The 125,297-nt window shown below is 35.2% G+C and overlaps 3 protein-coding genes and 1 long non-coding RNA gene across 7 annotated transcripts; all 4 read right to left on the bottom strand.

Annotated features, from left to right (window-relative positions):
• Positions 1-4,253: 4,253 nt before the first annotated feature.
• Positions 4,254-13,555, bottom strand: LOC106060714 (uncharacterized). The gene is made up of 8 exons (XM_056043205.1): positions 13,410-13,555; positions 13,081-13,299; positions 11,873-12,084; positions 9,442-9,667; positions 7,736-7,878; positions 6,654-6,763; positions 6,213-6,313; positions 4,254-6,107 (listed from the first exon to the last, which is right to left on the bottom strand). Exons 1-8 carry the CDS (start codon positions 13,494-13,496, stop codon positions 5,922-5,924), a joined length of 1,284 nt encoding a protein of 427 aa, XP_055899180.1. The 5' UTR covers positions 13,497-13,555; the 3' UTR covers positions 4,254-5,921.
• A 2,527-nt stretch (positions 13,556-16,082) lies between these two features.
• LOC106074968 (uncharacterized) lies at positions 16,083-85,951 on the bottom strand. Of its 2 annotated transcripts, XR_008780026.1 has the most exons (15): positions 85,741-85,951; positions 70,767-71,010; positions 64,578-64,731; positions 63,622-63,755; positions 61,756-61,903; positions 61,372-61,505; positions 28,624-28,780; positions 28,061-28,191; positions 27,056-27,176; positions 26,733-26,878; positions 23,879-24,008; positions 23,489-23,625; positions 23,060-23,114; positions 22,969-23,029; positions 20,146-20,285 (listed from the first exon to the last, which is right to left on the bottom strand). XR_008780026.1 is itself a non-coding variant. In XM_056043191.1 (14 exons), the coding sequence occupies exons 2-14, from the start codon at positions 70,805-70,807 to the stop codon at positions 16,092-16,094; spliced, it is 1,695 nt and encodes a 564-aa protein (XP_055899166.1). In that variant the 5' UTR covers positions 70,808-71,010; positions 85,741-85,951; the 3' UTR covers positions 16,083-16,091. The 2 variants fall into 2 exon arrangements, 1 of the variants encoding a protein (XP_055899166.1); XM_056043191.1 differs by lacking the exons at positions 22,969-23,029; positions 23,060-23,114 and adding an exon at positions 16,083-16,199 and having other exon boundaries at positions 20,132-20,285.
• A 3,639-nt stretch (positions 85,952-89,590) lies between these two features.
• On the bottom strand, positions 89,591-93,019 carry LOC129928546 (uncharacterized). Its single transcript, XR_008780025.1, has 2 exons — positions 92,131-93,019; positions 89,591-92,088 (listed from the first exon to the last, which is right to left on the bottom strand). It is a non-coding gene; the product is annotated as an uncharacterized LOC129928546 (long non-coding RNA).
• Positions 93,020-99,055: 6,036 nt separating this feature from the next.
• Positions 99,056-124,468, bottom strand: LOC106060740 (uncharacterized). 3 transcript variants are annotated; one of them, XM_056043165.1, is made up of 25 exons: positions 124,225-124,468; positions 121,962-122,212; positions 118,023-118,176; positions 113,925-114,061; positions 113,669-113,816; positions 113,255-113,388; positions 112,715-112,871; positions 112,475-112,608; positions 111,531-111,651; positions 110,874-111,028; positions 110,529-110,658; positions 110,281-110,417; positions 109,424-109,577; positions 108,717-108,924; positions 107,076-107,224; positions 106,760-106,975; positions 106,322-106,539; positions 105,986-106,217; positions 104,676-104,839; positions 104,135-104,244; positions 103,335-103,594; positions 102,612-102,849; positions 102,403-102,512; positions 101,927-102,280; positions 99,056-101,039 (listed from the first exon to the last, which is right to left on the bottom strand). In XM_056043165.1, the coding sequence occupies exons 2-25, from the start codon at positions 122,204-122,206 to the stop codon at positions 100,335-100,337; spliced, it is 4,770 nt and encodes a 1,589-aa protein (XP_055899140.1). In that variant the 5' UTR covers positions 122,207-122,212; positions 124,225-124,468; the 3' UTR covers positions 99,056-100,334. The 3 variants fall into 3 exon arrangements, with proteins under 3 accessions (XP_055899140.1, XP_055899133.1, XP_055899148.1); XM_056043158.1 differs by having other exon boundaries at positions 124,230-124,468; XM_056043173.1 differs by having other exon boundaries at positions 124,371-124,468.
• Between the last annotated feature and the right edge of the window lie 829 nt (positions 124,469-125,297).

The raw sequence follows: 125,297 nt of genomic DNA, 5'->3' as shown, positions 1-125,297 counted from the left end.
AGAAAAGAAACAAGTGAAGCATGAGACCGTATCACAGCTAACACACACACACACACCCCAATTCATCTCCCCCCCCCAATGTCTGTTTGAATTAGATTGAAACAATTACAGCACAAGGAGACCTTAGAAAAGAAACAAGTGAAGCATGAGACCGTATCACAGCTAACACACACACACCCCAATTCATCTCCCCCCCAATGTCTGTTTGAATTAGATTGAAACAATTACAGCACAAGGAGACCTTAGAAAAGAAACAAGTGAAGCATGAGACCGTATCACAGCTAACACACACACCCCAATTCATCTCTCCCCCCCCCCCCCAATGTCTGTTTGAATTAGATTGACGCAATTACAGCACAAGGAGACCTTAGAAAAGAAACAAGTGAAGCATGAGACCGTATCACAGCTAACACACACACACCCCAATTCATCTCTCCCACCCCCCCCCAATGTCTGTTTGAATTAGATTGACGCAATTACAGCACAAGGAGACCTTAGAAAAGAAACAAGTGAAGCATGAGACCGTATCACAGCTAACACACACACCCCAATTCATCTCTCCCCCCCCCCCCCCAATGTCTGTTTGAATTAGATTGACGCAATTACAGCACAAGGAGACCTTAGAAAAGAAACAAGTGAAGCATGAGACCGTATCACAGCTAACACACACACACACACCCCAATTCATCTCCCCCCCCCCAATGTCTGTTTGAATTAGATTGAAACAATTACAGCACAAGGAGACCTTAGAAAAGAAACAAGTGAAGCATGAGACGTATCACAGCTAACACACACACACACCCCAATTCATCTCCCCCCCAATGTCTGTTTGAATTAGATTGAAACAATTACAGCACAAGGAGACCTTAGAAAAGAAACAAGTGAAGCATGAGACCGTATCACAGCTAACACACACACACACCCAATTCATCTCCCCCCCCCCATGTCTGTTTGAATTAGATTGAAACAATTACAGCACAAGGAGACCTTAGAAAAGAAACAAGTGAAGCATGAGACCGTATCACAGCTAACACACACACACACACCCAATTCATCTCCCCCCCAATGTCTGTTTGAATTAGATTGAAACAATTACAGCACAAGGAGACCTTAGAAAAGAAACAAGTGAAGCATGAGACCGTATCACAGCTAACACACACACACACCCAATTCATCTCCCCCCCAATGTCTGTTTGAATTAGATTGAAACAATTACAGCACAAGGAGACCTTAGAAAAGAAACAAGTGAAGCATGAGACCGTATCACAGCTAACACACACACACACACACCCCCAATGTCTGTTTGAATTAGATTGAAACAATTACAGCACAAGGAGACCTTAGAAAAGAAACAAGTGAAGCATGAGACCGTATCACAGCTAACACACACACACACACACACACACCCCCCCCAATGTCTGTTTGAATTAGATTGAAACAATTACAGCACAAGGAGACCTTAGAAAAGAAACAAGTGAAGCATGAGACCGTATCACAGCTAACACACACACACCCCAATTCATCTCCCCCCCCCCCCCCCAATGTCTGTTTGAATTAGATTGACGCAATTACAGCACAAGGAGACCTTAGAAAAGAAACAAGTGAAGCATGAGACCGTATCACAGCTAACACACACACACCCCAATTCATCTCTCCCCCCCCCCCCCCCCAATGTCTGTTTGAATTAGATTGAAACAATTACAGCACAAGGAGACCTTAGAAAAGAAACAAGCAATATATATATATATATAAAGCTTATCTAAGGAGAAGAGCTCCGCACTTACAACCATATCTATCAATAATGTAAAAGTTATTTCCCTTTTCCGATATCAATTAATTATCAATAATTAATTGACTAATTGGTTAATTTTTTTTATTGATTCATGTTTTGTTAGGTACAATGAATAGAAGTTTCAACTTGATCCGAGAACGTGAAAGAAAGAACGTGTTTAATTCTTGACGTGGATACATTTGCAGACCTATTGAACCACATCTGTGAATACTGAAGGATTAGTTTGACTTGTTGGTATAAACAAAAAATAATTAATAACCAGCAGTTAATTGGTTAGTATTCTTATTGATTCGTGTATTCTCCATGTCAATGAATATGTGTGCAAAGTTTCAACTTGATCTGATAATGGGTGTGGGAGAAATTACCTTTTCAATCTATTCTACCAGACAGAGTTGATTTAACAGTTCCGAAAACTTTCTTCGTGTTTCATGAAGTGCGAACCATAAATTGCAATGTATATTATCGTTTTTACAAAGCTCTCATGAACTCACCTCATCTGTCTGTCTGTCTGTTTGTCTGTCTGGTAAAAATCTTGAACACATTATTTCTCACACTTCCCATTCTCGGATCAACTTTAAGTTTTGCACATTTATTCGTCGTGGATTACAAAACAAAATAATCAAAAAATTAACCAATTAGTTTTTTCAATCGCTGCTTATTTATTAATTATGTTTTATAGAGTAAAAGGGAGTTAAACGTTGCATTATTCAGAGATATGGCAGTTATGTTACGGTTATTTCCCTTACATTAGTTTTTTTTTAAAATATCTTTTATATTTTGCTACTTTCTGTATAGAATGATTTTCTCGCTGTGAGCTTAAGGATTTTCTTTAAAGAGAAAAAAAGAAAAACTATAGTCTTCATCATTTCAGACCTTTACGGTCCCTCACTGTACTCAAACCGAAGTCCCTCTCTTATTATGTAAAGTTAGGCTTAGTCCATGTGACTTTTAAACAAACTACTTCCTGGTAAACCCTTACTAAAAACCTCGTACTATGTCGTAGTTAAGATTCATATATTTCCTGAAACAATTTAAAATCGTGTTTATTTGATACCCAGCAAAACTTAAACCTTGACATTCTTAGCAATACCTACATATGGCATCAAAGGTTTGGAGTTTGGGTCATAGCCTCGCTTTACTGACATCTCAGAACAAGTGTCATTAGCTGCATTTTAATTACGTCTGGAACTCTTCAGACAGAAAGGAAGATTCAACTTCTCATTTTCTGTCAGTCAAATTATTTTAACCGCCGGATTTCATTCGAACCATCTTGAAGTCATTTGGTCGAAACAAAACAATGAGACAAAGACCGTCTTTCCAAAGCCGTCTTAAGCTATTGTTACACGTGAAAGTGCGGACGCCCTTATGTTTGGTAACCTTGGCAACAGAAAACGGTACTTTTTCCGGACTGCCACATCGTTGGGTCAATGAATTAAATCGAATGTACACGTTTCTCAATGATGCCACAGAATGTTACAATTTGTTTTCCATCACACAAAATTAATCACAAAAATAATCAATGAAAATAAAAAAAGAATAAAATATGAAAATCTACACTTTGAAATGGGGGCGCGGTGGCTTAGCGGTTAAGGGCTTGGCTTCTGAACCTGTGGTCCTGGGTTCGAATATCGCTGAGGATTGGGATTTTGTATTTCGGGATTTTTAGGGCGCTCCGAGTCCACCCAACTCTAATGGATACCTGATCTTAGTTGGGGACAGTAAAGGCGGTTGGTCACATGGTACCCCTGCATCGTTACTTTACACTTGGAGATGAACCCACAATGAAAGTTGAGCAGAATGATCAAAGAGTATCATGATAGTAGCCGAAGGCTTGATGGCATCACACATTGCATACATTTATAAAGCTTTCGATCTACTTATAGAGATTCTTGTTACCAGTGAGACTCTGGCCACTCTTAGAAATAGATAAATATAATTATTCGATATTTTGGGGCTGGATTGGCTGGTTGAATATCAACCATTCTAGGAATGTGATGACTGTTATTGTGCTTTAGTTTTTTTACAGGATGTTGATTAAATTCTCGTACATTTATTTACAGTGACTTTTAATTGCTGGGGGGGGGGGGGGGATGGAAGTGATCTTCCATGGCTACTATCATAGAAGTTAGTATTCGTAATTATCCTTTACTTTTTTTAAAGGAACCTCAAACCCTTCCCCTGGAATTTGGTGACTGTAATTTTGCTTTACTTTTTCTAAGGCTATTGCTTCACTTCTAGTAAATTAACTTTATTAAGGAGCCCATCAACTGGTATGATGACAGGTCAATGTGTGAGGTATTTTATTTCGCCCCACCCATCCGGCGACGTCCATACATTACACACAAGTTATTAAACGATCTGTATGGTCAAATATAAATTACTTTACACTCAACTCATTTGTAGTAGCTGCAGTTGTAGATAATTTTGAAAAATTAAATTTTGAGACTGTTTAGAGCAAACTTTAAAATCTTTATTTTAGAATTGTTTTTTGCATACACTATGCATACAAAACTAAAAACAAAAGACTCAATTATACTCTTATGGACACTGTCGGTATAAGGACATATTAAACATGTTTAAGATAATGTGTGCATGAATGCTACCAGCATATGGCGAGCAACATACACCAGTATACAACATAATCATTTTTATCTGTAAGAAGCAGAATACAAGTATTAATATAAAAGATACACATATATTAGATCTTAAGATCTATATTTCTTAACAACAAAGTATATGAATCTAGAGAACTATACTGCACCTATTTTAAGCAAGGGGAATCTGGATCGAACTTAAAATATAGTAATTAATTTTTGAACAAATTTCGCTGCCTTAAAGAGGACCTGTACGTTTATGCAACAATTTTAACAACAAAGAAAGAATGGCTGACAGAAAACCAAAAGTAGTCGTTAGATCTAGACCACGTACCGTGAATACGATACTGATACTAAACTCGTATTTTCTATGTTAACTCCAAACAGCAAAGGTCAGAGAGATAAGGAAATAAAAAAGCCACTTTTCCCTATTGGGTCATTTATCAATGATTACTACCTTATATACAAAGGCTAAATAAATACAAATAAAGCGTTCAGAACACATTTCACTGTTCATGTAGGCTTACAGATGTTGACGCCCGATGTACACAGAGCAGACTGTGCACCCACCCATGTCTACACCCGCAAAAACGTTTTCACAAACTAAAACAAATTATACAAACGTTAAACATATGTATACTAAACATAAAACAAGAGTGCAAAGAGAATTGCGTTATTATACAAACTCAGAGGCGGCCCCTACCAGATGCTTATATTTATTATTTATTTATATATTGTGAAAAATGAGAACTAAATCCAGAGTTGTGTTCGTTCTATTGAATAGAGCACAGACATTTTTTTTTATATATCGTGATTAACATAAACTGTTACTTCGAAATAAATATAAAACTTTTCTTTCTTCTAAATTATGTTTGTGCTTACAGTTATACTTAGTAACATTAGTTAATTCTTTTTAACAGGATAGGATAGGAGACACCATACCATTTCATCACAGTGACTTCACTTTCTTAACCCCGGTACTGACATAATATCGTTTTAAAGAATGAAAGGAGTATACAGAAAGCTCTCAACTGATAGAACTGGTGTCTTCGTTGCTTTAATGTGACATCAGTTAAAGATGGCTGCCTCGTCGTGCGGTTTGCACGCTGGAATGTCGTTCGGATTTACCGATGGTCCTGGGTTCAAACCCTGCCCGTTGTCCTGCGGGAGGTTTGGCTTTGAAGTAGTTTGTCTTCAACTCTGAAGGAACATCCGAAACATGTAAAACATTTTACGAAAAAACATTTTAGAATTTAAATCAACATGTAAATGGCTTAGTTGTACGACTGGAAGGGAATATTTCAATGTAATTGTTTATTTTTCCTGTGGGGATCTTTGGTTCTGGATTTTTTTTAAGGCACATGGATGAACATAAAATGGACGTTGTTTTTTGTTTTTGTTTTTAAGTTGCTAGAACTGGTTCGAGGTTTTGAGGAAGCTTGAAATGGTTGATTGGATTGTCCGTTGCTATAAATAGTTTCGAGGCTTTATTTATTTTTTCTTTTCTTGTTTCTGTCTAGGTGAACGTGATGTTCCTATTCATTGTGTGCTGTACTAGTTGCTGCTTTTCTATCTGGCTTTGTTACATCTGATGAACTTTGTCTTGAATGGGACTCTGGCGTTACAATGTCACATGTTGACATCTTGTTTTGAATATGTTGCATTTGATTTAACAAGTCATCGAATTCTTGAACGTAAGAAGTCTTTGGAACTGATTCATCCTTCGAAAAGAGAAAAAAAATATCTTTAATATGTACTTTATAAAGTACTTTGTCTTCCAAAATATAATAATGTCTTTAGACAAATATTCTAAAAAAAATGTTTACCTTTTTAAATAGGTCAGTCTGAAACCCATGCGATAGTGTTTCTCTTTTGTTTAATGTAAATTCTTCACAAGATGGAGACAACCACTTAGAATACGCTGTAGCTACAAAAAATAAAAGATATTAAATATAGATTGTCAATGTCTTAACAGTTATTAAATACCCTTAATAAACATTTACAGACATTTACATATACATATTGACACAAAAAGACACAGAATTAGGTCTACAACATACGCAAAAAAAAAAGGCCAACTCATTTATTTCGTTCAACATGCAATAGAGTTTTGTGTGTCTAGCCTAACATTTTGTTATGGAGGGCGTTTTGACTCCATATAATCTAAAACGATACAACTTTGCATATTTGTTTGAGGTTATACAGAAAGCACTTTAAGGCAGTAGAGAAATCTTGCAGAGTTAACTCACTAATTGTGATGACCTTACCTGCATTTCTCATGGCATAGTCCATCATAGCATTTACATCAGGCATGTCCATTTCAAGGTGTAGTGTTGAAGCATTCAGAGCTGCTTCACTTGTTTGACGAGTAGTGTCCCTTAAACAGAAATTAGTCTTAATGAGGTGATGAATACCATGGTCAGGCTTAGTTTCCATCAAGGAAACTGCCAACAACTGGTTTCCAAATGTCATCGCTCAAAATTCGTGCCACCGTGTGTTTGGGTGGCATAGACCTCTTGACAGTCTATCAAGGGGACTGGAGTTCAAATCCCAACTCTCGACCTAAGACAGCACGGAAACCTTCTCCCAGATACCCTCCTACCCCTGTCCATGACCATACCCTTCTACCCCTGTCTACGACCATACCCTCCTACCCCTGTCCACGACCCCTGTCCACGACCATACCCTCCTACCCCTGTTCAAGACATACGACCATACCGCACTAAGCTCGCTATAGTAGGAAAAATGCGCTATACAAAAAAAAAAAGAATTCAACAATCCACTAAATACATTATAATTAAAACGATATTTCTTATCTTATCTTAGATGTACTCATAAAATAATGAATCAATGTCAAGAATAATTTTTAGTAAACTTCTTTTTTTGATAATTTATTATTAAAACTTCTGTATTTTAATACACGAATCACTTGTAAACACATCAAATGTTCGGCTCAACTCTAAACATTGAATGTTTGGCTCAACTCAAGCACATGTCAATTTTAAAAGTCGTATCTATTGTATATTTATTTGAGTATAGAAAATGTGCTGGCGACCAAAACAAAGGGGAAAATATATTTATTTCTAATAATTCCCTCGTTAAAAGAATATAATTGTCTTAAGCGGGATTAGCTAATTTTGATTTAAGGATTTTTTTTTTGCTTGTTTTAATAATCAGGTGTGTACAGTGTATGCATTTCAAGCGCTACCACCAAGCTATACGTAATGTCTTTTTTGTATATATATAGAACATGATGGTATTATTAGTTTATTTTCTTAAATTCTGAAACATTAAAGAATACAATAATTTTAGAACAATATTCAAGTTGATTTCAATCAAAGTAACTTACCATCTATCTAATGAAGCCATACCAGCGTGTGCCAGACCTCTAAAAGCTTCATTGTTGTAACCTAATTGGCTACTTTGCAACTTTTGATTTGTATTCAAGAGCTGAGTTAAATCTCTAGTACTGAATGGACTTTGAACAAGTGTCTGTAATATAAGAGATGAGGGTTTACCAAACTTTTCCTTAACGGAACACTTCGCACATTCTGAGTATTTAGAGGAACACTTCGCACATTCTGAATATTTAGCGGAACACTTCGCACAATCTGAGTATTTAGCGGAACACTTCGCACATTCTGAGTATTTAGCGGAACACTTCGCACATTCTGAGTATTTAGCGGAACACTTCGCACATTCTGAGTATTTATGTTTTAGAAAGATTTATTCATGTGGTGCCCTACTAGTAAATTATTCCAGTAGCTCGTGGAACACCTAGTCGGGCCTCGCGGAACACCTAGTCGGGCCTCGTGGAACACCTAGTCGGGCCTCGCGGAACAATATGGTTCCGAAAACACAGTTTGGGAAACACTGTAAAAGATATTGAGATTCACAGAAACCAACATTTGATGAATTTGTATTACCTAAAAGAAACTGGGCCTAATGATCTCTATTGGCCTACCTTTGATTCTGGAATCTTTTATACCAGTGGGTAAGGTAATAAAATTGCATTCACAAAGATATAGTAGATCATACAAAATAGCAATACATCTTTCTTAACAACATACCGCTGTTAAGCGTTAAAATGTCATCATGATGTGAGCGATAAAAGATCACATCACTAGAATGCCATGATCTGTTTTTAATAGATGTATTGAACAAGGTGTATTCGTTCTACATTCTCACTGGGGTCCGAGCCCGGAAGTACTCTTGAATCATTTCTTTCCTCCACGCTAATACTAATAAAACTTAAGTCAAGATGCAATTAGTTATTTTAAAAACTCCTTTATTCTGCTGTCAATCAAATCATTAAATCATTCAATCCAACTATCTGCTATCAACCGCCACATTACTCATATGTATTAATTTTAATGAACCATATCTTCTTAACAATCATTAAACAGGTCGCACTGAACTATATTATCATAACAATCATTAACCAGGTAGCACTGAACTATATCATCATAACAATCATGAACCAGGCTAGCACTGAACTATATCATCATAACATTCAGCTCATTGAAGAACCACGTCAGCCGCAAAACAATGACATCGCCAACACTTTTGCCCGACATATGTCTTTTTTGTAGGTTGGTGGGAAGCATTAGGATTGTGGCTATTACCAAGCTTATATCAACTCTGTCTGTCTGTCTGGTAAAAAATTTGAACACGTTATATCTCCCACAACCATTCTCGGATCAAGTTGAAACTTACATAATTACTTATTGTACCTAACAAAACATGAATCAACATAAAAAATTAACCAAATAGTCAATTAATTATTGGTAATTAAATATGTTGTTTGATATAGAAAAAAAAGATTTAAATTCTACATTATTGAGAAATAAATATAAATGCGAAATTCTTTTTCTCGGATAACTATTTTTAAAAAGTATTTTTATATTTGCTTGTTTATAGTTCATAGATTCTGGTATTCGTGTTAAAAATATAGTTATTCCTTGCTGATCAAACAGATAACTTAGGACACTTATGACCCCAAACATGGACACACAAACTCTTTTTGTATTTTCAAGTTTTAAATACATTACATACCATTGGGTCAAATCCTTCCACTTTAATGTTAGGCTCATCTAATTTAACAGTGGATAATTTCTTCCCTTGTTCCTTGACGTCATGTTTCACTTGACCGAGTTGTTCCGATTGTTGAGTGACTTCCTCTTTGACCTCATTGACAAACTCTTCAGTTTCATCTACTCTTCCAACCAGTTCGTCTAAGTCTTCTTCGTGCTTTTTCAGTTTTTCGGCCAGATCATTAGGTCTATTAAGAAGTAAATATTGAACAAAAAAATATATGAACATGCTGTATAATTTATTTTGGATACGAAAGTTCTAGAATTAGAGGTGGGAAACGAGCCGAACCCGAACCGAACGAAACCCACTCAAACCTCACAACAGAACCGAACCCGAATTTTAAAACTGGTTGATACCGACCAAATCTAACAAACTGTCCTTATCTTAACCGAACTGAATCAAGAGTTTGCAGTATTCTTGTAAGGAAAAAAAACGTGAACAAGGAGATGATTTGACATTTATTTTTAATTCTTGGAAAATTTGATTTCTGTGTCCTTGACATCTTGTATGTGCATCTTTCAGGCATCCTTTTGGGTTGTCTTCTTTGGTATCAACGCTTAGTGTGTTGTGCCGTACCATTTAATATTTGTGCGTTATTTTAAAAACAACTAAAAAGAAACTAAATATAGAAACAACCAGCAAAAGTGGACAGATCTTTACTTTTTGTGCAGCATGAAAATAAGCCAATAAGTATGATTTGTATAGAGCTGTCTATGGCTGTTTCTATAGAACGAAACGTTAAACAGAATTATGAAATCAAAAATATAAACAAATAGACGGCATTCGTAGTATGAGCAGCGAAGATTTAACATCTATAAGTTAGGTCTAGAGATTAGAGAATGGACGAGAAGATTTAACATCTCTAAGTTAGGTCTAGAGATTAGAGAATGGACGAGAAGATTTAACATCTCTAAGTTAGGTCTAGAGATTAGAGAATGGACGAGAAGATTTAACATCTCTAAGTTAGGTCTAGAGATTAGAGAATGGACGAGAAGATTTAACATCTCTAAGTTAGGTCTAGAGATTAGAGAATGGACGAGAAGATTTAACATCTCTAAGTTAGGTCTAGAGATTAGAGAATGGACGAGAAGATTTAACATCTCTAAGTTAGTTCTAGAGATTAGAGAATGGACGAGAAGATTTAACATCTCTAAGTTAGGTCTAGAGATTAGAGAATGGTCGAGTATACTTGCCAAGAGAGGACACGGAAATGAGTCGGCAGTAAAGGCTTACTACAAAGTCGTTCACATGTTATGTAGTGAGATCTAGCTCAGTGTCGACGGTGACTACGTCTAAAGGTGGTAGCCTACTAACAGTGATGGAAGAAATGGGTGGTAGCCTACTAACAGTGATGGAAGAAATGGGTGGTAGCCTACTAACAGTGATGGAAGAAATGGGTGGTAGCCTACTAACAGTGATGGAAGAAATGGGTGGTAGCCTACTAACAGTGATGGAAGAAATGGGTCATGATAAGAATTAAGCCGCCGCCATTTTTTCGAATGAAATTTTACAATCTCGATTTGAAAACTAAGAGATAGAGCCGCAGAATTCAACTTTCGTTTCTACACCGGATACAGCAAGTAGCTATTTATAGATTTTCTATCAGCTATGAAACTCTTGACTAGCAGTGCATTAGTTCGGTGGGGAGAGCTGAGACTATGTGCCCGTCCTACCTTAACAAAGGTAGCTTTTACACAAATAGTCCAGCTCAAGTCGGTATACGTAGAACTAAAAGCATGGTGATTGGGCTAAACAAAAACTATTGGTAAGAATATTTCTAATTACACAGATTTATTATTGTTAGTCTAGATTTTTAATAATTTTAATTACGACTGATTCAAACTAATTGATACAATTACACGTAATATATGCATTTTTTTCTAAAGTATTTTTTTTACAAAGTTTATATCAACTCAGTCTGTCTGTCCAGTAAAAGTTTGTACACGTTATTTCTCCAATACTTATTCTCAGATCATGTTTAAACTTGCACAAGACACGAATCAATTTTTTTAACTATTAAATTATTACTGGTAATAAATTATTAATTCGTTTTTATTGGCAATATATATTTTATTTGATATTGAGCAAAAGAAATAACTTCTTTAGTATGGGAGATGTAGTTGTATGTCGAGATTTTTCACCTTAGATAAAAAAAATTTTTTTTTTTAAAAGATTTTTTTATTTTGCTTTTTTTTTTTTTTAATTTTCAATGAAAAAAATATTTATTTATTTAAAAGTTTACTACATTATTTCAACATAAAAGTAGAAGATCTATTTTTTTTTAAATATCATTTACTAGTTTCAGCTTCAGTAATAACATCTTAATGACACGTGTTATGAAAGGTGTATGTTGAGGTCATTGTTTACTTAGAGCTCATGGCTTGATACTTACGTCTTGCCATCAATTATATTCAGAAGTGTGTGCTTCTGACGTACAACATCTGGATCTGTTGGACTTATAGCCTCCACGTCTTGTCGGTTCAACAAACCAGGATACTTAAAACATATGGCGTCCAGTGCAGAAAACAATGGTAGCTGCTCCTGTTTCTCTTGAGTTGACTTCAAATACAGAAATATTGCACCGACAATGGAAGATGCAACGTCCTTAAGAAAAATAATACGTTTTGAAACTTCAATGACTAAGAATTATACTTGGTAAAAAAAAACAAAAAAAAACTTTAATCTTTTTTCTAGACCTAATAACATAAAAGCAGAAATGAAAGAAAAAAATCTAATAATTATAGATATTCCTTTATATATAATAATCATAACACTGACAAAAATTGATGTTTTCATTCAAAATAATTATTTAATTTTTTTGTTATTTCACAAAATTTTGTGTTTTGGTGTTGTTGTTTTTTGTGTTTTTGAAAGAGAGTGATAAACAACGTGACATTTTTTAAAATTTTTATTTGAGTTTATTTCCTAACAGACACATTTAGAACTTGACTCCTGGGCCGATTTCAACAAAAAAGAAAGGGAGGAAAGGATTGGGGAATATTATAGCAAAGAAACTGCACTCCTATTTTAATGAATAGTTTCATTTACCTCTTCTTATACTATGTCACTAGCCCCTCTCACAAATTTCAAATTTAGCAGGTGGATCGCAGGTTTGTAACAGGTGGAGGAGACCTGCAGCAGCTGAAGCCCATTTACAACAGTTGAAGCATGTGTACAAATAAAATCTATGAAATTACTTATAAGTGGAAAATAGAATGGAGAGTAGTACCTGGATTAACTGTTTCCTTTCCACGGGGCCCCGCTTTCCACTTTAAGCCAAAACAAAACAGTGAGAGTAAAGATGCCTAGCAGTAAGAAGGGGGCTGACAGACAGGTAATATGAATACAGACATTGCGATCTATAGAGCAGTTGATGTTAAGGTCATCTGCTGGTGTGGCCCACGGTTAACGAGGGTGCCTTGTGGCCAGCACAAGAAAAAAACCTCCTTTATTTTTCTCAAACTAATGTCAGATACCCATTAAAGCTGAGTAGACTCAGGGGCGCCATAAAGATCCCGGGATCCCTCGGTTCTGAAGCCAAGTACCTTATAACTATTTTGGCTAATTTTCGTTACATTGGTGTTTTAACAAAAATCTTACTTTTTGAAATAACGCCAAGGTCTTCATTATGTCAGTAATGAAATATACTGCAACATGACTTGGCCAAGCTGATCTGTCTAACAGAAAGCTTATATGGTCAATCATTTTCTCTGGACATCGTTTTGCTAATTCTTGCAGAATCAGAAGAACGCACACTTGCCAGTTTGTATTCCTCTGAGCCTTCTCAAACAGCATCTGAATATCTTCACTGGTAAACAGCTGCACATCAAATAAATCAGTCCACAAGTTTATATACGTATGTATTATGTATTAGTAAAATGAATACAAAAAGGGACTTGTCATAACACATATAAACATGATACACATACCTTTGCCTGTTTCTTAGACACTTCTTGCAAGAGATAAGCCAAAGAGTTGACCAAATTTACATCGCGACTTTTTATCATTTTTTCCATACAAAATCTGAAATGATCTTCAAAAGCCTTTGGATTGCTTGGATAGACGCTGGTGATTACCGCTACAAGAAAACGATTTTAAAAATGGTTTCTCAATATTAAAGTAAAACGTTTTCAAGTGTCTATAAATTATGGATTATCAATAAACACCAGTTTCCAAGTTAAGACTTTGAAATGCAAATCAATTAATTTCTTTCTGTCCCGATGTGGATGTGTTTCGATGCGTACGTTAATACAAGAAATATTTATACATTGATATTTATAGTATGAACATAATTTTGTCAATGAACAAAGCTTTCTTTGTAAGTGTTACTAGAAACTATAAAATTATTATCTACCTTGAAATGCGGTGTGCAATCTCGCTTATTTTATTTAAAAATAAATTATTATCAGCTAGAACCAGAGGCGTAGCGAGCATAACTGGCACTCAGAGCACCATACTGTAATGCCCCCCCTTTTTTTTTTCTTTTTTTTTTCCGAAAAAAATACAGTAATATAATAAAGTAGTCGACCCACGGCGTAGAATACGCCACTATTTTGCAGGGCCGGCATTAGGCCACTGCAACCTATGCGACCGCAGTGGGCCCCTCTCCTGATTTACCAAGAGCTCCTGGAAATCTCCTTCTTAAAGTTGCAAAATATACGAAAAAGTCCTGGAAATCTCCAGAAATTATTAAAATATTTTGAAAACTCATACAAATCTCCTGAAATATATAAACAAAATTGTCCTTTTGGGGTGCCATTCAATATGGAAAACTCCAATCCTACGTGCGATTAAAAAAAAAACTGCATTTTGCAATAACAGTAATTGTGGAATTTTGATGAAAGAAGCTTCTCGCGCCTCAAACTAATGAAGAATTATTTGAGGTCCACATTCTCGTAGATAGATTGAAACATTTGGTAATTCTTGCTATTGTGCGTGATCTATGTAGAAAATATAATTTTTATGATATACTGTATGACTTCGCTACACGCAAGGCTCGTAGAGTAATTATGTACGTAGTAAAGAATGAATAATGCAAAGACGAATTTATTTTCTAATACAAACTCTTAATTTTCAATTATTATCCGTATCCCTACCCAAACTTGGCCCGTGAAATCCGTTTCAAATAGGGCTCCACAATGGTTAAGTCCGGCACTGCTATTAAGTGACGAGTGAATACTACTTGTTCTTCCCCCACCCCTTTTGTTTTCGCCGCTAAAGTAAAGTTTGGTAACTCTAGTCCGACTTGCAGAAATAAAAGAGTGATCTTTCCATTACTTCCTGGTGTCTAAACTTTTGAGCCATAAAGAGAATTATATATATGTATATATATGGAATGTAGTTAACAAGAATATAATGCAAATATTCATTGAATGTACTAAAGGATACTCATTATCTAGTTTTGGTTTCTTCAAAATACTTTTCTCGTGCTAAAAAAAGGACATAATGACTTGATGTATTACTGTCCTATGCTAATATGTTGTTGTTTGTTTGTTGTTTTTTTTTGGACTAATAGGTGAACTGCTTGTGCTCCGAAGCTCCAGCTTGTTTAAATTTGAAGAGTTTTGGCTCTATCTTGATTGGAGTGTTCAGGAGGAAGTAACAACTGATTCCAACTAGCCAAATGAACGCAGACGAAAGGCCAACATTGAAATTAGTTTTGACGATCAAAACAGTTAATCCGGTACTGGAGAGAAGTCTAAACTAAATTTAGCTATCTATAAATATCGTGAAAACTGAATTTTAAAAACACTTCCAGTTTTTTGATAACTTAACATGACAGAAGGAAGGACAGACAGACAAAATAAGACAAACAGCGTATTACTCCTTTCAAAGTCCACTAAAAATAATAAAGAAGTAAAGTTCCCCTTTCAGACTTAGTGATCTAAAGGTCATCTGTTTATATGGCCCACGGTTAACTAGGGTGTCATGTGGCCAGCACAACAAACAACAGCCTTTACTTTCCACAACTAATGTCAGGTATCAGGTACCCATTGGAGCTGAAGATCCCGAAAGTAAAAATCCCAATCTTCGTCAGGATTCAAACCCGGAAATCCCGGTTCGAAAACCAGGCGCTTTACCACTCAACCTTTGCGCCTGCACTAAAAATGGTGCATAAACAAAATTCCACAAAAATAATTTCATACCAATGTAATGAGCTTCTAATTCTAAAAATCAAATAAATGTAATAACAAACGGAAATGTATTTCTAAAGGTGAAAAAAAAATGGAAAAGTGATTTGATTTGACTTGTGACATTAAAAAGTGTATTTAATATTAAAATATCAACAATTACACCGATTTCTCCTTGCTATATATAAATAATATTCAAACATATATCGGAATAGTAGTGGATAAAAAAATACTTTACCTTGTTTATGTTCAGTAAATTATTCTTCCTTAAAAATTAATCTCAAGAAATATCGTTACATACAAAATAATAGATATAGCATATAGTAACTGTATAACATTGAGTATTTAGTTCTTGTTTTTGTGTCCAACTAAAACCTATTTAGGATTTGACGGTCTTCAGTTTCAAACTAATTCGATCATTTCATTCAAAACAGAGGGGTGCAGCTTTTCGACCAGAAGGCGAATGAACCAAAAATACATTCATGGCGTTTTCATCGTTGCGGAAATCGTAGATTCCTTTTCACTTGTTTTCTTTAATATCTCTGGTACAAGGGGAGCAGCTAACTCCATTTTGTTTAAATCTCCAAGCTAGCAAGGCAGACAAGCAAACAAATGAATTAATTAGTTACGATAAAAAAAAAGAAAAAAAAGAAAGGAAGAGTAAATTAAAAATGTAAATGAATAACTTATAATAATAATAATAATAATAATAATCTTTATTATCCGTATGAAAATTTGTCTTACAATTTGTGCACTACACCAAACAAAAAAAATTATAACTATAAGAAACCAAAGTGTACATTCACACCAGACTCACTCATAATTTACATGTGACAAAGTTTATACCAGATTGTATTTATTTAATGATCTGATTGCTAGGGGAACAAAAGAGTGTTTGTGTCTGTTTGTCTTTACTATCGGTGTCTTGTATCTCTTTTGTGATGGTATAATCCAAGATCAATAATTTATCAGCTTCAAATATCAAGATCAGAATATAATGGAGAACATAAAACAATATTGCAATTATATATATATATATATATATATATATATATATATATATATATATAATATGTGTGTGTATGTGCATTTGAAGCCAATACCTGTTATGGAACGTTAAAATTTTAATTTTAAAGTGAAGTACCATAATAAAATCTCGGACATCATATAGTAGTGTGAACATGAAGTTAATCTGTTTCTTTCTCCATGGTTAAGGAGGGTGTCATGAGACCAGCACAACGACCAACCGTATATACATTTCCCCAACCAGTGTCAGGTACCCATTAGAGCTGGGTGGACCCACAATACCCCATCCTCCAAGGGAACGGTCCACCTTACAACGCTGCATTACCAAATACATTTCGTTAGAACCTTTTTTTTTTAAATTCTCCAGCATCACACCCCAAATCCATTTGCGTTGCTAGGGGAGGGGAGCCTCGGGGTTCACCCCCCCTCGTGAATTGAAATCACCCCCTCCCCCAATTTCAACACATTCAATGAGCGTAGCCAAATGGGGGGGGGGTTGTATTTATCACACACCCCTCCAGAGGGCCTTGAGTTTAAAGACACCCTAAATGGGGGTTTTGAGGTTTAAAACCACCCTTATCAATAACACACAAAAAAATAATAAAGCCAACGGCAGCCATCAAATTCAGCCTTGGCTATGCCCAACTCATATTTTGGCTTTGAATTCTAAAAATTTTTAAGGGTAAAAAGATTTTGTTTTGATTGAAACAATTATTAAAAAAAAAAAAAAAAAATTCGTCTGAGTTGAACAGTTGTAGATATTTGCACACCTGTTGAAGGAGGGTGTTAAGAATTGTGTATCTTTAGTTTGCATGTTTGTGTATGATTCAACCAAGAGTTATGAAAGATTGAATTTAATTGATGACAAATATGCAATTACAGTAAAAAACAAATGATAACTGGACATTTTAACAGTTTTGTCCATAGCTTGCCGGAATAAGGACAATACCCCAAAAAGGTGAGAATATCTTTCTTTTCCCGGACATATGTTAACCCTAGATCTAAAGACACTTTAAAATCAACAAGAAATATAAAAAGTATTTAAACAAGGTTACAAAGACAGTTTTTTGTGGAAACAAACTGAAAATCGGCCCCCGAAGTGGTCTACCTAGTCTTCACCAGGATTCGAACACGGTACTTCTGGTTCCAAGTGCTTTACCAGTCAGCCACAGCATCTCCATATATTCATTTAGCGTACACTTCTATTTGCAAAAATAATAATTATTAACCTTATCCACAGGGCCGGTCCTACAGGTTGCGGGCCCTATGCGAAACGGATAGCGCGGGGCCTAATTTGGGTTGTGATAAGGATAATAAGTGAAAATTAAGATTTTGTATTAAAATATAAAGTCATCTTTGCATTATATTTATACTTTTACTAAGTACAAAATCATTGTCAAATTAACTTTACATTTACTTTAGATAGTAGTTTTCCAACAAAAAGCCGATAAACATTCAAATCTGCCATTTAGATTTACTATCGACTAGCAAAATTTCGCTTTTTTTTTCTCAGAAGTCGAGATAGATTTAGATCTACATATATTAGTATGCCAGTGACTATAAAAGTAAATTAAGTATTTGAACTTCTTGTTTTGGTTAAAATTCGACTTATTATTACATTTTAATTAAATGAAAGTTGACAATGCCGTTTTTTTTTTTTTATCGCGAGTAGGATTAGCGTTGTTCATATTGAATGACACCCCGAAATGACAATTTTGTTATTTTTAATGAGATTCGCGTCAGTTTTAAGAAAATTTTAATAATATCAGGAGAATTCCAAGAACGCTTTAGTAATAAGTTAGAATGGTTTAATTTAAACTATGAAAGAGCAGGGCCCACTGCGACCGCATAGGTTGCAGTGGCTCAAGACCGGCCCTGCTTATCCATACATTCAAAATTAATAACATGTTACATGTAATAAAGAGACACTAAAAAATATTTATTCTTCTTTAAAATTGAAGTTCTTGACCTATTTTAGTGAGCTAGTGAGCTAGCTAGAAATGACTTGAAAGACTTGGAGTAGGTCTATTAAAGTCTACTTGGACTAGACATTCCCCTCGCAAAATAAAAATTAATATCTAAATTGTTATTTGTCATACAAACTAGAGAGCTAGATCTAGACCTAGTTTTAGATCTAAATCTAGATTCAAGATCTAAGTCTATGTCTATAACTAGATCTAAGTTTAAATCTAGAAATAGAACGAAGTCTAGTCTAGAATTTAGACTGTCAAGTGTAGGCCCCTATAACGAGGATATGTCAAAACTGCTCGATATAATGGTAGTTCGTTGTTTTTTTAAACTTATAACTAAAACGAAGTTCGTATCAAAATTCTTTTTTAAAACATTTGAATCAGCATTCTATTCAATGAGTTAGTTAATAAATGGAAAATACATTTTATAATGAACCATTGACACTTTTACCATTGAAGAAGTCCATGACCTTTTAAAAAAAAGTTACCTCCCCTGACGTGTTTCATTGAAAGTGGTGTAATTTTTTTTTTAAATCTGCTTGCATATATAATTTAAAAAATTAGATAGTTCACTTTCGGAAAAGAAAAAAGTAGCCGTTGCATCAGAACTTTGAATGATTTAAAATCTAAAATACCATGATGTCCTTTTTTCATTTTCTCTTATAGTTTCTGAGATATACACGGGACGAACGGACGGACAGACAGGTCACACAAAACTAATAGCGTCTTTTCCCCTATCGGGGGCCGTTAAAAAAACAAAGCTTTAATCGGTCATGTAATTAAATGTGTAATAGATCTAGTCGATCTAGACCAGTGGTCATCAAGTCGATCTAGACCAGTGGTCATCAAGTCGGTCTAGACCAGTGGTCATCAAGTCGATCTAGACCAGTGGTCATCAAGTCGGTCTAGACCAGTGGTCATCAAGTCGATCTAGACCAGTGGTCATCAAGTCGATCTAGACCAGTGGTCATCAAGTCGATCTAGACCAGTGGTCATCAAGTCGGTCTAGACCAGTGGTCATCAATCTTTTTTTTTTTTAGCCTACCGCCCCTTTTAGTATTTTGTCTTTATAGAAAATCCACCATCTTAGAAAAAATACTAGGAAAGAGGTTCGAGAAGGCTTATTCTAAAAAAAATGATGTCAAATAACTTATGTGATGAAACACAAAAATTAATCTCTTTGTCATAACTTTCTTTCAAATCCTTTGAATAGTACCTTTTTAAGCTATTGAATATTAGGACACACAATTTTTAGGTTAAATTGTACATTTGGTATAATTTTTAGCGGCCCTTAGTCTATTGGACCGTTGGGGCACTATGCAAGATTAGCCAACCGTCTTTCTTCATTCCTCTTTGTCTTTTGCCTTATTTAGAACCGCTTTCAATGGAAATCTATTCAAAATGATCTCAATTACAACAACGAGACCATTTTGATTAGGTTTCCCAATTTGAATTATTTACATACATTTCATGACATTGAAACAAAACATGACAAAGGCCTACATGGAAAATAAATGAACTCACCCAATCTAATAAATATCCAACAACGTTAAAAAATACTAAAAAGTGACCAGAGGGAAGCATTCTAAATTGTGAATCTAAACTATCTTCCTTAAGACATGTCTGGCAGATGGACACAAAGACTCCAAAATCCTCGTCTGAAAACACTTGACCATCTCTAAATAAAATAAAAAATAGTTATAAATGAAAATTTAAAAAAAAAAGTGTTAGGAGTCCACCTTTAATTTAAAACTATACTATTGTAAATGGGAGAAACAGAACAAGTTGACACCCAAATGGAAAAATATTTTTTTAAAGAAAAAAAAACACTTAAAAAAATTATTATAGTAGCTAGATAGATACCACAACATGTAAGTAAAGTATATAAATCTATATCTATATATATATTGTAACGACTACCCAAACGATAGTTATGTGGAAACTTAAACTTAAGAATCGGCCCCCGAAGTAGTCCACTCAGGCAGGTAAAAGGGCAGGTTTAATGTTTTCAGAAAACTATCGACAACCCTAACCCTATCAACAACCCTAACCCTATCAACAACCCTAACCCTATCTTCGCCAATTTAAAAAAGAAGAGACGTATACCTATCGAAAGTGTTGTGCTGATATCATCATGATACATGAAACCACAAGGAATATATATATTAAGTCTAACTAGCACATCAAACGAAATGCTAAAAGATCTCATTCGGTGCACCAATGTCTTTGATCCCTCGAGAAGATGACATTTTTTAGTCTAACTAGGACGTTTGACGTAATGGAATTTTTTTCCTTTGACGTCATATAGAGTTAATTCTTTAAATGAAATGCTAAAAGAACTCACTCGGTGCACCAATGTCTATGTCAATGTTTAGATAATAGTGAACAAATAGATGCTATCTTACTAGATTTTTCTAAGGCTTTTGACAAAGTTCACCACCATAGTTTGCTTAAAAAATTAAAATATTTCGGCATTAATGGTCCACTGCATCAGTGGATTAAAGATTTTCTGATAGGGAGAGAACAAACTGTAATAATAAATGGCTCTAAATCAACACCGATAACAGTAAACTCAGGTGTACCTCAAGGAACAGTCTTGGGTCCACTACTATTTTTAATTTACATAAATGATTTACCAAATTGCATTACTTCAGGAACAAAAGTCAGATTATTTGCAGACGATTGCATAATATATAGAACAATAAAAACAACACAAGACACAGATATTTTACAAAGAGAATTAGATGAATTACAGAAATGGGAATCAAATTGGAGCAGGTCTTTCCAGTTCCACCCAGAAAAATGTCAGTTGTTAAGAGTAACAAAAAAAAATAAAACAAATTAATTCCACTTATCTTATTCATGGCAAACCAGTAACACAGACTAATAACGCAAAATACCTAGGTGTTATAATAAATGTATAACTGTCATGGAATCCACATATTGATGAAACTATCAAAAAATCAAACAAAGCATTAGGATTTATTAAAAGAAATTTCTATAAATCAAATAAGAACATAAAACTAAAATGTTATTTAACCTTGGTTAGGCCAATAATAGAATATGCATCCTCCGTTTGGGACCCCTCAACTCAAGAAAATATTAAGAAACTGGAACAGACACAAAATAGAGCAGTGAGATTCATAACAAACGAATATTCACATTTGACTAGAGTAACAACTAATCACTAAATTTAGAAAGCCTTCAGGACAGAAGGCTCAAAAGTAAAGTAGCAATCATACATAAAACACTGAACCATAATCTTCAAATACAAAAACAAAATTTAATAAAATACTCTGAAAGACACAAAGATAAAGGCACATTCCTCGTCCCATATGCTAGGACAAATTTGTACAAACACTCCTTCTTCCCTAGTGCTATTAGAGCATGGAATGGGTTGCCTGAGCTAGCCAGGAAAACCAGTGACTTGGCTGAATTTAAGTCATTTGTTAATATGCATGACTAAATGCATGACGCGTAGGACGTAATCATCTTCTTTTTTGAAGTAACGTCTGTATTATATAAGATAAGAAGATAAGAACCCTCGAGAAGCTGCTCGTATAGAAGACAATTTTTAGTCTAACTAGGACGTGTGACGTAATGGAATTTTTTTTTCCTTTAACGTCATATGGAGTTAATTCTTTAAATGAAATGCTAAAAGATCTCATTCGGTGCACCAATGTCTATGAACCCTCAACAAGCTGCTTGTATAGAAGACATTTTTTAGTCTAACTAGGCCGTTTGACGTAGTGGAGATTTTTTCCTTTGACGTCATATGGAATAAATTCTTTAAATGAAATGCTAAAACAACTCGGTATAGTAATGTTTATTAAACCTCGTAATGTGACTCGCATTTTAAAAGGACATAATAGCTAGATTTAGATCTAATCTAGATTTTTACACTAGATCTAGATTTTTTTTTCTTACACTAGAGCTAGATTTTTAAAACTAGATTTAGATTTAAGTTCTAATTAAAATCATTATAGAATCTAGATCTAGAATTTCTTGGTCTAGTTTAGATAGATTATCAATAGTAGGCTATTAGTTTGCCATTAGATTAAGAGCAATGCCTGGTCGTGCGGTGAGCGCGCAGGACTGATTATCTCTGCGGTCTCGGTTTCATACCCTGCTCGATGCCACCCTTAGTCGACCAGCGAATATGCGGATCCGACAGGGATTCGTCTCCCACGGGGGCCGCCTCTTGTAATCTTGTTTTTTATATTGAAGAGTTATTTTTTTAGTTTCAAACCACTGATGGCTACGCTCATAGAATCTGGTGACTGGTGCACGCTTTAGTCTTATATTGAAGAGGGTTTTATCGTAAAAAAAATTCGGAGAGAGATTTTAAAATCAAAATCTACCTTAGTTATGCACTTGGAATTTGGGGATTGTCGTTATTATTTTTCGTTCGTTTCATAGAACCTCAAAACCCCCTGGTAGGGGGTTTTAAACTCAAAACCCCATTGGCTGTGCTGGAGCAAGTGATGGTTTAATATTAAACTCTCACCTAAAATAAACAGAATGAAAGCAAAAAATTCCGCCCCGGGGGGATTTCATTTCGGGGGGGGGGGTCAATTCCAAAAACCCCATCTGTCTACGCCCATGATATACATACATACATGTAGTATAGTTCTGGCAACTAAATAGTGCAAAATACTTTGTGCTAAAAGCAAACATGTTAAGAAATTGGATCGTGCTTCGTTTAAATGTACACAAAACTTGCACATATTCTGTATTGTATCCTATGTATGGTTGGAACGTCACTCCTGCGTAGCTTAGTTAAACTTTCAAGACTAAAGAGCTATTGATTACAAATAAGTTGAGGAAATGCATGGTAAATGTTTGTAAGATGTAAAATAATTAGCATGCTCTGGTACTTACTTAAAAGATTTAGATCCCGCTTCGATCAAAGCGATGACTGCACTATTTAATGTATCGGCAGAAGACAAAGGTAGATTATCGTCCTTTAAAACACCATCCAACATTTTCATCACTTCCATAAAAGCAGCTTTGTCTCCCTTTAAAGTGGTAAAACGAAACATTATAGAATAAAACGTGTGTACATTTAAGATATTCCATTTACAGTCAAAAAATGACGATGTAACGTCTATTGTCGTATACACATTAAATTCCCACGAATAGGTTTGGACTAGACAACACTGAGCACGCTATTAGAGAGACGCGCTTTACAAAAATCAGACACTAATATTATGAACAATATTTCAATCTGTCAAATGCGAAAATTTACATAGTAATAAAGATTCTACATACTTTTTCATCAAGTACCATCATTCTTGCGATTTTCACAGCCAGACGATGAAAAACTTCATGGTTGATTTGTATGAATTTCATAGAAAGATTCATCAGGACATTTCCGTAAGACTTTCCCAATGTACACCTTCTGTCAGTACAAACACATATGGACAAAACCAAAACAGATAGATAGATAGATAGATAGATAGATAGATAGATAGATAGATAGATAGATAGATAGATAGATAGATGGATGGATGGATGGATTAGATAGATAGATAGATAGATAGATAGATAGATAGATAGATAGATAGATAGATAGATAGATAGATAGATGGATGGATGGATTAGATAGATAGATAGATAGATAGATAGATAGATAGATAGATAAAATAGATAGATAGATAGATAGATAGATAGATAGATAGATAGATAGATAGATAGATAGATCTATAGATCTATAGATAGATAGATAGATAGATAGATAGATAGAAATCAATACTATACGAATTATTTTCATTTTCTATATCAAGCAAAATTAATTAATTACAACTATTTAATCGCTTAATTAAAACAGTTTTAGAACAAAAATACACATTTGATAGTATCTGTGCCTGATATAGGCTTGCTTAGAGATTTAAAATAACAATATTGTAATACTTATATAGGTTATGGCTGAAATAGATATGAATACTTAACTTTTATAACTGCTCATAAATGCTGTATAATACAGTACACAAAATTGCCAGTCACAAATTTTCGTTTCATAAAACTCTTTTATCGTCCAGTCTAGATCTGTATAGCCTATTTATGTCTCTTGATTATTATTATTATTATTATTATTATTATTATTATGTTAGAAATGAACGAGTAGTCATTCTCTGGCGCTGCCAGGGTCGAGTTTCGCTAAAGAGAAACAAAATTCATCGTAGTCCCTTTAACAGTTTCCACTGAGGAATTTTCTGGTGATGTGGCAGGTCTGCAGCAGTACCGCCCTCTGACAGGCAACGAGGATGTTCCTAGGAATGTTAAGGGCCTTGAAGGTGTCTGTGAGGTCAGTTGTTATTATCCCCTCGGTTGATATAACAATGGGGTATATTGTTATTTTGGACAATTTCCATAGACGCTTAATCTCCAAGCCTAGGTTCCCATATTTTCTTTGTTTTTCTATCTCAGTTTTTCTTAAATTATGAGACAGTGGTACGGCGATATCGATAATGGTAGCGGTTTTTTCTTTTTTATCGATGAACAGCAGATCCGGTTTGATCCGAGATTGGGAAGTGGGAGAAATACCGTATACAAAATTTGCACCAGAAAGATATACAGAGTGAGTTGATATAAGCTTTGTAATAAAAGAGAAAGAGGCCGAACGGAGTAAACAATGCGAAGACCACTGGAAAATGTAGTTAAGTGAGACATTATTGGTCTTACCTATGGCGCCTCTAACGGTTTACAGAAGAAATTTTATCTTTTAATGTGATTCATTTTTTTCTTTTTCTGAAGTTTGTAAATTAAAATTTTTTTAAACTTTTAATTTTCCGTTCATATATTCTCTATGAAACAATAGCATCTGTTGAATTATTGCTCTGTTAAGCTTATCTCTGAAACAAATGTATCTGTTGAATTATTGCTTTGTTGAGCTTATCTATGAAACAAATGTATCAGTTAAATTATTGCTCTGTTAAGCCTATCTATGAAACAAAATGTATCTGTTGAATTATTGCTCTGTTGAGCTTATCTCTGAAACAATTGCATCTGTTGAATTATTGCTCTGTTAAGCTTATCTCTGAAACAAATGTATCTGTTGAATTATTGCTTTGTTGAGCTTATCTATGAAACAAATGTATCTGTTAAATTATTGCTCTGTTAAGCCTATCTATGAAACAAAATGTATCTGTTGAATTATTGCTCTGTTGAGCTTATCTCTGAAACAATTGCATCTGTTGAATTATTGCTCTGTTAAGCTTATCTATGAAACAAAATGTATCTGTTGAATTATTGCTCTGTTAAGCTTATCTATGAAACAAAATGTATCTGTTGAATTATTGCTCTGTTGAGCTTATCTATGAAACAAAATGTATCTGTTAAATTATTGCTCTGTTAAGCTTATCTATGAAACAAAATGTATCTGTTGAATTATTGCTCTGTTGAGCTTATCTATGAAACAAAATGTATCTGTTAAATTATTGCTCTGTTGAGCTTATCTATGAAACAAAATGTATCTGTTGAATTGTTGCTCTGTTGAGCTTATCTCTGAAACAATTGCATCTGTTGAATTATTGCTCTGTTAAGCTTATCTATGAAACAAAATGTATCTGTTGAATTATTGCTCTGTTGAGCTTATCTATGAAACAAAATGTATCTGTTAAATTATTGCTCTGTTGAGCTTATCTATGAAACAAAATGTATCTGTTAAATTATTGCTCTGTTAAGCTTATCTATGAAACAAAATGTATCTGTTAAATTATTGCTCTGTTGAGCTTATCTATGAAACAAAATGTATCTGTTAAATTATTGCTCTGTTAAGCTTATCTATGAAACAAAATGTATCTGTTAAATTATTGCTCTGTTAAGCTTATCTATGAAACAAAATGTATCTGTTAAATTATTGCTCTGTTAAGCTTATCTATGAAACAAAATGTATCTGTTGAATTGTTGCTCTGTTAAGCTTATCTCTGAAACAATTGCATCTGTTGAATTGTTGCTCTGTTGAGCTTATCTATGAAACAATTACATCTGTTGAATTGTTGCTCTGTTGAGCTTATCTATGAAACAGATATATCTGTTAAATTATTGCTCTGTTGAGCTTAACTATGAAACAAATGTATCTGTTGAATTTTCGCTTGTTTAGTATATCTATTAAATGTTTTACCCAAAGCTATCAAAAATAGTGTCTGTTACACTATTCAGAAAATCAATGTATTTCTCAAATTCTGTTCCATCCAAGTCTTCAACAGAGTCTGGTGGCTGCAGTGACTGTAAAATATCGATTAAAGTGTCAATGATGTCAGTGTGTTCATGAAAAAAAAGCAGGTGTTTTAGTGTTTCATAAAGAGAAGTGGGAAAGATAGGAACGTGTTAAAAGTAGTGTAAACATGTCATACTGTGAACATTTAAAATGTATGCAAGTGAATGATCCTACAGTAGAGTTTTAAAGAACTATTTTGTTGAAACATTATCTCTATCAAAATATACCTCCCAATGTATCTTTCTGATTGTCTCCAATATCATTGTACAAGCTTCCATCGTACTTTTACAAGGTTTTTTAAGTAGTGGTACAATCAACTTCAGCCACGTCTCTGAGAAGAGCTTCTCTCTAGAATGAAGATGTTTTATTAACTGTTATTGAAAATTCGTTGTGGTTAAGAAAAATTGTTTATTATTCTAAATCATTGCAGTATGAAATACCAAGTGGCGTAACTACAGATTGTGGGCCCGGGAGCTTGACTTTTAAGGGTCCGCTGCATTTTGACATTTGACATCATGACACGAGATAACGTACTTAATAAATATATAAGTCTAAATTTCAATTGGTACATTACATAAGTATAATTAACAAAAATATAATCATTAAGACTCTTTTATTGAATAACACCGTTGTTTATTGGCGAGATAATACACAAGTGACAAATCTCAATTCATATCGTCTCACGTCGTGCTATCTGTGCAGAAAAGACATCTATAACATCATCGAGAATCTAGATCAATGCTGTGAAATATTTTTTTATTCTACGTGAATAGATTACATGGCAATGGCGTAATATTCTATATTGAATGTACAAAAAAAATGTAGGACATTCTTTCGCGACCCCTCCCTCAAGTTAGAGGACCAGGGAAACTTTCCACTTTGGCCCCACCCCCCACCCCCCACCCTAGCTACGCCACTGGAAATACCTATCAAAGGATTGTAAACACACAAAAAAGAGTCACAATTATCTAAAACTACGAAAGTTTTAAACTTTTTCTTAAAAAAAAATAATCAATATTTAACAGCTAAATAGGTAACGATTGCAAAGTAAAGATTGTAAAGTAAAGATTCTAAAGTAAAGATTGTAATGTTAAGATTGTAATGCAAAGATGTGGATTGTTATCTATTCCTATTCTATAGTAAGACTAAAAACAAAAAGATGAAAGTGACAACACTACTCTTTAAACAACTCGTGACAGTTTTATTTATTTCTTAAAGATGCGAAGACTTACTTTCTGTATAAGTCAAATAGAGCATTAACAACAGAGAATGTAAACCCATCAGAATTCAAAAATTGTACTTCCATTTCATCAATAACGTCGATGAATCTCTGCACAATGTTTTCAAAAGCTTCAACATTTACCTTTTAAAAAAAAAAAGCCATGTAGAAGAAGTATTTAATAATGTTTCCTATCAGAAGATGTAAACAATTTTTCAATACATAGATCTTCTCAAATCTAGCTCTTGTAGTAAAGGCTTCGAAACTGATTCGAATATTTTTTTTTCTAATTGTATGATAATTAATAGAACTTTTCAATTTTAACAACATCTAGATTTTGTAATGACACTAACTTGGCGCAAATAGAGTGTGCATTGGAAGTGCAATGTTAATTGCTATGGGACTGTGTTTACCTTTACCTTTAATCTTCTCAAATGTGTCTGTTTTTTGTTGTTGTTGTTGTTTTGCTGATTATTTATACATGATCTTATTACTATAATTCTTACCTAAACCTTCCAAAGCCTGGCTAACTATACAGTAATATCAAATGTTTTCTTTACTTTAAAAAATACCTACTGATCGTTTCTTAGTTTTAAAAGATTGAAAAAATCCGTGTGCTGCATTAAATAAATCCAGGGCATAGTTATCTCCCTCTGAAGTGTATGTGCATTTTGCAGCAGCTATTAATAATTCAAAGACTTCACTGTAGAGCAGTTCTAGTTGACCTAGTTTCCTGATTGAGTAGAGTAGGATAGTGAAAGTATTGAATAGATACAAAGGTTGATCGTTGCCTGGTCTTGTGGTCTGCGCTCTGGACTGTCATCCCAAAGGTTCAGGGTTCAAACCGTGTCCGCAACCATCCCCCACCGTCACGCAGGAGGTTCGGGCTAGGATGTAATTATCTTCATGTTGAATTTCATAGATAAGTAAACCCAAATATGTACATCATAAATAAGTAAACCCAAATATGTTCATCAGAAATAAGCTAAGGCAAAAAATGTAAATCATAGATAAGGTAACCCAAATATGTACATTATAGACAACCTAACAACCAATCTTACATCATAAATAACTGTACCCTGAAAATCGAACATCATAGATAGGTTATTCCCAATATGTACATCATAGATACGTTAGCCCCAAATAAAACATCATAGATTACATGACCACTAATTAAACATTATAGATAAGTAAACGCCAAATGAAGTACATCCTAGATAAGTAAACGTCAAATGAAGTACATCCTAGATAAGTAAACGCCAAATGAAGTACATCCTAGATAAGTAAACGCCAAATGAAGTACATCCTAGATAAGTAAACGTCAAATGAAGTACATCCTAGATAAGTAAACGCCAAATCAAGTACATCCTAGATAAGTAAACGTCAAATGAAGTACATCCTAGATAAGTAAACGTCAAATGAAGTACATCCTAGATAAGTAAACGCCAAATGAAGTACATCCTAGACAAGTAAACGCCAAATGAAGTACATCCTAGATTAGTAAACGCCAAATGAAGTACATCCTAGATAAGTAAACGCCAAATGAAGTACATCCTAGATAAGTAAAGGCAGAATGAAGTACTTCCTAGATAAGTAAAGGCAGAATGAAGAACTTCCTAGATAAGTAAACGGCAAATGAAGTACATCCTAGATAAGTAAACGCCAAATGAAGTACATCCTAGATAAGTAAACGCCAAATAAAGTACATCCTAGATAAGTAAAGGCAGAATGAAGTACATCCTAGATAAGTAAAGGCAGAATGAAGTACATCCTAGATAAGTAAAGGCAGAATGAAGTACTTCCTAAATAAGTAAACGCCAAATGAAGTACATCCTAGATAAGTAAAGGCCAAATGAAGTACATCCTAGATAAGTAAACGCCAAATGAAGTACATCCTAGATAAGTAAACGTCAAATGAAGTACATCCTTGATAAGTAAAGGAAGAAAGAAGTACATCCTAGATAAGTAAACGCCAAATGAAGTACATCCTAGATAAGTAAACGCCAAATGAAGTACATCCTAGATAAGTAAAGGCAGAATGAAGAACATCCGAGATAAGTAAACGGCAAATGAAGTACATCCTAGAAAAGTAAAGGCAGAATAAAGTACATCCTAGATAAGTAAAGGCGGAATGAGGTACATCCTAGATAAGTAAACGGCAAATGAAGAACTTCCTAGATATGTAAAGGAAGAATGAAGTACATCCTAGATAAGTAAAGGCTAAATGAAGTACATCCTAGATAAGTAAACGCCAAATGAAGTACATCCTAGATAAGTAAAGGAAGAATGAAGTACATCCTAGATAAGTAAACGCAGAATGAAGTACATCCTAGATAAGTAATGAAAGAATGAAGTACATCCTAGATAAGTAAAGGCAGAATGAAGTACATCCTAGATAAGTAAACGGCAAATGAAGTACTTCCTAGATAAGTAAACGGCAAATAAAGTACATCCTAGATAAGTAAACGCCAAATGAAATCATCCTTTATAAGTAAAGGAAGAATGAAGTACATCCTAAATAAGTAAACGCAGAATGAAGTACATCCTAGATAAGTAAACGCCAAATGAATTCATCCTAGATAAGTAAAGGAAGAATGAAGTACATCCTAGATAAGTAAACGCAGAATGAAGTACATCCTAGATAAGTAAACGCAGAATGAAGTACATCCTAGATAAGTAAAGGCCGAATGAATTCATCCTAGATAAGTAAAGGAAGAATGTAGTACATCCTAGATAAGTAAAGGCCGAATGAAGTACATCCTAGATAAGTAAAGGCTGAATGAAGTACATCCTAGATAAGTAAAGGCCGAATGAATTCATCCTAGATAAGTAAAGGCCGAATGAATTCATCCTAGATAAGTAAAGGCCGAACAAAGTACATCCTAGATAGTAAAGGCGAATGAAGTACATCCTTGATAAGTAAAGGCTGAATGAAAGACATCCTAGATAAGTAAACGTCAAATGAAGTACTTCCTAGATAAGTAAACGCCAAATAAAGTACATCCTAGATAAGTAAACGCCAAATGAAGTACATCCTAGATAAGTAAACGTCAAATGAAGTACATCCTAGATAAGTAAACGCCAAATGAAGTACATCCTAGATAAGTAAACGTCAAATGAAGTACATTCTAGATAATTAAACGTCAAATGAAGTACATCCTAGATAAGTAAACGCCAAATGAAGTACATCCTAGATAAGTAAAGGCAGAATGAAGTACATCCTAGATAAGTAAACGTCAAATGAAGTACATCCTAGATAAGTAAACGCCAAATAAAGTACATCCTAGATAAGTAAAGGCAGAATGAAGTACATCCTAGATAAGTAAAGGCAGAATGAAGTACATCCTAGATAAGTAAAGGCAGAATTAAGTACTTCCTAGATAAGTAAACGCCAAATGAAGTACATCCTAGATAAGTAAACGCCAAATAAAGTACATCCTAGATAAGTAAACGCCAAATGAAGTACATCCTAGATAAGTAAACGCCAAATGAAGTACATCCTAGATAAGTAAAGGAAGAAAGAAGTACATCCTAGATAAGTAAACGCCAAATGAAGTACATCCTAGATAAGTAAACGCCAAATGAAGTACATCCTAGATAAGTAAAGGCAGAATGAAGAACATCCGAGTTAAGTAAACGGCAAATGAAGTACATCCTAGAAAAGTAAAGGCAGAATAAAGTACATCCTAGATAAGTAAAGGCGGAATGAGGTACATCCTAGATAAGTAAACGGCAAATGAAGTACTTCCTAGATATGTAAAGGAAGAATGAAGTACATCCTAGATAAGTAAAGGCTGAATGAAGTACATCCTAGATAAGTAAACGCCAAATGAAGTACATCCTAGATAAGTAAAGGAAGAATGAAGTACATCCTAGATAAGTAAACGCAGAATGAAGTACATCCTAGATAAGTAATGAAAGAATGAAGTACATCCTAGATAAGTAAACGCAGAATGAAATACATCCTAGATAAGTAAACGGCAAATGAAATACTTCCTAGATAAGTAAACGGCAAATGAAGTACATCCTAGATAAGTAAACGCCAAATGAATTCATCCTAGATAAGTAAAGGAAGAATGAAGTACATCCTAGATAAGTAAACGCAGAATGAAGTACATCCTAGATAAGTAAACGCCAAATGAATTCATCCTAGATAAGTAAAGGAAGAATGAAGTACATCCTAGATAAGTAAACGCAGAATGAAGTACATCCTAGATAAGTAAACGCCAAATGAAGTACATCCTAGATAAGTAAAGGCCGATAGAATTCATCCTAGATAAGTAAAGGAAGAATGAAGTACATCCTAGAATAGTAAAGGCCGAATGAAGTACATCCTAGATAAGTAAAGGCTGAATGAAGTACATCCTAGATAAGTAAAGGCCGAATGAATTCATCCTAGATAAGTAAAGGCCGAATGAATTCATCCTAGATAAGTAAAGGCCGAACGAAGTACATCCTAGATAGTAAAGGCGAATGAAGTACATCCTTGATAAGTAAAGGCTGAATGAAGTACATCCTAGATAAGTAAACGTCAAATGAAGTACATCGTAGATAAGTAAACGCCAAATAAAGTACATCCTAGATAAGTAAACGCCAAATGAAGTACATCCTAGATAAGTAAACGTCAAATGAAGTACATCCTAGATAAGTAAACGCCAAATGAAGTACATCCTAGATAAGTAAACGTCAAATGAAGTACATTCTAGATAATTAAACGTCAAATGAAGTACATCCTAAATAAGTAAACGCCAAATGAAGTTCATCCTAGATAAGTAAACGCCAAATGAAGTACATCCTAGATAAGTAAACGCCAAATGAAGTACATCCTAGATAAGTAAACGCCAAATGAAGTACATCCTAGATAAGTAAAGCAGAATGAAGTACTTCCTAGATAAGTAAAGGCAGAATGAAGTACTTCCTAGATAAGTAAACGCCAAATGAAGTACATCCTAGATAAGTAAAGCAGAATGAAGTACTTCCTATATAAGTAAAGGCAGAATGAAGAACATCCGAGATAAGTAAACGGCAAATGAAGTACATCCTAGAAAAGTAAAGGCAGAATGAAGTACATCCTAGATAAGTAAAGGCAGAATGAGGTACATCCTAGATAAGTAAACGGCAAATGAAGTACTTCCTAGATATGTAAAGGAAGAATGAAGTACATCCTAGATAAGTAAAGGCTGAATGAAGTACATCCTAGATAAGTAAACGCCAAATGAAGTACATCCTAGATAAGTAAAGGAAGAATGAAGTACATCCTAGATAAGTAAACGCAGAATGAAGTACATCCTAGATAAGTAATGAAAGAATGAAGTACATCCTAGATAAGTAATAGAAGAATGAAGTACATCCTAGATAAGTAAACGGCAAATGAAATACTTCCTAGATAAGTAAACGGCAAATGAAGTACATCCTAGATAAGTAAACGCCAAATGAATTCATCCTAGATAAGTAAAGGAAGAATGAAGTACATCCTAGATAAGTAAACGCAGAATGAAGTACATCCTAGATAAGTAAACGCCAAATGAATTCATCCTAGATAAGTAAAGGAAGAATGAAGTACATCCTAGATAAGTAAACGCAGAATGAAGTACATCCTAGATAAGTAAACGCCAAATGAAGTACATCCTAGATAAGTAAAGGCCGATAGAATTCATCCTAGATAAGTAAAGGAAGAATGAAGTACATCCTAGATAAGTAAAGGCCGAATGAAGTACATCCTAGATAAGTAAAGGCTGAATGAAGTACATCCTAGATAAGTAAAGGCCGAATGAATTCATCCTAGATAAGTAAAGGCCGAATGAATTCATCCTAGATAAGTAAAGGCCGAACGAAGTACATCCTAGATAGTAAAGGCGAATGAAGTAGATCCTTGATAAGTAAAGGCTGAATGAAGTACATCCTAGATAAGTAAACGTCAAATGAAGTACATCGTAGATAAGTAAACGCCAAATAAAGTACATCCTAGATAAGTAAACGCCAAATGAAGTACATCCTAGATAAGTAAACGTCAAATGAAGTACATCCTAGATAAGTAAACGCCAAATGAAGTACATCCTAGATAAGTAAACGTCAAATGAAGTACATTCTAGATAATTAAACGTCAAATGAAGTAAATCCTAAATAAGTAAACGCCAAATGAAGTACATCCTAGATAAGTAAACGCCAAATGAAGTACATCCTAGATAAGTAAACGCCAAATGAAGTACATCCTAGATAAGTAAACGCCAAATGAAGTACATCCTAGATAAGTAAAGCAGAATGAAGTACTTCCTAGATAAGTAAAGGCAGAATGAAGTACTTCCTAGATAAGTAAACGTCAAATGAAGTACATCCTAGATAAGTAAATGCCAAATGAAGTACATCCTAGATAAGTAAACGCCAAATGAAGTACATCCTAGATAAGTAAACGTCAAATGAAGTACATCCTAGATAAGTAAACGCCAAATGAAGTACATCCTAGATAAGTAAACGTCAAATGAAGTTCATCCTAGATAAGTAAACGTCAAATGAAGTACATCCTAGATAAGTAAACGCCAAAAGAAGTACATCCTAGATAAGTAAACGCCAAATGAAGTACATCCTAGATAAGTAAACGCCAAATGAAGTACATCCTAGATAAGTAAACGCCAAATGAAGTACATCCAAAATAAGTAAAAGCAGAATGAAGTACTTCCTAGAAAAGTAAAGGCAGAATGAAGTACTTCCTAGATAAGTAAACATCCTAGATAAGTAAACGCCAAATGAAGTACATCCTAGATAAGTAAACGCCAAATAAAGTACATCCTAGATAAGTAAAGGCAGAATGAAGTACATCCTAGATAAGTAAAGGCAGAATGAAGTACTTCCTAGATAAGTAAACGGCAAATGAAGTACATCCTAGATAAGTAAACGCCAAATGAAGTACATCCTACATAAGTAAAGGCAGAATGAAGTACATCCTAGATAAGTTAAGGCAGAATGAAGTATTTCCTAGATAAGTAAACGGCAAATGAAGTACATCCTAGATAAGTAAACGCCAAATGAAGTACATTCTAGATAAGTAAACGCCAAATAAAGTACATCCTAGATAAGTAAAGGCAGAATGAAGTACATCCTAGATAAATAAAGGCAGAATGAAGTACATCCTAGATAAGTAAAGGCAGAATAAAGTACTTCCTAGATTTGTAAACGCCAAATGAAGTACATCCTAGATACGTAAAGGCCAAATGAAGTACATCCTAGATAAGTAAACGCCAAATGAAGTACATCCTAGATAAGTAAACGTCAAATGAAGTACATCCTAGATAAGTAAACGCCAAATGAAGTACATCCTAGATAAGTAAACGCCAAATGAAGTACATCCTAGATAAGTAAAGCAGAATGAAGTACTTCCTAGATAAGTAAAGGCAGAATGAAGAACATCCGAGATAAGTAAACGGCAAATGAAGTACATCCTAGAAAAGTAAAGGCAGAATGAAGTACATCCTAGATAAGTAAAGGCAGAATGAGGTACATCCTAGATAAGTAAACGGCAAATGAAGTACTTCCTAGATATGTAAAGGAAGAATGAAGTACATCCTAGATAAGTAAAGGCTGAATGAAGTACATCCTAGATAAGTAAACGCCAAATGAAGTACATCCTAGATAAGTAAAGGAAGAATGAAGTACATCCTAGATAAGTAAACGCAGAATGAAGTACATCCTAGATAAGTAATGAAAGAATGAAGTACATCCTAGATAAGTAAACGCAGAATGAAATACATCCTAGATAAGTAAACGGCAAATGAAATACTTCCTAGATAAGTAAACGGCAAATGAAGTACATCCTAGATAAGTAAACGCCAAATGAATTCATCCTAGATAAGTAAAGGAAGAATGAAGTACATCCTAGATAAGTAAACGCAGAATGAAGTACATCCTAGATAAGTAAACGCCAAATGAATTCATCCTAGATAAGTAAAGGAAGAATGAAGTACATCCTAGATAAGTAAACGCAGAATGAAGTACATCCTAGATAAGTAAACGCCAAATGAAGTACATCCTAGATAAGTAAAGGCCGATAGAATTCATCCTAGATACGTAAAGGAAGAATGAAGTACATCCTAGAATAGTAAAGGCCGAATGAAGTACATCCTAGATAAGTAAAGGCTGAATGAAGTACATCCTAGATAAGTAAAGGCCGAATGAATTCATCCTAGATAAGTAAAGGCCGAATGAATTCATCCTAGATAAGTAAAGGCCGAACGAAGTACATCCTAGATAGTAAAGGCGAATGAAGTACATCCTTGATAAGTAAAGGCTGAATGAAGTACATCCTAGATAAGTAAACGTCAAATGAAGTACATCGTAGATAAGTAAACGCCAAATAAAGTACATCCTAGATAAGTAAACGCCAAATGAAGTACATCCTAGATAAGTAAACGTCAAATGAAGTACATCCTAGATAAGTAAACGCCAAATGAAGTACATCCTAGATAAGTAAACGTCAAATGAAGTACATTCTAGATAATTAAACGTCAAATGAAGTACATCCTAAATAAGTAAACGCCAAATGAAGTTCATCCTAGATAAGTAAACGCCAAATGAAGTACATCCTAGATAAGTAAACGCCAAATGAAGTACATCCTAGATAAGTAAACGCCAAATGAAGTACATCCTAGATAAGTAAAGCAGAATGAAGTACTTCCTAGATAAGTAAAGGCAGAATGAAGTACTTACTAGATAAGTAAACGTCAAATAAAGTACATCCTAGATAAGTAAATGCCAAATGAAGTACATCCTAGATAAGTAAACGCCAAATGAAGTTTATCCTAGATAAGTAAACGTCAAATGAAGTACATCCTAGATAAGTAAACGCCAAATGAAGTACATCCTAGATAAGTAAACGTCAAATGAAGTACATCCTAGCTAAGTAAACGTCAAATGAAGTACATCCTAGATAAGTAAACGCCAAAAGAAGTACATCCTAGATAAGTAAACGCCAAATGAAGTACATCCTAGATAAGTAAACGCCAAATGAAGTACATCCTAGATAAGTAAACGCCAAATGAAGTACATCCAAAATAAGTAAAAGCAGAATGAAGTACTTCCTAGAAAAGTAAAGGCAGAATGAAGTACATCATAGATAAGTAAACATCCTAGATAAGTAAACGCCAAATGAAGTACATCCTAGATAAGTAAACGCCAAATAAAGTACATCCTAGATAAGTAAAGGCAGAATGAAGTACATCCTAGATAAGTAAAGGCAGAATGAAGTACTTCCTAGATAAGTAAACGGCAAATAAAGTACATCCTAGATAAGTAAACGCCAAATGAAGTACATCCTAGATAAGTAAAGGCAGAATGAAGTACATCCTAGATAAGTTAAGGCAGAATGAAGTATTTCCTAGATAAGTAAACGGCAAATGAAGTACATCCTAGATAAGTAAATTCCAAATGAAGTACATTCTAGATAAGTAAACGCCAAATAAAGTACATCCTAGATAAGTAAAGGCAGAATGAAGTACATCCTAGATAAGTAAAGGCAGAATGAAGTACATCCTAGATAAGTAAAGGCAGAATAAAGAACTTCCTAGATTAGTAAACGCCAAATGAAGTACATCCTAGATACGTAAAGGCCAAATGAAGTACATCCTAGATAAGTAAACGCCAAATGAAGTACATCCTAGATAAGTAAACGTCAAATGAAGTACATCCTAGATAAGTAAACGCCAAATGAAGTACATCCTAGATAAGTAAACGTCAAATGAAGTACATTCTAGATAATTAAACGTCAAATGAAGTACATCCTAAATAAGTAAACGCCAAATGAAGTACATCCTAGATAAGTAAACGCCAAATGAAGTACATCCTAGATAAGTAAACGCCAAAAGAAGTACATCCTAGATAAGTAAACGGCAAATGAAGTACTTCCTAGATAAGTAAAGGCAGAATGAAGTACTTCCTAGATAAGTAAAGGCTGAATGAAGTACATCCTAGATAAGTAAACGCCAAATTAAGTACATCCTAGATAAGTAAAGGAAGAATGAAGTACATCCTAGATAAGTAAACGCAGAATGAAGTACATCCTAGATAAGTAATGAAAGAATGAAGTACATCCTAGATAAGTAAAGGCAGAATGAAGTACATCCTAGATAAGTAAACGGCAAATGAAATACTTCCTAGATAAGTAAACGGCAAATGAAGTACATCCTAGATAAGTAAACGCCAAATGAATTCATCCTAGATAAGTAAAGGAAGAATGAAGTACATCCTAGATAAGTAAACGCAGAATGAAGTACATCTTAGATAAGTAAACGCCAAATGAATTCATCCTAGATAAGTAAAGGAAGAATGAAGTACATCCTAGATAAGTAAACGCAGAATGAAGTACATCCTAGATAAGTAAACGCCAAATGAAGTACATCCTAGATAAGTAAAGGCCGATAGAATTCATCCTAGATAAGTAAAGGAAGAATGAAGTACATCCTAGAATAGTAAAGGCCGAATGAAGTACATCCTAGATAAGTAAAGGCTGAATGAAGTACATCCTAGATAAGTAAAGGCCGAATGAATTCATCCTAGATAAGTAAAGGCCGAATGAATTCATCCTAGATAAGTAAAGGCCGAACGAAGTACATCCTAGATAGTAAAGGCGAATGAAGTACATCCTTGATAAGTAAAGGCTTAATGAAGTACATCCTAGATAAGTAAACGTCAAATGAAGTACATCGTAGATAAGTAAACGCCAAATAAAGTACATCCTAGATAAGTAAACGCCAAATAAAGTACATCCTAGATAGGTAAACGTCAAATGAAGTACATCCTAGATAAGTAAACGCCAAATGAAGTACATCCTAGATAAGTAAACGTCAAATGAAGTACATTCTAGATAATTAAACGTCAAATGAAGTACATCCTAAATAAGTAAACGCCAAATGAAGTACATCCTAGATAAGTAAACGCCAAATGAAGTACATCCTAGATAAGTAAACGCCAAATGAAGTACATCCTAGATAAGTAAACGCCAAATGAAGTACATCCTAGATAAGTAAAGCAGAATGAAGTACTTCCTAGATAAGTAAAGGCAGAATGAAGTACTTCCTAGATAAGTAAACGTCAAATGAAGTACATCCTAGATAAGTAAATGCCAAATGAAGTACATCCTAGATAAGTAAACGCCAAATGAAGTACATCCTAGATAAGTAAACGTCAAATGAAGTACATCCTAGAAAAGTAAACGCCAAATGAAGTACATCCTAGATAAGTAAACGTCAAATGAAGTACATCCTAGCTAAGTAAACGTCAAATGAAGTACATCCTAGATAAGTAAACGCCAAAAGAAGTACATTCTAGATAAGTAAACGCCAAATGAAGTACATCCTAGATAAGTAATCGCCAAATGAAGTACATCCTAGATAAGTAAACGCCAAATGAAGTACATCCAAAAAAAGTAAAAGCAGAATGAAGTACTTCCTAGAAAAGTAAAGGCAGAATGAAGTACTTCCTAGATAAGTAAACATCCTAGATAAGTAAACGCCAAATGAAGTACATCCTAGATAAGTAAAAGGCCAAATAAAGTACATCCTAGATAAGTAAAGGCAGAATGAAGTACATCCTAGATAAGTAAAGGCAGAATGAAATACTTCCTAGATAAGTAAACGGCAAATGAAGTACATCCTAGATAAGTAAACGCCAAATGAAGTACATCCTAGATAAGTAAAGGCAGAATGAAGTACATCCTAGATAAGTTAAGGCAGAATGAAGTATTTCCTAGATAAGTAAACAACAAATGAAGTACATCCTAGATAAGTAAACGCCAAATGAAGTACATTCTAGATAAGTAAACGCCAAATAAAGTACATCCTAGATAAGTAAAGGCAGAATGAAGTACATCCTAGATAAGTAAAGGCAGAATGAAGTACATCCTAGATAAGTAAAGGCAGAATAAAGTACTTCCTAGATTAGTAAACGCCAAATGAAGTACATCCTAGATACGTAGAGGCCAAATGAAGTACATCCTAGATAAGTAAACGCCAAATGAAGTACATCCTAGATAAGTAAACGTCAAATGAAGTACATCCTAGATAAGTAAAGGCAAAATGAAATACATCCTAGATAAGTAAACGCCAAATAAAGTACATCCTACATAAATAAACGCCAAATGAAGTACATCCTAGATAAGTAAAGGCAGAATGAAGTACATCCGAAATAAGTAAACGCCAAATGAAGTACATCCTAGATAAATAAAGGCAGAATGAAGTACATCCTAGATAAGTAAAGGCAGAATGAAGTACATCCTAGATAAGTAAACAGAAAATGAAGTACTTCCTAGATATGTAAATGAAGAATGAAGTACATCCTAGATAAGTAAAGGAAGAATGAAGTACATCCTAGATAAGTAAACGCAGAATGAAGTACATCCTAGATAAGTAATAGAAGAATGAAGTACATCCTAGATAAGTAAAGGCAGAATGAAGTACATCCTAGATAAGTAAAGGCAGAATGAAGTACATCCTAGATAATTAAACGGCAAATGAAGTACTTCCTAGATATGTAAAGGAAGAATGAAGTACATCCTAGATAATTAAACGCAGAATGAATTACATCCTAGATAAGTAATGGAAGAATGAAGTACATCCTAGATAAGTAAAGGCAGAATGAAGTTTATCCTAGATAAGTAAACGGCAAATGAAGTACTTCCTAGATAAGTAAACGCCAAATGAAGTACATCCTAGATAAGTAGACGGCAAATGAAGTACTTCCTAGATAAGTAAAGGAAAAATGAAGTACATCCTAGATAAGTAAAGGCTGAATGAAGTACATCCTAGATAAGTAAACGCCAAATGAATTCATCCTAGATAAGTAAAGGAAGAATGAAGTACATCCTAGATAAGTAAAGGCTGAATGAAGTACATCCTAGATAAGTAAAGGCCGAATGAATTCATCCTAGATAAGTAAACGCCAAATGAAGTACATCCTAGATAAGTAAACGTCAAATGAAGTACATCCTAGATAAGTAAACGCCAAATGAAGTACATCCTAGATAAGTAAACGTCAAATGAAGTACATTCTAGATAATTAAACGTCAAATGAAGTACATCCTAAATAAGTAAACGCCAAATGAAGTACATCCTAGATAAGTAAACGCCAAATGAAGTACATCCTAGATAAGTAAACGCCAAATGAAGTACATCCTAGATAAGTAAACGCCAAATGAAGTACATCCTAGATAAGTAAAGCAGAATGAAGTACTTCCTAGATAACTAAAGGCAGAATGAAGTACTTCCTAGATAAGTAAACGTCAAATGAAGTACATCCTAGATAAGTAAATGCCAAATGAAGTACATCCTAGATAAGTAAAAGCCAAATGAAGTACATCCTAGATAAGTAAACGTCAAATGAAGTACATCCTAGATAAGTAAACGCCAAATGAAGTACATCCTAGATAAGTAAACGTCAAATGAAGTACATCCTAGATAAGTAAACGTCAAATGAAGTACATCCTAGATAAGTAAACGCCAAATGAAGTACATCCAAAATAAGTAAAAGCAGAATGAAGTACTTCCTAGAAAAGTAAAGGCAGAATGAAGTACTTCCTAGATAAGTAAACATCCTAGATAAGTAAACGCCAAATGAAGTACATCCTAGATAAGTAAACGCCAAAAAAAGTACATCCTAGATAAGTAAAAGCAGAATGAAGTACAACCTAGATAAGTAAAGGCAGAATGAAGTACTTCCTAGATAAGTAAACGCCAAATGAAGTACATCCTAGATAAGTAAACGCCAAATGAAGTACATTCTAGATAAGTAAACGCCAAATAAAGTACATCCTAGATAAGTAAAAGCAGAATGAAGTACATCCTAGATAAGTAAAGGCAGAATGAAGTACATCCTAGATAAGTAAAGGCAGAATAAAGTACTTCCTAGATTAGTAAACGCCAAATGAAGTACATCCTAGATACGTAAAGGCCAAATGAAGTACATCCTAGATAAGTAAACGCCAAATGAAGTACATCCTAGATAAGTAAACGTCAAATGAAGTACATCCTAGATAAGTAAAGGCAAAATGAAATACATCCTAGATAAGTAAACGCCAAATGAAGTACATCCTAGATAAGTAAACGTCAAATGAAGTACATTCTAGATAATTAAACGTCAAATGAAGTACATCCTAAATAAGTAAACGCCAAATGAAGTACATCCTAGATAAGTAAACGCCAAATGAAGTACATCCTAGATAAGTAAACGCCAAATGAAGTACATCCTAGATAAGTAAACGCCAAATGAAGTACATCCTAGATAAGTAAAGCAGAATGAAGTACTTCCTAGATAAGTAAAGGCAGAATGAAGTACTTCCTAGATAAGTAAACGTCAAATGAAGTACATCCTAGATAAGTAAATGCCAAATGAAGTACATCCTAGATAAGTAAACGCCAAATGAAGTACATCCTAGATAAGTAAACGTCAAATGAAGTACATCCTAGATAAGTAAACGCCAAATGAAGTACATCCTAGATAAGTAAACGTCAAATGAAGTACATCCTAGATAAGAAAACGTCAAATGAAGTACATCCTAGATAAGTAAACGCCAAAAGAAGTACATCCTAGATAAGTAAACGCCAAATGAAGTACATCCTAGATAAGTAAACGCCAAATGAAGTACATCCTAGATAAGTTAACGCCAAATGAAGTACATCCAAAATAAGTAAAAGCAGAATGAAGTACTTCCTAGAAAAGTAAAGGCAGAATGAAGTACTTCCTAGATAAGTAAACATCCTAGATAAGTAAACGCCAAATGAAGTACATCCTAGATAAGTAAACGCCAAATAAAGTACATCCTAGATAAGTAAAGGCAGAATGAAGTACATCCTAGATAAGTAAAGCAGAATGAAGTACTTCCTAGATAAGTAAACGGCAAATGAAGTACATTCTAGATAAGTAAACGCTAAATGAAGTACATCCTAGATAAGTAAAGGCAGAATGAAGTACATCCTAGATAAGTTAAGGCAGAATGAAGTATTTCCTAGATAAGTAAACGGCAAATGAAGTACATCCTAGATAAGTAAACGCCAAATGAAGTACATTCTAGATAAGTAAACGCCAAATAAAGTACATCCTAGATAAGTAAAGGCAGAATGAAGTACATCCTAGATAAGTAAAGGCAGAATGAAGTACATCCTAGATAAGTAAAGGCAGAATGAAGTACATCCTAGATAAGTAAAGGCAGAATGAAGTACATCCTAGATAAGTAAAGGCAGAATAAAGTACTTCCTAGATTAGTTTAACGCCAAATGAAGTACATCCTAGATACGTAAAGGCCAAATTAAGTACATCCTAGATAAGTAAACGCCAAATGAAGTACATCCTAGATAAGTAAACGTCAAATGAAGTACATCCTAGATAAGTAAAGGCAAAATGAAATACATCCTAGATAAGTAAACGCCAAATAAAGTACATCCTAGATAAATAAACGCCAAATGAAGTACATCCTAGATAAGTAAAGGCAGAACGAAGTACATCCGAGATAAGTAAACGCCAAATGAAGTACATCCTAGATAAATAAAGGCAGAATGAAGTACATCCTAGATAAGTAAAGGCAGAATGAAGTACATCCTAGATAAGTAAACAGTAAATGAAGTACTTCCTAGATATGTAAATGAAGAATGAAGTACATCCTTGATAAGTAAACGCCAAATGAAGTACATCCTAGATAAGTAAAGTAAGAATGAAGTACATCCTAGATAAGTAAACGCAGAAGGAAGTACATCCTAGATAAGTAATAGAAGAATGAAGTACATCCTAGATAAGTAAAGGCAGAATGAAGTACATCCTAGATAAGTAAAGGCAGAATGAAGTACATCCTAGATAATTAAACGGCAAATGAAGTACTTCCTAGATATGTAAAGGAAGAATGAAGTACATCCTAGATAAGTAAAGGCTGAATGAAGTACATCCTAGATAAGTAAACGCCAAATGAAGTACATCCTAGATAAGTAAAGGAAGAATGAAGTACATCCTAGATAATTAAACGCAGAATGAATTACATCCTAGATAAGTAATGGAAGAATGAAGTACATCCTAGATAAGTAAAGGCAGAATGAAGTTTATCCTAGATAAGTAAACGGCAAATGAAGTACTTCCTAGATAAGTAAACGGCAAATGAAGTACATCCTAGATAAGTAAACGGCAAATGAAGTACTTCCTAGATAAGTAAAGGAAAAATGAAGTACATCCTAGATAAGTAAAGACTGAATGAAGTACATCCTAGATAAGTAAACGCCAAATGAATTCATCCTAGATAAGTAAAGGAAGAATGAAGTACATCCTAGATAAGTAAAGGCTGAATGAAGTACATCCTAGATAAGTAAAGGCCGAATGAATTCATCCTAGATAAGTAAACGCCAAATGAAGTACATCCTTGATAAGTAAACGTCAAATGAAGTACATCCTAGATAAGTAAACGCCAAATGAAGTACATCCTAGATAAGTAAACGTCAAATGAAGTACATTCTAGATAATTAAACGTCAAATGAAGTACATCCTAAATAAGTAAACGCCAAATGAAGTACATCCTAGATAAGTAAACGCCAAATGAAGTACATCCTAGATAAGTAAACGCCAAATGAAGTACATCCTAGATAAGTAAACGCCAAATGAAGTACATCCTAGATAAGTAAAGCAGAATGAAGTACTTCCTAGATAAGTAAAGGCAGAATGAAGTACTTCCTAGATAAGTAAACGTTAAATGAAGTACATCCTAGATAAGTAAATGCCAAATGAAGTACATCCTAGATAAGTAAACGTCAAATGAAGTACATCCTAGATAAGTAAACGTCAAATGAAGTACATCCTAGATAAGTAAACGCCAAATGAAGTACATCCTAGATAAGTAAACGTCAAATGAAGTACATCCTAGATAAGTAAACGTCAAATGAAGTACATCCTAGATAAGTAAACGCCAAAAGAAGTACATCCTAAATAAGTAAACGCTAAATGAAGTACATCCTAGATAAGTAAACGCCAAATGAAGTACATCCTAGATAAGTAAACGCCAAATGAAGTACATCCAAAATAAGTAAAAGCAGAATGAAGTACTTTTTAGAAAAGTAAAGGCAGAATGAAGTACTTCCTAGATAAGTAAACATCCTAGATAAGTAAACGCCAAATGAAGTACATCCTAGATAAGTAAACGCCAAATAAAGTACATCCTAGATAATAAAGGCAGAATGAAGTACATCCTAGATAAGTAAAGGCAGAATGAAGTACTTCCTAGATAAGTAAACGGCAAATGAAGTACATCCTAGATAAGTAAACGCCAAATGAAGTACATTCTAGATAAGTAAACGCCAAATAAAGTACATCCTAGATAAGTAAAGGCAGAATGAAGTACATCCTAGATAAGTAAAGGCAGAATGAAGTACATCCTAGATAAGTAAAGGCAGAATAAAGTACTTCCTAGATTAGTAAACGCCAAATGAAGTACATCCTAGATACGTAAAGGCCAAATGAAGTACATCCTAGATAAGTAAACGCCAAATGAAGTACATCCTAGATAAGTAAACGTCAAATGAAGTACATCCTAGATAAGTAAAGGCAAAATGAAATACATCCTAGATAAGTAAACGCCAAATGAAGTACATCCTAGATAAAAAAACGCCAAATGAAGTACATCCTAGATAAGTAAAGGCAGAATGAAGTACATCCGAGATAAGTAAACGCCAAATGAAGTACATCCTAGATAAATAAAGGCAGAATGAAGTACATCCTAGATAAGTAAAGGCAGAATGAAGTACATCCTAGATAAGTAAACAGTAAATGAAGTACTTCCTAGATATGTAAATGAAGAATGAAGTACATCCTTGATAAGTAAACGCCAAATGAAGTACATCCTAGATAAGTAAAGGAAGAATGAAGTACATCGTATATAAGTAAACGCAGAATGAAGTACATCCTAGATACGTAATAGAAGAATGAAGTACATCCTAGATAAGTAAAGGCAGAATGAAGTACATCCTAGATAAGTAAAGGCAGAATGAAGTACATCCTAGATAATTAAACGGCAAATAAAGTACTTCCTAGATATGTAAAGGAAGAATGAAGTACATCCTAGATAAGTAAAGGCTGAATGAAGTACATCCTAGATAAGTAAACGCCAAATGAAGTACATACTAGATAAGTAAAGGAAGAATGAAGTACATCCTAGATAATTAAACGCAGAATGAATTACATCCTAGATAAGTAATGGAAGAATGAAGTACATCCTAGATAAGTAAAGGCAGAATGAAGTACATCCTAGATAAGTAAACGGCAAATGAAGTACTTCCTAGATAAGTAAACGGCAAATGAAGTACATCCTAGATAAGTAAACGGCAAATGAAGTACTTCCTAGATAAGTAAAGGAAAAATGAAGTACATCCTAGATAAGTAAACGCCAAATGAATTCAACCTAGATAAGTAAAGGAAGAATGAAGTACATCCTAGATAAGTAAACGCAGAATGAAATACATCCTAGATAAGTAAACGCCAAATGAAGTACATCCTAGATAAGTAAAGGCAGAATGAAGTACTTCCTAGATAAGTAAACGCCAAATGAAGTACATCCTAGATAAGTAAAGGCCAAATGAAGTACATCCTAGATAATTAAACGCCAAATGAAGTACATCCTAGATAGGTAAACGTCAAATGAAGTACATCCTAGAAAAGTAAAGGCAGAATGAAGTACATCCTAGATAAGTAAAGGCGGAATGAGGTACATCCTAGATAAATAAACGGCAAATGAAGTACTTCCTAGATATGTAAAGGAAGAATGAAGTACATCCTAGATAAGTAAAGGCTGAATGAAGTACATCCTAGATAAGTAAACGCCAAATGAAGTACATCCTAGATAAGTAAACGCCAAATGAAGTACATCCTAGATAGGTAAAGGCAGAATGAAGTACTTCCTAGATAAGTAAACGCCAAATGAAGTACATTTTAGATAAGTAAACGTCAAATGAAGTACATCCTAGATAAGTAAAGGCAGAATGAAGTACATCCTAGATAAGTAAACGCCAAATAAAGTACATCCTAGATAAGTAAACGCCAAATGAAGTACATCCTAGATAAGTTAAGGCAGAATGAAGAACATCCGAGATAAGTAAACGGCAAATGAAGTACATCCTAGAAAAGTAAAGGCAGAATGAAGTACATCCTAGATAAGTAAAGGCAGAATGAGGTACATCCTAGATAAAGAAACGGCAAATGAAGTACTTCCTAGATATGTAAAGGAAGAATGAAGTACATCCTAGATAAGTAAAGGCTGAATGAAGTACATCCTAGAAAAGTAAACTGCAAATGAAGTACATCCTAGATAAGTAAACGCCAAATGAAGTACATCCTAGATAGGTAAAGGCAGAATGAAGTACTTCCTAGATAAGTAAACGCCAAATGAAGTACATCCTAGATAAGTAAACGTCAAATGAAGTACATCCTAGATAAGTAAAGGCAGAATGAAGTACATCCTAGATAAGTAAACGCCAAATAAAGTACATCCTAGTTAAGTAAACGCCAAATGAAGTACATCCTAGATAAGTTAAGGCAGAATGAAGAACATCCGAGATAAGTAAACGGCAAATGAAGTACATCCTAGAAAAGTAAAGGCAGAATAAAGTACATCCTAGATAAGTAAAGGCAGAATGAGGTACATCCTAGATAAGTAAACGGCAAATGACGTACTTCCTAGATATGTAAAGGAAGAATGAAGTACATCCTAGATAAGTAAAGGCTGAATGAAGTACATCCTAGATAAGTAAACGCCAAATGAAGTACATCCTAGATAAGTAAAGGAAGAATGAAGTACATCCTAGATAAGTAAACGCAGAATGAAGTACATCCTAGATAAGTAATGAAAGAATGAAGTACATCCTAGATAAGTAAAGGCAGAATGAAGTACATCCTAAATAAGTAAACGGCAAATGAAGTACTTCCTAGATAAGTAAACGGCAAATGAAGTACATCCTAGATAAGTAAACGCCAAATGAATTCATCCTAGATAAGTAAAGGAAAAATGAAGTACATCCTTGATAAGTAAACGCAGAATGAAGTACATCCTAGATAAGTAAAGGCAGAATGAAGAACATCCGAGATAAGTAAACGGCAAATGAAGTACATCCTAGAAAAGTAAAGGCAGAATGAAGTACATCCTAGATAAGTAAAGGCAGAATGAGGTACATCCTAGATAAGTAAACGGAAAATGAAGTACTTCCTAGATATGTAAAGGAAGAATGAATACATCCTAGATAAGTAAAGGCTGAATGAAGTACATCCTAGATAAGTAAACGCCAAATGAAGTACATCCTAGATAAGTAAAGGAAGAATGAAGTACATCCTAGATAAGTAAAGGCAGAATGAAGTACATCCTAGATAAGAAAACGCCAAATGAATTCATCCTAGATAAGTAAAGGAAGAATGAAGAACATCCTAGATAAGTAAACGCAGAATGAAGTACATCCTAGATAAGTAAACGCCAAATGAATTCATCCTAGATAAGTAAAGGAAGAATGAAGTACATCCTAGATAAGTAAACGCAGAATGAAGTACATCCTAGATAAGTAAACGCAGAATGAAGTACATCCTAGATAAGTAAAGGCCGAATGAATTCATCCTAGATAAGTAAAGGAAGAATGAAGTACATTCTAGATAAGTAAAGGCCGAATGAAGTACATCCTAGATAAGTAAAGGCTGAATGAAGTACATCCTAGATAAGTAAAGGCCGAATGAATTCATCCTAGATAAGTAAAGACCGAATGAATTCATCCTAGATAAGTAAAGGCCTAACGATGTACATCCTAGATAAGTAAAGGCCAATGAAGTACATCCTTGATAAGTAAAGGCTGAATGAAGTACATCCTAGATAAGTAAACGTCAAATGAAGTACATCCTAGATAAGTAAACGCCAAATGAAGTACATCCTAGATAAGTAAACGCCAAATGAAGTACATCCTAGATAAGTAAAGGCAGAATGAAGTACTTCCTAGATACGTAAAGGCAGAATGAAGTACATCCTAGATAAGTAAACGCCAAATGAAGTACATTCTAGATAAGTAAACGCCTAATGAAGTACATCCTAGATAAGTAAACGCCAAATAAAGTACATCGTAGAAAAGTAAAGGCAGAATGAAGTACATCCTAGATAAGGAAACGCCAAATAAAGTACATCCTAGATAAGTAAATGCAGAATGAAGTACATCCTAGATAAGTAAAGGCAGAATGAAGTACTTCCTAGATAAGTAAACGGCAAATGAAGTATATCCTAGATAAGTAAACGCCAAATGAAGTACATCCTAGATAAGTAAACGCCAAATAAAGTACATCCTAGATAAGCAAAGGCAGAATGAAGTACATCCTAGATAAGTAAAGGCAGAATGAAGTACATCCTAGATAAGTAAAGGCAGAATGAAGTACTTCCTAGATAAGTAAACGCCAAATGAAGTACATCCTAGATAAGTAAAGGCCAAATGAAGTACATCTTAGATAAGTAAACGCCAAATGAAGTACATCCTAGATAAGTAAACGTCAAATGAAGTACATACTATATAAGTAAAGGCAGAATGAAGTACATCCTAGATAAGTAAACGCCAAATGAAGTACATCCTACATAAGTAAACGCCAAATGAAGTACATCCTAGATAAGTAAACGTCAAATGAAGTACATCCTAGATAAGTAAACGCCAAATGAAGTACATCCTAGATAAGTAAACGCCAAATGAAGTACATCCTAGATAAGTAAAGGCAGAATGAAGTACTTCCTAGATAAGTAAAGGCAGAATGAAGTACATCCTAGATAAGTAAACGCCAAATGAAGTACATTCTAGATAAGTAAACGCCAAATGAAGTACATCCTAGATAAGTAAACGCCAAATAAAGTACATCCTAGATAAGTAAAGGCAGAATGAAGTACAACCTAGATAAGTAAAGGCAGAATGAAGTACTTCCTAGATAAGTAAACGGCAAATGAAGTACTTCCTAGATAAGTAAACGCCAAATGAAGTACATTCTAGATAAGTAAACGCCAAATAAAGTACATCCTAGATAAGTAAAAGCAGAATGAAGTACATCCTAGATAAGTAAAGGCAGAATGAAGTACATCCTAGATAAGTAAAGGCAGAATAAAGTACTTCCTAGATTAGTAAACGCCAAATGAAGTACATCCTAGATACGTAAAGGCCAAATGAAGTACATCCTAGATAAGTAAACGCCAAATGAAGTACATCCTAGATAAGTAAACGTCAAATGAAGTACATCCTAGATAAGTAAAGGCAAAATGAAATACATCCTAGATAAGTAAACGCCAAATGAAGTACATCCTAGATAAGTAAACGTCAAATGAAGTACATTCTAGATAATTAAACGTCAAATGAAGTACATTCTAAATAAGTAAACGCCAAATGAAGTACATCCTAGATAAGTAAACGCCAAATGAAGTACATCCTAGATAAGTAAACGCCAAATGAAGTACATCCTAGATAAGTAAACGCCAAATGAAGTACATCCTAGATAAGTAAAGCAGAATGAAGTACTTCCTAGATAAGTAAAGGCAGAATGAAGTACTTCCTAGATAAGTAAACGTCAAATGAAGTACATCCTAGATAAGTAAATGCCAAATGAAGTACATCCTAGATAAGTAAACGCCAAATGAAGTACATCCTAGATAAGTAAACGTCAAATGAAGTACATCCTAGATAAGTAAACGCCAAATGAAGTACATCCTAGATAAGTAAACGTCAAATGAAGTACATCCTAGATAAGTAAACGTCAAATGAAGTACATCCTAGATAAGTAAACGCCAAAAGAAGTACATCCTAGATAAGTAAACGCCAAATGAAGTACATCCTAGATAAGTAAACGCCAAATGAAGTACATCCTAGATAAGTTAACGCCAAATGAAGTACATCCAAAATAAGTAAAAGCAGAATGAAGTACTTCCTAGAAAAGTAAAGGCAGAATGAAGTACTTCCTAGATAAGTAAACATCCTAGATAAGTAAACGCCAAATGAAGTACATCCTAGATAAGTAAACGCCAAATAAAGTACATCCTATATAAGTAAAGGCAGAATGAAGTACATCCTAGATAAGTAAAGGCAGAATGAAGTACTTCCTAGATAAGTAAACGGCAAATGAAGTACATCCTAGATAAGTAAACGCTAAATGAAGTACATCCTAGATAAGTAAAGGCAGAATGAAGTACATCCTAGATAAGTTAAGGCAGAATAAAGTATTTCCTAGATAAGTAAACGGCAAATGAAGTACATCCTAGATAAGTAAACGCCAAATGAAGTACATTCTAGATAAGTAAACGCCAAATAAAGTACATCCTAGATAAGTAAAGGCAGAATGAAGTACATCCTAGATAAGTAAAGGCAGAATGAAGTACATCCTAGATAAGTAAAGGCAGAATGAAGTACATCCTAGATAAGTAAAGGCAGAATGAAGTACATCCTAGATAAGTAAAGGCAGAATAAAGTACTTCCTAGATTAGTTTAACGACAAATGAAGTACATCCTAGATACGTAAAGGCCAAATTAAGTACATCCTAGATAAGTAAACGCCAAATGAAGTACATCCTAGATAAGTAAACGTCAAATGAAGTACATCCTAGATAAGTAAAGGCAAAATGAAATACATCCTAAATAAGTAAACGCCAAATAAAGTACATCCTAGATAAATAAACGCCAAATGAAGTACATCCTAGATAAGTAAAGGCAGAACGAAGTACATCCGAGATAAGTAAACGCCAAATGAAGTACATCCTAGATAAATAAAGGCAGAATGAAGTACATCCTAGATAAGTAAAGGCAGAATGAAGTACATCCTAGATAAGTAAACAGTAAATGAAGTACTTCCTAGATATGTAAATGAAGAATGAAGTACATCCTTGATAAGTAAACGCCAAATGAAGTACATCCTAGATAAGTAAAGGAAGAATGAAGTACATCCTAGATAAGTAAACGCAGAAGGAAGTACATCCTAGATAAGTAATAGAAGAATGAAGTACATCCTAGATAAGTAAAGGCAGAATGAAGTACATCCTAGATAAGTAAAGGCAGAATGAAGTACATCCTAGATAATTAAACGGCAAATGAAGTACTTCCTAGATATGTAAAGGAAGAATGAAGTACATCCTAGATAAGTAAAGGCTGAATGAAGTACATCCTAGATAAGTAAACGCCAAATGAAGTACATCCTAGATAAGTAAAGGAAGAATGAAGTACATCCTAGATAATTAAACGCAGAATGAATTACATCCTAGATAAGTAATGGAAGAATGAAGTACATCCTAGATAAGTAAAGGCAGAATGAAGTTTATCCTAGATAAGTAAACGGCAAATGAAGTACTTCCTAGATAAGTAAACGGCAAATGAAGTACATCCTAGATAAGTAAACGGCAAATGAAGTACTTCCTAGATAAGTAAAGGAAAAATGAAGTACATCCTAGATAAGTAAAGGCTGAATGAAGTACATCCTAGATAAGTAAACGCCAAATGAATTCATCCTAGATAAGTAAAGGAAGAATGAAGTACATCCTAGATAAGTAAAGGCTGAATGAAGTACATCCTAGATAAGTAAAGGCCGAATGAATTCATCCTAGATAAGTAAACGCCAAATGAAGTACATCCTAGATAAGTAAACGTCAAATGAAGTACATCCTAGATAAGTAAACGCCAAATGAAGTACATCCTAGATAAGTAAACGTCAAATGAAGTACATTCTAGATAAGTAAAGGCCAAATGAAGTACATCCTAAATAAGTAAACGCCAAATGAAGTACATCCTAGATAAGTAAACGCCAAATGAAGTACATCCTAGATAAGTAAACGCCAAATGAAGTACATCCTAGATAAGTAAACGCCAAATGAAGTACATCCAAAATAAGTAAAAGCAGAATGAAGTACTTTTTAGAAAAGTAAAGGCAGAATGAAGTACTTCCTAGATAAGTAAACATCCTAGATAAGGAAACGCCAAATGAAGTACATCCTAGATAAGTAAACGCCAAATAAAGTACATCCTAGATAAGTAAAGGCAGAATGAAGTACATCCTAGATAAGTAAAGGCAGAATGAAGTACTTCCTAGATAAGTAAACGGCAAATGAAGTACATCCTAGATAAGTAAACGCCAAATGAAGTACATTCTAGATAAGTAAACGCCAAATAAAGTACATCTAAGATAAGTAAAGGCAGAATGAAGTACATCCTAGATAAGTAAAGGCAGAATGAAGTACATCCTAGATAAGTAAAGGCAGAATAAAGTACTTCCTAGATTAGTAAACGCCAAATGAAGTACATCCTAGATACGTAAAGGCCAAATGAAGTACATCCTAGATAAGTAAACGCCAAATAAAGTACATCCTAGATAAGTAAACGTCAAATGAAGTACATCCTAGATAAGTAAAGGCAAAATGAAATACATCCTAGATAAGTAAACGCCAAATGAAGTACATCCTAGATAAAAAAAACGCCAAATGAAGTACATCCTAGATAAGTAAAGGCAGAATAAAGTACATCCGAGATAAGTAAACGCCAAATGAAGTACATCCTAGATAAATAAAGGCAGAATGAAGTACATCCTAGATAAGTAAAGGCAGAATGAAGTACATCCTAGATAAGTAAACAGTAAATGAAGTACTTCCTAGATATGTAAATGAAGAATGAAGTACATCCTTGATAAGTAAACGCCAAATGAAGTACATCCTATATAAGTAAAAGAATGAAGTACATCGTAGATAAGTAAACGCAGAATGAAGTACATCCTAGATAAGTAATAGAAGAATGAAGTACATCCTAGATAAGTAAAGGCAGAATGAAGTACATCCTAGATAAGTAAAGGCAGAATGAAGTACATCCTAGATAATTAAACGGCAAATGAAGTACTTCCTAGATATGTAAAGGAAGAATGAAGTACATCCTAGATAAGTAAAGGCTGAATGAAGTACATCCTAGATAAGTAAACGCCAAATGAAGTACATACTAGATAAGTAAAGGAAGAATGAAGTACATCCTAGATAATTAAACGCAGAATGAATTACATCCTAGATAAGTAATGGAAGAATGAAGTACATCCTAGATAAGTAAAGGCAGAATGAAGTACATCCTAGATAAGTAAACGGCAAATGAAGTACTTCCTAGATAAGTAAACGGCAAATGAAGTACATCCTAGATAAGTAAACGGCAAATGAAGTACTTCCTAGATAAGTAAAGGAAAAATGAAGTACATCCTAGATAAGTAAACGCCAAATGAATTCAACCTAGATAAGTAAAGGAAGAATGAAGTACATCCTAGATAAGTAAACGCAGAATGAAATACATCCTAGATAAGTAAACGCCAAATGAAGTACATCCTAGATAAGTAAAGGCAGAATGAAGTACTTCCTAGATAAGTAAACGCCAAATGAAGTACATCCTAGATAAGTAAAGGCCAAATGAAGTACATCCTAGATAATTAAACGCCAAATGAAGTACATCCTAGATAGGTAAACGTCAAATGAAGTACATCCTAGAAAAGTAAAGGCAGAATGAAGTACATCCTAGATAAGTAAAGGCGGAATGAGGTACATCCTAGATAAATAAACGGCAAATGAAGTACTTCCTAGATATGTAAAGGAAGAATGAAGTACATCCTAGATAAGTAAAGGCTGAATGAAGTACATCCTAGATAAGTAAACGCCAAATGAAGTACATCCTAGAAAAGTAAACGCCAAATGAAGTACATCCTAGATAGGTAAAGGCAGAATGAAGTACTTCCTAGATAAGTAAACGCCAAATGAAGTACATTTTAGATAAGTAAACGTCAAATGAAGTACATCCTAGATAAGTAAAGGCAGAATGAAGTACATCCTAGATAAGTAAACTCCAAATAAAGTACATCCTAGATAAGTAAACGCCAAATGAAGTACATCCTAGATAAGTTAAGGCAGAATGAAGAACATCCGAGATAAGTAAACGGCAAATGAAGTACATCCTAGAAAAGTAAAGGCAGAATGAAGAACATCCTAGATAAGTAAAGGCAGAATGAGGTACATCCTAGATAAGTAAACGGCAAATGAAGTACTTCCTAGATATGTAAAGGAAGAATGAAGTACATCCTAGATAAGTAAAGGCTGAATGAAGTACATCCTAGATAAGTAAACTGCAAATGAAGTACATCCTAGATAAGTAAACGCCAAATGAAGTACATCCTAGATAGGTAAAGGCAGAATGAAGTACTTCCTAGATAAGTAAACGCCAAATGAAGTACATCCTAGATAAGTAAACGTCAAATGAAGTACATCCTAGATAAGTAAAGGCAGAATGAAGTACATCCTAGATAAGTAAACGCCAAATAAAGTACATCCTAGTTAAGTAAACGCCAAATGAAGTACATCCTAGATAAGTTAAGGCAGAATGAAGAACATCCGAGATAAGTAAACGGCAAATGAAGTACATCCTAGAAAAGTAAAGGCAGAATGAAGTACATCCTAGATAAGTAAAGGCAGAATGAGGTACATCCTAGATAAGTAAACGGCAAATGACGTACTTCCTAGATATGTAAAGGAAGAATGAAGTACATCCTAGATAAGTAAAGGCTGAATGAAGTACATCCTAGATAAGTAAACGCCAAATGAAGTACATCCTAGATAAGTAAAGGAAGAATGAAGTACATCCTAGATAAGTAAACGCAGAATGAAGTACATCCTAGATAAGTAATGAAAGAATGAAGTACATCCTAGATAAGTAAAGGCAGAATGAAGTACATCCTAAATAAGTAAACGGCAAATGAAGTACTTCCTAGATAAAAAAACGGCAAATGAAGTACATCCTAGATAAGTAAACGCCAAATGAATTCATCCTACATAAGTAAAGGAAAAATGAAGTACATCCTTGATAAGTAAACGCAGAATGAAGTACATCCTAGATAAGTAAAGGCAGAATGAAGAACATCCGAGATAAGTAAACGGCAAATGAAGTACATCCTAGAAAAGTAAAGGCAGAATGAAGTACATCCTAGATAAGTAAAGGCAGAATGAGGTACATCTTAGATAAGTAAACGGAAAATGAAGTACTTCCTAGATATGTAAAGGAAGAATGAATACATCCTAGATAAGTAAAGGCTGAATGAAGTACATCCTAGATAAGTAAACGCCAAATGAAGTACATCCTAGATAAGTAAAGGAAGAATGAAGTACATCCTAGATAAGTAAAGGCAGAATGAAGTACATCCTAGATAAGAAAACGCCAAATGAATTCATCCTAGATAAGTAAAGGAAGAATGAAGAACATCCTAGATAAGTAAACGCAGAATGAAGTACATCCTAGATAAGTAAACGCCAAATGAATTCATCCTAGATAAGTAAAGGAAGAATGAAGTACATCCTAGATAAGTAAACGCAGAATGAAGTACATCCTAGATAAGTAAACGCAGAATGAAGTACATCCTAGATAAGTAAAGGCCGAATGAATTCATCCTAGACAAGTAAAGGAAGAATGAAGTACATTCTAGATAAGTAAAGGCCGAATGAAGTACATCCTAGATAAGTAAAGGCTGAATGAAGTACATCCTAGATAAGTAAAGGCCGAATGAATTCATCCTAGATAAGTAAAGACCGAATGAATTCATCCTAGATAAGTAAAGGCCTAACGATGTACATCCTAGATAAGTAAAGGCAGAATGAGGTACATCCTAGATAAGTAAACGGCAAATGACGTACTTCCTAGATATGTAAAGGAAGAATGAAGTACATCCTAGATAAGTAAAGGCTGAATGAAGTACATCCTAGATAAGTAAACGCCAAATGAAGTACATCCTAGATAAGTAAAGGAAGAATGAAGTACATCCTAGATAAGTAAACGCAGAATGAAGTACATCCTAGATAAGTAATGAAAGAATGAAGTACATCCTAGATAAGTAAAGGCAGAATGAAGTACATCCTAAATAAGTAAACGGCAAATGAAGTACTTCCTAGATAAGTAAACGGCAAATGAAGTACATCCTAGATAAGTAAACGCCAAATGAATTCATCCTAGATAAGTAAAGGAAAAATGAAGTACATCCTTGATAAGTAAACGCAGAATGAGGTACATCCTAGATAAGTAAAGGCAGAATGAAGAACATCCGAGATAAGTAAACGGCAAATGAAGTACATCTTAGAAAAGTAAAGGCAGAATGAAGTACATCCTAGATAAGTAAAGGCAGAATGAGGTACATCCTAGATAAGTAAACGGAAAATGAAGTACTTCCTAGATATGTAAAGGAAGAATGAATACATCCTAGATAAGTAAAGGCTGAATGAAGTACATCCTAGATAAGTAAACGCCAAATGAAGTACATCCTAGATAAGTAAAGGAAGAATGAAGTACATCCTAGATAAGTAAAGGCAGAATGAAGTACATCCTAGATAAGAAAACGCCAAATGAATTCATCCTAGATAAGTAAAGGAAGAATGAAGAACATCCTAGATAAGTAAACGCAGAATGAAGTACATCCTAGATAAGTAAACGCCAAATGAATTCATCCTAGATAAGTAAAGGAAGAATGAAGTACATCCTAGATAAGTAAACGCAGAATGAAGTACATCCTAGATAAGTAAACGCAGAATGAAGTACATCCTAGATAAGTAAAGGCCGAATGAATTCATCCTAGATAAGTAAAGGAAGAATGAAGTACATTCTAGATAAGTAAAGGCCGAATGAAGTACATCCTAGATAAGTAAAGGCTGAATGAAGTACATCCTAGATAAGTAAAGGCCGAATGAATTCATCCTAGATAAGTAAAGACCGAATGAATTCATCCTAGATAAGTAAAGGCCTAACGATGTACATCCTAGATAAGTAAAGGCGAATGAAGTACATCCTTGATAAGTAAAGGCTGAATGAAGTACATCCTAGATAAGTAAACGTCAAATGAAGTACATCCTAGATAAGTAAACGCCAAATGAAGTACATCCTAGATAAGTAAACGCCAAATGAAGTACATCCTAGATAAGTAAAGGCAGAATGAAGTACTTCCTAGATAAGTAAAGGCAGAATGAAGTACATCCTAGATAAGTAAACGCCAAATGAAGTACATTCTAGATAAGTAAACGCCAAATGAAGTACATCCTAGATAAGTAAACGCCAAATAAAGTACATCGTAGAAAAGTAAAGGCAGAATGAAGTACATCCTAGATAAGGAAACGCCAAATAAAGTACATCCTAGATAAGTAAATGCAGAATGAAGTACATCCTAGATAAGTAAAGGCAGAATGAAGTACTTCCTAGATAAGTAAACGGCAAATGAAGTATATCCTAGATAAGTAAACGACAAATGAAGTACATCCTAGATAAGTAAACGCCAAATAAAGTACATCCTAGATAAGCAAAGGCAGAATGAAGTACATCCTAGATAAGTAAAGGCAGAATGAAGTACATCCTAGATAAGTAAAGGCAGAATGAAGTACTTCCTAGATAAGTAAACGCCAAATGAAGTACATCCTAGATAAGTAAAGGCCAAATGAAGTACATCTTAGATAAGTAAACGCCAAATGAAGTACATCCTAGATAAGTAAACGTCAAATGAAGTACATCCTATATAAGTAAAGGCAGAATGAAGTACATCCTAGATAAGTAAACGCCAAATGAAGTACATCCTACATAAGTAAACGCCAAATGAAGTACATCCTAGATAAGTAAACGTCAAATGAAGTACATCCTAGATAAGTAAACGCCAAATGAAGTACATCCTAGATAAGTAAACGCCAAATGAAGTACATCCTAGATAAGTAAAGGCAGAATGAAGTACTTCATAGATAAGTAAAGGCAGAATGAAGTACATCCTAGATAAGTAAACGCCAAATGAAGTACATTCTAGATAAGTAAACGCCAAATGAAGTACATCCTAGATAAGTAAACGCCAAATAAAGTACATCGTAGAAAAGTAAAGGCAGAATGAAGTACATCCTAGATAAGGAAACGCCAAATAAAGTACATCCTAGATAAGTAAATGCAGAATGAAGTACGTCCTAGATAAGTAAAGGCAGAATGAAGTACTTCCTAGATAAGTAAACGGCAAATGAAGTATATCCTAGATAAGTAAACGCCAAATGAAGTACATCCTAGATAAGTAAACGCCAAATAAAGTACATCCTAGATAAGCAAAGGCAGAATGAAGTACATCCTAGATAAGTAAAGGCAGAATGAAGTACATCCTAGATAAGTAAAGGCAGAATGAAGTACTTCCTAGATAAGTAAACGCCAAATGAAGTACATCCTAGATAAGTAAAGGCCAAATGAAGTACATCTTAGATAAGTAAACGCCAAATGAAGTACATCCTAGATAAGTAAACGTCAAATGAAGTACATCCTATATAAGTAAAGGCAGAATGAAGTACATCCTAGATAAGTAAACGCCAAATGAAGTACATCCTACATAAGTAAACGCCAAATGAAGTACATCCTAGATAAGTAAAGGCAGAATGATGTACATCCTAGATAAGTAAAGGCAGAATGAAGTACATCCTAGATAAGTAAACGGCAAATGAAGTACTTCCTAGATATGTAAAGGAAGAATGAAGTACATCCTAGATAAGTTAAGGCTGAATGAAGTACATCCTAGATAAGTAAACGCCAAATGAAGTACATCCTAGATAAGTAAAGGCAGAATGAAGTACATCCTAGATAGGTAAACGCAGAATGAAGTACATCCTAGATAAGTAATGGAAGAATGAAGTACATCCTAGATAAGTAGAGGCAGAATGAAGTACATCCTAGATAAGTAAACTGCAAATGAAGTACTTCTTAGATAAGTAAACCGCAAATGAAGTACATCCTAGATAAGTAAACGGCAAATGAAGTACTTCCTAGATAAGTAAAGGAAGAATGAAGTACATCCTAGATAATTAAAGACCGAATGAAGTACATCCTAGATAAGTAAAGGCTGAATGAAGTACATCCTAGATAAGTAAAGGCCGAATGAATTCATCCTAGATAAGTAAAGGCCGAATGAATTCATCCTAGATAAGTAACGAAGTACATCCTAGATAAGTAAAGGCGAATGAAGTACATCCTTGATAAGTAAAGGCTGAATGAAGTACATCCTAGATAAGTAAAGGCCCAATGAAGTACATCCTAGATAAGTAAAGGCCGAATGAAGTACATCCTAGATAAGTAAAGGCCCAATGAAGTACATCCTAGATAAGTAAAGGCCCAATGAAGTACATCCTAGATAAGTAAAGGCCGAATGAAGTACATCCTAGATAAGTAAAGGCCCAATGAAGTACATCCTAGATAAGTAAAGGCCGAATGAAGTACATCCTAGATAAGTAAAGGCAGAATCTGCTTAGTGGTACGTTCGGCGTTAAACCCCCCCCCCCCCGAAATGAAACTCCCCTCTCGTAGGGAAGATGTTGGAAATTTGCGACTATTTTTTTAAAATTATATTTGAGATTTTAAAGTCAAACCATAACTTGCCCCAACGAAGCCCGGGGGGGGGCGGCTAAGTTTAAAATCTCCCTCTAGGGGGTTTTGAGGTTGAAATGCCACTCTTTAATAAAACAAAAAAAAAGCAAACAACCGTTACCAAATTACATGAGAGTTTTTTGTGTTGTTGTTGTTTTTTTTGACGTTAAAAGCCCCCTCTTCAATATAATACTAAAGCAAACAACAGTCATCCAATTCTATGAGGTTGCCCTTCCAGAGGGCTTTGAGTGAAACCTCCATTCATGAGTTTTGGGGTTAAAACCCCCTCTTCAATACAAAACTAAAGCGAAACCCCCTCCAGATGGTTTTTAGTTTAGAGACCACCACCACCCCACACACACACACAATGATGGTTTTGACGACACAACTCCACTTTTTGATTAAAAAAAAAAAAAGCAAACTACAATCACCAAATTCTATGATCGTAGCCAACAGGGTTTTGAGGTAATTCACCCGTCCCTTTCCAACAAAGGAAAAACAAAGCTAGAATTACTCAATTTCATGAGTGTAGCTAAAAGTAGTTTGAGAATTCTATTCCCCTTCAATCAAAATGAAAGCAAAACTATAGATACAATTTTCTGCCAGACCCTGCGCAGTGAATAGCAGACTTTGTTCAGACTTCGTCTTTTTTTAAATAGAAGATTAGCAGGATAATGCACTGCGTGTACACCTTTTTAGTTTTAAATACTGGAAATAATGATTGGCAAATGCGGGGTGCGTATACACACATATCACACACGCATATACCCACACACACATATACCCACACACGCATATATTTATGGGGAGAAAAAATCCCATCAAACTTCTCAACCCATCAAAAAAAAAAAAAAAGTTATCACTACGGCCATTATTATAGGTAAGTTAACCCAAACGTCTACATCATAAATAAACTAACCCCAAGTTTAACATCATAATCCTTGTAAATTCCACTGAGCCTTGAGAAACTTGTTGATGTAAGGGGAACATTCCAAACCGGAAAAGCGTGGAGCATTTTCGGATGTAGTACTTGATCCTTTCAATGTCACAACTCTGTTGAAAAAAACAAATAAAGTATAAATACTTACAAAATATTCGAGACTGAAGTTCTGTAAGCTTTATGGTTGTTTAGATAGCCTGGAGAGCAAAATGAAACCTAACAGACATGTTGTTGTTGTTGTTTTTTTGTGTTTTTTTTGCCGTGTAGGCCCTAATTATATGCAAGACTTCACATTCACTGACTCGCTCATTTAAATGACGACACTTTCTTCCATCGTAATCTTCTGTTCTACCCATCACTTACAGCAAAAGGGTTGTCAACAAATGTTAAGATCTTTCTTCCAATGTCTTTCATCTTAACATAAACTTCTTCCTCTAGGGAAGTAGCGTCTAAAAAACAGTAGACAGCATACTCCAGAAGTGAGTTGTAATTGTCTTTCACTTGACTCTCTCTGAAATGAAGTGAATTACTTTTTATTACAGTCTGGTGACACGAAGTGATAGACTAGCTTAATATAACATGTACATTACAAAGATAAAATAATGCAAAGCTAAAGTAGAAATAAAGGATTTTATCTATGAAATTTTTCAATATTCTTAATTTTTAGTAAACTAATATTTGATAATGTTAATATTTTGTTAAGCTAATATTAAGCATGTTAATAACTAGCAATGTTAATACTTAGTAATAATAATATTTAGAAGTCTAAATTTTTAGTAAATTTTTAGTAAACTCAATATTTTGTAGTGTTCTTATTTTGTAAAGTTTATATTAAGTAGGGTTAATATTTAGTAATGTTGATATTCATTAATAATATAATTTAATATTCTTATTATTTAGCCATGTTATATTTCATAATTTTAGCACTATTATTACTATTATTACTTAGTAATGCTAATATTTATTAATGCTAATTTGTATAATATTTTCATTTAGTAATATTTAGTTATGTTAATATTTCACAACCACATAGGAGTACAGATACCACCAACCAAGAATACATTTTTAATTCTACTTGGAATCCGAGAAGTTATTAATTTAGGGGGAACATTCCGAACCGGAAAACCTAATTCCCACAGTTTACTTCGACAGCAGATGCCAAGCTTAAGCTTTTTTTTTTGTTGTTGTTGTTGTTGTTTTTTGTATTTTTTAGTGATTCTCCACATCCTGTTAATTTAGATCTAAGTATTTAAATTACACAATGTCTTCAAATGTTTAGCCATTCAAATAAATGTAACATCTCGTTTGCTTTTTATTTCCGAACTGATTTCCATTTTAACTTGTCTAGCTGCAGCCTCCAGTTTTGAAATAAGATCTTGTACCTGGTTTGCATTTTTCCTATTGAGATTTACATCATATGCAAACCTGAGATTGAAAATAGGCCGCCCGCGTATGGTAACGTTACAAAATAGTGCAGGGTATCAGATGCTACAGGAAAGTACAGGGTATCAGACGCCACTGAAAAGTGCAGGGTATCAGAAACCAAGAAAGAAAGACAAATGAGATTGTAATTTTGCAATTCAACGCTCTGGCTGACTCTTAGGAAGAAATCCTCAGTACTGTGTAGAGACAACAACTGTATGTTATTTTGCCACAAAGCACAAGTACTGCAAAGACAGTCAAAGGGACAAATAATAACAATACACACATAATCAACAAACAAATTTGTTTAAATACTTAAATCTATTATTCTGCGGCCAACAATTAATTATTCTGTCGAAAATGTCTGCGTATAACCACGTGCATCTCATACCTAACTTCTCAAATTGCAATTTGACATGCAATGATGCAATGACCATTTATATATTGAGAACTGATTATTTTTAGTCAAAATACTATTCGACTTAAGATAGTGCAAATACGCAAACACCTAGTAATGTATTAATCTCATATTTAGTCATGTAATATTTAGAAATGTTCATATTTAGTAATCCGTGGGGGCGCGGTGGTTGAGTGGTTAAGCGCTTGCACATGACACCCTGCTTGTTAACCGTTGGTCAAAGAAACAGATGATCTTAACATCATCTGCCCTATATATATGGTTTTATCAGTATAAACAGCTGAATGATGGACTTGATGTAGAAGACAATATTTGTGAGTGCCTCTGGATGGAGAGCAACTCCTTAGATTTAGTTAGTGGTACTCACTTGAAGGTCTTAGTCTACTTACGTTACTGTGGCCAGTAATTCCTCCATAAATTTGTAGTAGGTTTGTGCATATTCATCTCCAGATTTAGTTTCCTCTGATTTGATTGGTTTACAAACAGCAGACAAAATGTTTCCAGCACTCTCTTTCTCCAACTCCTGACAAAGAAAGTACCCTAATACTTTCAGAAAGATTCATCTAGTGTAGTGGTCTTCAACGGGGGTGAAAAATTGGGGGTGGGGAGCGCTAGAAGCCCAAGGGCCGGTAGGGCCACTGGGCACAAAAGGGACACGCAGAGATGAAAGAAAAAAAAAAAACTAGATGCTCTGAAACAAAACGATTAAAATATTTCTTGATTTATTGGGAAAAAAATCGCACAAATTAATTTCATCTTTTAATTAAATGACTGATGCAAACTAGAGATACAATTGATGCAATTACATTTAATATAACTTTTTTAAAAGTATTTTTTTAAGCTTTTCTTGTTTAAATTTGTCGTCTCACGATTTAGTTTTACTTTAATTTGGCCGGGTTAGGGTTAGGGTTAGGGCGCTGGTGAATTTGTTCAAGAAACAATAATAGAAACTCATCTATAGTCTAGTTCTTTTTTTTTCCGAGATATTGTGTAATAAAACATTCTAGATCATTCAGACACCATGCCAAAATAAATGTAGAGGGGAACGGGAAGGGAACATTCACTTGTGGTCACTTCGGAAATGTTTAGTTCCTCTAGGACAATTTATTGGAATTTCAGAAAAAAAAAGAGGGAATGTTCCGGTTAAAATAAACACCATAACGCCTGGAACCCAATCAACGGGCGTAGCCGGTGTGTACTGCTAGTGTTTTTAATAACTCTATCACTCCTGAAAGGAAAAGGGGGACAACTTATGTCGCAATGTCTTATTCATTCATCTCCACAGCAATGTTCTGTTAATGTCATTTCAACGGTAGCGGATATCGAATTTCTAATAGAGACCAACCTTTAGATATGTTTTCACTTGCAGACCATTGTCCTGTAAACACTGATACGCCATGTTTAAGTGCAGAAGTGTCATGCTGTGGTCAAGTAGTCGGACAATACACAAATACAACCGCTTTTCTATTTTTTCGGAGGAACTTTCTCTGCGAAAAGTGCTGACCAATGAAAATAACTTCACATTAACACAAGAAAACAATGTGGGAATGGGGGTTAATTTTTCACATGACAACATCGACTATTCTCTTATCTAGATATATTTAATTCTCTTCATGGCCCAACCATGCCGGACACCACCAAAAGTCATGGAAAGATAACTCTTTTATTTCTGCAGGTCAGAGTAGAGTTACCCCACGTAACTTTTGCGGCGAAAAAAAAAAGGTAGGGGGGGGGGGAGGAACAAGTAATCTACTCTGTATTCACACATCCCTAAATAGCAGGGGCCGGACTTAACCATTGCGGGGCCCTATGCTAAACGGATTGTCCTGGCCCCGTTTGGGTAGGGATACGGATAATAAATGAAAATTAAGAGTTTGTATTAAAAAAAAATTCGTCTTTGCATTTATTTCATTCTTTACTACGTAGCCTACAGAATTACTTTACGAGCCTTGCATGTAGCGAAGTCATACAGTATAGCATAAAAATTATGTTTCCTACATAGATCAAGCTCAATAGCAAGAATTACCAAATGTTTCAATCTATCTTCGAGAATAGTTAACCTCAAGTAATTCTTCATTAGTTTGAGGCGCGAGAAGCTTCTTTCACCAGATTTCCACAATTACGGGTATTGTATAATGCCGTTTTTTTTTTTATCTTGTGTAGGATTGGCGTTTTCCATATTGATAAATGATAATTTTGTGTATATTTCAAGAGATTTTTATGAGTTTAAAAATTTTTAAAATAACTTCTGAAGATTTCCAGGACTTTTTCGTATATTTTGCAATTTCAGGAGATTTCCAGGAGCTCCTGATAAATCAGGAGGCCGCTGAAAATGATTATAGGTTATAAAATGGTTTAATTTAATAATTAACACCAAGAATTAGAGTGGGGCCTATTAAAGTGCGGGGCCCTGTGCGGTCGCATAGGTTGCAGTGGCCTAAGGCCGGCCCTTCTACTAGTTTTATATTTAACAACATCGGCTATTCTCCCATTGTACAGATGACAACATTGGCTATTCTCCCATTGTACAGATGACAACATTGGCTATTCTCCCATTGTACAGATGACAACATTGGTTATTCTCCCATTGTACAGATGACAACATTGGTTATTCTCCCATTGTACAGATGACAACATGGGCTATTCTCCCATTGTACAGATGACAACATTGGCTATTCTCCCATTGTACAGATGACAACATTGGTTATTCTCCCATTGTACAGATGACAACATTGGTTATTCTCCCATTGTACAGATGATAACATTGGCTATTCTCCCATTGTACAGATGACAACATTGGCTATTCTCCTATTGTACAGATGACAACATTGGCTATTCTCCCATTGTACAGATGACAACATTGGCTATTCTCCCATTGTACAGATGACAACATTGGTTATTCTCCCATTGTACAGATGACAACATTGGCTATTCTCCCATTGTACAGATGACAACAATGGTTATTCTCCCATTGTACAGATGACAACATTGGCTATTCTCCCATTGTACAGATGACAACATTGGCTATTCTTCCATTGTACAGATGACAACAATGGTTATTCTCCCATTGTACAGATGACAACATTGGCTATTCTCCCATTGTACAGATGACAACATTGGCTATTCTCCCATTGTACAGATGACAACATTGGTTATTCTCCCATTGTACAGATGACAACATTGGCTATTCTCCCATTGTACAGATGACAACATTGGCTATTCTCCCATTGTACAGATGACAACATTGGCTATTCTCCCATTGTACAGATGACAACATTGACTATTCTCCCATTGTACAGATAACAACATTGGTTATTCTCCCATTGTACAGATGACAACATTGGTTATTCTCCCATTGTATAGATGACAACATGGGCTATTCTCCCATTGTACAGATGACAACATTGGCTATTCTCCCATTGTACAGATGACAACATTGACTATTCTCCCATTGTACAGATAACAACATTGGTTATTCTCCCATTGTACAGATGACAACATTGGTTATTCTCCCATTGTACAGATGACAACATGGGCTATTCTCCCATTGTACAGATGCCAACATTGACTATTCTCCCATTGTACAGATGACAACATTGGTTATTCTCCCATTGTACAGATGATAACATTGGCTATTCTCCCATTGTACAGATGACAACATTGGCTATTCTCCCATTGTACAGATGACAACATTGGCTATTCTCCCATTGTACAGATGACAACATTGGTTATTCTCCCATTGTACAGATGACAACATTGGTTATTCTCCCATTGTACAGATGACAACATTGGCTATTCTCCCATTGTACAGATGACAACATTGGTTATTCTCCCATTGTACAGATGACAACATTGGCTATTCTCCCATTGTACAGATGACAACATTGGCTATTCTCCCATTGTACAGATGACAACATTGGTTATTCTCCCATTGTACAGATGACAACATTGGCTATTCTCCCATTGTACAGATGACAACATTGGCTATTCTCCCATTGTACAGATGACAACATTGGCTATTCTCCCATTGTACAGATGACAACATTGGCTATTCTCCCATTGTACAGATGACAACATTGGTTATTCTCCCATTGTACAGATGACAACATTGGTTATTCTCCCATTGTACAGATGACAACATTGGCTATTCTCCCATTGTACAGATGACAACAATGGTTATTCTCCCATTGTACAGATGACAACATTGGCTATTCTCCCATTGTACAGATGACAACATTGGCTATTCTCCCATTGTACAGATGACAACATTGGTTATTCTCCCATTGTACAGATGACAACATTGGCTATTCTCCCATTGTACAGATGACAACATTGGCTATTCTCCCATTGTACAGATGACAACATTGGCTATTCTCCCATTGTACAGATGACAACATTGGCTATTCTCCCATTGTACAGATGACAACATTGGTTATTCTCCCATTGTACAGATGACAACATTGGTTATTCTCCCATTGTACAGATGACAACATTGGCTATTCTCCCATTGTACAGATGACAACATTGGTTATTCTCCCATTGTACAGATGACAACATTGGCTATTCTCCCATTGTACAGATGACAACATTGGCTATTCTCCCATTGTACAGATGACAACATTGGCTATTCTCCCATTGTACAGATGACAACATTGGCTATTCTCCCATTGTACAGATGACAACATTGGTTATTCTCCCATTGTACAGATGACAACATTGGTTATTCTCCCATTGTACAGATGATAACATTGGCTATTCTCCCATTGTACAGATGACAACATTGGTTATTCTCCCATTGTACAGATGACAACATTGGTTATTCTCCCATTGTACAGATGATAACATTGGCTATTCTCCCATTGTACAGATGACAACATTGGCTATTCTCCCATTGTACAGATGACAACATTGGCTATTCTCCCATTGTACAGATGACAACATTGGCTATTCTCCCATTGTACAGATGACAACATTGGTTATTCTCCCATTGTACAGATGACAACATTGGCTATTCTCCCATTGTACAGATGACAACAATGGTTATTATCCCATTGTACAGATGACAACATTGGCTATTCTCCCATTGTACAGATGACAACATTGGCTATTCTCCCATTGTACAGATGACAACATTGGTTATTCTCCCATTGTACAGATGACAACATTGGCTATTCTCCCATTGTACAGATGACAACATTGGCTATTCTCCCATTGTACAGATGACAACATTGGCTATTCTCCCATTGTACAGATGACAACATTGGCTATTCTCCCATTGTACAGATGACAACATTGGTTATTCTCCCATTGTACAGATGACAACATTGGCTATTCTCCCATTGTACAGATGACAACATTGGCTATTCTCCCATTGTACAGATGACAACATTGGTTATTCTCCCATTGTACAGATGACAACATTGGTTATTCTCCCATTGTACAGATGACAACATTGGTTATTCTCCCATTGTACAGATGACAACATTGGCTATTCTCCCATTGTACAGATGACAACATTGGCTATTCTCCCATTGTACAGATGACAACATTGGCTATTCTCCCATTGTACAGATGACAACATTGGTTATTTTCCCATTGTACAGATGACAACATTGGTTATTCTCCCATTGTACAGATGACAACATTGGCTATTCTCCCATTGTACAGATGACAACATTGGCTATTCACCCATTATTGACGTAAAAATATAAATTCTAACAACTTTAAATTTTGGCACTAAACAAACTGACGTCTTAATTCATTTGTCCAACCTTACACACATATGACAGATAGCATTATATAGGCCTACATACATGAATGTCTTAAGGCTTGTGACATAACGCAAATGTATTAATTTGCTTATGAAAGGTTGAGGTCACCGAAACTGAGTCCCATACTTTCAGACCGTAATTTTGATCTAGATGAAAAATCAGATAGTGAGAATAGAGTCATAGACCATACGAAACTTTGAGTGAGACCTGGATCCTAATCCTTACTGTCAGCTATTGATAAATAGTTTCTTTATGTATCCTTCCTGTGCACACACGCAAGCGTCTAAGATCCATTTTTGTTCACCCTAAAGTTACTCTACAAATTGACGTGATTTTGCTAGAGTGAGATTAGACCTATAATAGATATCTATTGTGCAAGCCAGTTGACAAGTTTTTCTTTCAAATACTTTGAAATGTGCACACATTTTTATAGTTATTATAATATTAATGATAATATTTGCGTGATGAATATCTAAATCTTTATATGGGTAATATGTTCGCAATCGTAAACTGATAGTTTGAAATTAAATATTTATATCTTATCATTTGATTCATTGTCCATTTCATTAGCATTGTGTGAATATTTTCAAAATAATAAATTCTTTTATTTTAAATCAATATCACCATGTGGTTACGTGTGTGCATGATGTGTGTGTCGTGCGCGCGTGAAGTTTTCTTTGTATTTAATATTGGTGTTTTAGCGTATAGGAAGTAGTTTCTTTTAGGTGCGTTTTGTTGTCTAGAATATTGTGTGTGTGTGTGTGTGTTTATGTCATCCTTAGTTCCCGCAAGAGAGAGAGAGAGAGAGAGCTTCTGTTGTTGGCTGGTTAGCTAGTTTTTTGTTTACCCGTTGTAACGGTACGTAAGTACATAGTTTTATTAAGGAGGATGATCTTTCGGTACGGGTGTCGCTATTGAAAAGTTCTTTATTGTAGCGGCATCGCTAGATCTAGGTTTTCTTTTCGTTTCAGGGTGTTAGGCTTAGGGCTTTGGGAAAGTTTGTCGCCTTTCCACCAATGGAGTCGTATAGTAACTATTGTTGTTGCGGTGTAGGGAGTTGATGGTCTGTAGGGCGCCGAGATGGAGTGTGAGCGTGAAAAGTGTGTTATTGAAACCTATTGGTGTGATATTGGACTAATTATTAATCAAATGCTAACATCAATGATTTTGATGTAAATGTAAATATGTTGTTAACTTACAATTAAGTATTATTAAATATTGTTCCTGTTGCCAACTGTTGTTATTCACTAAATGTTCAGTTGTATAAATTGTATTCAATGTTCGTAGTTTACATGCTATTACCTTTAGGTTCTTGCGTTACACTGTTCAGGCTGCGGATACTGGACTGTAATATCATACCCTAACTAACTAATCTGTTATCCCACCCTGATAGTGTGCATATTTTAGTATACTGTTAAGTGAATTAATTAATTGTTTTCACATATTAAAAATATATCTTTTATTTTAATATATTGTAATATCATAAAATTAATTTATACTAATTAAAATTACACCTACACACACAAACATATATATATAACATAATGAGCATTGAGATATACCTCAACCTTAAATATCTTTAATAACACATATAATTTAAAAACCCGAATTGTTCATCAACAAATGTAGGCCTGGTCCTGTTCTTCTGCTCAGACGTGAAAGTAAGAGAACTAACAAAACTGACATTTTGTTTCACATTAGAGTTGCTAACACTCAAATATCTGATATACTAGGAGTCAATAATTTAAATTTAATGAACTTACCAGGCAATAGACACTATCTTTGCAAAAGTGAATTGCGCCATTTGCCAACCTTCGGTTCCATATTTAGGGCTTGTTTCGATCGTGAGTTTGTCACAGAGAGCATCCAAACTTAAGAACACATCTTGTACGCCTCGCTTCTTGATGTTTGTGTCATTGTTTGTTAATGAAGTTACTTCCCTTCTAAAAGTATTGTTAATTCTTTATTGTTGTGTGCAAAATTTTGACTTTTAATAAGCCTCTCCATCTTAAGAATTAAGAAAGAAAGAATAGAAAACAAACGAAATATAAAAATCGTTTTGAAAAAAAAAAAGCTTACCTAAGGGGAAGTACTGCGCACATTCAACTATATCTCTCAATAATGCAGAAGTAATTTCGTTAGTTAGTTTGATATCAAAGAAATGTTTGCCACAGTTCGTGCATGTGAATGCAACTGTTTTAGGGCTAGCTGATGGAGACCAATCGTTCTCGATTTGATTGGGCAGTTTTCTTTCTTGGTTAGGGCTGCTTCCTTTTTCTCCCGGCACATCCCAGCACGCTCACTCTGTCTCCATACTGTCCGATCTTGTTCAATTACCTCCCATATACTTTCAGTGATGCCCATAGTTCTCAGATCTTGTTCAATTACCTGCCATATACTTTCAGTGATGCCCATAGTTCTCAGATCTTGTTCAATTACCTCCCATATACTTTCAGTGATGCCCATAGTTCTCAGATTTTGTTCAATTACCTGCCACATACTTTCAGTAATGCCCATAGTTCTCAGATCTTGTTCAATTACCTCCCATATACTTTCATTGATGCCTGTAGTTCTCAGATCTTGTTCAATTACCTCCAACATACTTTCATTGATGCCTGTAGTTCTCAGATTTTGTTGAAGTCTTGAGCGTCCCTTGGGTCTGACTCCCTTCGCAAGTTCAACATAGAGCAGGGGTTCTCAGCCTGTGGGTCGCGACCTTCTTGGGGGTGGATTGACGATATGCCAGGGGTCGCCTAAGACCATTGAAAATATGGATTGTTATTGTCTATTCCTCTACTGATGTATGTGTGTGTGTGTGGGGGGGGGGGTCGCGGCAGAGTGGGGGATTGTAAAAAGGGGTCGCCGAGCATAAAAGGTTGAGAACTGCTGACATAGAGGATGTCTTTAGGAATTCTTCCGACTGGCATGCGGGTGACATGTCCGAGCCTATGTAGTCTTCTGTGTCTAAATAGCATAGTTACTGATTGTATTGGCCAAAATTCAAAACATTTTGATTTGAAACACGATCATGGGTGTAGCCGGGGGGGGGGCCGAAATGAAATCCCTCCCGCAGGGGGGGGGGTGGTCGAAATTTAGTGACTTATTTTTGTTTATTTAAAAAAAATACCTCTTCAATATTAAAAAAGCAAATTACGCAATCGAAATGCTATTAGCGTAGCCAAAGGGAGTTTTGAGTTTAAACCCCCCTTCAGCGGGGTTTGATGCTGAAAAATAACGCTTCAATATAAAAATAAAGTAAATTACACACTAAAATTCTTTGAGCGTAGTTTGAGCCCCCCTACTCCAGATGGCGTTTTTTTAAAAGTTAAAAACCCCTCCAGATGGTTTTTAGTTTTAAATCCCCCTACAGAGGGTTTTGAGGTTGAAAACCCCCCTCTTCAATATTATTCTAAAGCAAACTACTATCACCGAATACTCCAGAGATTTTTTTATAGTTTAAAACCCTTCAACAGATGATTTTGACGATAAAACATTCCTTTTCGATTTAAAATCTAAAGCAAACTATAGTCACCTAATTCCAAGTCGTAGCCAAGAGAGGTGACAAATTTCTACCAGTGGCTGGGCGCCATTAATAAAGTGCAGTGAATAGTCTGCCAAAATTGAAAAAGACTAACTGTGACTCAACAAAGATAGCTAAGAAGGATTTTAGGAGTCAGTTATAGAGATCGGGTCTCAATCAAGGAAATCCTATGTTGAACTGGGAGTCGACCCCTGAGTAAGTTTGGTACAGAGCGTAGAAATGAGGTTTGCAGGACAGGTTCTCCGACAAAGTTGAATTACGCATACAAAGAGTTGCGATGACATGGCGGCCATTACGAGGAAAGCGCAAACAGGGACATCCTAGTACAACTTCACGCCACACTTTCATGGAGGTCCTCTGAACAGATGGGAAGAGGCTTCAATGCGCTGAACGGCGCGGGAGGATCTAAGTCATTAAGAATAGCACATTAGATTTTTGAAATATATATATATATATATATATATATATATATATATATATAGATAGATAGATAGATAGATAGATAGATAGATAGATAGATAGATAGATAGATAGATAGATAGATAGATAGATAGATAGATAGATAGATAGATAGATAATTTATGGTTAGGGGGGGAGCCCAAAACCACCACACCCACACACAAATCCTGGCTACGCCCATGGACACGATTACTTGTGCGTCTCAGGCAGCGTAATGGAAAACTGTTTAATATATGGTCTATATACATCATCTGCCCTATAGACCATGTAGAGACGCACTTTTGGTGACTGATAGTGAACGCAATTATGACGACATAAAATGCAAAGCGAGACTGTAGCTTAGCTAGATTAAACGGACAGTTGAGGCTTTCATAGAGGTAACATCGTTCTTGATAGTGACTGAGACTAGACTTAAATTAAACAGTTATACTTCATACGCCTGTTGGTTGTTCACTCTATTTGTGGAGTTGTATTATTCGTCTACAAGTCTGTAATCAAGAACTCGCTAGTAATTTGACGCGTACAGAAACACGAAACCTATATTGCTGAACAGTACAAGCTATACAGACTCAGATTACACATTTGTATCTCTCCAACCACAAGGTCTGAAAGGGGAACTTTACTTTTTTTTTTTAGTTTTACTAATAATTTACTATAACAGAACTCGTACACATAACAGACTTATTATTTTATATTTTTCATACATTAATACATATACTTTTGTTAATGGTCTTAATGAAATAATAATAAATGAAATAGTAATAACCTAACAATGGAATTGAGATAATTTTTTATTATTAAATGTAAAAAAAACCAAAGAAATGATAATCGATTTTCGTAGGGACATGAAGGGAAATGATATTGTTTCTGTAGCTGGAGAGACTATTGAAATTGTGCAAACCTTTAAATACCTTGGTACTATCCTAGACAATAAACTAAATTTTACTGCAAATACTGATTATATCAGCAAAAAAGGGCAGCAAAGATTACGACTACTAAGAAAACTGTCCTCGTTTAATGTTAGCGAAAAGGCCTTGGCTATGTTTTATCACGCTCACATCTGCAATATTTTAAGTTTCAATATCACTGCCTGGTATGGCAATCTGAGCATTAAAAATAGGAATAAACTTTATAGAATCCTAAATGCTGCTGGCAAAATCATTGGCAAAAAACAAACCCCATTTGGTCAGTTGTTTGAGACAAACATCTATAAAAAAGCTAACAAGATCCTCGAAATAAAGAATCACCCTTTGTGTCAGGATTTTGTGATTTTACCATCACAAAAGAGATACAAGACACCGATAGCAAAGACAAACAGACACAAACACTCTTTTGTTCCCCTGGCAATCAAATCATTAAATAAGAACAATCTGATATAAACTTTGTCACATGTAAATTATGAGTGAGTCTGGTGTGAATGTACACTTTGGTTTCTTATAGTTATAATGTTTTTTGTTTGGTGTAATGCACAAATTGTAAGACAAATTTCCTTACGGATAATAAAGATTATTATTATTATTATTATTACAGAAAGATCCTAAGTATCACGTTCATTCAAAGACCGCATTACAAATGAAGAGATTAGAGACAGTGTTACTACAGCGATTGGACCCCACGATGACCTATTAACTAGTAAAAAAAAACGCTAACTTAAACTCTATGGCCATAGAGGTCATTACAAGGTCCTCAGGGCTCGCAAAGACCTTCCTTCAGGGAACAGTACCAGGAAAAAGAAGAAGCAAACAGAATAAGCGACACCATAAAAGAATGGACGGCCTGCCATTGAAAGAGGTTCTAACCAAAGCAAAAGACAGAGAGGAATGGAGAAAGATGGTCGAGAAATCTTGCGTGGTGCCTGTCGTGCGCATCTGGTAGGGTATTTTCGTTTGAGCACCATAAGGTCTTATTAGTTCTGTTTCTAAGGATGCGCTATATTGGTGTCATTGTTCTCTTGTTGTGCCTTGAGATGAGTCTCTTTGTGTTCTCTTGGTGTGCCTTGAGATTGAGTTATCTGTGTGGTGTTATTCCCCAGTATTGGTTAGGGACGCAGGCTTGGGACTCTACTGGAGTCAAGTCTGAGTTGTAGGCTTGGTAGTTGACTATTGCCCGTGGCGTTGGGTTGGCGTTGTGAGGCCGGATTGACTATGGCACTGAGATTAAGGTGTGCTATAGCCCGTTGAATGTAATCTGTAATTGCCATTGAAATTTATTCATAATGTATGCCACATAATATCATATATATCATTAACTCATTAAACCTTTGTTGTTATATGCAATATTGTTATTCACTAGTATACGTTAATAGTTTGGTTTATTCGTTCCTAGATATGTATTGCATAAATTGATTACTGGACTGTTAGGGGTGCCCAGGCAGACGAGCCAAGGCTAAATTATAACCCCGGCATAAAGCTAATAAACACTGCTCAGGTGGGGAGCCCGGCGGAGTACATCATACCCTAGATGAGCGCGAGGACAAAACCCACCTGACAGAAATGGGGGCTCTGGGAAACAATATGTAAATGTCAACTTTGTGACCTCTGTGTCCTTGATTTGACCGCTAGGGCCAGTATAAAATGCAGATACATAATGGATTATGTTTTGTATATTTTAAAGTGATCAGTAAATACATTTATGATGTTAAAGCGGTCTGCTGTTGTGCAGCACTAAATAGATTAGACGGGCATTCGTTGTATTTTGCGTAATGGGATTGGTTCACAATGTGTATCGAGAAACTTAGAGTGTGTAGTTACTCTTTGAAACTATTGTAACCTGTTCTTTTATTTATTGTCACCAACGCCTGAATCCTCTGACTCTGAGCGGCAACGTGTGAGTGGATCGAGTGCCTGTCGACGGGATCGACCGGAAACTGTGTGTCTTGCTGGCTGGTGTACCGGAACCGTCCTGAAGTTAGAACCGTTGGTCTGCTCCAGTGGCTTTGGTTGTCTGTGGCTTTTCTCTTCTGCGGAGCCTGGAGTGAGGCGATTTTCTTCCGACGCGGGATACTGAGCAGATAAGTCCTTGGCCCTGTTTTTGTCGATGCGCCCTTGATTTCAGTTAGCCCGTTGTAATTTAGAAATAATATATATATTTTTTTCCTTTTTATCTCTATGATCTAACTTTGGTTTTTGTTAGCGATAGTTAGACTGCAAGTATTATTTAATAGTCTGTGTGATGGAGACGAGGTTGACTCTAACCGCCCAGTTCATCAGTGACGGCCGTGCTCTCGGGTATGATGGTGAGAGGTTGGAGAGGTATGTGGCAGAGCAGAAGGTTGAATACGAGAGAGCCAAGAAGGAGGAGTTTGAACGAGAGACGGCTAGGCTTGAGCGAGAGGAGAGATTGAAGAAAGAGGCGAAGGCGGAGGAAGAGAGGTTGAGAAAAGAGGCGAAGGCGGAGGAAGAGAGGTTGAGAAAAGAGGCGAAGGCGGAGGAAGAGAGGTTGAGAAGAGAGGCGAAGGCAGATGAGGCCGCCAGACATGAACGAGAGGAGAGGGCCAGGCGTGAGGAACACGAGAGGTGGAAGGAGAGAGATGCTAGAGAGGAGCTCAAGAGAAAAGATGAACTGGAGTTGGCACGGCTTAAAGAGAAGTCGGCGCCAGAGGCAGGTGCAGTGGTAGGTCAGGCAGTTGAGGTGCGACAAAAGAGTGTCTTGGACAGGCTAGACAAGAACTTCCAAGGCATGAAGGAAGAGGACGATCTTCTGGCGTACCTGACGCACTTCGAGGCCGTGGCAGCAAGGTGTAAGATTGAGAGTAAAGAGTGGGCCCTACTGTTGTCCTACAAACTGACGACACCTCTCAAAAACTTTATGTTGAGGGACAGTCTGTTCCTCAGCGACAAGTATGAGGATGTCAAAACGGCACTTCTCCGCCACGCAGACATTAATGCGGAGACATGCCGCAAAAGGTTCCACCGGGTCAAACCACGGCAGAATGACTTCCGTGGGTATGTGACTGAGCGGAGGACCGCGCTGGACAACTGGTGCAAAATGGCCGAGGTAGGAAAGACAGTAGATGAGATCAAAGATCTCTTGATTAAAGACGGGATACTTGAAAATGTTTCAGGGGAGGTCTATCGACAACTTGTTCTAAACAAGCAAAACACTGTGGAGAACATGTTAGACATTATAGAGGGGTTTAAAGTCGCGAATTCGGGGGCGTCGCTTGCTAAAGAAGAAAGTGTTTATGTTGCGGCGGCGTGTGGCGAAGCAGTGAATCGTGGCCCGGCCGTTGAAAGAAAAGTGATTGTTTGCTTCGGGTGTGGCATGAAAGGCCACAAGTCAGTTGAATGCCCTCAACGTTCGCCAGTAGCGAACTCCACCCCTGTTGCGGATGGAAGGTCTAAGAAAGCACCCGCAACCCCTGCAAACTCTCACCCAAATAGAAATGTTTCATTAGGGCGTTATCGGAGGCAATTTGACGGTAGTGGGCGCAGAATCCGCGGCACGAGCACGAGACGGCAAAGTTATGACGTGGAGGGGCGTCCGCCTGATAACGGATACGGAAGGTCAGGTGGTACAGGGGCGTACGCACCGAGACCCAACTATAACAACAGAACCTTTGGCCCACCGATTAGATACAGGTGACTGAGTGGTCCACATGATGTGCAAAATTGTTGCAATTGTTCCCTAGGAAAGGGTCTTGATTTTTTTCCCCTTGTAAAAAAGAAACATTATCTTATGTGGATAAATCGTTGCGTGACAGATCGGTAGGCAAGTTGAAGTTTGAAAGTGGTAGAGTAAATGGTAAAGTTGTGTCTGTGCTGAAAGATTCTGGTTCAAGCGTGATAGGTATTAGGAGTTCGTTAGTTGGAAAGAATGATATGATTCCTGGAAGTTATAGGTTGAAACTTGTTGATGGGACAGTGAGAGATTACCCGTTAGCGTGCGTTGACATTGAGACTGAATATATTGTTGGTAAGTTTGTAGTAGCATGTTTTTGGGATCCAGTGGCAGACCTAATTATTGGGAATATAGATTTGAACGGTGGCAGTCAGCTTGGTTGTGCTGCTGTAACTAGGGCGATGAAAGAGAGAGAAAATGATGACAATGTTATGAATGACAGTGGAGTGCTGGAAGATTGTCGTGATGTTCTAGGTACAAGTGATGACTTTTTACGTGAGCAATTGAGTGATCCATCGTTGAAAGATCTCTGGGAGCGGCAGGTAGATAACTGTGTGGATAATAAGAAGAATGGATGTGTAGAATTTAAAGTATTTGATAGATTGTTGTATAGAGTATTTAAGGGAGAATGTGGTGAGGAAGAGAGACAGTTAGTTGTACCGTCGTCTAAGAGGGAGCTTGTGTTAAGAACGGCGCATGAGAGTATGCTAGCGGGTCACTTTTCAATAAGGAAAACGAAAGGCAAAATTTATAAATATTTTTTTTGGCAAGGTTTAGACAGGGATGTGAAAGAGTTTGTGAAATCGTGTGATGTGTGTCAGAAAGCTAGAACACCACGTCGTTGTGACAGAGTGGAACTGGGTCGTATGAATGTGATTTTCACCCCATTTTTTAAGGTGGCCATTGACATTGTTGGCCCATTGGAGCTATCAGAAAATAAAAACAGGTTTATTTTAACCTTAGTGGATATTGCTACAAGATGGCCGGAGGCTATTCCACTACGTAATATAAATACAGAGACGGTAATCGAGGCACTAACCACCATATTCAGCCGAATCGGACTGCCTTGTGAAATATTGTCGGATCAGGGGGGTCAGTTTACCTCCGAACTGTATAACCAGGTGTGTGAGTTCTTCTCAATTAAACCGGTGCACTCTACTGTGTTTCACCCTTCCTCGAATGGTCAAATTGAGAGGCTAAATGGGACTTTGAAGTCGTTCCTTAGGAAGGTCACCCAACATAGCCCACGGGACTGGGATAGAAAGATAACTGCCGCATTATTTGCATTTAGGGAAGTTCCTAATGAGACAACTGGTGTGTCTCCGTTTCAACTTGTCTATGGTAGACAAATGAGGGGTCCGTTGTCTATTTTAAAACGAGTTTTTACAAATAGGGAAGAAGAAACGGAGCATAAAAATGTATTTAGCTACCTATTGGACTTGAAAGAAAGGTTGTCTGTCGTTACCGCTATTGCTAGTGAAAATGACCAAGTAAATAAAAGAAAATATAAAGTCCAGTACGACAAGTATTCATCCAATCGGGACATAGAAGCGGGAGATTGTGTGTTGGTTTTAAAACCACAAAGAGAAAATAAGTTGTCTGTATTTTGGCAGGGCCCGTATAAGGTTGTCAAAAAAATGTCAAAGTTTAACTTTATTGTACAGAAGGACGAGAAGCTGAAAATGTACCATATTAATAGGCTTATGAAGTATCATTGTCGGGTAGGGAAAGTAGATGATGTAGTTAGTATTAATACTATTGGTGATGAAAATAAGTTTCTATCAGCCAATATGGTGTCTGTCGTGAGCGACGAAGACGCAGATACTGAAGGGTTGTCTAAGGAAGATGCGCTGCCTAACATTCCAACGTTGGAAGTTAGCCAGAAGTCAGACGGGAATATCTTGGCGCAGGTCAAAATAAACCCCGATCTTAGTTCTGTGCAGAGAAATCAGGTTGATGATGTTCTAAATGAGTTTAGGGATATCATTTCAGATTCGCCTGGTAGAGCAAAGGTAGAGAAATTTTCTATTACGTTAACAGATACAAAGCCTATCGCACTAAAGCCATACGCGGTTCCCATACATATGAGGGATAAAGTTAAGCAAGAAGTTGACAGTATGCTTGAGTTGGGAATAATTGGTCCCACGAACTCGCCATATGCAGCCCCGGTAGTCATTATTAAAAAGAAAGATGGGTCGTTAAGACCATGTATAGATTTTAGAAAACTTAATAATGTAACTCAAATCCCGGCTGAAGTGATACCTGAGCAGGAGGAGTTGTTTAACAAATTGTATAAGGCCAAATATTTTACTTTAGTTGATCTTACTAAAGGTTACTGGCAGATTCCCATTAGTGAGGAAAGTAAACCATACACAGCTTTTCGTGTATTGGGGGAACATTATATGTTTCACTATTTACCTTTTGGGTTAAGTGGGGCCCCAAATCATTTTAATAGGGTCGTTAAACGTATGCTGCAAGGTTTGCAAAACGTTTTATTTTACTTCGATGATATATGTATCTTCAGTGAAGATTGGGATACACATTTGAAAAGTGTCCGTAATGTTTTCGGCGCTCTTAGGGAAAATGGTTTTACGTTAAAGCCAGCCAAATTAGAAGTGGGGTTTACTAATGTTAAGTTTCTTGGACATAATGTAGGGCAGGGGGTTGTTAAGCCTGATCCTAGTAATGTTAAGAAAATTCTAGAGTTTAAAACGCCCACAACAAAAAAGGAGATTCGTAGCCTCATTGGGTTGGTGAATTATTATAGCAGGTTCATACCGAGATTCTCTGATCTAGTGTACCCTTTTACTGATCTATTGTGTCGGGGTCGGTCTGTTAAAGTGCACTGGAATCATGAGTGCGCGGAGGCCTTGAGCAGGGTGCAGGCGTATCTGTGTAGGTACCCCATTCTTCGTTTGCCTGATCCTTCATTGCCATTTTTTCTTCAGACCGATGCTTCGGACAAAGGAATCTCCGGTATACTGAGTCAGTGCGTGAAAGGTGTTCTGCATCCCGTCAAGTATGTGAGTCGCAAATTGTTGCCTCGGGAGCAGAGGTATTCCATCATCGAGAGAGAAGGCTTGGCTATTGTATTTGCCATTAGAAAACTGGACAGATACCTTAGGGGAACGACGTTTCACCTTCAGACAGACCACAAGGCCTTGGCTTACCTCCGGAGCACGAACTTTACGAACCACCGTGTTACGAGGTGGGCGCTGATGCTCCAGGACTACAATTTCGACGTGTGTCACATAAAAGGAGAGGACAATATACTTGCAGACTTGTGCTCAAGACTGGTGTGATTCGCACAAGAAGACTATTTTATTATAGCTATTGCTTGATATGTATGAATATGTATGTAATATGTACTGCTTGTTTTTATTATGCATTGTAATGTTATAAAAGTTTTATGCTGGATGTTGTTCTTTGCGACATCATCTATGTGAATAATTATGTAATTTTGACTTTATGAAGGTTGTATTCTTCGGCTTCAATGTTGGCAATGTTTCCAAATTCCTTTTGCTGTCTATATACTTCAGTTTTCAATTTCTTTTTTGAAGACTGGACTTGTTTTCGCAAGATCCAGTTAGAGGGAGAGGGGGGATGTCGTGCGCATCTGGTAGGGTATTTTCGTTTGAGCACCATAAGGTCTTATTAGTTCTGTTTCTAAGGATGCGCTATATTGGTGTCATTGTTCTCTTGTTGTGCCTTGAGATGAGTCTCTTTGTGTTCTCTTGGTGTGCCTTGAGATTGAGTTATCTGTGTGGTGTTATTCCCCAGTATTGGTTAGGGACGCAGGCTTGGGACTCTACTGGAGTCAAGTCTGAGTTGTAGGCTTGGTAGTTGACTATTGCCCGTGGCGTTGGGTTGGCGTTGTGAGGCCGGATTGACTATGGCACTGAGATTAAGGTGTGCTATAGCCCGTTGAATGTAATCTGTAATTGCCATTGATATTTATTCATAATGTATGCCACATAATATCATATATATCATTAACTCATTAAACCTTTGTTGTTATATGCAATATTGTTATTCACTAGTATACGTTAATAGTTTGGTTTATTCGTTCCTAGATATGTATTGCATAAATTGATTACTGGACTGTTAGGGGTGCCCAGGCAGACGAGCCAAGGCTAAATTATAACCCCGGCATAAAGCTAATAAACACTGCTCAGGTGGGGAGCCCGGCGGAGTACATCATACCCTAGATGAGCGCGAGGACAAAACCCACCTGACAGTGCCCACCAGACTAACGAAGAGAAGGGGAATAACCATGACGAGTAAATTTCAAGATAACTTTTTCTTTCTCTGCACCTCTCTCTTTATTTCTAGATTGATAATTCTCTCATTCTCTCCCTTTCTCTCTCTCTCTCTCTCTCTCTCTCTCTCTCGCTGTTTCGCAACTCTTTTTATCTCTCCCCGCCTTGGTCTCTAGCCATCTCTTTCTTTCTCTCTCTCTTTCTCTCTTTTTTTCTCTCTCTTTCTCTTTTTCTTTCTCTCTCTCTCTTTCTTTCTCTCTTTCTCTGTTTCTTTCTATCTCTCTCTCTTTCTTTCTCTTTCTCTATCTTTTTTTCTCTTTCTCTCTTTCTTTCTCTCTCTCTCTTTCTCTCACTTTCAGTCTTTTTTACTTTATCTTTCTCTCTCTTTCTTACTATTGATCTCTATCTCTTTCTTTGTCTCTCTCTCTCTCTCTCTCTCTCTCTCTCTTTCACCACATAATTTCAATGATCACATGACTAGTACTTCATATGTGCATGTTTTAAATGGAGGTGTATTTTTTTATGTAAAGTGTTTGAGGAAGTAAAATGCAAGACTGGGTTTTTTGTAGGCTTCCAGCAACCCTGTTTGTTTTTTTGTCTTTATTTTGAAAAGGAAACAAACTTGTGCCATAAAAAAAAATATATTTTTAAAAAATTGTTTTAAAAAACAAGTTTATCTAAGAAGAAGAACCGCAAAATCGCTGCCTCATTATCTCAATACTGCAAGAATAAACTCTCTTTTATATAAAACTAAAAATTGATTTGTTAATTGGTTAATTTTTTAAGATTGATTGATACACTGTCATCGAATATGAATAATTATTATACAAAAAATCAACTTAACCATAGAACGGGAGAAAAAACATGTACAAAATAAAATAAGAGGAATAACTTCACATATACAGCCACACCTCTCAGTAGCATTAGTTGCCCTTGTTGGATACCAAAAAAAAAAACTTAGCGATGATTAATTAACTAATTGGTTAACTTTTTTTTATTGATTCATGCTTTGTTAGGTACAACAAATAATTTCGTACAATTTCAACTTAATTCTAGAATGGGAAGGTGGGAGAAACAATGTGTACACAAACTGTACCAGACAGAATGAGTTGATATACGTTTTGTAAAACTAAGCTTGATATAAACATCTACAGACCAAGAATGAAGTTCAGGGGGTAACAGACTATCAAGATAGAAGTCAACACTAAGAAGCGGTCACTATGGTCACTAAAAGCACTCTAGCAGCACGTCCAGATGGCAATGCGCGGGTGTTTAGGCTTGGCTGAAATAATTTTCAATTCTGGACGAACATCAACTACATTTCAAACATCTTTCTATTCTTGGATTGGAATTCTAAATTGGAACACAAAAACTACTGTCCAGTAAAAGGATATGAGGATGGGGGGGGGGGGGGCAGAGGTATCTGTTTCAGCAGTGGCGTAGACATGTCCCGGTGTTCAAGCATATGATCGTGCCCCTTTCCATTTCCATGAAACTGAAAGATAAGGCGTGACAGAAAACAAATCATACTAGAGAGATGTGAACATTGAGGACATCATACTAGAGAGATGTGAACATTGAGGACATCATACTAGAGATATGTGAACATTGAGGACATCATACTAGAGAGATGTGAACATTGAGGACATCATACTAGAGAGATGTGAACATTGAGGACATCATACTAGAGAGATGTGAACATTGAGGACATCATACTAGAGAGATGTGAACATTGAGGACATCATACTAGAGATATGTGAACATTGAGGACATCATACTAGAGAGATGTGAACATTGAGGACATCATACTAGAGAGATGTGAACATTGAGGACATCATACTAGAGAGATGTGAACATTGAGGACATCATACTAGAGAGATGTGAACATTGAGGACATCATACTAGAGAGATGTGAACATTGAGGACATCATACTAGAGAGATGTGAACATTGAGGACATCATACTAGAGAGATGTGAACATTGAGGACATCATACTAGAGAGATGTGAACATTGAGGACATCATACTAGAGAGATGTGAACATTGAGGACATCATATTAGAGAGCATGGGGCGTAGTCAGGATTTTTTTTTCTCGAGAGGGGGGGTTGGGGGGATTTTTTTCCCCATCTTCCGCCAAATATATATATATGTATGTGTGTGTGTGTGTGTGTTACATTCTGACCCTTAATTCTTTCGGAAGACATTTATTGTACTCTAGAATAATTTCTTCCTGGAGTTAGTGGGAAAATTGTAGACTCCCGCCCTTGCCAGTAATGGAGTCTATTTCCGGTATTGAAAGCCAACAAAATGCATATTCTGAGGTATCTACAGTGCATCATACTGCTATCAAAAAGTTTTATTTCAAAAATCTAATCTGCTATTCTTACTGACTTAGATCCTCCCGCGCCATTTGGCGCATTGGTTGGCAAGCTGCTTCCACAAAAATCTGTCACTGGCAACGTCTGAAGCCTCTTCCGATCTGCTCTGAGGTCCTCCATGAAAGTCTGGCGCCAAGTTGTACTAGGAATTAGGATGTCCCCTTTTGCGATTTTCTCCTAATGGTCTCCATAACGTCGCATCTTTTGGTATGCGTAATTTATTTTGTCGGAGAACATGTTCCGCAAACCTCATGCGACGCTCTGTCACAACCTTACTAAGGGGTGACTTCCAGTTCGGCATAGGATTTCCTTGAATGAGACCCAATCTCTATAACTGACTGCTAAAATCCGTCTTAGCCATTTTTTTAGCTACATTTAGTCTTTTTCAATTTCAGCAGATGAATATTCAATGCACTTTATTAACTGGTAGGAATTTGTAACCTCTCTTGGCTACGCTCTTGTCAAAATCATCTGTTGGGGAGGAGGGGGGGTACACTAAAACATCTCTATAGTTTTTTTTAACAAATTCAAAACCCCTTAGCTACGCTCATAGAATTTAGTGACTGTAGTTTTGCGTTAGAATAATATTGAAGAGAGAGATTTTCAACCTCAAAACTTTCTGTAGGGGAAACTCAAAACCATCTGTAGACGTTTTAAATAGCCAAAGGGGTTTTGAGTCTAAAACCCCCTTGGCTTGGCTACGCTCATAGAGTTTTGAGTGTGCAATTTGCTTTCTTTTTATATTGAAGAGGTATTTTTAGCTTCAAACCCCGCTGGAAGGGGGTTTAAACTGAAAACACCCTTTGGCTACTCTCATAAATTTCGAGTGTGTACATTTCTTTTTTTATATTGAAGATGTATTTTTTTTAGCTCCAAACCCCGCTGAAGGGGGGTTTGAACTCAAAACCCCCTTTGGCTACGCTCATAGAATCTGTTGACTAATGTATGGTTTAGTCTTATATTGAATAGGGGTTTTTATCGTAAATTTCGGAGGGGGGTTTAAAATCAAAATCTGCCTTGGCTATGCTCTTGGAGGGGGATTTAACTGCAAAACCCTCTGGTAGGGGGTTTTAAACTCAAAACCCCCTTAGCTGCGATGGGGCTAGTGATGGTTTAGTATTAAAATCTCACCTAAAATAAACAAATTCAAAGCAGAAAATATGTCACTAAATTCCGACACCCACCCCCATGCTATAGAGATGTGTTAATATTTATAGTAGTATTGAGATATAAATAAAAGATGCAAAAGAATCCACGAAACCTAGATAAACATTAATTTTAAAGTTTTTTAAAACTCAAACTGTATTATACACTCTAAAACATCTCATAACTAACAAACTACGCAATCTGTGAAAGGTTGAGGAGAAAGACGAGTAGTTTATTTTGGAATGTTTAGACCAATGAGGAATACTGAATGAGAAACACACACGAACATGAAGGTGCTTGGTGTTACAGGTAAGAAACAGATCAAATAATTTACCTTCTTTTAGAATCTGTTTATAAACTCGAAAGCACAAGTTCATACAAAACCTCCAATTTAAACTCCAAATGCATGCACGTGACAACAGTTTCTGACAAAGAAAAAAAAGTATTGCCTAGTTGAAGTATGAAAGTCTCTTGCGACAGACAAGTTCGGCTTTTCTATATTTTTAAGTGCTCTCCCTTGACAGTATGTTGTAAATAATTTTCTTGAAAATAAATGAAGCGTGAGGAAGTATAAGAAGTCATTTATGAAAAAAGGGGAAACCGGAAAGACCCGAATGGATTTTTTTTTCATTGTTTACAAATGAGGGTTTGGCAGACTATGTAAAGATAGGGAGGGGCGTGGAAAGTCATTGGGGACTAGCTAGTGATATCTTATAAACTCACTCCAGGCTGGAATTCTGAAATGGCGTATCCCTAATCCCTGTCCTATCGCCAACGGGATAAACATAATTGCGAATTAAGAAGGTTCAATTAAGGTTCCTTAGAGTTTTTAGATCTGTGAGTGTGCGTTGAGTTTCTCAATCGGGTTTGCCTTGCATGAGTTCTGAACTGCTTTGTTATGGGATCACATCTGAATCGACCTCTAGAAAGATTCACGGCCATGACTCCTGTTTCAGTTCCATGAAGTTACATTTACAGTAAAACTATAGTTCATTCACCTTTGAGGCGAGGTCCCAGTGAAGTCAATGTCATGATACCACAGTGAAGTCATTCAGTTTCTAAAAGCAAAAAGTAATCAAAGTGACAGTCATCAAATTCCATGAGCATAGAAAGGGTTTTTGACTTTCAAACCCTCCTCCATAGTGTTTCTCATATCCTATGAACTCAAAGGTGACTGTAAAGTCCACTCCTTACTTTAAAAGGCCGGCCACATACGTGGCATGGTTAATTTTGGTCGTTGCAGAAAGGCCTGTTTCTTCTCTCAGCTTTTGTTTGCTCGGTGCACTTTCATGCTGGTCACTTTCCTTGCTTCGTGTCTCTTGACTCCGACAGTCACGGCTTCACGCAATGAGGAGCGACCGAGAGCTAGTGCTTTCCAGCCGTGAATGTCGTTATCGCACTCCTTAAAGGAGCTCTTAAGGTGTCTTTATAGCGCTTGTATTGATCCCTCCCCCCCCCCCCATGGGGGCGCTTTCCTTTTCGCATGTTTTGTATTGGCAGTATTCATAGCAATTTTGTAGGTTTGACTGTGTAGGTTTTACTATGTAATTTCAATCTTGATAGGGCTTCTTTTCTGTCTACATTGATATGTATACCAAGGCTTATTACTCTTTGTTTTTATTCAACTATGCGGACTACGTGTCCTCACACCGAAATTGGGACCTTTTTACTGTGGCATGGATACTGTTCATATTAGAAAACTGTAGGATTTCAGTATCTGGTATGTGATATATTCAGGATGGCTCGATATTTGTATTCATGTTTCTAAGGAAGACCCATTTTCACGTTCTTAGTCCGGACCCACGAGCAGGCAACTTTACCACGACACTAATTAGTGTTTGATTCCACTCCATTTGACCCGCTACCGTGAGTAGCAAGGTCCCTCCGATTCTTTGAATACTAGTCTATAAGCCTATCTCTGTATAAAAAATAGAATACTAGTCTATAAGCCTATCTCTGTATAAAACACTAGCGGATCCAGAACTTCGGAGTGAGGGGGGGGGCGATTTTTTCCAAACCCTAACCCTAACGCCCAGTAAATTCTAACCCTATTCATAAACGTGCGTACATCATATATATATTTTTTGTGTGTATATATATGAACATAAAAAAAAATTAAAAAGCATTGTTTCTTAACATTCTACGAAAAAAAAAAGACATGCTGAGGCCTTTCTCTTGATAGCTTGGGGTTCTGAGGGAGCACTGTAAGTCTCCTCATTGGGGTTCGGGGCAAAGCCGCGATGCCAAAAGCGTTTTCTTGCATTCTTCGTTGCAGAAACGTATTCTCCTGACATCTACAGCTCATTAGTTATCAGTGAGGTTCGTGGCGAAGCCCCGACGCTAAAAGCATTTTCTTGCATTCTTCACTGCAGAAACGCATTCTCCGGACATCTACAGCTCATTATTCATCCTATTAAAAAAGGAACTCCAAAAGCGTTTTCTTGCATTCTTCACTGCAGAAACGCATTATCAGGACATCTACAGCTCATTCATTAGTGGAGTTCGGGGCGAAGCCCCGACGCCAAAAGCATTTTCTTGCATTCTTCACTGCAGAAACGCATTCTCCTGACATCTACAGCTCATTATTCATTAGTGGAGTTCGGGGCGAAGCTCCGACGCCAAAAGCATTTTCTTGCATTCTTCACTGCAGAAACGCATTCTCCTGACATCTACAGCTCATTATTCATTAGTGGAGTTCGGGGCGAAGCCCCGACGCCAAAATCATTTTCTTGCATTCTTCACATTTCCATGACATCTACAGCTCATTATTGCATTCTTCACATTTCCATGACATCTACAGCTCATTATTCATCCTATTAAAAAGGAACTTTTGAAAAATGTTTTAGTTGAAAAATATTCTAATATGAATTTATAGGCCTTTAGTACATTGCAAATAAAATTAGAAGATACCCCACATATTGAGATTATGGCTTTGAGGATCGCCGCCGAAAAGAAAGTTCGAAAATTAATATTTGTAAAAAAAAAACAACTCATTTATTTCAATAGGCATGTATGTAACTTTGTAGTGTTGCAGAACTATAATCTAAAGCTCTAACAAAAAAAAAACTGAAGTGGGAGGAGAAATGAAGTGCGCCAATTAGATTCTACTCTAAATTTTTTTGCATTTTTAGGATTCAAGCATAAACTGTGAGCAAAAGTCCCAAATTTAACTAGAAAAATTGCAGATTGAGTAAAGATTGAAAAAAGGCGGATTGGAAAAGAACATTTGGGCTCAGAACTCATCTAAATCGTTACTCTTCTACTGAGAAATTTGGTATGAATTCTAAATTTTCCAAAGCAAAGTATTTCTAAAAAATTATGATAAAAAAATGATGAAATTACAAAAACTCTGTCGCCATATTTGACTATTCTGTTTTGAAACATCGTGTTTTCGTCTGGAAAAGAGGGGCGGTAGAGTGAAAACGATTAATCCTCGCTCCTTTTTATAATATTTGCTAATGATTGCATTTGGCTTTAAAGAATAGGGGTGGGGCGACTCGATATAAAAATTTATTTTATAGCATATATAACAGATTTTTAAAAAAAATTGTAATATCTTAACTATTAAACAAAAAAAAAAAGTATTGTTTTGTCCGATGGGTAGAAGGCGATTGCATGAATCGCCCCTCCCACCTGGTACAACCCTTTTTCATTTTATATTTACTAATGATAAAATTTGTTATTAGAGTGTGGTGCGATATAGTATACAATGGGTTCAGATATCAATATGTAGCTTATATTATATAGATATTCAACTTATTTTGTTCACAAACTATGATTTCTCCATAAAAATAGGACCGCCCCCCCACACTCAGAGGGCTAGAGTGGAGAGAGCAGCAAATGCAATTCTTTCCCCCTCCTTACCCCACCGAATCGGCCAAAATACCAGAAAGGGAGCGACATAATATAAAAATTATATTTTAATTCAACTAATTTTGCTCACAAAATATGATTTCCCCACAAAAGTATGTGAGCAGGTCAGGCAGGCGCGAGTGTGGTGGCCTATTCTCTTCTGCTGCTCAACATTAAATTTTATACAGTAGGCAGATGTTTGCGCTACTGGGTGGGCCCAATCTGTGCACCTCGGTCTGCGACCAAGGGGCTAGAGTCGCCTAAGCAACCAGACAGCACAATTAAACTAAACTAAACTAAACTAACTAACTAAAAGAAAGCAATAACGAAACTTTTACTTTAGGATAAATAAAACAAAAAGAAACTTTATTTACATACACAAATAAATCAATAATAAAATATAACATATAGAGCTACACTAACACTACAACTGAACTCAGCAACTAACTAAAACCCTCTAAATCTACAAACACTAACAGACTAACCAAACCAACTATCTAACTATTACTACCCTAGACCTAAGCTTAGAATTAATAAAATATAACAAAAAAAGGTACAGGGAGGCGATGGCAGACTAATGGCAGTAGACTAACAACAGCCTACAGGCAGTAGACTAACAACAGCAGACTTAACGACAGCAGGAATTATAGCAGGCGGTCCCAGCTGAATACAAGCGCAACAATTAAACACTTATTTCTTCTACATGGTTGCACTGACCGACGGTCAACACCGGAAAAAAAAGAAAGAACTGACCGCACCTGTTCTATTTATAGAGCCAGGTCATGACTCGTACAAACTAACTTCTAAAGTAAAAGAGCTGGCGGGAACCATGCACGCACTCAGCACTAGCCTAGATAGTTAAACTTAAAATACAGATAAAAATAGATAAAAATTAAATCTAGGATCGCCAGCTCACATTCATCCCCGCTCAAAACTTTTGCGTCCCCGCAAAATAAAAATACACAAAATACAGAGATAAAAAGTCAAAATATATACAGCAGAAATAAAATAAAAATGAATTCATACAAGAGAACGGAGAACTATAACCATAGCTCTCAGTACTAAATGGCTTCACAAGTGGCAAAGCTTTCAACAGAAAACAATAAAAATACAGGTAATACAAAATATAGTGCATGACATCTTTAAAAAAATGGAACGACAAAAAAAGTAATTAACGAAAACTACATGGTTAGAGCAAATGACGCCCTAGCCAAACATGATAAACTTAGTCACACAGACCAACAGGAACTCTATGAGGCTTAACTCAGTGCCTTAGCCACACAGGCTAAAACAAAGTCACACAGACTTGTACAAAGCCACCAAGGCTTCAACAGGCCCATAGTCACACAGACTTATGGCCAGCCACTGAAGGCTCACAATGGTCACAAAGACCAAAACATTAAAAAATGGTACACTCAAAGTGTCATAACACAACCTGAAGTTACAGTGCTATAACCAAAACACAGGGCATCCAACAGTGGTGGTGAGACATAGAAAAATACAAAATAAAAGTACCACTGTCAGACAATTCAACCTAACATGACATTAATGAGTACCTTAAGTACTTCAAAAAAAGTCTACTAAAAAAACATTACATTGCCTTCCAAAGGCAACAACAAAATACTGTGTAAAATGTATTACATTTATCTACGTCATGGCCTCCAAGACAAATAACATAACGAGTACCTTGACGGCAACATCGAAAATTAACATGACTAGAAAAATTGCACAAACAGCACTTTACTACAGCAACCAAGCACAATATTGGCTTTTGAGAGCCCAATAAAGACTTACAAAAAACTTATTGGGTTGCAACACATGCAAACACCCATGGAACATACTCAAAAAAATTAATCATTATTCAAAATACATAAAAGCATAAATACAAATTAAAAATAATATGCATAAATACATTAAAACAAGTCAAAGTATAAAAGGAGCCACACAATGAACAGTGTGATAAGAACATATAAAAAACATTTAATAAAAGGGAAAAAGACACGACAGGTTTGCTCTGCTCTTGACGACTTCTACATCTCTGGCCGGTCCACCACCGCTGTCCAGTAGAGATGACCAGCGGCTGACACAGGACACCCAGTAAGTGAGGAGCGAAATCCATGTGGTTTACAGAAAGATGACGTGGAAGGCTTTCTTCAGTGGCGACCTCAAGATGTGAGGGCCATTAAACCATACGTTGCAACTGGGCGGACAGTCGTCCTAATTGGACAAACTGGCCCAGTTGTTTATAACACAGAGGTGGAAGTGGGGCACCTCTGTCAGTCCAGTACATGAATACTTGCAAAAAAAACCCGTGCTGGAGCTGTCTAAGTTTTGGTAGTATCGCTTAACACCTTCAATAACAAAGTTTGGCGATGACCCATCAGTCCAGACTTCAACTGCCATCTCGCCATCCGTCAACACTGGGCTGACACCTCTCCGCAGGCATGGGAGAGCTGCAGACTTGTCTCCTCTCAGATCACTCTTCCGAGGCACCTCAAATTCAGCCTGGGACCGCTGCATCCTTCCTGCCGCTGCTGCCATTCTGCCACCCTAACCTAACACTTCAACTCTAACCAACTCTAACCCTAACCCATAACAACAATACTAACTACCTCACAACGCACTACAACAACTTCCTAGAACTACATCTCCAAGTAACATTAAAACCAACTCACTACTGACCATAACGAAGACCACTACATAAAACAAAACTCAAACAACAAACTAAACTATCCATATCCTATATTCTAACAACCAACAACAAAATAAATTCTCCAACACTGATTCCTACTGCTATCCAAACCTAAAACTAATACCAACCTATGCAATCCTAACAATGCGCTAACGAAGCCTAACCAAAACCTAAATCAACCTAACAAAAGCCTCAAAAAAAAACTAACAACCTAATCCCTAAGAAAACAATGTGTGTCTGATTACTTAAGCACAGATCCCACTTCTGACACCAAAAATGTGGCCAGGTCAGGCAGGCGCGAGTGTGGTGGCCTATTCTCTTCTGCTGCTCAACATTAAATTTTATACAGTAGGCAGATGTTTGCGCTACTGGGTGGGCCCAATCTGTGCACCTCGGTCTGCGACCAAGGGGCTAGAGTCGCCTAAGCAACCAGACAGCACAATTAAACTAAACTAAACTAAACTAACTAACTAAAAGAAAGCAATAACGAAACTTTTACTTTAGGATAAATAAAACAAAAAGAAACTTTATTTACATACACAAATAAATCAATAATAAAATATAACATATAGAGCTACACTAACACTACAACTGAACTCAGCAACTAACTAAAACCCTCTAAATCTACAAACACTAACAGACTAACCAAACCAACTATCTAACTATTACTACCCTAGACCTAAGCTTAGAATTAATAAAATATAACAAAAAAAGGTACAGGGAGGCGATGGCAGACTAATGGCAGTAGACTAACAACAGCCTACAGGCAGTAGACTAACAACAGCAGACTTAACGACAGCAGGAATTATAGCAGGCGGTCCCAGCTGAATACAAGCGCAACAATTAAACACTTATTTCTTCTACATGGTTGCACTGACCGACGGTCAACACCGGAAAAAAAAGAAAGAACTGACCGCACCTGTTCTATTTATAGAGCCAGGTCATGACTCGTACAAACTAACTTCTAAAGTAAAAGAGCTGGCGGGAACCATGCACGCACTCAGCACTAGCCTAGATAGTTAAACTTAAAATACAGATAAAAATAGATAAAAATTAAATCTAGGATCGCCAGCTCACAAGTAGGACCGCCCCCCCCCCCCACTCAAAGGGTTTAGGTGGGAAGGGTAGTAGAAGTATTCGCCCCCCCCCCAAATCGGCCAACAGGGGAACGACATTATATAAAGATTAGTTAAAACACCAATAACAAGTTTTAATCATATAGATATTTAATTGATATTGTTAGCAAGCTTTGATTTTTAGAAATAAATTGGACCGCCCCCCCCCACTCGAAAGTTTATGGAAGGGGGGCGGAATCAATGCCATCCCCCCCCCTCCCGACCCCACAAAATAAGCCAATATACTAGAGGGGGGGCGAAATAATCTTTAAAAAAGTTGAAATATAAATAATTAGTATATATTATTAACATAAGTAATAAATTCGTATACAAATTGTGTTTAATTCTATACTAAAATTCGTCCGCCCCCCCCTTGTGGGGGGGGCAATCGCCCCTACCGCCCCCCCCCCCCTGGATCCGCCAGTGGTATAAAAAAATAGAATACTAGTCTATAAGCCTATCTCTGTATAAAAAATAGAATACTAGTCTAAAAGCCTATCTCTGTATAAAAAATAGAATACTAGTCTAAAAGCCTATCTCTGTATAAAAAATAGAATACTAGTCTATAAGCCTATCTCTGTATAAAAAATAGAATACTAGTCTATAAGCCTATCTCTGTATAAAAAATAGAATACTAGTCTATAAGCCTATCTCTGTATAAACAAGATTACAAAGAGAGTTTGTGTTACACAAACTCAGAGGAGGCCCCCGTCGAAGTCGGATCCCTGTCGGATCTGCATATTCGCAAATAATATTCAAGAGGTGATTTAATTTTGATGTAAAATGTTTTACATGTTTCGGATGTTCCTTCAGAGTTGCAGATAATTACTTCCTAGTCCAAACCTCCAGCAGGACGACGGGGGATGGGAGCGGGCAGGGTTTGAACCCTGGACCATCCATAAATCTGAACGACAGTCCAGCGCGAAAACCGCACGACCAGGCAGCCATCCGATGGTCAAAAGTAATAATATTTCAAAGATTCATTTGCCGTAAATTTAAATATAAATTAAATAAAAAATAGTAGATTAGGTTTAGTATATTAAAACATTACAATATTGATCAAAACGTTTGGAAATGAAAATCTACACTTTTTTTTACACTTTAAGTTTAGAAATTGAAATTCTACATCTTAATCTAGTCTATTTTAGTCTAAACTAGATCTAGAAATTCTAGATATAGACTCTAAAATAATTTTAATTAGAATATAAATCCAGATCTAGATATACTGTAATAAAAATCTAGATTAGATCCAAATCAAGATATCATTCCTTTTTTAAACGCGAGTCACATAACGAGGCTTAATAAACATTACTATACCGAGTTCTTTTAGCATTTCATTTGAAGAATTAATTCCATATAACGTCAGAGGAAAAAAAAACTACGTCACACGGCCTAGCTAGACTAAAAATCGCCTTCATTGATACGAGCCATTTATCGAGTGTTCACAGACTTTGGTGCACCGAGTGCGTTCTTTAAGCATTTCATTTAAAGAATTCATTCCATATGACGTCAAAGGAAAAAAAAACACTACGTCACACGGCCTAGCTAGAATAAAAATCGCCTTCATCATTACGAGCCATTTATCGAGTGTTCATAGACATTGGTGCACCGAGTGCGTTCTTTTAGCATTTCTTTTAAAGAATTCATTCCATATGACGTCAAAGGAAAAAAAACACTACGTCACACGGCTTAGTTAGACTAAAATATGTTTTAATTAATACAAGCAATTTTTCGAGGGTTAATAGACATTGGTGCACCGAGTGCGTTCTTTTAACATTACATTTAAAGAGTCCATTCATATGACGTCAAAGAAAAAAAATTCCATTACCTCACAATAGGCTAGTACCGGTACCATAAAAAAAATGTCTTTATTTACACGAGATATTTAACGAGGGTTCATAGACATTGGTGCACTGAGTTCTAATAGAATTTATTTAAAAAGGATCAAAGCCGCGTTGTTTTTGCGTTTTGTCTGTCAGTCGGACTGTCCGTCATCTTGAAATAAAAAAAACAACAACTAAAAGTTATTAAAAATTGATTAACCTTTATTCTACGTTTCAAAACATCGCAATAATTTTTAGGTATGAACACAATTGAAAAATTTATATAATAGATTGTTCCGGATGTTTGTATAAATAGTAAAAGAAAAAGAGAATTTCAGATAAATGTAATACCGTTAAGTAAATTTTTTGGATGGTCTCGTATAAAAATTAGATGTACTACAGCCATGTGGAGAGATTTTCATACCTTACGTTGGTGTTTGGATTCTGTTTTCCTTAAAAATCGCAACATAATATTAACGATAATTAGATTGTTTAATGTTTTAGGTAGAAAGTTAAATGTACTGTAAGAGAGTAGTGAGATAAAATATTTTTCATAAAAATCCGTAAAAACATTATTTCGTAAATGAGAAGAATATTTGTTTATTAATTAGAAGAGGGAGTTCAAACAATTATTTGGCGTTAGTAGATTTTTAAATAAATTCGGAAATTTCTGGCGACGATTTGTAAGAAACAAAATCCGGAACTTTCTTTATCGATTACAAAACTTCTATGTTAAGTTTTAGCAAAATAATTAAATGTCTAAAAAGTAATTTTCAGTAATCAATTCTAGTAAATTACTTTTTTTTAAAGCCCTGAACAACATATTGTCGATATTTTTAAAATTTGTTTAAAGATGAAAATACGGAACAATTTGATATTGATAACCAAATTATAGTGACGCATTGTCAAATAATATAAGTGTAATATTAGTAAATTATGCGATTTCAAACAATCATTAGGCATAATTCATGTTTTATAAAATAATATCCGGAACATTTTTACACTTAATGAAATATGTCAGTATAGAGATTTTGATTTAGCATTAATATGCTATTTACATAAAAAACGGAACAACATATTATTGATAATGTGTTTTTGCAACGTTTAAGCATGGAAATTGAATGTAATATAAATTAGAAGAGCAAACAAACATTTGTTGGGGTTGATTAGTTTTGCACAAAAAAATCCGGAACAATCAATTTTTAGATACTTAAAACTATTGAGATGTTACGGGAGGAACATTAAAGTGTAAATCAGATTTTCAATAGCTTTTAGAGTTCTAGTTTTTTTAATCTAATCGTGACGGACAGCTTGACCAACAGACAAAACGCACAAAAATAATCTTCTTTTATTCGTATGGGGGCACTAAACAAAAAATAAATAAAATCTGATTTTTTAAAAAAGTTTAAGGAATTGGTTTAGCACCTGGTCATGTAGCGACGTTACGCTACTGCACGAAAATCGCTGTATAAAAAGTCCATTAAAAAAAATGTGCGTGATATTTACATACAAAGTGCATTATTAGCCTTTATAAACAAACAGAAATGTTTTCTTTTAATTTTAGCAGCTAGTTGACCAGAAAAAACATCTTTAACTATTATTTATATTTGTTGTAAACATTTTCTGTACATTTTAAAAATATATTTGACTTAGTGATACTGAAAATACACAAAAATTGTCCATCTTTGTTAGCATATTGTAACATTGCCTCCCTTACATTTACGTAATTGTTTTAGAATTGGTGTATTTTTATGAAAAAAATCGCTTGCATAATTAATTTTATAAATTAAACGGTTTGCTTTTAGAAAACCAAAAGTAGCCGTTGCACCTAAACTTTTCAAGCCGCATTTAATGATGAAATAATATTTTTCATATCTCTTCTAGTTTTCGAGATCTGAGTGTGACAGACGGACAGACGGACATTTTGCACAAACCTAATAGCGGCTTTTTCCCCTTACGGGAGCCGCTAAAAATAGAATACTAGTCTATAAGCCTATCTCTGTATAAAAAAATAGAATACTAGTCTATAAGCCTATCTCTGTATAAAATACATTGCATAATCAAACGATCTAAGACTTTGGGTTTTCCCTGTAATGGAAGTCTGGAGACGCTAAAAAAAATAAAAGTTTGTTTCTCCGCTTTTTTATTTATTGACAAAGGAGGTTGGGGCGATGGTGGTGGGTGGCTAAAAGCTGGAATAGAGTTAAGGGTGGGGCCAGAGAGAGTTAGGTGGTGGAAGAAAAATGGATTGAATTGAGATAGGGATAAAAGTGAGATAGGGGTAAAGGAGAAGTGAGATAGGGGTAAAGTAGAAGGGGTAAAGGAGAAGCAAGCTAGGGACAAAAGAAAGTAGACTTTTCTATAAAGTAAACTTTCAAAATAAACTGGAATAGCCGTTATTATGTTTTTTCCTTTACCTTTACCTATCCCTTAGTCTGTTGGACCGTTGGGGCACCAAGCAAGACTCGTCGACCGTCTTTCTCCATATCTCCCTGTCTTTTGCCTTGTTTAGAACCTCTTTCAATGGCAGGCCCGTCCATTCTTTTATGTTGTCCTCCCATCGCTTTCTCTGTCTTCCTCTTCTTCTTTTGCCTGGTACTGTTTCCTGAAGGAAGGTCTTTGCGAGCCCCGAAGATCTTGTAATATGGCCATAGAATTTGAGCTTGCGTTTTTTCACTATAGTTAAGCAGGTCATCATGGGGTCCGATCGCTGCAGTAACCCTGTCTCTAATCTCTTGGTTTGTGATGCGGTCTTTGAATGTGATACCTAGGATCCTTCTGTAGCACCTCATTCCATTACTTGGATCCTCCTCTCTAGCGCTGCAGTCAGCGTCCAAGACTCACAAGCATATAAAAATGTGGCCATGACCAGGGAGCGCATCAGTCTGATTTTGGTGCCGACGGCTAAGCCTTTGTCTTTCCATATTATTTTAAGTTTTGAAAGGGCTGCTGTGGACTGTGCTTTTCGGGCCAATAGTTCGGGTTTCGTTCCCTCATCTGAGACAATAGTTCCAAAGTATTTGAAGCTGTTAACACTAGTCAGCTTTTTGCCTCCATTATCACATTTAAATCTCAAAACTCACGCTTTTTAGAACTATCGCTATCAGCTTGTACTCTTTTCGTGTGTGGATGGGAAAAAAAAGTCAAGCATTTCGAAAACGTCTCTAACGATTTTCCTAAAAATTTGAGTCAGTTTATATATATATATAAGTGAGGAGAAAAAATCACTAGCTAAATAGCCACATATTTGTTTTGACTGTTATAATTGTTTAGAATTATTTTATCAACTTAAAGTCAAGAGTGTATTACGTCTTTTGTTCCGAATGATGTCCAAGAAGAGAAAAGATTTCTTTGTACAGCTCACTTTACATGGCTGTAGAGGGATTTACCACAATCGACCTCCTACTGGAGGTTTGGACTAGGAAGTAGATCCTCTTTAACTCTGAAGGAATAAACGGGGAAAAAAAACTTGAAGATTGATTCAATCAACTTCAATGTCCACGTTTCTAAGACTTGATTCAATCAACTTCAATGTCCACGTTTCTAAGACTTGATTCAATCAACTTCAATGTCCACGTTTCTAAGACTTGATTCAATCAACTTCAATGTCCACGTTTCTAAGACTTGATTCAATCAACTTCAATGTCCACGTTTCTAAGATTTGATTCAATCAACTTCAATGTCCACGTTTCTAAGACTTGATTCAATCAACTTCTATGTCCACGTTTCTAAGACTTGATTCAATCAACTTCTATGTCCACGTTTCTAAGACTTGATTCAATCAACTTCTATGTCCACGTTTCTAAGACTTCATTCAATCAACTTCAATGTCCACGTTTCTAAGACTGCTGATAAACAACGAGTGTTGACCAAACATGTTTTCTATTGACCTTCTAGTGTTACAGAATATTTTCTAAAATAAACATTTTTCTTTTCCTTCAGTATTTTACAATATCAATTAAATCTGTCAACGTCCTTTTTAAAATCATTAGCTGGACTGTTAATAGAAAAACTTGATTATGCAATCATACAGGAAAGACTCGTTGCATAGACAGAATGTCCTGATTCTTAAGTCAGTCTTGACTGATAGGCTATAACTGCTGTCTACAGTTTCAAATATCATAATTCAAATATCCAACATTTATTACAAATTAAAACAGAGAAGGGTCCATTGTATAGCCTATATTTTTTTTTTTCTGAAACATTTTAAAATCCTTTCAGAAATATAGAGCGTAAACAAAACATAACAATATACAGTGATCTAGATAAAAACACAGCGTTGAGTTTAGCTTTAAAGAATACAAAAAAAAAGTTTCTATTGGTCATTGAGATAAATAAATTGAACAAAATATAAGCATATACTATTTCAAATAATGATAATCAAAATATAATCCTTTTTACCAAGCTTATATCAACTCACTCTGTCTAGTAAAAAGTTTGTACACGTTATTTCTCCGACACCCTAGCTCGGATCAAGCTGAAATTTTGCAATATTTCTTTTACCTGACAACACAAGGAAAAAATACAATTATTGGTAATTAAGTAGTTTGTTTGGTATCTCGAACAAGAGAAAGAAATAGTACTTGACTAAATTAGTCCCCTTCATAGGTCGCCACATTAAAGTTTTAACAAACAATAGATAATTATACAGCCTTTTCATAAGCACCTCACTATCAGAGTGGATAGAATGTCCGTTTGAACCATGAGTTCGAATTCATGTAATTCCCCTTATTTTTTATAAATGCTTTCAAAAAATGATTACGGTCCAATTCAGCCAGATATACCTTTCATGCCCCCCCCCCCCCCCCATTGTTCTAGTCTTGATCTATTACAAATAGTATTACAAGACTGATCCAAACTCATTGATACAATTACACTTCGTATAAGCTTTATTATTTTTTCAAAGTATTTTTTTACATTTTTCATTCGTGTTTTTCTAGAAGATTCCTGATGTTTTCAAATGTTCTGTGTCTAGCTGCAAATAAAACCTCAGTTCATGCACTCATATTAGCAGATTTTCTTTAAAAACATTTCAATATACTTCTATAGTTCAAATGTTGGTGTACCATTGGGTTTCATTACTTTTTGTGCCAGCTGAATCTAGACTGGTGCTGAGATAAAGAGAACAAATTGTAAGCAAATCATCCAATAAAAAATTCTGTTATGGACATTTCAAACATTCCACAGTTTCATAAAATGTTCCATTACATTGTTCTCCTACTAAATGAACAATTGTAAATCATGTAAAAGTGAAATGTCAACATTGTCTAAAGTTTTAAGGATTGAATTAAATTAAAAAAAAACATTTGCTGTTACTGAACCAAATTTTGATTGTGTCTTGGTTAGGCTGCAAGGACACACCCACACTCTAATTATTGAATGTTTGACATGCCTGTAGGACAAATTAATCTTTACTACATGATACTATTGCATTTGATCATTTTAATTAAACTTTCTTTGCTGGAGATTTCTTTTCACCATTTTCTTGTTCTATCGGAGGAAGTCTTGAAGGTCTTCCAGGTGTCCGCTGAATGGTTTTTACTGGTTGAGTTTTCCCTGGTGACTTTGATGATGCAGCTTGCTTGGAAGGCTGCCTGGCATCCGATGAAATAGGCTTTAGAATTGTTTTGGATGTTGGTCTTATGCTAAGAGCTTCATTATTACTTGTATTATTTTGTTCTTCCATCTGTGTTTTGTTTGATGGTAAAGTTTTTGAAGAAGGTAATGGTTTAGTGAGTGGTTTATTGAGTGGTTTAGTGTGTGGTGCTCTGACAGAAGTGTCAGATTTTTTAACAGAATCTTGTTTCAAAAGAGAAGATGCAGTTGATGGAGGAGATGTCACAGGAGAAGGAAGTTTTTGTATTTGGTTAATTTTAGGCTGTGGTTTTAATGGTGCTAGTGATGGTGCTAGTGTTGATTTTGTGGGTTGTGAATTTTTTCTCTCTGGTTTCTGTAAAGGTGAAGTTGGTTTCAATGTGTTCTGTGTTGTCTTAGTTGAAGGAGAGACAATAATGGTGGTAGACTTTGCTACTTCTGTTGAATTATTACTTGAAGTGGTCATTGTAGTCATCTTGTTTGGAATATGTTGTTTTATTTGATTTAATAAGTCATTGAATTCTGAACCATCCCATGTCATTTGAATTGATTCGTCCTGGAACAAAAAAAAATGCTCTATTAGTTTTTAATGTATTTGTGTTGACTTTTACAAAATTAAGCTGTAATATTTTTTAATTTATGAAGAACTTTTTACATTGCCAATTTAACTTGAAATGTTTGCACCATAAACCTACATATATTATACCGGTATCTAGACTGGACATGGAGATCTTTTAACACTACAAAAAATGTTGTGAAAATTTTTTTTAAAGTTGAAACAAGGCGTTGTTTTGTAAAGTAGTTATAAGAAATAAAGGTTTTTTTTCAACCCTAACCTATGTAACATACAATTTAATTTTTAGATCTAGACCTAGTAATTGAACATCCAAAATAAGAGTACTCTCGTCTCATAATTATTATTTTGCAATTTTTGGATACATAATCTAGAAAGATCTAGGACTCTAGGTAATCAATCTATTTAAATGTACATAAGATTATTAAAATCAATACACATGAATTATTTCTATCTAGGATTTTTTATCTCAATGGAAACTAACAGGAAATGGCTTTCTTTCATATATTTGCGTGAATATATAGTTCTGTGATTAATAGCCAATTCTAAAAAAAACAGAGAAATGAGTTTGCATTATTTCTAAACTTTGAAAACTAAAGATCATTACTTTTCTAAGACAGAAAAGATTGATTTTCCTAGATTTGGGGCCACTTCCCTTACAGCTTGAAAAAGAGTTACGTACATAAAAATCTCTATATATAGATTGTGAATCGATCAATCACGATAAGAATTTGTTTTGGATTCCAGTCTAGATATAATATTATGTCTATGGTTTGCACTTTATAGACATAAAAATATAGTATAAATTATGCACAATTACATGTATTAAATTATTTATTTTTTTAATCAATTACTTTGTCCTAAGTTACCTTAGAAAAATTAATGTAGACTAATTGTGTCATGACCATACTCATGGGTCCACTTGGTGGCCAGGTCATCTTTTCCAGTAGTAATGGAATCATTGGTTTCTTAAGAGAATCAGTCAGACTGACTTCACGACGACAGTTGGCAGACAGTGAGTACTTCTGTGTGACACATGACAAAACCACCTTACAGCCTCTAATGCCTCTATCAATTTTGTCATACAGTGAATCTCCCCCTCCCATTTGTTTGATGTCCAGCCAGCAGCTAAAGCCAAGGGAGGTCAGTCGTTCATATAATTTGATTATGTTCTTCTGTTTCCCCCACTGGTAAGAAATGAAAATGTCTGGGGACTCAGAAGCCTGTTGAAAAAATAAATTCAATATTTAATTTTAAATTTGAGATGTATTTTATGTAAGCAATCCATTTAAAAACAGATAGTCTTTCCTATTTACAAAAAAATATAAAATGTCAAAATTTTTACAATTTTATCCAAATCAGACTGCACCACTTCTGCTACTGTTCCACCATTTTTGGTTTTACTTTTGTCTATTGTAATTTTTTGAACAACTGGAATCCACCAGTTTCTATATTCTGAAATTAGAAAAAAAATATTTAGTTGGTTTTGTCAGTATAATCTACATTATTGCTTTTGATTGTCATAGTAACCTTCCCAAAAACCTTATAACTGACCTGGTTGTACTTTGGTTTCATCAGGAGGAACTCCAACCACATTTAGTTGCATTAAAAGTTCTTGGAATTTGTCTTTTGCCCAATATCTCTGGTCAGGCATTTCCTCTCCAGTTCGTTGGAAGAATCGGATAAATAAATATTCACTAAATATTGGTCCCATAGAGCCAGGTGGTGGCCACGGACATTGCTCTAGTAATAGTGGTATTATGGGTTTGTTGAGACTTACTGACAAGTTCACCTGTAAACAAATGAAGCAAAAAAAAAAGTTTATGAAGTGACAAAATTTAAAAATTCATTTTTTAAATCTACATAGCAAAATGTTTAGTCACACTTTTTGTATCTTCATATACATGTGTAGAAATAATTGATTGAATAGAATTGAGAGGTTACTGTCTAAAGGGAAATAGAAACTAAAAAAGATATAAATCGAATCATTTATTTCTATCGCTTGGAGAAATTTTTTGGTGATACATTTTTGTACATTAATATTGAATTTACAATTGTAAAGGTTTTATTACTCTAGTTAGTTTCTGATGTTGTTAACAGTTGTAATCTTGATATGAAGGCAGTATCAAATCAAAATTTGTAAATAGAAAAATGCATAAATGCCATTTTTTCCTTTAGAAAATTTTTTGCACCAAACTTTTTTAGATTGTAATGCCTAGGAACAATTCAAATCTAACAGAAATCTAGCATCTAAAGGTCATTTGAAATTTGACTGACCTCTCTGTTGCAGTTTGGAGACTTGGCATATTTACTAGTGACACAACTGATGACAACTTTAGTTGCTCTGATTCCAGTGTCAATCTTCTCAAACAGTTTATCTCCCCCTCCCATCTGACCAATGTCCAGCCAGCACTCATAGCCAGCCATTTCTAAATGTTGTTTTAACAGTTTGACTTCTGCTTGGTGTGACCACTGGTAGCTGATGAAGATTGGGGGAGGGGAGGGATACTCAAACTCTTCATCTTCAACAACTGCCTCTGAAAAGTTACATTTTGATTCTGTCAAATAAACTTTTTTATCTATTAATATTTCTTTTCTACTAGACACTATAACCTTGGACCTATTAAATGTTAGGTCAAAAGATGTCTAATGTCTCATTAACATGTCACAAAGTGCAACTTAATTATTTGCACTTAATTTGATGTGGAAAGAATATGCTGGAATTTGTTGATAAAATGATAACACAAGCTTTAATTAGTTTTAATAATATGTAATTTAATGTATAAATTAAGCATAGTAAATAGTTTCTTCAAGTATAATTCAATGAAATGTGTTAGTATTTATTCAAAGAAGTAGATGTGCTAAACCACTTCAAACTTTTTATGCCTTTGATTTCCAGACACTGATATATAATTTTGTTTACCTATGTTTCCAATTCCAAGTTTGTGACTTATATTTAATGATTATTTGAATTTTATGTTTAAAAAAAAAGAATTTTCTATACTAAAAATTACATTAGAAGGTTTTAAATCTAACACATAAAAACATGCACCTACAATAAAAATGTATTGACTCACCAGCATTTTTCATAGCATTCTCCACAATGGCAGCAGCATCAAGTCTGTCCATTTCTTGAAGTTGTGTTAAAACAGCCAGACTTGCTTCACTTGTCTTATGAGTTGTGTACCTAAAAAGGTGAAAACAAATAAAGATTCATCTATACATAAAAGAACAAAACAGTTGACACAAACAATTAAATATTATATGTAAATGATATGGGATAACAGTTCTTAGGTTGCGAGTTTCCTCTTTGGGTAAATTCTTGGGCATTAGATAAAGAGATAATCAGTGTCCCATATACCATGGTCCCACTTTTGACCTTGCCAGTAAGTTCAAAAAGGATGCTACACAATACTTTTGGCTTCCCCTCAGTTGCAGACTGTGAAGTAGATTCCAGGATTAATAGGTTCATAAAGAAGTCATAGCCCTGTTCAATGCATTTTTCTTTCAGCAGGAAGTTGTCTATTCTTTTTTAAAAACATATTTTTAATCACTACTCAATGTTTTAAGTTATGTTCAGAACAATTTGAAAAATTAAACTTTGACACAATAACTTACCATTCATTCAGTAAAGCCATACAAGGATCTGCTTGTTGAGCCCAACCTCTAATATCTTCATTGTTGTAACCTAAGCGACTGCTTAGTAACCTCCAATCATGTTCACTCTTTGGATTTAAAAGTTTGGAAATGTCTCTTGCCCAGAATGGAGCATGACTTAGAGTCTAAAAGAAAAATGGTGTAAGTTTAGTAAAAACAGTATTAAACAAACAATAAATGAATATTTTACAAGGCATAATATGTGAAAATATGTCAATATTTCAGCTAAAAGTTCTGACACTTCTCAATTTTGTCAGCCATTTAGCAGGTTGGTCAAGAGATATAGGCTAAGCTTTGACATCCTTAAAACAGCCAGTGTATTTTGTCCTTCAACTAATTGTAAAATTGACCAGAATAGATTTTCTTGCCAAAACTAAATGTGTTTATTCCAGAAGGCAGCTGATACTTAACTTCTATTGTTGCAAGAAAAAGCTGATAATAACATGATCCTTACTTTTATAGTTTCTATGTACTATATGAAGAAAAGATAGTAGTGCAAACAAAGCTAGTGAATCCTGTGAAAAGTCTGTGACGCTAATGACAGTTTCTAAAAGTTATGTAGTGTGGTGCATATTTTTTCAGGCCACACCTCGACAGCCACATGACCTTTTCCCCTAGATGGTGTTTTGTGTCTGCACTTATAAGGCTAAATAATGTGGACAGTGTCCATTCTGCTGGCATCTCTTGTCATTGCACATAACTAGATAGACCTACTTCGTCTTCACTGCAGATTGTACACCTTTTTGTGTCTAGTTTAATACTTGTATGGCTGCAGGTCTTTTGCTGATTTATTAGACTACAATTTGAATTCTGCATTTATTTCTGTTCCAAACCCACCACAGTTAGATACATGGTTTGCTCAAGCAAATGTATTCCATTCTGCATTAGAAACTACTTGGTTCTGTGTACAGAAAAAATTGATAGGAAGTGTTTATGCTTCCCAATGACTGTTTAAGACCAAGGCTATTTGTGCAACAAAAAAATTCAAATTTATTCAATTTGAAATCTGAAAGTTCATTTTACTTTTAGAAGTATTTGAAAATGTAAAAAAAAAGTTATAGTAATCAAAAAATTATATGTAGTGGTCTACTTTTAACAAAGATATACTTATCCAGCATATGAAGCAAAGACTGAACTTTTATAGTGCTCTTGGCCGTTTCCATAATTGGCTAACTATTATTTGCTTTGGTTGATTTCATGCTTAACATATTCAGCAAAATTTTCACTATTTAAAATTAGCTTACTGAGAAAACAATAACAACAATTTTTACCTTCTTATCAATTTCTTCCACTTTAGCAACAGTTTCATCCACTTTGTTTTCTACATTAGTTAATTTTTGCCCTTGCTCTTTGACTTCATTCTTGACATTATCTAATTGCTCCCCTTGCTTTGATACTTCCACTTTCACTTCATTCAGAATTTCTTCCGTTTCATCCACTCGTCCAACTAAACTGGCTAATTCTTCTTCTTGTTTCTTTAACTGCTTCACCATATCATCAGGCCTTTAAAGAGTTAACAGAAGAAAAAAAAGGTGATTACATAGATTGTTGGTCATATTTTATCCTATATATAAAAAGTAAAATGGAAACATGAGTTAAGAACATACGTCTTCCCATCAATCATATCTAGGATTAACTTCCTCATATTGTTGATGTCTGGATCTGTTGCAGAAAATGATTCCACTTCTTTTCGTCTTTCTTTCAATAAATCTTGATACTTGAAGCCAATGACTCTAAGTGAATTAAATAAAGTCAACAGTTCGCTTTTGTCTTGACTGGACTTCAAACTCTGACATATGTCACTCATCACAGTAGTAGCAATATCCTGAAAAGTATTTTATAAGCAATTCTTTTTCATTTTTATACCAGTAATAGCCTAGAATAGATAGAAACTGTCAATAAAAAATACAATCAATCTTATTTACATACATTTGTATGCCCTTTTAGTTACCCTGAAATATGTTTTAAAAAATGTAACAAATGTTTCAATAAATTTTTATAAAATATTTTTTTGCACTAAAATGACAAACAAAATATCAACTAACCTTTTTGTACAAAGCCAGAGTTATCATCATATCATTAATGTAATAATGCACATTTGGGACCCATGATGACTTATCAAACAAAAACTGTTTTTGTTCAATAACTTTCTCTGGACATCTTTTTGTTAACTCTTGAAGAATCATAAGAATGGACACTTGTGAAGTGAAATCTTCTTGAACCTTCTTAAACAACATCTTAATATCTTTACTGGTGAAAAGCTGCATAACAAAATTTTAAAATGAAGCAATGATAGTTTGTTGATGTGCTGGACACACATTGTTAGCACAATTAAGTTTTAAAACACACGTGTAAACATACCTCAGCCTGTTTTTTTGATACTTTTTGAAAGAGCAGTGCTAGGTATGAAACTAAAGATGGATCACCACTGTCTTTCATTTGTTCAATTAAGGTTCTGAAGTGGGGTGTCAAAGCCTTTGGATTGTGTGGATAAATTTCATTGATTGCCACTGAATAAAAAAAAAGCAGTTATTAGAATATTTTTTTTAAAGTAAAGAACTACTTTTAGACCTTGCGATCTATGGGGTCTATCATGTAAAGCTCATCTGTTCTGCACCCATGGTTAAATGAGGATGTCATGTGCAACTGATTAACTGCCTTTACTTTTCCACAACTAATTTCAGGTATGTCATATTTGGTGGACTCAGAGGCATCCTAAAAATCCCAAAATTTAAAAATCCCAGTCTTCACCAAGATTCAAACCAGAGATTAAGTTTAAAAGCCAAGAGTTTTACAACTCAGCCACCATTCCCACTATTATAATAAATAGAAAAAATATAACTCTTAAATGCAAGCTCACTACATTATGTTAACAAAACATGTTCATTTATCACTAAGTTGATCATAACTGTTGCTGTCAATCTTGAAGAGCTTCATGTTACGCTTACATCAATGCATCTTAAAAGTGGATAACTTGCAACTCTCCTGCCCTCAAGTTGACGTCAACAGATGGGAGAAAAAAAGAATAGGATAGGCAAGCAAAAAGATGGGGTTCTGTATCGCAGATGAATATATCAGAAGCAGGAAAAAGGTTGAAAATGATGAAGTCTCACATGTTTTTAAATGCTCAACCATGCAGGCAGGGCCGGTCTTAGGCCACTGCAACCTATGCGGTCGCAGTGGGCCCCGCGCTTTCATAGGCCCCGCGCTAATTCTATTTGTAAATATATATACGAAAAAATTCCTGGAAATGTCCTGCACTTATTAGAATCTCCTGAAAACTCATAAAAATCTCATGAAAAATAGACAAAATTGTCACTTGTATGTCATACATTACGGAAAACACCAATCCTACGCGTGATAAAAAAAAAGGCATTGTCAGCTTTCGTGTAATAAAATGTGATAATCGGAGGAATTTTCCCCTTAACCGGAAGTTCCAATACCTTAGTTACTTTTATAGTCACTAGCATATAAATATGCCATAGATTGCAAGATTTGTAAAGTAAAGTTAACTTGATCACATGAACAAAATGCAAAGCCGAATTCAATTTTCTAAAACAAAATCTTAATTTTCACTTATTATCCTTATTCCCACCCAGACTAGGCCCCGCGCGATCAGATTCGCATAGGGCCCCGCAATTGCTAGGACCGGCCCTGCATGCATGTGTCAAGGATTGCTTGCACTATTCACATGAGAATTTGGAAGAAGAGATAGTCTATCAAGACATACAATACATAAAATATAAATAAATAGCTTACAATTAGCTTATACTTGTACAGTGTAATCTAAAGGAGATGTGTGGCTAAAAAACATAAAACGCTTGGCTACCTATTAACAGGACTTGAGTTTGAAACCCCAATCTAGCATAGTTGTTTGCTGAGCACCTAAAAGCAGAATGGAAACCTCCCAGAGACCTACTCCCCAATAGTTCTGAAAAAAGATTGCACCTTAGTGCACTGAATTGAGCATACCAAAGCAATTTAAAAAAAAAGATTGCTTACTCAAAAAGTTTTGATTTTCTGTATCTAAATAAGCTTTTAGCAGCCTGTCCAAATATTGAGCAGCAATCTTTTGGCCAGATGGAACTTGTCCAAATAGTAATATGTACACTCCAACTAAAGTCAATACATTTTCATCATCTACAGCTGTTAAGTTCATAAGTTCTGGTACAAGAGAAGCAGCTAGATCCATCTTATTTAAAGCCTTAAGCTATAATAAAGTTTAAAATTAAGGATTATTAAAGAAACTTGATGTAGTACAGTTTTGCTAATTATAACTTCATTTTTTTTCCTAGAGTGATATGCTAAAAGGTTCATTCGTTTGTATCACATGTTCCAGATTTTACTTCAAAAATGAAGATTAATTATTACATCCTAGTCCAAACCATCAAGACAATAGTTCAAAGTGCATACCACACAACCAGGAAGCTATAAATGCTTTTAATAAAACTTCAAAGAAACAAAAAATTAAAAAATAGGATCCTGAGTACTATTATATATTCAATTTTTTTTTCTTGTAAATTATTCAACATTATCCAAAAAAAAAAGATCCAGAATGATGTTATGTTGTAGCTTAATACAACATTTAAAATTTAGGCTACAGTTAACATTTTTTTGTCTTTAAATCTTTGAATCTTACAATTCTGTGATTTTTTTTTTCTTAACATAAATGTAAAATTTTAAAAATACTTTGGTAATCTAAAACTCACCCATTCAAATAAAGGTCCTACAAGAGTAAGAAACATTGAAAAGTGACCAGATGGAAAAGTTCTGCTTTCTGAATCTAAACAATCTTCTTTAAGGCATGTCAGGCAGATGGATACCAAGACTCCAAAATCCTCGTCTGAAAATACTTTACCATCTCTGTTGAGTTGGTGGAAGACATAAAGATGTGAAATGATGGATGAGAAAAAACAGAACAAATATTAGGCTGTTCATTTTTTTTATCTAGTCATGAATATATTAATTTAAGAGATGCTGAGTACTAAAGAGATCTTTTTTTTTTTCTTTTCATCATTTGAACCATTTACATATCACAAGTGAGATCTGTTGATCTAACAGGCAAGACCATTGGACGACCACAACAATTTGAGCCCTATTGAATCCTAATCTTAATTTTCCATTGTACTCTACCTCAAAGGAGAATATTAAAAGACCTGAAAATTTTAAGGATGTGGACATATGTAATGAATTTCATGGTCATTGGACATCATAAAGCCCAATCTACATTAAAATCAATTCATATGAATACATCTTCAGAGAAAAAAAAAGATAATTAGGTTCTAATCATATCCATGTATTAATCTGGTGTTGCATGTTAATTAGAAACTTAAACTCAGTCATCAGTTTTCCTGTTTGATTCTGGCATCCCATTCCAAGCTTATTTATCTGCTTTATTGATTTTACCAACTGGTCTTGCCCTAGCTACATTGAAATGCTAGTTGTTATTTTTTATACCTGTTTTCTTTCAATTCTTCTCCTTATTACACATACTGGTTTAACATACTTTTAAATACATACATCTCTAAAATAAAAACTATTGTAGCACAAGCCTTCTATATCTTACTTAAAAGATTTTATGGATGCACTTATCAAATCATTGGCTGCTCTGTATAAATACCAGCAAGAAGACCAAGGTAGATTTGTATTCTTCACTAGTTCATGAAGTTTTTTCATCACTTCAATCATTGCAGGCTTGTCTTCCTTTTTTAAAATAAAAAAAGATTGATAAGTAAAATGTGTATATCTACTCTTTTCTCGATATCACTTAAGATCTAGAACTATATAGTACTATCAACTACACATTTCACTTACTTTAGCATTCAATTCAATTCTTTCAGCAATGTTCTCTGCAAGGTTATACAATTCTCCATGTTCAGTATTCAAAAATTTTAATGACAGGTTCATCATTACTTTTCCATAAGTTTTTGTTAATTTATCTTTTCTGATAATGAAAACAGCAACATTTTTTAATTTGGATTGAATATTTTATATTGAAAATAATAGTATAACAAATTTTGAATGTTTTAATAGCTTATTTTAGTTAACTTGTCATTCACCAAAGTTCAGAACTCTGGTGAATAAACTACTTAATATCATGATTTCATGACATAATTTTTATTAAATGTTAAGCTTATAAATCAATAATAAACATTTTACCCTAAACCATCAAAAAAGTACTCCACAGTTGTTTTAAAGTATTCTAAATAATCCTTGGCATCTTGTTGTTTCTCCTCATCCATGTCTGCAATACAAGTTGGTGGCTGAAAAGACTGAATCAATTCTATCACAGGTCGAATGATATCTGTATGTTCCTGTACAAAGTTCACATCAAGAAATGAGAATTTAAGTAAGTGAAAGTTTATTCAATGAGTTTTAGACTATATCAAATTAAAAGAAAAAATTACTACGAAATTACTAAATGTGTGTTCTTTAATCAAACTATTATTTCCACTAGTATACAATTTTAATTTTAAAAAAGTATCCTTTCTATGTGCTTTTTCAACCCAAATTTTTTGTTAAAAAAAATGCAAGAATCTTACTGAAGAGAATTTGAAGATTTAAAAGCTTATTTCTTAAAGTTAAATTTTTTACAACAAAAAAATTTAAGTAAAACATCAAAACTATATATTTTATGTTTATAATTTTTAGTGTTTTGTGGGCATTGAAATTATTTTAAAAATTAAAAGTATCAGATTTTAAATGATTTTTAAATGATTTAATAATATGACATGATTTATGTCGGCTTTTTTTTTCTCTACAAATGACACTCTCTCAGGTTCAAACAATCTCTGATAAAATAAAACTGTTGCCTACCTTCCATTTGACTGCTTTATTTTCATACACTAAAGTTTTACAGGCTCTCAATGTACTTTTACATGGCTTTCTAAGTAGAGGAACCAACATTTGCAGCCACGACTTTGATAACTGTTTGTTACTACATTCAAAAATGAAAAGTTTAAATGTGCATTGAACCCCAACCTTATTTTTTTAGTTAAATACCATTTTTTAAATACTTAAAATCAGTTATGTGTTTTATGTGAGTTAACTCATTCAGTGTAGTATTATTTCTCAGGGAGTAACTTTGCTAGTGCTATTGAGTGTGGTGTTACTTTCAGCAAGTAACTTGGAATATAATTTTGTTTCACTAACTTTATAATGTTAAACTTTTTATTTCTCTCTTTATTTTTTGTTTTCTGCATGTGAAAGTGATTGTTCTTTGTTTTGGTTGTAAATTGGATGGGGGATCAAAACGTTTTCTTTTTAAAATGACAACATTGTGTTAGTGGTTCCGCATTTTTAAATTTATATCACTGGACACAGAATATTTAAATAATACAATTTTTTAGCACATGCTATCATCTTTGATTAAATTTGATGTGATAAATAGTGTTTCGGTTTGTGATTTTTTAAATAACTATGGATTAAATGTAGAATTATAAGGTTAAACCTTTCAGTATATCAATTTATTACTGAACATTTTATAATTTTATTTTTCTGTACTCAGTTTTCTTAAAATAATTTATTTTATTTTATTTATTGCACTTTTATAGCCAATTCATTTTCCTTAAAAATAAAATCACATTTGCTAGTTAAAATAATAAAATAAAAGGTTAGTAGTAATAACACTACCCTCTATCAAAATAATACACACTGAAATGGTTAAAAGTTTGATAATGTAATTTATGTTATTCAACATTTAAAACAATAATGGTTTATCAGTATAAATTATAAACGTTATTTTAACATTAAAAACTCACTTTCCAAAGTGGTAAGATAGAGCATTTTCAACAACAGAATATGCAAATCCATTGTGATTCAAAAATTTAATGTCCAATTCATTAACCACTTGTATAAACTTCTGTACAATATTTTCAAAGGCAGCAATATCTTTCTATATAATTAAAAAAAAAAAAAAAAGAAAATTAAAAATAAAACATTTTTCAGCAAAATATTTTGTAGGTGTAAAAAAATGTGCCAAAGAGAAATGTTAAACTTACTGTTGCTGTCTTAGTTTCATAATTGTAAAAAAAAACTTGAGCTCCATAAAATAAATCCATGAGATAGTTCTCTCCTTCTAAAGTATATGTACATTTTGTGGTGGCTATTATAAGATCAAAAACTTCATTGTAGAGCTCTTCAAGCTTGCCATGTTTCCTGTAGTATTTATTGTTTGTAAATATTAAAAGTTTGAAAGCAAACAATTTTTACATGGCTAACAAAGAAGCATTTATTACTTTGTTGTAGTTTAATTTAAATTATTAATATTTAGTAATGTGTATCATATTTTAATAATATCATGCTTTAATGACCATATGCTATTCTGTATTGTGTTCCTCTGGGTCTATATCAGTAAAACGTTAACAATAATAAACTAGATTTTAAAAACGTATTATTTAAACAAGAAAGATATATTAGTCAAGCAGATAAAAAAAATAAAACAAAAGAACACATGCTAATAAATTTTCTTTATATTAAGTCATGTTGTCATACCAATATTAAATTATTTTTTTTAATACTTTTTCATTTTCCTTACCTACCCCATTTCACTCATCATTTTTTCCATAAAGCCCAAAGTTTCTTTAGATACTTTCTTATTTGGTGCAAAGGTTTGGGATTGAAAAAGTGTTATGCATTTCTTGATATAATGTTTAATCTTTTCAATGTCAGAAGTCTGGGGGAAAATATAATACAATTTTATCATATGCTAAAACTTGCCACAATGATAGATAATTCAAATACCATTAATGCCTTCTTTAAAAATGAATTTAAAGAAATTATAAAGAGTTTGTGGTATTAATTTGACATATCTACCAAACTGTACCTAATTGGTGAATGGAATGATGATAACAAGAAATAACAATTAATTCTTTAAATAACTGGTCAGCATTTGTGGTGCTAGAAAAAGATATTCTCCAGTGTGCATTCAATATAGCTTTAATTTGAATACTTACTGCAAACGGCTCATCAACAAGATTTATGATCTTGTATCCTATGCTCGCCATGTTACTGTAAACATCTTCCTTCAGCGTAATACTGTCTAAGAAACAGTATGCTCCATAATCAAGGAGTGTGCTGAAGTTTGCTTTCACTTGACTCTCACTGAAAATGAAGCCAGATGATAGATGAAATGAATCCTAGCAATTCTTAACTACCAAGTAAAAGACAAAAGAACAAACTAAGGAATGATTGGTAAGCTATATTTCTTACGTCAATATGTATTGAATTACTTCACACATAAATCTGTAGTAAGTGTCTCCATAGTCATCACCAGAGTTAGTTTCTTCTGACTTGATTGATTTACAAACAACTGACAAAAACTTTGTCACACTGGTTTGATCAAACTCCTGCAGAAATAAGTAACATGATGTAATCTAATTTCATTTTAAAATGAGCTCTATGAACACTTTGCAATTCTTTGTATAATACACTATATGTATAGATGTGCACTGCACATAGGCCTAGGTTATGCTATGTATAGATGTGCACTGCACATAGGCCTAGGTTATGTATTATTGTATACTCTACATGTACTTTAGGTATATTCAATATGTAATCTAATCTACATATACATTGTGCCCAAATCTCCTGCAGGATACCAGGGGTGGGACCATTCTGATGACGGTTTTAAATGCATACCACCTGACAAGGCAGCAACATTTACCTTCACAGTTTCTCTATGTATATTCAACATATAGATCTAGATGTAGAGTAGTTTATTTAATAGGGACATTGCATGTATTTGGACACTCGCTGTTTTTTTTTGTGGTTATTAAATCTTTATTTTGATATTTAATATGAAACTAGCATACTGTATAATGTGCTTGCCCATTATCCAATGATTCTGACCCAATTTCCTTCCATTTAGCTATCTTTTTATGTAAGAAAAAAGAGTTTCAAATGTGTAAGTCAGGTTGTAGTTTTTTCCTATGCTAACAAGATTGACTTTACCTCTTCCTAGGGTTAAGAATATATTTTTTGGTTGGCTAAGTCTATGCTAATGAGCATGGCAATATTTATTCTGTTTTTGGAGCTGTTTTATTTCATTCATACGCCAAGGTGTTTGATTCCATGCAAAAAAAAATTAATTAATTGGGTGTTTGAATTAAATTACGATTTTCTTACCAAAATTTATTTCAAACAGCCAGTTTTGGACATCAGTGTTAATGATCTTGTATTATATTTTTTTGTTGTTGTTTTTTTTTTTTATAAGAGAATAAATGGGCAAATGTTTGGAGTGAGCTTGGTACATTGAATGAAGTTAAATGCCTAGATCTAGAGTAATCTAGACCTACTATATAGAGGTCTAGATAGATCTAGATTTATATAGAGAGAATATAGAGAGAGGATTATTCAGCTATTTAGGCAAGAATGGCTATCCTAACCCATGGGCGTAGCCAGGATTTTTTTTCGGGGAGGGGGGGTTGGGGGGGTGAATTTTTTTCTTCCCCCCCCCCCACTGACCCCCCCTCCCCCGCGAAAAAAAATTGTATGTATTTATGTGTGTGTGTGTGTGTGTGTGTGTACATAATCTTTATTACATTCTGACCCTTCATTCTTTCGGAAGACGTTTATTGTGCCCTAGAATAGGTTCTTCCTGGAGTTAGTGAAAAAATTGTCGATTCCCCGTCATTACTAGCAAAGGGGTCTGGGGAAGCGCCAGGAGCTCCCCCAGCGCGGGGCGAAGCCCCACCGCCAAGCACTATTTCTGATATTCTGATGCATGACTAAATGCATGACGCGTAGGACGTAATCATCTTCTTTTTTGAAGTAACGCAAGCACTATTTCTGGTATGGAAAGCCAACAAAATGCATATTCTGAGGTATCTACAGTCCATTTTAATGTTATTAAAAAGTTTTATTTTAAAAACCTAATGTGCTATTCTTACTGACTTAGACCCTCCCACGCCGTTCGGAGCATTTGACGTCAAGCAGTTTCCATAAAAATCTGTCACTGGTAATGTCTGAAGCCTCTTCCCACCTACCATGAGGACTTCCATGAATGAGTGGCGTCAAGTTGTACTAGGATATCATTGCAACTCTTCTTATGTGTAATTCATTTTGTCGGAGAACATGTCCCGCAAACCTCATGCGTCGTTCTCTCACAATCTTACTAAGGGGTCGACGCCCAGTTCGGCATAGGATTTCCTTGATTTAGATCCGATCTCTATAACTGACTCCTAAAATCTGTCTTAGCCATCTTTGTTGAGCTATATTTAGTGTTTTTCGATTTCGGTAGATGACTATTCACTGCAGTTTATTAATGGAGCCCTGCCACTGGTAAAAATGTGTAACCTCTCTTGAATACGCTCTTGGAATTAAGTGACTTTAGTTTGCTTTAGATTTTATATCGAAAAGAGAAGTTTTATCGTCAAAATCTTCTGTTGGGGGTTTTCCACCTCAAAATGCTCTGTAGGGGGATCTTAGACTCAAAACCATCTGGAGGGGTTTTAAACTTTAAAAAAAAAAAAGCCATCTGTAGAAGAAACTCAAAACCCCCGATTGGCTTGGCTACGCTCAAATAATTTTAGTGTGTAATTTGCTTTTTTTTTATATTGAAGATGTATTTTTAGCACCAAACCCATCTGAATGGGGGTTTAAACTCAAAACCCCTTTCGGCAACGCTCATAGCATTTTGAGTGCGTAATTTGCTTTTTTTCTTACACTGAAGATGGCGGGGGGTTTAAACTCAAAACCCCTTTGACTACGCTCATAGATTTTAGAGTGAGTAATTTTCTTTTATTTATATTGAAGAGGTACTTTTTAGCTTCAAACTCCACTGGAGGGGAGTTTAAACTCAAAACCCCATACACTACACTCATAACATTTTTAGTGTATAATTTGCTTTTTTTTTATTATTAAAAAGAGGTAAAACACATTTATCTACGCTCATAACATTTTGAGTGCGTAATTAGCTTTTTTTTATATTAAAGAGGGGGTTTATCGTAAATTTTAGACGGGGTTTTAAAATCAAAATCTTCCTTAACTGTGCTCTTGGAATTAGGGGATTTTCGTTTGCATTTTTTTTTTGTTTTGTTTTATAGAAGAGGGGGAGCTAACTGCAAAAACCCCAGGTAGTGGGTTTAAAACTCAAAACCCCTGGTAGGGGGTTTTAAACTCAAAACCCCTAGTAGGGGTTTTTAAACTCGAATCGCTCTGGTAGGGGTTTTTAAACTCGAACCCCCCTGGTAGGGGTTTTTAAACTCGAACCCCCCCTGGTAGGGGTTTTTAAACTCGAACCCCCCTGGTAGGGGGTTTTAAACTTAAAACCCCTTTGGTTTTGCTAGGGCAAGTGATGGTTTAGTATTAAAATCTCAACTAAAATAAACAAAATCAAAGCAAAAAATCAGTCACTAAATTCCGACTCCCCCCCCCCCAAAAGGGAAGGGGGGGGATTTCATTTCGGGGGGGGGGGGGTTGAACCCCAAGACCCCCCCCCCGGCTACGCCCATGTCCTAACCTGTACTATACTACAAATATCATCTGTATTAGAACTTTATTAAATTAATAAACAGAAAACACAAACATTCAACACACATCTAATCATGCAAACATAAAATAAGTCTAAAAGTCGGTGTAGAAGTCACTATCCCAGTGACCTAATTTTGGTAGAAAAAGTGTGTTTATATTTTTATTTTTTGTTTTAGTATTTATGCATAATTTGAAAACATCGTTATGATTCCATGTGAGGGGCTATGCCTGGGGATCTTAAAATTTAGTTAATCTTAATAAAGAATTAAAATCTGAGTTTATTGATGCCTAAATATAGAGACTGTCTGAAATAAATTATGGTGTCCGGAATCAAATAATGTGGGTCAAATTTGTCTGAATTAAATGAAAACACATGTCCTATTTGACCTTAAATATAATAACAAATATAGGTTAGAGGTACAAATATAAGTAGTCATCCTTAGACTAAAGAAGATTTTGATACTTCATTTTCTTTTCTATGTCGAACCATTGTCAAAAATGTGCATTCAAAGTCAAACTTTGAAATTTTGGCCTATAGTGGCTATAGGCTTTAATATAGGTGCCCAAAATTCTGGCCTACAGTAGCTAGACTCTATAGGCTTTTTTTAGTATAGGTGCCCAAATACCGTGAATAGCATGATAAACTACTCTGGATTATATTTATAATTATAGTAGATTAGATCTAAACAAATCTATATACATATTTTTCCAGTAAGGCATTTTCAATTTGTAGAATTAAATAATCTAAATAATTAAAATAATTCTTATACAAAGTTTTTATTTTGAATTCGTGGAACAGTGGAGCATTTCACCCTCCGGATATGACAAAGAACAAACCTGGATGTGTTCTTTTACTCGCAGATCCGATTCCCGAAGACAGTTATAAGCAATGGTTATATGCAGAAGTGTGAAGCTATTGTCAAGTAGACGGACTATAAACAAGTAGAATCTGTTTTCAATTTCCTTAGATGGACTGCTTCTGGTAAATTCACTGAAACATTAGCAGTATATAAAATATGTTTAACTTATTTCTCTCACTCTATTAATAATTCATAGAAAACATGGTACAATCGACCTTACATTACAATAACTTTATAAGGCTTGTCTTCGAGTCCGAAAATTAATGAGGACTGCGGTATTTCACGTGGATACGCAGCCCGAGCTACGACCTTCATAGGCCTACTTTGCTGAATCTATGTCTACGTCTGTCCTCGGCAGTGGATTTTCTTTTGGTCTCAGATGTGTATCCCGCGACTTTTAAAATTATCTCCAGGTCTCTCGTTTTAAAGCCGTCTCTGTTCCCGTATCTGGTATGGTGGACGAACTTATAAAGGTGAGCTGAAAAGTGGCCAACGTAACAGGTGAGCCCACGTAAACACTTTAAAGACCAGGTTAGACGCCAACTTGCTTTGACTGACATTACAATAACTTACTAAGTAGCTCAAAGATTAAGACGAACTTTATAAACCAAAATCTCAACCAAAGAGTTTGCAAAATAATGGAATAAAAAAAATCCAAGCATGATGATTATAATGTAGACCAGATCATCTAGATCTCTATGCCTGACTTAAGATAACCAGACTTCGGGCAAAAAGAAGATGTATCCTCCTTTTTGAGGTCATGTCCTCTATCCGGCAGACATTGGCCCTAAAGTATGAAAATATCCGGAATCGACTCTGTTATTTACTGTAATATCATATAATCTTGCGATCGAATCCAAACCTTAATATCTTCAGGTTTATTTATGCACACGTCCCTCATAAAATGGTATATTGTTAAGCGTACAGTACCTAAAGATTTCGGGGAAGTGATCTTAAGCTGTTCAGTTGTTTGACCAGTAGGCTAAAAATGCTACTTAAAAATCATAAGCAGGACAAAAATTATGCCAGCGGCATGAGTAGGTATATTATCAGACATCTTATCACATATACCACACCTCTGCTGTTTACCACTGATCTTGAGGGTCATTTTATGATAAGCTTTTTGGGGGGGCAGTAGACCTACTGGGCGTTGTATTTTGAAAAGTTGTAGGCCTAACATTTTTGTATTCGGTGACATTTTCCATCAACTGTTTACAATGAAAACTGTTGTAGTTAATGAATGTAGACGTAGTTCTGGGCGAAATAATTCAATTTTTTGTTGTTACGTATAAATATATTTGTGTAAACTCATTCAAAACAAAATTTCCTGGTCAGTTACAATTCTGACTTCTGAATTGAAATCTGTACATTTGATTTGTTTAGAACATAAACATAGAAATCTAGATCTATAGAATAACCAACGAGGCCTTCAACAGCTTCGAATGAAAGAGACAAAAACACAAAATAGGCTTATAGTGGTTAGTTCATCTGTCCTAGAGGCTTATAGTGGTTAGTTCATCTGTCCTATAGGCTTATAGTGGTTAGTTCATCTGTCCTATAGGCTTATAGTGGTTAGTTCATCTGTCATATAGGCTTATAGTGGTTAGTTCATCTGTCCTATAGGCTTATAGTGGTTAGTTCATCTGTCCTATAGGCTTATAGTGGTTAGTTCATCTGGCCTATAGGCTTATAGTGGTTAGTTCATCTGTCATATAGGCTTATAGTGGTTAGTTCATCTGTCCTATAGGCTTATAGTGGTTAGTTCATCTGTCCTATAGGCTTATAGTGGTTAGTTCATCTGGCCTATAGGCTTATAGTGGTTAGTTCATCTGTCCTATAGGCTTATAGTGGTTAGTTCATCTGTCCTATAGGCTTATAGTGGTTAGTTCATCTGTCCTATAGGCTTATAGTGGTTAGTTCATCTGTCCTATAGGCTTATAGTGGTTAGTTCATCTGTCCTATAGGCTTATAGTGGTTAGTTCATCTGTCCTATAGGCTTATAGTGGTTAGTTCATCTGTCCTATAGGCTTATAGTGGTTAGTTCATCTGTCCTATAGGCTTATAGTGGTTAGTTCATCTGTCCTATAGGCTTATAGTGGTTAGTTCATCTGTCCTATAGGCTTATAGTGGTTAGTTCATCTGTCCTATAGGCTTATAGTGGTTAGTTCATCTGTCCAATAGGCTTATAGTGGTTAGTTCATCTGTCCTATAGGCTTATAGTGGTTAGTTCATCTGTCCTATAGGCTTATAGTGGTTAGTTCATCTGACCTATAGGCTTATAGTGGTTAGTTCATCTGTCCTATAGGCTTATAGTGGTTAGTTCATCTGACCTATAGGCTTATAGTGGTTAGTTCATCTGTCCTATAGGCTTATAGTAGTTAGTTCATCCGACCTATAGGCTTATAGTGGTTAGTTCATCTGTCCTATAGGCTTATAGTGGTTAGTTCATCTGTCCTATAGGCTTATAGTGGTTAGTTCATCTGTCCTATAGGCTTATAGTGGTTAGTTCATCTGTCATATAGGCTTATAGTGGTTAGTTCATCTGTCCTATAGGCTTATAGTGGTTAGTTCATCTGTCCTATAGGCTTACAGTGGTTAGTTCATCTGTCCTATAGGCTTATAGTGGTTAGTTCATCTGGCCTATAGGCTTATAGTGGTTAGTTCATCTGTCCTATAGGCTTATAGTGGTTAGTTCATCTGTCCTATATGCTTATAGTGGTTAGTTCATCTGACCTATAGGCTTATAGTGGTTAGTTCATCTGTCCTATAGGCTTATAGTGGTTAGTTCATCTGACCTATAGGCTTATAGTGGTTAGTTCATCTGTCCTATAGGCTTATAGTAGTTAGTTCATCCGACCTATAGGCTTATAGTGGTTAGTTCATCTGTCCTATAGGCTTATAGTGGTTAGTTCATCTGTCCTATAGGCTTATAGTGGTTAGTTCATCTGTCCTATAGGCTTATAGTGGTTAGTTCATCTGTCCTATAGGCTTATAGTGGTTAGTTCATCTGTCCTATAGGCTTATAGTGGTTAGTTCATCTGTCATATAGGCTTATAGTGGTTAGTTCATCTGTCCTATAGGCTTATAGTGGTTAGTTCATCTGTCCTATAGGCTTATAGTGGTTAGTTCATCTGTCCTATAGGCTTATAGTGGTTAGTTCATATGTCCTATAGACTTATAGTGGTTAGTTCATATGTCCTATAGGCTTATAGTGGTTAGTTCATCTGTCCTATAGGCTTATAGTGGTTAGTTCATCTGTCCTATAGGCATATAGTGGTTAGTTCATCTGACCTAGAGGCCTAATTGGAAACGTTGTTAGCATATAATGATGTCTTTTTTTTATTACATTCTTAAAGCCCTCCGGGATCCCACTATGAGAGGCTAATGCGCTCCCCAATGTCGGAATGTCCCCCAGCTAGCTAAGTGCGGGCGCCACCGACAATGGGCTTAAGGGACGCCTTCGGCAAAAGTTTAGGAAATTCTACTCCAAGCTGTTTTTGAAATGTTTTTAAGGTTCTCTCCAATGTGCATGTAAATAATTTGGCACCTTGAGCATATTATCAGATACACCACACCTCTGCTGTTTACCACTGATCTTGAGGGTCATTTTAGGACAAGTGACGGTGGATGTAACAAGCTGACAATTATGCCGCTAACATGGCCAAGTGCCACTTTCATGTCTTACGATGCAGGTCGATGATCAATAAAGTTACGTGATCATATCACAAAATATTTTTTGCGTTTTATTTTCTGCAAGGTAATGAAGACGAGATGAGATTTTTTCTATTTCCCAATCCGCTTTTCTCTCGATTATTCGGCTATTGAAAAGGCAACACATCACTAATTGATAGGTTTGATTTAAGTGTTTGTAGTCATAAGTTATTTACACATCTTTCATATAACACGGGCTACTTACCAAGCAGTATATACAATTTCCTGAAAAGCAAATTCAGCCATTCTCCAGCCATGGGTTTCAAAGCGGGGCTTCATTTTATCTGTGAGTTTATCACCAAGGGCATCTAACCCCTTGAAGACATCCTGTAATCCTCTCTTGGCAACCTCTGTGTCATCGTCTTTTAAAGAGCTGAAAGTTGATCTAAAGTTATCGTACACATTCTCATCGTCATGAACGAAACTTTGACTTTTGATGAGTTGTTCCATCTATTGCTGAAATAAATAGTTTTAAACACATCTTGTATAGTAGCTAACGGACTCATGAAGTTCAATAAAGTAGTGCGTTCATTCCACATAACTAAATAACGGTACTCCATCTTTTAAATAATTCTTTCACGAAAGAAAGCTGCTTCTTTTAGATCAGAACACAATATGTACCAATGAATTCATTACATTTACATCACAGATCTAAATCCATTGCACAACAGCTAGATTTGAACCCAATAACCAGAGTTGGATCTGAACCCATTGCATCCAAGTTAGATATGAACCCATACATCAAAGTTAAGTCTGAACTCAATAACCACAGGACTGGAACATGGAGAGACTCTAGCACTTTGAAACTGTCAGGTTAAGTTGATCCTAGGCTCTTGAAACTCTAGGCCAGAAAAACGAACACTAAGAGGCAGGCTAGCATGCCCGGGACTCTAGCATTAGCGGATCCAGAACTTGGTCAGCAGAAGTTAACAGAAAGATGGTTAAACCGTCTGAGGAAAGTCGACCGTTTCAACGCGCTCAATGGGGGTAGAATAGGTAGAATACATATTAAAACGTCTAATTTATAAGAACGTTTTGAAGAATGCTTTAACTTGATAATTATTCTAATATGACTTTATAGGCCCTAACTATATTGATAATATAACCGATTTTTTTCCCAAGCAAATAAAAGATATTTTCAACCCCCTTCAACAAAATGAGTTTCACAGGCTGAGAAAAGCTGATGTTGATTAATTGGGAATTTAAGGGTCGCCCACGAAACAAAATATTGTCATCGAAATAGAATATTTCAAAAAGTCGTTCATATTTAAGTTTTTCATTTTGTTCAATAAGTCTGTATGAAACTTAGTATTGTTACAGAAATACAATAAGTCTGTATGAAACTTAGTATTGTTACAGAAATACAATAAGTCTGTATGAAACTTAGTATTGTTACAGAAATACAATAAGTCTGTATGAAACTTAGTATTGTTACAGAAATACAATAAGTCTGTATGAAACTTAGTATTGTTACAGAAATACAATAAGTCTGTATGAAACTTAGTATTGTTACAGAAATACAATAAGTCTGTATGAAACTTAGTATTGTTACAGAAATACAATAAGTCTGTATGAAACTTAGTATTGTTACAGAAATACAATAAGTCTGTATGAAACTTAGTATTGTTACAGAAATACAATTAGTCTTGCAAAGCACTGAAAAGAGAAATTGGTTAGAGGGCGAACAAACGAGGTAGGCCTATTAGGCTTACACTTATTTTTGTGTATTTTAAACAGTTTGAGCATATATTGAAAAGTTATTTATACGATAGACAAATCTGAGATTGAGAAAATGTTGAGAAAAGGCGACTTCTCATTTGTCCACTTGTACTCCCCTAAAGTAAAACTTTCTTATGAATTCAAAATTTTCAACAAAAAAAAGTTTTTCTTTTATTCTTTAAAAATTGATTCTTAGATTACGTATCTTTCAGGCTTATGGCATTCTTAGTGCGCTATGGTCTAATCTCTTTTGTGGACCAGTTTGGGGGGGGGGGGGTATCTAGATGAAGGCTCCGTGCAGCACAACACAACAAAAAAAAAAATGCTCTTAGGGTCAGAGTTGGGCGGAAGGAGGGTGAAAGCAATCGCCTCTCCCTAGCCCCACATTATCGGCCTGGGAGGTGGACGCCTAATATAAAAATTATTTAGAATATAGATAATTAGTATTTATTGTTAAAAATAATTTTGTATCATCGGTCGAATGGGGGGGGGGTGCAATCCGTCAGTGGTCTCTGTCATTCTATTTCAAGGTCATAACTTGTCTTCCATAAGTACAAAGGAGTTAGCTACCTAACGGTACGTTTCATAGACCAGTGATTTTAATGTTAATGTGATTAGTATTAAATTGTCAGTTTTTTTTTTTAAATAATAATAATAACTCAAATGTAATCAAATTTATGCTGATTTTGGAATAATTAAATTATCTTAACATTCTTAACATGTTATTATGAAAAATTATTATTATTTACCTTACCAATGTTATGTAACGTGTTCTTAGATGTTTGACAAAAATGTTTCACTTGAAACTAAGTCTAGTTGTAACCTTTCAAAATGTGCCTAATTCTAGCTTCAGTCTGATTATTTCCTTCGCTCCACATGTTATAATTTCACTCACCGGTAAACAGTACCCACAAGTTCAGAAGTAGTCGTTGCTATAAATAAAAACCAAAATCATTTGAAGCCCTAAACGAACTGAATGGGAAACTATTGATTTGAAAAACACACACATTTATAGACACACATGTATTCTGGCCTATATCACTGATCGATCATTGGAAGAAAACAAAGTTAAATCATTCAATGAACAATTGGGTCGTAGTTCTGCAACTTTCTATTCAAACAAAAGGCTAACTAGTATGGCGCATTATGTTTATGATGGTATTGAACATAGAATATACTGTAAATGGATCTTAAATAGCTCAATAGCTTAACTAGCTTTCAATATATACAATCTAGCTTTTAAAAAAAAAATAGTTAATTGATCATAGGCCTAATTGTAGATTTAAACCTTCGTGCTAAATCAGTACATGTGGCCTAAACTAATCTAATACTTTCCTTTGAAAAAAAAAATTGAAAGCAAAATGTCTAATTTAAAAAAAAAAAGGCTTTTTAGGTAGTGCTAAAAATATTTCAAACAAATCAAATAAACAAGGGCGGTAACTAAGCACATTGAACACATGAGAACTGCTCGATAGAACCAATCGATTGCAATAATCTAGCATCTGTTACATGGGCCTAACCACTGGCGGATCCGGGGGGGGGGGGGCGGTAGGCCGCGCACTGGCGGATCCAGAACTTTGGAGTGGGGGGGGGGGCGATTTTTTTCCAAACCCTAACCCTAACGCCCAGTAAACCCTAACCCTATGCATAAACGTGCGTACAGCATATATATATATTCGATGTATGAGAATAAAATAAGACTGTTTCTCAATCTTCGGCAAAAAAACAGAAAAAAAAACAGTCTTTCTCTTGCAAGCTTGGGGGTCTGGGAGCACGCTGTAAGCTTCTTCAGTGGGGTTCGGGGCGAAGCCCCAACGCCCAA

Source organism: Biomphalaria glabrata, chromosome 1 (genome assembly GCF_947242115.1).
Source record: "Biomphalaria glabrata chromosome 1, xgBioGlab47.1, whole genome shotgun sequence".
Classification (NCBI taxonomy): domain Eukaryota; kingdom Metazoa; phylum Mollusca; class Gastropoda; family Planorbidae; genus Biomphalaria; species Biomphalaria glabrata.
The sequence above is the reverse complement of the archived record's forward strand: the minus strand, read 5'-3'. Positions and strand labels throughout refer to the sequence as shown.

Excerpts from the sequence above, each read along its gene's own strand:
- LOC106074968 (XM_056043191.1), bottom strand. The coding sequence starts at position 70,807 with ATGGCGCAATTCACTTTTGCAAAGATAGTGTCTATTGCCTG. Across the intron at positions 26,879-27,055 it reads TCAGAAAGATACATTGGGAG|GAACACACTGACATCATTGA; the intron begins GTATATTTTGAT and ends CTTTTTTTTCAT. Across the intron at positions 16,200-20,131 it reads TTGGATATTTATTAGATTGG|CTTGGAGATTTAAACAAAAT; the intron begins GTGAGTTCATTT and ends CTGCCTTGCTAG.
- LOC106060714 (XM_056043205.1), bottom strand. The coding sequence starts at position 13,496 with ATGGAAAAAATGATAAAAAGTCGCGATGTAAATTTGGTCAACTCTTTG. Across the intron at positions 9,668-11,872 it reads AATATAATTGATGGCAAGAC|ACCTAATGATCTGGCCGAAA; the intron begins GTAAGTATCAAG and ends ACTTCTTAATAG. Across the intron at positions 6,108-6,212 it reads AGACTGACCTATTTAAAAAG|GATGAATCAGTTCCAAAGAC; the intron begins GTAAACATTTTT and ends CTCTTTTCGAAG.
- LOC106060740 (XM_056043165.1), bottom strand. The coding sequence starts at position 122,206 with ATGGAACAACTCATCAAAAGTCAAAGTTTCGTTCATGACGATGAGAAT. Across the intron at positions 114,062-118,022 it reads GAGTAAAAGAACACATCCAG|GAGTTTGATCAAACCAGTGT; the intron begins GTTTGTTCTTTG and ends TTATTTCTGCAG. Across the intron at positions 112,609-112,714 it reads ATGAAACTAAGACAGCAACA|AAAGATATTGCTGCCTTTGA; the intron begins GTAAGTTTAACA and ends TTAATTATATAG.